This window comes from Cynocephalus volans, chromosome 8 (genome assembly GCF_027409185.1).
Source record: "Cynocephalus volans isolate mCynVol1 chromosome 8, mCynVol1.pri, whole genome shotgun sequence".
Lineage (NCBI taxonomy): Eukaryota > Metazoa > Chordata > Mammalia > Dermoptera > Cynocephalidae > Cynocephalus > Cynocephalus volans.
In genome coordinates, this window is record NC_084467.1 from 12,823,847 (window position 1) to 12,936,153 (window position 112,307).

General features: G+C 51.5%; 4 protein-coding genes across 10 annotated transcripts; 1 reads left to right on the plus strand and 3 right to left on the minus strand.

Moving 5' to 3' along the window:
- The first annotated feature begins 293 nt into the window (after nt 1-293).
- CROCC (ciliary rootlet coiled-coil, rootletin) lies at nt 294-40,217 on the plus strand. The gene is made up of 36 exons (XM_063104721.1): nt 294-374; nt 1,539-1,693; nt 7,507-7,692; nt 7,790-7,873; nt 7,949-8,010; nt 8,089-8,254; nt 8,906-9,012; nt 11,652-11,888; nt 12,353-12,449; nt 13,100-13,183; nt 13,612-13,845; nt 15,355-15,554; nt 17,443-17,625; nt 18,562-18,706; nt 19,390-19,536; nt 19,911-20,141; nt 20,831-21,024; nt 21,304-21,431; nt 22,516-22,685; nt 24,104-24,283; nt 24,995-25,129; nt 25,455-25,598; nt 26,044-26,282; nt 26,752-26,911; nt 28,569-28,736; nt 30,233-30,617; nt 33,023-33,192; nt 33,303-33,423; nt 33,671-33,834; nt 35,283-35,498; nt 36,276-36,500; nt 36,852-37,001; nt 37,332-37,532; nt 37,722-37,853; nt 38,578-38,757; nt 39,676-40,217. Exons 2-36 carry the CDS (start codon nt 1,559-1,561, stop codon nt 39,760-39,762), a joined length of 5,847 nt encoding a protein of 1,948 aa, XP_062960791.1. The 5' UTR covers nt 294-374; nt 1,539-1,558; the 3' UTR covers nt 39,763-40,217.
- A 1,644-nt stretch (nt 40,218-41,861) lies between these two features.
- MFAP2 (microfibril associated protein 2) lies at nt 41,862-45,376 on the minus strand. 2 transcript variants are annotated; one of them, XM_063106921.1, is made up of 8 exons: nt 45,324-45,376; nt 44,180-44,269; nt 43,928-43,954; nt 43,731-43,817; nt 43,541-43,585; nt 42,711-42,798; nt 42,393-42,466; nt 41,862-42,042 (listed from the first exon to the last, which is right to left on the minus strand). In XM_063106921.1, exons 1-8 carry the CDS (start codon nt 45,358-45,360, stop codon nt 41,939-41,941), a joined length of 552 nt encoding a protein of 183 aa, XP_062962991.1. In that variant the 5' UTR covers nt 45,361-45,376; the 3' UTR covers nt 41,862-41,938. The 2 variants fall into 2 exon arrangements, with proteins under 2 accessions (XP_062962991.1, XP_062962993.1); XM_063106923.1 differs by having other exon boundaries at nt 44,180-44,266; nt 45,324-45,375.
- Nucleotides 45,377-50,743: 5,367 nt separating this feature from the next.
- Nucleotides 50,744-70,954, minus strand: ATP13A2 (ATPase cation transporting 13A2). 6 transcript variants are annotated; one of them, XM_063103929.1, is made up of 29 exons: nt 70,788-70,954; nt 65,170-65,264; nt 64,862-65,044; nt 64,521-64,579; nt 64,236-64,350; nt 63,900-63,979; nt 62,526-62,603; nt 62,272-62,341; nt 61,334-61,468; nt 61,174-61,240; nt 60,971-61,102; nt 58,285-58,440; nt 57,683-57,793; nt 57,555-57,601; nt 57,280-57,468; nt 55,803-56,009; nt 55,241-55,336; nt 54,999-55,158; nt 54,759-54,879; nt 54,500-54,624; nt 53,613-53,773; nt 53,379-53,495; nt 53,191-53,270; nt 52,751-52,903; nt 52,568-52,664; nt 51,881-52,104; nt 51,641-51,792; nt 51,237-51,406; nt 50,744-51,149 (listed from the first exon to the last, which is right to left on the minus strand). In XM_063103929.1, the coding sequence occupies exons 1-29, from the start codon at nt 70,795-70,797 to the stop codon at nt 51,012-51,014; spliced, it is 3,528 nt and encodes a 1,175-aa protein (XP_062959999.1). In that variant the 5' UTR covers nt 70,798-70,954; the 3' UTR covers nt 50,744-51,011. The 6 variants fall into 6 exon arrangements, with proteins under 6 accessions (XP_062959999.1, XP_062959998.1, XP_062959997.1 ...); XM_063103928.1 differs by having other exon boundaries at nt 64,862-65,068; XM_063103927.1 differs by having other exon boundaries at nt 50,744-51,406.
- Nucleotides 70,955-76,173: 5,219 nt separating this feature from the next.
- SDHB (succinate dehydrogenase complex iron sulfur subunit B) lies at nt 76,174-100,287 on the minus strand. Its single transcript, XM_063104714.1, has 8 exons — nt 100,094-100,287; nt 91,452-91,579; nt 87,597-87,682; nt 84,963-85,099; nt 83,981-84,097; nt 81,099-81,200; nt 79,658-79,780; nt 76,174-76,384 (listed from the first exon to the last, which is right to left on the minus strand). The coding sequence occupies exons 1-8, from the start codon at nt 100,163-100,165 to the stop codon at nt 76,307-76,309; spliced, it is 843 nt and encodes a 280-aa protein (XP_062960784.1). The 5' UTR covers nt 100,166-100,287; the 3' UTR covers nt 76,174-76,306.
- Nucleotides 100,288-112,307: the final 12,020 nt, after the last annotated feature.

The window sequence follows — 112,307 nt, forward strand, 5'->3', positions numbered from 1 at the left end:
GTTCTCTAGCCCTTGGGAAAGGGCATCCTTTCCAGGGCGGGGACACACAAGAGTCTCCTTCCTCCTGGGGGGCTTTTTGTGATTGTAACACCCAGGCTTTGCTCCATCTTGGGGGTTTCCTGAGAGTCTCCTGGGCACCCATATCTTGGGCAGCAGGACTTTGCTCTTCTCTCCCAGAGGCCAGGGAGCCCAGGGTCCCAGGTCCCCTAAAGACCCCTCTCTTTCCCCACAGGCACTGGAGAGTGGTGTCCTGGAGCCGGGCCAGGAGAGGGGCCTGAGTGTGCAGGACCCTGACCAGGACTCTCAGCCTACCAGCCTGCCTGCCTGCATCAGGGAGATTGTCACCCGCAACCTCTCCCAGCCTGAGAGCCCAGGTACCGCTCCCCAGCCTCTCTCCCTCCACAGATGCTGCCCACATTTCCCCTTTTCCTACATTCCCCTTGTCAGCAGTCATAATGACGATAATGATTATAGCTTCCATTCCTTCTATACTCACTGTGAGGCAGGCACGACCCAGGGATTAAGGGACCCATTTTACAGATGAGGTAATGGAGGCTCAGAAATGTAATTTGCCCAGACTCGTTCCCCGTGTGATATGGCTTGAAAAGAAGGGCTGAGCATCCCCTCCCTGCTTGTCTGCAGCTTGCTGCAAAGACTTGAACCCCAAATACCATATTCCCTCCCAGGGAAGAAGTGAACTGGCTGAACCCGAGATTACAGGGGGAGGGCAGCTCAGCTTAGCTCAGGGTTTTGCAGAAGTCTGAGGGGTGGGCTGTTCATTCCCCACCTGTGCAGGAAGGCTCACGGTCCTGCTCCTCCTGGCATGCACAACCTCATTATGTGGTTGAGGGGCTTAGTTGCAGCTGCTGTGTTGGCAGCTCTACTTGATGGTATTTTATGTGTTCCTGTCCAACTTCCTGGTTAGGGATGGGCCCTCTCCTTGGGAGGACCAGGGATGTTGGGGCCCTATAACCCCAAACAGGGAAAGACTTAGAGAGCCTTCATGCTGGGCTGGAAGAGCCAAGCAGGCTGTGGCTGCTTGAGGGCCGTGGTATGCATCCAGTTCTCCCAGGATGGAAGGGGAGCCCACAGGAGGTGGACAACTCTGCTTCTCTCTCTGGCCTTTCTCTTCTTCCTCTCTTTCTCCTCCTTACAACCAGACCTACACTATCTTGAATGCTGGTCTTAGAAGTTGCGTGAAGCCCTTCCATTGAGTGAGGCTTTTCAGCCTTCCTGGCAAGGTCCAGTTACTGTTCCACCCGTTTTACAGATGAGCAAAACTGAGGTCCACAGAAGAATAGTAATTGGAGAAGGCCTGCTGGGGCCACACTTTTGTTGTGTCCACTCTAAGTCCAACTCCAGGCCATCTCTTTGCCCACCCTTCTGTTCCATCTCCATGCACAGGCTTGGTGCTGCAGCCACTCCCACCTGGCCTCCCCAGGGGCCTGGTTGATCTTCTTGCCCTGAGTGGTGCACCAGTGGGAGGAGATCTACTGGCCACGGTAGAAGCTAACCAGGTGCCCACTGTCCTTTGCCAGCCCTGCTGCCGGCCACAGAGATGGCATCACTGCTGTCGCTGCAGGAAGAAAACCAACTGCTGCAGCAGGAGCTGTCCCGTGTGGAGGACCTGCTGTCCCAGAGCCGTGCTGAGCGTGATGAGCTCGCCATTAAGTACAATGCGGTCAGCGAGAGGGTGGGTGGCTGCCTGGGGGCTGGGGGCTGCACCAGGGCTCTCCAGACATCCAGACGAGGCCCACACACAGGGTGAAAGGTGGACCCTGGAGTCAGGGTAGCCTGGGTTCAGATTGTGGCTCTGCCAACCTGAGTGACCTCGAGCAGATTACTCTCTGAGCCCGTTTTCTGTAGGGGATGGTGACATGGAGTCGTTATGAGGAATCAGTGAGATAATGGAATGAAGTGCTAGGCACCAGGGCCATCTTATTCCTGTCTGTCCCAGGCCTGCTTGGGGTGTGGGGCACAGAGAACAAGTCCTCTAGAGGCCCTTCCTGCCCCGTGAATCTCTGGGAATCTCTCTGTGTTCCGATTTTCACGAGGCTTGGGTCAAGGCAGTGGCTGGATGCTGGGGCAGGCTGGCGGAGGCACCTGCAGTGTCCTGCGGGTTGTCTGGGGCAGCCACAAGACCTGCCACTGCTCCCCATTGGGCAGGGAAGGCGGGAGAAGCCAGGCCTGTCTTCATGTCCAGACAGGACTCATATCACCTGGGGACCTGTGCTTCAGGCTTGGGGGTCCCTGAGCCTGGAGCGGGAGGTTGGTGTGGCCCGGGGCCAGGGGTGCAGGATGCTGTAGGTGCAGTTTGCTTTGGGCCTCCAGGCTCATGGAGGTGACCCTGGGGAGTTGATGGTGGCTGGAGGTTGGTGAGAGAGTTGCTTGAAGGACAGAGTGTATGTGTGCAGATGGGAGGCATGTGATGGCGATAATAGTGGTGATAGTAGCTACCATTTATTGAGCGCCTACTGTGTGCCAGGTGTGGGCTGGGTGCTTCACATTTATTTATTCCTTTATTTTTTGGTGTGTGTGTACACATTTAGTTTTATTGTAACAAAGTAACTTGTGTGCTTTTAACTTTTTTTTTTTTTTTTTACATATTTCTTTCTTTCTTTTTATTTTTTTTTTGTGACCGGTAAGGGGATCGTAACCCTTGGCTTGGTGTTGCCCACACCGCGCTCAGCTAGTGAGCGCACCGGCCATCCCTGTATAGGATCCGAACCCGCGACCTCGGCGCTCCCAGCGCCGCACTCTCCGGAGTGAGTCACGGGGCAGGCCCACTTTTAACTTTTAAAACTGAACATCATCTTTCCTTTCCAGTGAAACAAGAAGAAAATTTAAAAATAAACAGGAACAAAATTACATAGAGAATGTCAGTTCCAAATAAGATCCTGCAGGTTCTACTGACTCTCCCATGGAGTGACAAGGCTCAAGTCACCATTAGGAGAGAGTTTTATTTCAAAAGTGCCATCTTAAACTGCAAGGATATCCATTAAACATCTTAATTAAACATGCCAAAGGAGAAGCCATGTGGTCAAAATGCCCACTTAACCCACCCAGATAACCAAACCCACCCTTTGCTGACCTTCTATAAACCCCATTTTTTAAAAGTTTTTTCCTTTCTTTTTTTGAACAAGAGAAAGTAGACAGATACCTGTTGGTAAATGCTAACTGTCCATGTTCACATAGAGACACAGTGTAATCTCTGAACCCAGTAATACAGAGAAAAGAGGAAAAAGCTAGAATTCTGCGCACTATGACACAGGGGCTAGCACTCCCCAGCTGCCAGCAGAGTAATGGGAGCAGGTTTTTCTTTTTTCCCATAGAGCCCAGTGGTGTCGACTTCATATGGTTTTTGTCGAGACAGGAAGGTATAAAAATGAATTTGGAATAGAAAGGGGTAGAGATTATTTTCCCATTGTATTCTGCTCAAGGCATTTCCCCCAACAAGTTGAGAACCATGGTGCAGAGAAAAGAGACCTCAAGAACAGGGCGGCCAGGTGCCTCACACTTAATGTACTGCTGCGGTCAGGACCTTTATGATGCCTACGTAACAGAGGAGAAAACAGGCTCAGAGAGGGAAAGCACCATGCTGGGAGCCACACAACCAGTTAGAGCTAGAACCCAGGTCTTCCAACTCCAGCTCAGGGCTCAGCGTTGCTGTTTTATTTCCTATGTACGGGAAGACACTGGGCTAGGGACTTAAAAAGGCAGCTGGCCCCTGAAAAGCTGGAAGAGACCCAGAGGGGCTGGCCCAGGGTCCCCTGTGTGGTAATGCCAGGGTTAGCCTGGGACCCTTGAGCTAGACCTGTCCATGCTAAGGCCTGCACATCCGTGTTGGAAAGGGGGTATGTATATTTATGTACGGTTGTGGGGTGTGCTAATGTCCTGGTACCTGCCTGCCTGGACAAGCCCTCGGCTTGTTGGGACTTGCACAGAAGCAGTGGAGGGGGCCCACGGTGGCCCCTAGCACTTGGGACAGGGCAGAGCTAGTTTTCCCAGGGTCTGCGGGGGTGTGAAGGGTGGGCTGGCTCAAGTCCTGCATTATCGGTGGTAAAGGGACCCCGAGCCAGCCCTCTCCTGGTTTAGGCCTCTCTTCTTTTGGTCCGTGGTACAGTGCCAGGTCTCCCAGGGGCTGCCTCTTAAATGCCAACTTCTGACTGACTGTGAAGCCAGCACTGCCCCCCTTGCTGGTAGGAGAAGGAAAGAAGAGATGGGAGGTGGTGGGTCACTTCTCTGCTGGGACACAGATGCTGGGGCTGGGGCTGCAGCACAAGGGGCCTCCCTCATGTGGCTGGGGAGGCCACTGGATAGCATACAGAGGTGTTTGAATTGTTCTCTGTCCAAGATGGTCTGAGCAACGCCCCATTCGGAGGCAGGTATTAGATGAGAATGACCTTGAAGGTCTTTCCTCGGGGCTGGGTTCACAGAGAACCTCAGAGCCTGGAGATCACCTTATTAAGGATGGGGAAGAAGGGCCGGCCTATAGCTCACTTGGGAGAGCGTGGTGCTGACAACACCAAGTCAATGGTTAAGATCCCCTTACCGGTCATCTTTTTAAAAAAAAAAAGATGGGGAAGATGAGGCCTGGAGAAGGGGGTATAATAGGCCCAAGGTCAGTGGTGGAGCTGGGATGAGACCCCTGCTCCAGGGCTCTGCAGACCTGTGGCACTATCCCTCCCTGCTGCCCACTGTCCCCGTGCCTGCAGGTGGCAGGGCCTCCCACTGTGGACATAATTTGCATACCGGGCTGGGCTGGGGGGCAGTCAACGAAGTTGTTCTGACCCATTAAACCCACAGCACCCCTGGGATAGGGAGTGGAGGGAGGGTCAGGATCCAGTCCTGTCGACTGCATATCCTGCCGGGAAACTGAGGCAGGGGCTCTGAGAGACCACCTCCCAGGTCAGTGGGAGGGCCTCAGGGTCCCTGTGGAGGCCCTCTCTCCTTCTTCCTGTCCCTGAGGAGCAGATATAGGATAAGGCAGCTGGGGAGGGGAAAGAGGAGTGGCAGTGGGGAGTGGCCATGCCCCCTTGGCTCCTGAGCATGGACTCCCTGGTCTCCCCCAGTGTCCATGGCAACTGGACAGAGTGAATTGAATGGTGGGTAAGAGGGAAGCAGTTGCTAGGGGAGACTGTAAACTTCTTTCATCCCAGGCTTGGTGGCAGCCTCCTTCCCTTTTGTATTGCAAGTAGAATGGAAAGGCTGTTTTCTTCAGGGCAGTTTGTGAGAGGGGGAGAGGTGTGACTAGGAGTGGCCTAGCTCCAGCTGTGAGCACTGGGGAAGGGTTGTCAGACCCCTCAAAATCACAGAAGCAAACAACACCTGGTTCACACAGATGTGCAAAGTGCATACAACACAGGCCACAACAGGCCCCACACACAGACACACGGATGTGCAAAACATGCCACACGGAAACATACACCCACCTCACGGACACATTCAGATTCATGGAATGTCACAGCATAACCAGCACCCACAGCCACACACCGCACAGTCCCACACAGGCAGAGACTAGTCACCCAGACAAATAGTCCCACCTCCACAATGTACCCATAGTGCAGGCAACACAACCCATTGTCTCCCATCTCTCAGATGCATGGACAGAAGCAGTACATAACACAACACAGCCACCATCAGTGCCACAAAGGTATGCGCTGTTGTACAAAGCATATAGTTGCTGACACACACACCAGAGACACGTGGAGCCCAGACACACTCCCAGACCCACCCACTTACAGCTGTACACATGCCTCCCTGACACACAGACATATGCAAACATGTGAACACACGCCCAGAGACACATGGATGGACCCAACACTTGCACCGCAACATAGACCTGCAACCACAGACACCACCTCTCCCAGGTTCACGTGAAGGCCTGGGCACAACAAATTGTCCGCATGTACCCAGCACCCACACACAGAAACACACTGTGGCCCGTGTGGAGACAAATGACAAAACACACCCCACTCCCACCCAAGGAGGTGCACCCACATTGACGCAAACTCGCACACATTTCGGGGCCACCACCGCCACACAGATGTGGACACTCTGCCCACCACCCTACTTAGGAGGGCTTTGTGTAGACACTTGCCACAGGCCTGCAGCCGCCATCCAGGCAGAAACCCCCTACTTCCATCTCCCCTCAACACCCTTAGCTTGGGCTCCTCCCAACTCGAGGGGAACCCCCAAGCAGCTACAGTCAGTCGCTTGGTGGAGCCCCAGTGGGTGCCCTGGGGGTGGGGTGGTTAGAGGTGCAGTTGTCCTCTGCTTTGCCAGTGGCTCATGAAGCATCTCCTGGGCATACTGGGTGGATGCAGGCCTGGAGGACAGCTGTCTCCGCTGATAACCTGGCCTGGACTGGAGATTAGTGTGGGCGAGTAGCTGCCCCTCCCGTTGGCTTCTCTGTGACACCCTGCGTGGGTGGGTGTGTGACTGCTCTGCCCAGGCTGTAGCAGGCCAGGTGCTGGGGAGGTGGATGGTGAGCCGGGCTTGGGGGTCGTCCTGTTGGTGGTCACGGCCGCCCACAGTGTGTGCTCTCCCTACCCTTCTTAGTCCACTCATCCTCCTCCCTTCCCCCAACAGCTGGACAAGGCTGAGGGGGCCGCTTGGGATCAGCAGGGGCCATGGCTAGTGGGGACAGCTAGAGCTGGCAGGCATCCTGCCTGTGCCCACAAGGGTCCGAGGATGAAGGGGGCTCTCTGGGAGTGGGGGAAGGAGGGCAGCAGCAGAGGCTTCCCATGAGGTAAGGGAGAGGTGGGGACTGAGAGGGCGTTAATAAGCAGGTGCTGGATAGGGTGACGTTTGTGTGCACCTCTTACAACTCTTGCTCCTGTGCATATGGGGGTGTGATCTGTGTCACCCTGGGGGTGTTTGAGACTGTCTGTGTGGACGTATTATATGTGCATGTCTGTAAGCTCAGATATGCATCCGAGTATTGCTGCCTCTGTTTGGAATATGTTCACATGTGCTCATGTTAATTCATGATCTCAAAGAATATTTACTGAGTGGAGCCATGCCACATTACTGTTCTAGGTACTAAGATACAGTGGGGAACAAAAATCCAGGCTTTGCTGCGCTCACGTTGGGGTGGGGTTGGGTTGGGGGTGGGGGTGGGGAGACATAGGCATGTATGTAATAATCATAAACCACAACGGGGCTAAGGGTTCTGGAGGAGGGGCACACAGTGCACTCAGTGCACTGAGGATTAGGGTTTTCTTCCAGGTACATTTTTGTGTTTTGCAGGCACGAGCTTGTATCCATGCATTTCCCATCTGTGCATCCATGCATGTCTGGTCTATATGTCCATGCACGGCTGCATTAGCCTGTGCACCCATGCACTGCATCCTGGACTGGTCTACATGTGCCTGCTCCCCCCAGGTGCCAGGCTATCAGCTTGCAAGGCATTGTGGGTCTGGGCCCAGCCTGGTGCCTCCTGCAGAGGCCTGTGCGTGCCTTCCCAGGAAGCCCAGGACTCTCACCCAGGGTCTTTCCCTGCAGCTGGAGCAGGCGGTACGCCTGGAGTCTGGGGAGCTGGAGACACAGGAGCCCAGGGGACTGGTACGGCAGAGTGTGGAGCTGCGCAGGCAGCTGCAGGAGGAGCAGGCCTCCTACCGGCGCAAGCTGCAGGCCTACCAGGAGGGCCAGCAGAGGCAGGCCCAGCTCGTGCAGCGGTTGCAAGCCAAGGTCAGGGCCACCCATTCCCACTCCTGCCCTCCTGTGTACTCATTTTGCCATGCCCACACCCCCTGGGGCTCACCATCTGCTCCCCACCCACCTCCAGATCCTCCAGTACAAGAAGAAGTGCTCGGAGCTGGAGCAGCAGCTGCTGGATAGATCCACGGAGCTGGAGCAGCAGCGGCTGAGGGTGGGTGCTAGGGTTGGGCAGGGACACACCCTCCGCCTCGCCTACCCAGCCTCATGCTTCTCCCCTCCCACCCAGGACACAGAACATAGCCAAGACCTGGAGAGCGCCCTCCTCCGCCTAGAGGAGGAACAGCAGAGGTGAGGGTGCAGTGGGGAAGGTACAACAGGGTGACCCTCCCTGAGCAAGCACCCACTGGTCCCTTTTGCTCTGCCCAGGAGTGCCAGCCTGGTCCAGGTGAATGCTATGCTCCGAGAGCAGCTGGACCAGGCAGGCTCAGCCAACCAGGCTCTGAGTGAGGACATACGAAAGGTGACCAGCGACTGGACACGCAGCCGCAAGGAGCTGGAGCAGCGGGAGGCGGCATGGAGGCGTGAGGAGGAGGTGGGCGGGGGTGCTGGGAGGCCCCTGACCCCCGGGGAAGGGCCCTTGTGGAGTGCTGGGCTCGCAAGTCTAGAGAGGGAGTGGCACCACTGGCCAGGGGAGTTCTTTCGCAGAGGTACCTAGTCGCTGTTGTAATAGCTCGCCTTCACTAGGACATTTGCCAGTAGTGCCTTTTCTTTTATTCCTCATAATTATATGTGATAGGCACTATCATTACCCTCATTTTATTTATTTATTTATTATTATTACTTTTTGGCCTGCTGGTACAAGGATAGAACCTTGGATCTTGGTGTTAGCATCATGTTCTAACCAACTGAGCTAACCAGCCCATTATCCTCATTTTAAAGACAGGTTGAATAACCTGCTCATAGACATGCAACTGGCAGCTGGGATGCAAACCTAGGTCCCAGCACTTTCTGCCCTTCCTCATTGCCTGTCGCAGCCCTATGGATTGCACAGGCATCAAAACCCAGTTGGCTGTGTAACAGGGAGCTGTGGAGGCTGGGGAGCATAAGCACGGCCGCTCAACACAGCTCCATGCAGCCCAGAGCCAGCCCCTGGGAAGACCCACTCCCTGGAGCTGGGGGGTGCTGGGGGAAGAAGTGGATGGGCCCTCACTCCTGCCCCTCACGTGGCACCTCTTCCCTCCAGTCCTTCAATGCCTACTTCAGCAATGAGCACAGCCGCCTTCTCCTCCTCTGGAGGCAGGTTGTGGGGGTCCGACGGCTGGTCAGCGAGGTGAAGATGTCCACTGAGAGGTGAGACCTGGCTGGGGGGTGGGGTGTGGGTTGGGGAGACTCTGCAGCAGCTGGAGCCAACCCTGCTCTTTAAGTCAAACTCAACTCAGCTGAACTTCAGTTCAATTCAACACCTACTGTGTGCCAGGCCCTGGCAACTTATAACAATTAACTATTACCACAATTGTGGCAGACATTTGCTAGTTGTTTACCCTGAACTAGGCTCTTTGTACATTTTATTTCAATTAATATTCATAGTGTCCCTGTGAGGTAGGAACTGTAATAACCCCCATTTTAAGATGAGGACACTGAGGCTCAGAGAGGTTGAGTGACTTTCTTAAAGTCACACAGTAGTATGTAAGTGGCTAAGTCAGTATTTGAAGCTGCTTTTCATCCACTAGAATATTCAGTTTCTGCTACTAAGGATCTCACAACCTGTAGTGATGAAAAGACATAACCCCCCCAAATTCTAGACTGAAGAAGTCATGGGTCAGTGCCATGAAAGGGGGACAGAGGGTATATCCTGGAGGGTCAGAAAGATGGGAGGGGGCCGAGCCCGTGGCGCACTTGGTAGAGTGCGGCGCTGGGAGCGCTGCGACGCTCCTGCCGCAGGTTCGGATCCTACATAGAACTGGCCGGTGCACTCACTGGCTGAGTGCCGGTCATGAAAAGGACAAAAAAAAAAAAAAAAAAAAAAAAAAAAAAGAAAGATGGGAGGGGTGGGAGGTCAGAAAAATGCTTAGATGGGGGGGAATTTGCATGGTGCCCAAGGGAAGGGTAGGATTATAATTGGTGGAGCGGGGGGAGTTCCAGATGCAGGGGACAGCTTGAGCAGAGACTTGGAGGTGGGAGAAAACGGCAGAGTTGGAGCCAACAGCAAGTGAAGGGAAAGGAGAGTCCGCCTAGGCAGGCGAGCTTGGTGCTGTGTGATCTTGGAGCAGAAGCGTGCTGTGATCAGTGTGGACAGTCAGCCCCACAGTGGGACAGATTAGGCTGCCGGGGAGAGCCCTGAGGAAGAAGGCCAATGTGTTTCCTTTTTACATTAAAAATTTTTTAATTGATAATCCTTTCTTAAAAATCAAATAGTGTCCACATTTTTTAGTTGACTCATAAATGTCACAGATAATCTTGCTTCACTTTTTTCTTTATAATTTGTTTGAATCACGATCCAAAGACATTCACAAAATGTGATTGGTTGCTTTATCTTTTAAGTCTCTTTTAATTTATTTGTTCAGAAAACTGAGACAGTTGTCCCTAGAGAGTCCCATAGTCTGGATTTTGTTGGTTGTATCCATGTGGTGCCATTTAACATGTTACTGTGTCCCCTGTGTTTCCTGTAACTTGACATTAGATCTGAGGCTAGATCAGATTCAGTTTCGGTTGTGGTTTGTTTTTTGTTTTCTTGGCAAGACTCTGTAAGTGGACTGTGTTTTTCCAACAGGAGGCCCCTATGCCTGGGTGTCTCTCTTGTTGTGACCTCGGCTCGATGCCAGGATCTGAGTATTCATCAGAGGTTGCAAAGTTGTGATATTCTCATCTGTCACTCCTTCATGTATTAACCGGAATCCTATGATAAGTCATGTCCCCTCCCTGCTGCTGGATACCTACTGGTACAGTTCTTTCAAGAAAGGAAAATAAGGGCTGGCCAGTTAGCTCAGTTGCTTAGAGCACTGTATTATAACACCAAGATCAAGGGTTCAGATCCCTGTACTGGCCAGCAGCCAAAAAAAAAAAAAAAAAAAAGAGAGAAAGGGAAGGATTTCAAGGTTCACATTTCAAAAGGATGTACAGTAAAAAAATCTTCCTCTCGCCTCTGGCTGCAGACACTCCCCTCCCCTCCTTGGAGGCAAGCAGCATTTATCAGCTTCCTAAGTGACCTACCAGGATTATTTTGCAAACACAGCAGATTACACACACACACCTTTTTGGTATATTCTCTTGGTAGAATTTCATCTTTGCAGTTCTTGAAGATGCTTTCTTCACCTAATAGTTTTTTGTTTTGTTTTGTTTTGTTTTAAAGATGACCGGTAAGGGGATTTTAACCCTTGACTTGATGTTGTCAGCACCACGCTCTCCCAAGTGAGCTAACTGGCCATCCCTATATAGGGATCCGAACCTGCAGCCTTGGTGTTATCAGCACCACACTCTCCCAAGTGTGGCTGGCCCTCACCTAATAGTTATAACTGGGAGTTGCCCCTATATCAGACTATGAAGAACCTCTCTATTGGTTTTTCTCTGTCACAGAGTATCCCATTGAATGGATGTACCATAATTTATTTAATAGCAGTCCCCTTTTGATGGACATTTAGGTTTTTTACATGGGCAATGCCGCAGTGAATCACCTTGTACACAGGTCATTTCACTTGTGTTAAGGTATATCTGTAGGATATATTCTTAAATGTGGAGTTGGTAGGGAAAAGGGCCTATGCATTCATAATTTTCAGAACTCTTCCTAATTGCCCTCCATGGTGGTTGTATCCACTTACCTTCCCATCAGTCATGTAGGCGAGGGCCTATTACCCACAGCCTCACCCACACTGTGCATTATGTAACTTTTTTTTTCCCAATCTGATAGTGACAAATGGCATCCCAGTGTAGTTTTAATTTGAGTTGCAAGCCCACCTCCTGCATCCTATCCCATCCAGTGTTCTCTCCCCCAGGGACCTGCTGCAGCTGGGAGGGGAGTTGGCCCGGACATCACGGGCTGTCCAGGAGGCGGGCCTGGGGCTGAGTGCAGGCCTGCGGCTGGCAGAGAGCCGGGCTGAGGCAGCCCTGGAAAAGCAGGCACTTCTGCAGGACCAGCTGGAGGAGCAGCTGCGGGACAAGGTGCTCCGTGAGAAGGACCTGACCCAGCTGCAGGTGCAAAGAGACCTGGACAAGGCTGACCTCAGTGCCAGGTGGGTGCCTGATGGGCACTATGTGAGGCAGGCTTCCCTGCCGGGGATGCACCTGGAGACTCAGGGAGGAGGGAGTATCTTCACCAGGATGAGTTCAGCCAGTCTTCTTAGGCATCCTGTTTGGCAGAGGTGGAGACTGAGGTATACAGGACTCTTGCCCAGGGCACAACACAAGCGGGTCAACCTCCAATGACAGAACTGTGCTCTTAACTCCTGCCACCTGGACAAGTCCCAAAGTGCTCTCCCCTGAGATAAAACTGGTGGTAACCTCATTCCCATTTTACAGATGAGAAGCCTGAGGCCCAGAGAGGAGAAGCGACTTGCCCAAGGTCACACAGCTAGGGAGGTGGATCCTAGGGTCACTGCCTCAGGTTTGAGGAAGCATGAGGGACACAAAAGCTGGTGGATTTGAGGAGAAGCTGGGGTGGGTCCTCCATTTACCTCTGTTGCTCCCTCATCTCCAGGGTGACAGAGCTGGCCCTGGCAGTAGAACGTCTTCAGAACCAGAATCTGGAGAAGGATCAGGTCAACAAGGCCCTCACTGAGAAGCTTGAGGCCCTGGTGAGATGCAGCTGCCCCTGAGATGTGGCATGGTGGGATGGGGGACCGACCAGATCCATGGACACAGGCCTTGGGCTGGACTGCTTGGGCCACCCTGAGCATCCCATTCAAACTCAGTTTTGCCCCTTATAGTGTGTGCCAGGCTTAGTGGTAAGCACATTCACCCTCTTTATCCCATTTCATCCTCCCAGCAGCCCTATAGCACAATCCCCATTTTACAGATGAGGAAACTGAGACCTAAGAGGGGAAATTCTTGTCCAGTGTCTCAGAGCCAGTAAGCAGGGCAGTCAGGACTTGAACTCTGGCCTGTGTTCTGCTGGCCCAGGGTTCTTCCTCTGGGAACTCAGCTACTTTCCCACCAACGGGACTGTCCTCAAGGGAATTGCCTGGGTTGGTCACCCTTCTGTGTGGGGCCCGACCTAGGTTCTACATCCAGCTCTTGAAGCTCCAATAGTCTGTGTGATCTGGGACAGGATACTGTGCTTTGTCTGTTCGGTGAGGGCATTGGGGCTGCTGTGGGATCTGTCAGTGGCTGGCCTATGGCCACGGCCTTAGAGGCCACCTGGTCAGTGGTGGACCAGGGAGGGATGGTTTCAGACTACGGCAGAGCCCCTGACCACCCTTTCTTTGTCTCCCTAACCTCACTCCAGGAATCCTTGCGGCTACAGGAGCAGGCGGCCCTGGAGACAGAGGACGGAGAGGGGCTGCAGCAGACCCTGAGGGACCTGGCACAGGTGCGAGGTGGAGGGAGCCCTGAGAGGCCAGAGGGATGGGAATCCTAGGCCAACCTCAGGCGCTCTGGTGGCCTTGGGCTAAACGGCAAGGGGTGGGGGCCTGGGACCCAGGCTGCTGTTCAACACCCCTGCAAGCTCACTGTCCTCTGCCCTGGGGGAGCCCCCAAGTTTCAAAGGGGAGGCACATGGCACTTTCCATGCCCATGTGTGAGAAATGCTGAATGACGTCTTCACAGTGACTGAGAGGCCTTATTGACAAGCTGAGGGCCGTGAGCTGGTGGAGGAGGTGGAATCAGGAAGGCTTCCTGTAGCGGGGGAGCTTCGAATGTGCGTTTGGGACGAAGCGGCCTCACCGCCTCGCTTGGGCTTCTTTGCCCAGCTAACCCCGCGGCTGTCCACCTCCTTCTGGCCCCCTACCCCACCCCCAGGCCGTCCTGTCGGACGTGGAGAGCGGTGTCCAGCTCAGCGGCTCCGAGCGCACGGCGGACACGTCAGACTGCAGCCTGCGGGGACTGTCAGGCCCGCGGACCCCGTCTCCGCCGCGGCGCTCCTCCCCCGGCCGCGGCCGTTCCCCGCGCCGAGGCCCTTCCCCGGCCTGCTCTGACTCCTCCACGCTCGCGCTGATCCAGTCCGCCCTGCACAAGCGCCAGCTGCAGGTCCAGGTAGCAACCGGTCTGAGCGTCCTGGGCAGGGGCTTGGGCACCCCGGGGGCGGGGCCAGGATCCTGGGAGAGGAGCCTGAGCATCCCGGGATGGAAAGAACCGGAGGAAAAGTGGCCGAGGGTGTTAAGACCCAAGGAGACGGCCGAAAGCTCTGGGGCAGAATGTGAGCCCAGAATGGGAAGTGCTTGGGTGGCTGGTGGTGGAGCCTGGGAACAGAGGAGGCTGCTGTGGAGTTAGACTCCTGGGAGAAAGGGAGATGAGGGCCCTGGTCATACAGAGCCAGGACTGTGGGGCAAAGTCTAGGAGAAGGGATCAGAGCCTAGGATGGGAGGAGCTTGGGAAGCAGGGATAGAGGGGGGGGGGGGTCAGAGTGACACTGGAGGAGAGGGTCTCCCGGGGGCCCGACGGTTGACTTCAACCCCCAGGTTCTTGACTCGCCACAGGAAAGCATTCAAGAGCAGAGTCACAGCAGAAAGTGAAACAGGTTTAATGTAAGGAATAAGAAATACAGACTTCACAGGGAAAGTGCGGCCTGGCTCCAGAGACTGAGCAGCAGCCGCACCAAGTTTAATACAAAAGCAAGAAATACACTTATTTACAAAGGGCAGACTGGCTCCAGAGTGAGCAGCAGCCTGCTAAAGGCAAGTTTAACACAAAAAATAAGAAATACACACCTCACAGACAAAGTGCGGTCTGGCTGCAGAGAGAGTGAGCAACAGCCCTGCTTTCTTCCTGGATTCTCCTTCTATAGTTTCGCTGTCTGTAGATACACTCATGCTATCTCAGGAATACTCAGCTACGGGGGTGGGGGTGGGGGTGGATCCCAGTTATGTAACCCAGCCTTGCACATGCTCAGTTGGTCTCTTTGGAGCATGCTCATTGGTCAAATTCCATCACATGCACCGAATACCCTTGGAATATTCTAGGTGCTCTTTAGACCCACTGGAGGTCATCGAGGGGTAAACTTTTTACTGAGCATGCTTGGCCACCGAGATTACACAAGTCTGCCTCCTGTGGTCTCAGTCACCACGTGCTGGTGCCGAAAATAGGTGCTACAGTCCACTGTAGCTTAGGACTGGCAGGTGGGGCATGAGTTCTAGGGGAGTGGTTTGAGACCCAGGGGAGTGGCCTAGAACCCGATCCCAGGGGGACTAAGAACTTCCTTTCCCAAGAGGGTGGAACCAGGATGCCAGGGGGAGGAGCCTGGGAGGCCTGGAGTGGAGTCAGAACCTAGGAGAGGAAGGAGTATGCTTGGGGGTTTGTGTAGCTTCAGGGGGCCTAAGACAGGCGTATCTGGGAGCCCAGGGAGCTGAAGGCTCAGAAGGGTGGTGAGAGCACAGAGAAGGGGTGTGCAAACCTAGTCTTGAGGGCTCAGGGCCCCTCTCCTTCCCCACGCGGGCCCAGGCCCAGGCCTAGTGTAAGCTGGTGTACATTCCCAGAACCAGCAGAGAGTGGGTGGCCTCTGGGAGCCTCTGGGAGCTCCCAGACTCTGTGGTCTCCATGCCCCAGGACATGCGTGGGCGCTATGAGGCCAGCCAGGACCTGCTGGGCACCCTGCGAAAGCAGCTTAGTGACAGCGAGGGTGAACGCCGTGCTCTGGAGGAGCAGCTACAGCGCCTGCGGGACAAGACCGACGAGGCTGCCCAGGCCCATGAGGACACCCAGCGCGAGGCCCAGCGCCTGCGAAGCACCATTGACCTCTTGAGCAGGTGCCTGGGAGGTTGGAGGTGGGGGGCCGAGAATAAATCAGTGTCTGGACCTAACTCCAGCCCAAGCCTTACGCATGCGGCTCTGCACTAATATGGTCACCACTAGCTATATGTGTCTATTAAAATTTAAATTAATTAGGGCCGGCCCCGTGGCGCACTCGGGAGAGTGCAGCACTTAGAGGCGCAGCGGCTCTCCCACCGCGGGTTTGGATCCTATATAGGAATGGCCGGTGCACTCACTGGCTGAGCGAGGTGCGGGCGACACCAAGCCAAGGGTTGCGATCCCCTTACTGGTCACAAAAAGACAAAAAAAAAAAAATTAAATTAATTAAAATGTTTAAAAAGTAAAAATTCATTTCCTCACTTGCACTAGCCACATTTCAACTCAACAGCTATACGTGGCTGTAGAACATTTCTATCATCTCAGAGAGTTCTATAGACAGCACTATTCTAGACTGTATTTCTTGGAGATTTTTAAGACAAGAAATTATCCACCTCTTAGCTGCCTGGTTGTTTTTTTCTCTTCATAAATGTAACTGTATAACAAAAAGTTTGAAAAACGGAGTGGAAATTAAAAGGCGGGGAGGGAGGAGGCAGCACCTGGGACCCCCTCCCAGCCTCACCTGCCCACCCTAACCCCTGTCCGGAGCCAGCTTTGCTTTCCGATATGTTTCCTGCACACCTGCTGCGTGCCAGGTTCTGCCAAGTGCTTTACTCGCATTATCTCAATTAGTCTTCCCTCTAAACTCATTCCATTTGGAACTATTATTGTCCCAACGTTGAGAGATGCACCCAAACTCAGGCAGTGAGTGTAGCAGGGTGGGAACTGGAATTCAGGTACACCTGATAGCAAACCCACGCTTTCCCTGCCTGGGAAGGAGAAGGGCTTTTTTTTTTTATTTTTATTTATTTATTTATTTATTTATTTTTTAAAGATGACCGGTAAGGGGATCTCAACCCTTGACTTGGTGTTGTCAGCACCACGCTCAGCCAGTGAGCGAACCGGCCATCCGTATATGGGATCCGAACCCGGGGCCTTGGTGTTATCAGCACCACACTCTACCGAGTGAGCCACGGGCCGGCCCGGAGAAGGGCTTTTTAAGTCGTGTTCACAGCCCACATCCCATTTTGCATTCTGCTATTTTTACCTAATATCACATTGTAAGGCCCTGCCCCCTCTGCCAGGCTTCCTATCTAGTATATTTAGGGGTTGCCACTTCAAGTGAAGAGGCAGGCACTGGAAGATATGACAGCAATCAGCAGTAAGCCTGAGCCAGAAACCCTGGCTGGCTTGGAAGGAGGTGTTACAGGGACACCCCACCTCCACTGCTTGACACTGCTGGAGGTGGGGAAAATGGCAGGTGTCCGCAAGTCTTTGGGGTTCCCAGGTGCTGCCTCCTCCCTCCCCTGCCATGGCTATCATGTGTTGCTGACCCATGACAGGAGCTGCGGGTCCTGGACAGACCTAGCTCTACTAGCTTTCCCAGAATTGAGAGGCAGGGGGTATTGTAGGGGGCATTTCCTAGTCACATGGACTGGCAGAGCTGGCAGCAAAATTTCCTGAGTGTCCTAGGAACATAGCGCTGGCCTCCTGTACCTGTGGGGGCTTGGAGATAATGCCAGCGCCTCCATCCTTTGCACTGGGCCTCTGAGTGGGTGGGCTGGGGAGAAGACAAGCCGGGTCTCCTCTGCCTGGAGGTGTGAGTGAAGCGAGTCCACCATGGGCAGGGCCAGGTCAGGCTTCCCAGAGGGAGGTCCCCACTCCCACCCAGCATCCTGCTGACTGCAGGTGGAGGATGGCAGGGGGTGGCACACAGCTAGCACAGCCGTCTTCCCTGCTGAGAGGAGCCCAGCATCTCCCTCTGCTCTCCCTCCCCTTGTCCCGCAGGGAGAAGGACAGCCTGGCCCACAGCCTGCAGGTGGCCCAGCAGCAGGCCGAGGAACTACAGGAGGAGCGGGAGAAGCTGCAGGCCACCCAGGAGGAGCTGCGGCGCCAGCGGGACCGGCTGGAGGAGGAGCAGGAGGACACAGTGCAAGATGGCGCACGGGCGCGCAGGGAGCTCGAGCGCAGGTGAGCAGCTTCTCGCCTTCCTGCCAGGGAGCTTCAAATGTGCCTCGGGACTCCTGATAGCATTTCTGGGGGCTAGCGAGCACCCACTGTGTCCCATGGCACCCCTCTGATATAGGATCTTCCAACCAGCCCCATTTCAGGAAATTGAATCTCAGAGAGGTATATAGTCACTTATTTGGGATCAGCCAACTGGTAGGAGGTGGAGTTTGGCTGATAAAAACAACAGTAATTAAAATAACAGTAGTAGGAGCTGGCGGGTCAGCTGAGTTGGTTAGAGCAGTGTCATAACACCGAGGTCAAAGGTTTGGATTCCTGTACCGGCCAACCACCAAAAAAATGTAGCAAAATTAGTACTAATATTACTAAGTGCCAGACACCATTTTAAGCTCCTAGATTCTTTCACTTAACTCTCATTATAACCCTGTGATGTAGAAGCTATTATTATCTCCATTTAATGGGTGGTGAAACTGAGACACAGAGAGGTCATGTAACTTGCCCCAGGTCACACAGCTAGTTAGTGGAAGAGCCAGGATTTGAACCCAGGCATTCTGCCTTCAGAGTTAACCTGTTAACCACTGCACTATCCACCTCTCTGAGACATAAGGGATGGTGTTGTTTAGTACATCATGGTAGTGGATATTATTCTTGTTTCTAAAGGCCCTTGGGAGATGTGTCAGGCTGTTGTAAGCACTTCATGTAAGTACATATATTTTTATAACAACTTCACAAGGCAGATGTTACCTCATTATGCAGATTTGAAAACTGAGGCCCAGAGTCAAAGAGTTAAAAGGCAGTGGGTTTGGTTGTCTTTGTGGTTGAGGCTCTTGCCCCCAGGCTCCTACCTCGGGGCCCCATTCCCGCCCAGCATCCTGCTGACTGCAGGAGGCTCAGGGCAGGGAAGTGACATGGGGCACCTGCCTGCCCTCTGTCCCACAGCCATAGACAGCTAGAGCAGCTGGAAGAGAAGCGGTCAGGGCTGGTGAAGGAGCTGGTGGAAGTGAGGGAGGCACTGAGCTGTGCCACACTGCATCGGGACATGCTGCAGGCCGAGAAGGCTGAGGTGGCAGAGGCACTGACCAAGGTGGGTCCCTGTATGCCACACAATCACAAACCTCCCTCTGACCCTAGGTCCCACACCTTCTCATTCTGGCACAGACTGATCCCTATTTCTGGCTGACCTCTGAGCCTGGTCTCAGACTGACCCCTTCCTTCTGGACATGGGCTGAACTTTGACCTAGGCCGCAGACTGACCTCTGATCCCAGCCATAAGCAGACCTTAATTAGTGGCCATATCGCTCCTTTTCCAGCTGCTTCTGGGGGTAGTGCCTATAGCTCAGGGCATCCAATCTCATCTCTGGACACAGGTCCAGGAGTCTGGGAGAGTTGGGACCACAGCCTGGAGAGTCCTAGGCGGGTACCTGCCCCACTCCCTGCAGCCTGGGCCCTAAGTAATATCACCCCTAAACCCTACTGGGGGAGCGGGAGTGGGACCCTCTGCCCTCTGGCCCTGCCCTGCAACATGAGCTGGGTTCATGGGTTCTTGCACAGCTCTGCGATGTGTGGCTTCTTTTAAATAGCATCATAAGCATCAGGCTTTCTGTAGCGATTTTTCTTCTGTCTCGTGTTGTATGTCCCTCATCATCTCCCCTACCCCATCTCTGAGGTCTATCTCTCATGTCTCTTCCTGTGTCTCTCCATCCCCACCCTCCTGCCACTTCCCATCTTGCCCCGCCTTTCCCTGCCACCCTGGTCCTGACCCTGCAGGCTGAGGCCAGCCGTGTGGAGCTTGAGCTCTCCACCACCAAGCTGAGGGTAGAGGAGGCCTCTCTGCGGGACTCCTTGTCCAAGCTGAGCGCCCTCAACGAGAGCCTCGCTCAGGACAAGCTGGGGCTGAACCGCCTTGTTGCCCAGGTAAGCCACCCGCCAGCAGGTCACCTGCCTAGCCCACCTGTCCTCCCCTGTCAGTGAGACCCCACTGAGGCACCCCAGACCCAGCCTCTGCTCACACCCCCGACACCCTGTGCCTATCTGTCTTGGTCCCTGCCTCTCTGTCTCTGTCATTCTTTGTCTCTGACTCTGTCTGTCTGTCTTCTCTCTCATGGTATCAGAGAAAAGAAGCTCCGTGGACCCTCCTTTGTGCTCTTCCCTCCTCCGTGTCCACACACCCAAGGGCAGTGCCCCTGGCCCCCTAGGGAGCCTCCCTGGGCTGGCTGTGATGGGTGGGTGGGTGGAGGAGGCATCCCTCACCCTGCTCACTCAGCCCCACCTCCGCCTGGACCCCACAGCTGGAGGAGGAAAAGGCAGCTCTGCTGGGCCGGCAGCGACAGGCGGAGCAGGAGGCCACCTTGGCACTGGAGGAGCAGGAGCGACTGGAGCAGGTGCGGCTGGAGCAGGAGGTGGAGCGGCAGGGTCTGGAGGGCTCCCTGCGGGCAGCGGAGCAGGCCCGGGAGGCTCTGGAGCAGCAGCTCCCCACTCTGCGCCAAGAACGCAGCCGGCTGCAGGAGCAGCTTGCCCAGGTGGGCTGAGTGTAGGTGTGGGGGGTGGGAGCAGGTGGGAAGGGGCCCAGGCTCCCAGCCTCTTGCATCTTGTCCTGGGGTAAGTCATAGGCTACTTCTAGGCTTAAATTCAGCCCCACCTCTGCTAGCTGGGGACCTCAGACAAGCTACCCAACCTCCCCATGCCTTAGTCACCCCATCTATAACATGAGGCTGAGAGTTATCACAAAGGGTTATTCTAAAGAATATGTGAGAAAATCTGTGTAAGCACTTAGAAGAGAATGATCTGGCACTGAGTCACCACTCAGTATAGATCAATTATGTGATAGTAAGTGGAAACTTAGAATTGGAATCTTAGACTTTCTGGGACATTACAGCTAGAAGGGACCTTAGGATTTCAGGGGTCCAAGGACATTTATACAGTATCTGTTCTGTAGGGCACACGTTCCTACAGGTCTTTAGAAGATGGGGCATCTCCCCATCCCAGAGCTGAGTGAGGGTGCTCATTTTTGCATGCATGTGCATTGCAGTTCTAGAGAAGGCTGTGATTTGCCCAGGTACATACAGCAAATCAGGGCAGAGCCTGGGCTCAAACCCAGGACTCCTACCTGTCAGGCCAGGGCTGGGTCAGGCCAAGAGCTGGCGTGCTGCATGATGAACAGGCTGGAGGATTCTGGAAGTGGTGCTCACAATCCCTGGGTGGGGGCCAGCTCTCTCGGCAGCTGAGCGGGCGGGAGCAGGAGCTGGAGCAGGTCCGACAGGAGTCACAGCGGCAGGTGGAGGCACTGGAACGAGCGGCCCGGGAGAAAGAGGCGCTGGCCAAGGAACGGGCCGGCCTGGCTGTGCAGCTGGTGGCAGTAGAACGTGAAGGCCGGGCCCTGTCAGAGGAGGCCACACGCCTGCGGTAAGGCCCTGGGCTCTGCCCAGCCCATCCTAGGTGGGGGGGTCCTCCTAGGGCCACACCATGACCAGCCATGCCCTGGCATTGGTCCACAGAGGCAGTTACTTAGGAGCCTGGCTTGCCAACATATCCTGGCTATGGCTCTGCCTTCCCCAGGGAGTGTGGGCCCGGTCAGGCAGGTAGGCTGGCACTCAGCCCATGGCTGGCCACGCCCTGAAAGCCACAGATTCCTGGGGCCGGGGAGGCTGAGTCTCAAGGCCTTAGGGACAATGTGTACTGCAGCTTGGAGAAGGAAACCCTGGAGAGCAGCCTGTTTGAGGTGCAGCGGCAGCTGGCCCAGCTTGAGGCCCGCCGGGAGCAGCTGGAAGCTGATGGGCAGGCCCTTTTGCTGGCCAAGGAGACCCTGACTGGTACGAAGGGCTGGGGGTTGGGGGGGATCACTACGCCCAAACTGCCACCTGTTCTTCTGGGGTCTCACAGAAGTTTGGAGCATTGTCTTAGGAGTCTGGCTGGCCTGGGTTCTATCCCTGTGCTGCCACTTAGAACTGAGCTTCCCTCGAGCAAGCCCCTTCCTTGCCTATCTGGGCTGCGGATTCCTCATCTGATAATTAGAGGTGATAATGCCCGCCTTCTCAGCCAAGTGAGAAAAGCATGTGAAGCCCTTGGCACAGTGCTGGGCTCCATCAATGGTGGCTGCTGTTTATTCATCATCAGGGCAGTTAGAAGGTTCCCAGCTCTCTGCAGAGGCACCAGCTGACTCTCTTGGCTCCACAATCCCAGCCCCACTTTCCTGCATGTTCCCCACCCAGTCCCTGAACTCATCAAACGTTAACTAAGCACCTGCTTGGGTCGTGGAAATTAATTTTCCTGTCTACGTCCACTGAGCCAGAGAGAACCAGAAGAGGAAATGCTGGTGGGTTTCCCACTCAGGAAATGTTTCCTACATGGGCCACAGTGGGGCGAACCTTCCCTACAGACACCTCCATTAGTGCTGACAGTTACACTTGACCAAGTATGTTGATGGCAATCAGCCATTAAGGGAGATGCTTTATGTAAAGCTAGGCAGCTTTGGGACATTACTGATCTCCTCTGAGTCTCCATTGATGAGGATAAACTAGACATGTTATGAAGACGAAATGAAAATATGTCTGTAGAGTACTTAGCCCGGTTCTTGACCCACAGTCAGCACTAAGTGCTGACTGAGTTGTTATATTTAGAGATTTTTATATTTTTAAATATTTTTCCCATTTGGGAGGCCCTTCTTGTCAGTCATTTTATCCTTTTGATGCCATTCTAGGTAAGCAGAGAGGTAGACAGGGCCCTTGCAGCAGATGGGGAAACTGAGGCCCAGAGAAGGCGAGCCACTTCTCCAAGGGAACCCAGCTAGATGCCAGGTGGACCCTTTCCCCTCTGGGATTTTGCCCACAGGGCTCACCTGGCCTGAGTCCTGGCCCAAGGGGAAGTTTTGATCCAACTCCTCTCCCTCTGGTGCAGGGGAGCTGGTGGGCCTGCGGCAGCAGATGATAACTACAGAAGAAAAAGCAGCTCTGGACAAGGAGCTGATGGCCCAGAAGCTGGTGCAGGCTGAGCGGGAGGCCCAGGCCTCTCTGCGGGAGCAACGGGCAGCCCATGAAGAGGATTTGCAGCGACTCCAGCGTGAGAAGGTCAGGCGGCTGGGTAGGGGCGGGCAGGGCTCAGAGCCACTGTCTCCTCTGTGACCTCAGGCGAGTCATCCTTCTTGCTCTGCCTGGTCTCCACATCTGTGAAATGGGACTTTATCTCTGGTGTGGAAGCCACAGGGGTAGCTGAGAGGGTCCATGGAGGGAGGGGTCCTTATCAAACATGCAAATTCCGAGTCATAGCCATGGTGTGCAGGCCTGGTGATCTTGATGCAGAGAGTCCACAGGCACATTTGAGAAAGGCTGACCTAATATATAGCAGAAAAGCACTTTTATCTGCTAAGGTCCTATCTGCATATCCAGGATCACTGAGACCTGAGCATATAAGAAAGGCAAGGGGCCAGGGAGGTTACTAAAACACTGGCTTGGAATTATATTGCTGGGTTTGAATTTGATCTTGGTTACATATTGGTGATGGCTCCTAAGGTCTCTGTGCCTTTATGTCCCCATCTGTAGAAATGAGGATAGGATAGTTTAAGGTACTCTGAGGATGAGGTGAGATAGTGACTATTAGTAAATGCTCCATAAGTTATTATTACTGGTACTGGGATACTCTCCAGAGTGGCCCTAAGGACAGGGGCCCTGAGCCGCCCACCCTGAACAGGGCTGCCTGGGACAGAGGTTCAGGCTGTTGCTGCATGACTCCAGGGGCACCATTCACACTGTAGTCTCCATGTGTTTGGGTAGATATTATCACACTTCTCCAGCAGATGGCAGTGAAGCATTTGAGGCAGGGGCACTTCTGTCTGCCTTTCACAAAGTTGCTAGGTGTGCCCCGAGTGAGTGGGCTGTTCTTTCCCTGGGGGCTCCACCCCCCCCCAGTCCCCAGGGAGCCAAACTCCTATGACTCCCCCTTACTCCTCTTGACCCTTGTACCACCTGGCTCAGACTCATTAATGTCCCCAAATCTATCCTCTTCTCTCTGGACAACCCCCTAATCTAAAAATCAGATTGTCACCTTGGCTCAAGCACCCCCCCATTACCCCACCCTCCTCAGAATCCCCTCAGCCCACACGCCCAGCTTGGCCTGGCTGCAGCCTGTGGCTCTGGCCCCGTCACTCACAGTGTCCCCTCAGTTTCCCTATGTATCCTGTTTGCTCTTCCTCCAGGGCTTTTCAGAGACTGTACTCTTGGCCTGGGGTTCTCTTTCTTTTCTCTCCTTTCCTGGCTGATGGCTGCTTGTCCCTCCTCCTGGGAATGTTCTCTGAGCCCTCAGGCCAGTCCAGGCTGTTCCTTGGGGCTTTCACAGCCCTGGTGTGTCCCCATCACAACCCTTATCATCCCACTCGTAGTTTCCTGGTGGCCCATCCTCTCAGGGTACAGACACCCTTACTGCCCTGAGGTTTGAGAGGGGCTGCCTGGGCCTAGCCTGAGGTCACACGTGGCCGGACTTGGTCCCCCAGGAGGCTGCATGGCGGGAGCTGGAAGCAGAGCGGGCCCAGCTGCAGAGTCAGCTGCAGCGGGAGCGGGAGGAGCTGCTGGCCCGCCTCGAAGCCGAGAAGGAAGAGCTGAGCGAGGAGATTGCTGCCCTGCAGCAGGAGCGTGACGAGGGCCTCCTCCTGGCTGAGAGCGAGAAGCAGCAGGTCTGTGAGTCCTGCTATGGCCTCTGTGTGGCCCACGGGCACCCATTCTGGGTCTCTTCCCTGCTTGGCCACCCTGAAGCTAGAAGCCCTGGGACAGGCCACTTCCCTCTCTGGGCCTCAGTTTCCTCACCTGCAGGGTGGGGGAACTTAGGGGTTTATGTGAAACATCGCTGAGCCCCATGCCTGGCACACAGTGGGAGCTTGCCGAGTAGTAGTGACAGTCAGGACACCAGGAAATCTGTCCCACATTCTCCCATCCTCATCCCAGTCTGGGCTGGGCATGGCATCCTTGTGATGGCCTGAGCAGTCCCCACGGTGCCCACAAACATCAGCTGCCCCTCGCCCAGAAGAACTAATTCCTGACATTCCCATAGTATAATGGAGACAGGGAAGACCGTGTCCATATCCTCTCCTCATCACTGTGTCACCCTGGGCAAGTCACTTTACCTCTTTGAGCCTCAGTTTTCACGTATGTAAAATGGGAATAACGAAAGACTCTGTTTCAGGGTTGTTGTGGCAAGTTAGTGAGATCTATAAATTGTGTCCATGTCCAGGGTCATTGTTACTATCATCGTGCCCTTTTTCCAGGTCTGAAGAGGGGATGAGCATGCCCACTGAGGCTGCCGAGCCCCCAAAGGGCAGGGAAAAGCTTGAGCATGCCCCTAGGACCAACCAACCCCCTCCAAGCCCTTTGTTCCTGCCTCTGCCCAGGCCTTGTCCCTGAAGGAGTCTGAGAAGACAGCGCTGTCAGAGAAGCTGATGGGTACACAGCATAGCCTGGCTGCCATCTCCCTGGAGATGGAGCGGCAGAAACGAGATGCTCAGAGCCGGCAGGAGCAAGACCGGGTAGGGCAGGCTGGGCAGCTAAGCCTCTATCTGAGACGGGAGGCATAACCCTGCCTGCGAAGTCCTCAGGCCCTGCCCATTGGGGGTCCCTATCTGAGAGAGGTGGCACAGCTCTGCCCTGGTGAATCCTCTAGTCTGAGGGAGGGACCAGCTGCTTGGACAGCACTCACTAGGCATTGGAGGATCAGCAGAGCGTCTAGCAGGCCAGCGGGAGGGGCTCTGTTTGGAACAGACAGTGGACAGACAGTTCAGCCAGTGTGTTGGGAGCAGCAGGGGACCTGGTGGGGCCCAGCAGGACCAAGTCTGAGGAGGCCATCTATCCCAGAGCACTGTGAACACCCTGACGTCCGAGCTGCGGGACCTACGCGCCCAGCTTGAAGAGGCTGCTGTGGCCCATGCCCAAGAGGTGAAGAGGCTGCAGGAGCAGGCCCGGGACCTGGGCAAGCAGCGGGAATCCTGCCTGCGCGAGGTGAGCCAGCCACCCACGTCTTCCAGCAGCACACGCTAAATGCCACTGTGTGCCTGCTGGGGGCCCAGCCCTGTGGGGCCCCAGAGAGAGTAGGATTCCTCCTTGCATTTGAGGACAAATAATGGCCAACTTAGGAGGCGGCAAGCATTTATTAAGTACCTGTTGTGTACAAGTGGGACCCAGGGACTCGAGGAGGGGTGAGTGGAGTCCTGTCCTCTTGGTGTCATCCACAAAATGATCCTGATTGATGATTAGGTCAGGCCAAAACACTGCTGACTCCAGCATGCCTTACCCCAAATGCTAACTCACAGCTTGCGGTCTGAGTCACTGCAGATGGTTGGGGCAGGTGTGCCGTGGCCAAGAATGTGGGGTATGGGCCTGTTCCTGCCAACACTGCCTGAGGGGGGCCCTGAGCCCTGCCCTGTGGACACCACCATGCTCACAGGCAGAGGAACTTCGGACTCAGCTGCGCCTGCTGGAGGACGCCCGTGACGGGCTGCGGCGGGAGCTGCTGGAGGCTCAGCGCCGGCTGCGTGAGAGCCAGGAGGGCTGCGAGGCCCAGCGCCAGGAGGCCGGCGAGCTGCGGCGCAGCCTGAGTGAGGGTGCCAAAGAGCGCGAGGCCCTGCGGCGCTCCAATGAGGAGCTGCGGGCCGCCGTGAAGAAGGCTGAGAGCGAGCGCATCAGGTGGGGTGACTTGGGGACCATCCCGACTCCTTCATCCAGCCCATCCTTCTCGCTGAATCTTGTGCTGGAACCTAACTTTACCCCCAAAGCTCTGGGCAAAACGCACGGATGGGGATTTGTGTTCCCTAACCACACATGAGGCATTTTAGGTGATTTTCCTCCCTGTAGAAAGAGAGAAGGTGGCAGCAGGTGGGGTTGAATCCAGACATGGACCCTACCTGCTGTATCACCCTGGAAACCAGATCCCCTTCTGGAGTCACTGGTCTACCTCTCCTGGCCAAGACCTTGGTCCCCAACCCTGGAGGGCTCAGCTCAGTTGGAGCCATGTGGGCTGGCAGGACTTGGGGCACCTCTAGGCCAAGAGCTGGCTGGATCCACTCCAGGAGTCAGGGGAAGGGACTTCTGTGTAGAGCTGCAGAGTGGACTCTTCCCAGGTCCCAGGGCAGCCTCTGACCTCTGCCCTCTCCAGCCTGAAGCTTGCCAACGAGGACAAGGAGCAGAAGCTGGCACTCCTAGAGGACGCCCGTGCAGCTGTGGGCAAGGAAGCTGGGGAGCTGCGGGCTGGGCTGCAGGAGGTGGAGCGCTCACGGCTGGAGGCTCGGCGGGAGCTGCAGGAGCTCCGGCGGCAGGTACCCTTCCCCTGCCACCCCCTCCCCTGTGGCTTGTTGTGTGCCACAGGCCAATAGCACCCCCTTCTGGAGTTGAGTTCCCCCATATTTAAAACCAGGGGCTTGAACCATCACAAGTCTTCTTACCTAACCTTGGTATTAACGGATGGGTTTTGAGGACTCTTAAACCCCTGAACCTGTGCAAAAGTCTGTGGACATTTGTATACACATTCGGGCTCACATTTCTCCAAGGAGAGAAACTGGAGCTCTTGTCCAGTTCTCAAAGAAATCTGTGAAAGGCAAAAGGTGCAGGTTCTGTGAACTAGATCAGGGGCTGGCGAACTTTTTTGGTAAAGAGCCAAATGGTAAACATTTCCAGCTTTATAGGCCATAAGGTCTCTGTTGCAACTATTCAACTCTGCTGTCATAGTGAGAAAGCAGCCCTAGACAGCGTGTGAACAAGTGCGCGTGGGCTCCAGTCAAACTGTGTTTATGGACACTGCAGTTTAAATTTCATGTAATTTTCATGAGTCAAATATTGTTCTTCTTTTGATGTTTTTTCAACCATTTAGAAATGAATCATTGTCAACTATTTAAAAATGTAAAAATCATCCTCAGCTCACACCCTTACAGAACCAGGAGACCGGCTGCATGTGGTATACCACCTGTAGTTTGCTGACCCCTGAACTAGATGATCTGTAGACTCACCAATGACAGCAAGCATTGAGCAAATGCCTGCTATGTCCTGGGCACTGCCCTGGACACTGTGGGCTCAGGCTTTCCCACTCTACAAGACTCGAAGAATAGGAAAAGGCCTCATTTGGCTCCTTGGCTCTGCCGAATCCAGAGATATCACAATCTGATATCCAGAGACACTCTGATACCCAGAGATACCACAGCCTGAAAAACAAATTCTCTCCACCTCTCACTATAGCCCCCTCCACCCAGGCCCCTTCCTGAGAAATCACAGGAGTCCCCGAAACGAATGGACATTTGTGCGCCAAGCTCTTGCTGGCTGCTGTGCATGCTACAGCATGATCCCATGTTACCCTCACGATAGCACTGTACAGTAGGTAGGCCTCACCCCCCACCTGCCCCTGGGGGGAAATATGGGCTTAGAACAAACTTTGGCATTCCACTTGTCTCGGACTGAATCCCAGTCTGCTACTTGTGGGCTGTGTGACCTTGGGCAAGTCACTTCAACTCTCTGAGCCTCAGTTTTCTTATTTGTTAAATAGGGATAATGTTAGTACCTACACCATATAGGGTTGTATGAAGATGAAATGAGTTAATATAAATGAAGTGCTTAGAGCAGGGCCAGACACATGGTAAGCACTCCAAAAAAGTTCATCATTGTGGAGGTGAAAGGTGACCCAGGGAGCTGTGGTTCTTGCCCTGTGGAACTCCTGGTCTGATAGGGGCTTGGCCCTCCTGTCCCCTATGAAAGGTAGTTTTGAGCCCATTGCTTAAATGGTAAACAGGCCATTGGTGCCCGGTTGCTGGACATGGCTCGAGCTCAGCATGGTCATCTAGGGCAGGCTCCCAGTACTCCCAGATTTGGGGTGGTACTTGATGCATATATCCCTAGAGCAATGGGTCCTGAGTGACCCTGGAGCCAGGACTGGGCAGGGTGTAGGGGCAGAGCTGAACCAACTGCTGTTCCTGCTCTCTCTTACAGATGAAGATGCTGGACAGTGAGAACGCCAGGCTGGGCCGGGAGCTGGCAGAACTGCAGGGCCGCCTGGCGCTGGGCGAGCGGGCAGAGAAGGAGAGCCGGAGGGAGGCTCTGGGCCTCAGGCAGAGACTTCTGAAAGGCGAGGCCAGCCTGGAAGCCATGCGGCAGGAGGTAACTGGGCAGGTGGCTGGGCTGCCTGGAAGGGGAGGGCGAGGGTTCTAGGAGGTAGGTGGGCTGCCCTGTCCTCCCTCTAGTGGGAAGCAGGTGGGCACTCCAGTGCTGGAGTCATTTTGAGAGACCACTCGCTGGGACTTGTTCCTGTCCCCAACTCCTTTAGACTCTTCCCCAGTTATAACAACAGCAACCTGAAGAACTATGGTGCAGGAACAATATGGGGGGACGGATAAGGGCGGGAAGGCTCTGTAGAGACAACATTGTTTGATTCTCCCAGCAGCCCCATGAGGTAGGTCCATTAGCCTCATTTTACAGAGAGGACCAGACACTGAGGCTCAGAGAGACCAAGGGATCTACCCAAAGTCACATAACTACCCAGGTCTACCTCCAAAGCCTGCACTCTTTCCTCTCTGCCTTTTCTGGCTGTTTCACTGCCGTGAATTGCTGTGTGGCCTTGACAGAGTCACTTAATCACTCTGTGTTTCAGAGCACTCACGGGAGAGGGGCTAGCACAGCAGACGCTGTATGGAGGGGTCCGGCACAGGTCCTGGCATCCAGGTGGTGCTCAGTAGATGGTGTTTCCACTGATGACCATGATGTTGACTTATCTTCCAAACCAGAGGGTTTTGTATGTGTGTGACCACGTATCCCATCAGTAAATAATTTTTTAGTACATGCCCTCATTGTATGTAGATTTTTTTTTTTTTTTTTTTTTTTTTTTTTTTTTTTTGTCGTTTTTTCGTGACCGGCACTCAGCCAGTGAGTGCACTGGTCAGTCCTATATAGGATCCGAACCTGCGGCGGGAGCGTCGCCGCGCTGCCAGCGCAGCACTCTACCAAGTGCGCCACGGGCTCGGCCCCATTGTATGTAGATTTATTGATAAATTGTGTGCACTGAGAGGCAGTGTAGTCTAGTGGTTAAGAGAATAACGTCTGGAGCTAGAGTGCCTGGCTTTGAATTTCAGCTCTGCAGCTTACTAGCTGTGTGGCCTTGGGCAAATTACTTAACTACTCTGTGCCTCAATTCCATCATCTGTAGAATGGGGCTGATTCATACAGTAGTAATTAATTTTTTTTGGAAAGTACTTAGTCCTATCTGTGTAAGTGTTAGCTATTATTACTTTTTTTTGTTTTGGCGGCTGGCTGGTATGGGGATCCAAACCCTTGACCTTGGGTGGTGTCAGCACCACCACGCTCTCCCAAGTGAGCTGACTGGCCAGCCCCAGCTGTTACTGCTAATAAACTGTGTACATTACAAGGCTTATACACAGAAGAAAGGAGACGAAACAAATTTAGTAACCTCCCCCCACACTCCGTGGATGTTCATGCACTGCCTGCTGGGGTGGAGAGCACGAAAGCAGCAGGTGTTGTGCTGTTGGGGCGGTAGGATGCGGCCACTTGGGGTGGTGATCTCCAGCCAGGGCCTGGGAGGCCGGGCGTCGGGTTGGGGCAGCCGTGCTGACCCCCACCTCCCGGCTTCGCCCCCGCCCCAGCTCCAGGGAGCCCAGCGAAAGCTGCTGGAGCAAGAGGGCGAGTTCCGGGCCCGCGAGCGAGGCCTGCTGGGCTCCCTCGAGGAGGCGCGCGGCGCTGAGAAGCAGCAGCTGGACCACGCCCGCAGCCAGGAGCTGAAGCTGGAGGCGGCGCGGGCCGAGGCCGCGGAGCTGGGGCTGCGGCTGAGCGCGGCCGAGGGTCGGGCGCAAGGTCTCGAGGCCGAGCTGGCCCGCGTGGAGGCGCAGCGGCGCGCGGCCGAGGCCCAGCTGGGCGGCCTGCGCTCGGCCCTGCGCCGGGGCCTCGGCCTGGGCCGGGGCAGCGCGCCCAGCCCCTCCGCACGGCCTCTGCCCGCGCCGTGCTCCCCGGCCCAGGACCCGCCTGCCGGAGGTGAGTCGGGCGCCGCGGGGGGGGGGGGGGGAGCGGGGGCGGGTCTCGCGGGGACCCCGCCCCTCGGCCCCGCCTCGCGACACTTCGTCTTTCTAAGAGCCCGCCCTCCTCTTGGCCACGCCCCTTGTTGACCCCTCCCTAGCCCCGCCCTCTTGCCGAGGCCCCTCGACCTCACTGGTCCACGCCCTCTCTGGGACGCTTCTTTTTAGTGGGGTGGATTCTGATACCCCAACTCCTTTTACGAGTCTTTGAGGCCCTGTCCTCTTAATTGACCCCTGTCTTCTCTCCACCAGCACCCCATTCTCCTCAGCCTGCCATCCCCAGCTCCACACCCCTCCACCATGCCTGGGACCGGACATCTTCCCCAGACACACAGCCAGGCCTGTTCCAGGATCACATTCGTTCAGTCACTTAATACTTATTCAGCACCTACTGTGTGCCAAATACAGTGTAAACACTGGGGATGGATCAGTAAGCAAAAATGACAAGCCCGTCTGCTGTTACGGAGCTTAGCGTCTAGGACTGGGAGTAGCAGACAACAAACGTGATAAATAAGTTAGACAATAAACGTGATATATAAAAACACAATGTGTTGGTAAGGGCTGGAAAATAGATAAGAAAAAATAAGGCAAGGGGCTGGCTGGTTAGCTCAGTTGGTTAGAGTGCAGCTTTATAACACCAAGGTCATGGTTCAGATCCCCATACCAGCCAGCTGCAGAAAAATAAATTAAGCAAGAAATATTGCTGGTGGGAATGTAAAATGGTGCAGACACTGGAAAATAGTTTGGTAGTTCCTTAAAAAGTTGAAAATAGAATTACCGTACGACCCACCAATTCCACTCCTAAGTATATATCCAAAAGAATTGAAAACAAAATTGGGATAGATATTTGTACACCAGTGTTCATAGCAGCATTATTCCACAATAGCCCAAGGTGGAAACAACCCAAATGTCCATCAACAGATGAATGGATAAACAAAATGAGGTATATACATACGGTGGAATATTATCCGGCCTTAAAAAGGAATGAGTCTAATACATGCTACAACATGGATAAACCTTACAACATTATGCTAAGTGAAATAAGTCAGTTGCAAAAGGATAAGCATAGTATGGTTCCACTTATGTGAAATATCTAGAATAGACAAATGTGTATAGACAGAAAGAAGATAGATGTTACCAGGGGCTGGGGGGGAGGGGGGAATTGGAAGTTATTGCCTTATAGCTACAGAGTTTCTGTTTGGTGTTGTCTTATTTGCCGGGGCTGCTGTAACAAAGATTATAAATTGAGCAGCTTAACCAACACAAATTTATGTCCCATGGTTCTGGAGGCTAGAAGTTGGACATCAAGTTGTCTGCAGGGACATGCTCCCTCTGAAGGCATGGGAAGGATCTGTTCCAGGCCTCCTGGTTATAGTTGTTCCTTGTCTTATGGCAGCATAACTCCAGTCACTACATGGCCTTCTCCTTGTGTGTGTTTTTGTGTCTAAATTTCCTGCTTTAATAAAGATACCCATCATATTGGATCAGGGTCCCCCCGTTTCAGTACGACCTCATCTTAACTAATTACATCTACAGCGAACCCTATTTCCAAATAAGGTCATATTATAAGGTACTGGGGGTTAGGAATTCAACATGAGGTTTTGGGGGACACTTGGGAGAGCATGGTGCTGGTAAAACCAAAGTCAAGGGTTTGATCCCCTTATTGGCCAGCCGCCAAAAAAAGTTTTGGGGGATACAGTTCAATACATAACAGGGTTATGATTTAGGAACAGATAGTGATGATGGTTGCACAACAGTGTGAATGTAATTCATGCCACTAAATTGTACACTTAAAAATGGTTAAAATGGCACATTTTATATGTATATATTTTGTCACAATAAGGAATGTTTTAAGATAAAGGACGGGGGACACGGAGAGTCTCACTGAAAAGGTGATAGGTAATGGAAGAGTGAGGTTGTTGAGGGAGCACCTAGGGGAAGAGACTCTGGGACAAGTGGAAAGGTCCTGAGTGGAAGTAACCCCGTCCTGTGAACAGCAGGGGCAACAGAGCAGCACAGAGTGTAGCAAGCAAGGAGATGAGGATGTGGGGACAAAGGGCCTGTGCAAGTAGTCCTTGCAGGCCACTACAGGGGCTCTGGCTTTTAACCTAAGGGATGGGATCTTCCAGGGCAGGGAGTGGAGGTCCTGACCCTTTGGGTATCTGAGTGGTGACCAAGCTCCTGTCTGCGTGACAGTTAGGTGTCACTTGGTGAGTCAGGAGGATGCTAATGGCAGGACCCCTGTCCTGGAGTTCTGATGCTGACCCCCAGGTGCTGCCTGTCTCTGTCTGCCCTGCCCCCTCCCATCTGTGCAGGCAGGAGAGGTCATGGCTCCTGCATGCCTGAGCATATCTTCTCTTCCAGGAAGCGGGGAGGGGCTTAGCAGCCCTAGCCCCTTAGAACACAGCCCTGGGTCCCAGCCACCATCTCCAGGACCTACCACCTCCCCTGTGCATCCAGACCTGGACCCAGAGGCAGTGCGGGGGGCTCTCCGGGAATTCCTGCAGGAGCTGCGGAGCACCCAGAGGGAACGGGTGAGGCTGGGTGTGTGGCTGGATAGGGAACCGGATGGCCGAGTGTCCTGGAGGGGCCACAGGGTGTCAGAACAGGGGTCTTCCCCTCTCCCCCCACATTGGGGCTGCAGGATGAGCTTCGGACCCAGACAAGTGCCTTGAGTCGCCAGCTGGCTGAGATGGAGGCCGAGAGGGACAGCGTGACCTCACGGGCCAGGCAGCTGCAGAAGACAGTGGCCGAGAGTGAGGAAGGTGAGTTTGACTCTCGGGGTCTCCGCTCTGCTCTCATGCTCTGAGCAGCCCTGTGACCTGACTGAGGGCTGTCTCCCACAGGGGACCCTCCCTGGTCAGCCTTACCCATGTCCAGACTTGTACACCCTCAAGGGTGCAGATAGGCAAGCCCTGCGGTGGGTGGAGTGCAGGCCGGGCATTTTGTGGCCTGGTTCAGGTCTTGGGGCTGTGCCTGGCCCTGTCTGATGGGGCGGGATGGTGGCCACAGCCCGACGCAGTGTGGATGGGAGGCTGAGTGGCGTCCAGGCAGAGCTGGCACTGCAGGAGGAGAGCGTGCGGCGCAGCGAGCGGGAGCGCCGGGCCATGCTGGACCAGGTGGCTGCACTGGAGAGGAGCCTGCAGGCCACCGAGAGCGAGCTCCGGGCCAGCCAGGTGGGCAGGAGCATAGGGCCAGCGGGGGTGAGGGGAATCTGTGTATACTTGAGTGGATGTCTAAGTCCTCCCGTGGGTTTCTTTGTCTGCTGGAGTCACTCTGCAGCCCGCTGGAGTGACCAGCCTGTGACTCTCTACAAAAGCATGTTCAGATTTTATCCTTGCATTCCCTGTTGAGGTCACTAGGCTCTAGAAAAAAGAACTTGGGCTTTTGAACCTAACAGACCTGGGTGCAAGTCCTGGTTGTTGGCCTTGGGCCAGTCTATGGTCTGTGTCTCATTTTCCTCATCTGTAAAAGGCAAGAGCAATAATTGCCGCACAAACGTGAGGCACAGAAATGGTTCACACACAGGTGGTGCTCAGGGGGCCTGTTTTCTTCTCTCTGTTTTGTGTGTCTATATAACCACGTGTGGTGTTCTGGATTTTTTATGTGTGTTTTGGGGGACATCTGTGTATACCTGTGTCTGTCTGTCTGTCTGGGGCAGGAAGCCCAGGCCCTGGAGGTGACAGTCTGGGCTGCTGAAGCCTTGAGCCTTCTTACGGCCAAAGATTCCCTTCCTCCGTCACCCTTTCCTTCCCTGGCTCTCCAGTACTGACCCCGACAGCCCAGCGCCTGCCTCTGGCTCTGGGCCGAACTCGAGCTGGATTGTTGTGTCTGTAGCTTCAGCTCTGGCCTTGGGCCCAGCCACAGGGACTGCGGGAGGAGGCCAGGAACAAAGCTGGTTAGGAGCCAGAGTAGGGGCCTCTGGGCCCAGACAGGGTAGGGTTGGGGCTCCGAGCAGCGCAGGAGAGGGGCCAGGCCTGGGGTGGGGGTGGGGAGGCTGTAATAACATTCCCCTTGACCCACCCTGTCTGTAGGATAGTGACATTCATTGAAGGACCCCCTAGTGTTTTCTTGTCCTATCCCCACTTCCCAAGCCTCCTTCACTGTCTGACCCCCACACAGGGGACGGAGGAGGATCATTCCCTAAAACTCTGGAACAGTAGGACCCACACAGAGCTACCCAGCTCAGCTCAGGTTACACATGCAGCTTCTGGGCCTGCCTCTGGAGCAGGGGAAGGGCCCTGGAATCTGCATTTTTACAGCCCCTCTCCAGGGCTCTTAGGAGCAACTAGGTTGTGGTAGCCCTGGACCAATCCAGTCCCCCCACTCTACAGATGTGAAATAAGGCCAGCGAGCGGGAAGGGATAGTCCTGGGTCACACAGCCCATTAGACTCAGCCAAAACTAGAAGGGGGTCTGGGATCCTCCTATCACTCATCCTGTGAACACGTGGGGAGACTGAGGCCCCCAGAAGGTCACAGCCTGGTCCCAGGTCACACAGGGAGTGGCTGGGCCAGCCTCTTCCAGGCTGCTCCCTACATTCTCCTAAGGGTCTGAGGGATGTGGGAGAGGGGTGTGTGGCAGACTGGACATCTGGGCCTGAGCCCCCCCCCCCACACCTGCAGGAGAAGATCAGCAAAATGAAGGCCAATGAGGTGAAGCTGGAGAGCGACAAGCGGCGCCTGAAGGAGGTGCTGGATGCCTGTGAGAGCCGCACCATCAAGCTGGAGCTGCAGCGGCGCTCACTGGAGGGGGAACTGCAGCGCAGCCGCCTGGGCCTGAGCGACCGCGAGGCCCAGGCCCAGGCCCTGCAGGATCGGGTGGACTCCCTGCAGAGACAGGTGGGCCCCTCCCCGACTCACAGCCACATCATCTGCATGCCCTGTGCCAAGTGCATTACAGGGACTATGCAGTCCCCCCAACCCTGTGAGTAACACGGATTATCATCATCCCCATTTCATGGATGGACAAATGGAGGCTCAGAGAAGTGATGTCATTGCCCAAGACCACATAGCTAATAAGAGACGGAGCCAAAATTAGAATTCAACTGCTGGCTGGTTAGTTCAGTTAATTATAGCGAGTGCTGCTAACACTGAGGTCCTGGGTTTGATCCCTGTACCAGCCAGCAAAAAAAAAAAAAAAAAAAAAAAATTAGAATTCAGGACTGTTTGAAGAAAGAGACATGTGGGACAAGTTAGAGATGTAGATTTTTCTCATTTCCCATTGTGCCTTGGCTGCTAGGAAGCTCAGGCCTAACTGGAATGTTCAGTAACTATTCTAGCTGTGCATGGACACCTTTCAAAGTCAAAACCAGAAAATATCAGGGTTGTGGTGTCATCCCTTCTCTTCCGTAGCAGGGAGGAGAGGGGAATGAGGACAGGGAGGAGACCACAGGGTCTGAGGCAACCGGTTTGATGGTGCTCTGGACAAGGGACGTTAACCACCAGTGGGACAGGCCCAGGTTGCAGTAGGCTGAGCCAATGGGTATCAATGATGGAGGCCCAGAGCGAGGTGAAAAGGGCTTGGGTTAGGCACAGCTGGTAGAGGTCACAGTGGGAGCAGAGGTATAGAGGCCAGACAGGAACAGAGTCCCTTGACTGTCCTGTCTGTCCTGCCAGGTGGCAGACAGCGAGGTGAAGGCAGGGACCCTGCAGCTGACAGTGGAGCGGCTGAGCGGGGCCCTGGCCAAGGTGGAGGAGACTGAGGGGACCCTGCGGGACAAGGTGCAGGGCCTGACAGAGGCCCTGACTCAGAGCCGTGCCAGCCTCACCAGTACTCAGGACAAGAATCTGCGCCTGCAGAAGGCCCTGACTGCCTGTGAACATGACCGCCAAGTGCTCCAGGTATGGGGTTCCAGGGTCTGCCTGGAGGTGGATCCAGTGAGAGAGTCAGCCTGTAAGAGCAGGCTTGGAGGGGCCTGGAAAAGAGCCAGCCAGTGGGGCAACCAGTTGGGAACCCAGAGGAGCAAGTCAATGAGAGGTGACTTTGAAGGAGAGGTGGGCCCAATAGAGCATCAGTCAATGAGAGAAGGCTCTGGGGAGGTGAGCCAATAAGATAACGTGCCTATTAGTATAGGACTGGGGGGACCCCAGTGCAGAGTTAATGGGGAGAGTTGGGGTCTGGGTGGGAGGCCATGGGCCAGGCTTGCTGTATAGTTCACCCTCCCAGTGAGTTGACTACCCCTGTCCCCCCAGGAACGGCTGGATGCTGCCCGGCAGGCGTTGTCTGAGGCACGGAAGCAGAGCAGCTCCCTGGGCGAGCAGGTGCAGACGATGCGGGGTGAGCTGGCAGACCTGGAGCTGCAGCGGGCGGAGGCTGAGGGCCAGCTTCAGCAGCTGCAGGAGGTGAGAGCCAGGTGGGCCCACTCTGTCCTCAGGACTGTCAAGCCCTTGGGATAGTGTGGGACCTTCCCACCCATCTCCACCTTATCCCAAACCCTGGCCTAGCCTCCTGTGAGGAGCATGGTTCATTCAGTCCATACCCCTATTATCCAGATGGAGAAACTGAGGCCCAGGGAGGAGTACTGTGTGGCCTCAGGGGACAGTTCTCTGATGTGGGCCTCACAACAGCCTGGCGAGTGAGTGGGCATGGTGGGCCAGCATCTTCATCCTCAAGCTTCACATGGATACACTGAGGCCCAGAGGGGTTAGGGACCTGCCTGGCTTCTGCTACAGGTGCTGCGGCAGCGGCAGGAGAGTGAGGCGGTGGCTCTGCGCTCCATCCAGAAGCTGCAGGATGAGCGGCGGCTCCTGCAGGAGCGTCTGGGCAGCCTGCAGCGGGCTCTGGCTCAGCTGGAAGCCGAGAAGCGAGAGGTGGAGCGCTCCGCCCTGCGGCTGGAAAAGGACCGCCAGGCCCTCAGGAGGACTCTGGACAAAGTGGGTCTCCCCCTCGGGCCCTGCCCTCACTTCTTCTGGGCTTAACCATCGGGGATCCTGGCTGCACATCGGGGGTTCTGCTGCCTCTGTTGGTGTTGTTATTCCACTGGGGTTAGGAACTCTGGACCCTGTCTGGGAGCCCCTTCTTTCCCCTCAGTACCCTAATTGCCTCCCCCTCTCCCTGCCCAGGTAGAGCGGGAGAAACTCCGTAGCCATGAGGACACAGTGAGGCTGAGTGCAGAGAAGGGCCGCCTGGACCGCACACTCACGGGGGCTGAGCTGGAGCTGGCCGAGGCCCAGAGGCAGATCCAGCAGCTGGAGGTCTGGTTCCTGCTCACCCAGCCCTGGACACCCTCTCTCCCTAGTCCTGAATCCCATCTTCACCCCCAGCCTGAGTGCTAAACTGTCCCAGGGCCAGAGTCTTATGGGGGTGTCCCAGCCAGATAGGGAGGGAGGGGTTCTCCTCGAGGTAGAGAGAAAAGACACTAAAGAACTGTTAGCACGTGAGCCTGTCTGTTCATGTATGTTGTGGACGTGTAGATATGAGTGTCCATGTGAGTATCCTTGTGCACGTAGCATGAATCTTGTGCATGGATGTGGCGTGTTTACGAGTTATGAATATGTTATACGTGTGTTTTGTACAGATGTTCTCATGTATGTAGATGTATGTAGGAGTAATGGGATTTTGCATATATGGATGCATCTAGGTGAGCATGGGTACGTATTTACATGCTGCTTTTGGGCCTATATGTATGTGGGCCCGTCTCCATGTTTGAATACGTGTGTGTGTCTGTCTGTCTGTCTGAGAGGGGGTCACCGGGCACTCTGACTCAGGATTCACAAGCTTACTGTCAGGGCCCAGCAGGATTGGGGACAAGCAAGGATCTCTCCTGCATCCCCCACCTGTGCCAGCTTGCCCCAGGGAAGTGCCTGACACCCCATCACACACATAAGCATACACACACACACATGCGTGCACACACACGCACAAGCACATGCACACACGCACAGGGCCAGAACCCTGACTTGTGGCCACTCCCTGCAGGCCCAGGTGGTGGCACTGGAGCAGAACCATAGCCCAGCCCAGCTGGAGGCAGATGACCAGCAGCGGCTGGAGCTGCAGCAGGAGGTAGAGCGCTTGCGCAGTGCCCAGGTGCAGACGGAGCGGACTCTGGAGGCGCGGGAGCGGGCCCACCGCCAGAGGGTGCATGGGCTGGAGGAGCAGGTACTGCTGGAGGAGCAGGTACTTTCCCCTGGGGAAGACTGGGCCAGGTTGGAAATGTGGGGCTGGAGGGGCCAGCCCGTGGCTCACTCGGTAGAGTGCGGTGCTGATAACACCAAGGCCACGGGTTCGGATCCTATGTAGGGATGGCCGGTTCGCTCACTGGCTGAGCATGGTGCTAACAACACCAAGCCAAGGGTTGAGATCCCCTTACCGGTCATCTTTTAAAAAAAAAAAAAAAAAAGGAAATGTGGGGCTGGAGGAAGAGGAGGAGAGGGCTGGTCATGACCTCATGAGGATAAGTAGTCGATGGCTGCCATCACTGGCAAGGGCCGGATGGATCAATGCTGCTATCAGCTGTGGCTGGACCAGGGGCTCAGCCCCTCTTGCCATGGCTGTGCTTTCCTGTGGCTCCGTGCTCAAGCAGGCCCTCTCCTTGGGTGGCACAGGTGGCCTCAGCAGCATTAGCTTCAGATTCTCCCAATAACCTGTGACCCCAGAGGAGGAAGGGGGCCTTCTTCCTGAGAGCATCAGCAACAGTGCCAGGTCTGGTCCTCACCGGCCAGCTTCCCGACCATGCCTGCCTGACCCAGCCATGTCTGTAGGGCAAGGCTGCTCTGATAGGTCAGGCCTGCTCATGTGGCCATAGAGTCTGGGCTAGAGCCAGGCCCACCCAGATGACAAAGGGAATAAAGAATAGCGGTGGGGTGGTCCCCAAAGACAGCTGACTCTGCTACAAGGAACAAAATGAGAAGGGAGGGATTCCCCGGCTTTTAATGAGACCAGACCTTTCCCAAAACAGGCAGCATAGGGTCCCTCTGGGTTCTCAGCTGCACCTGAGGGTCCCTCCATCAGTCACCTCCCTTTCTCTGAAATCAGGCTGTGGACCTGGGCTGGCCTTACCTTCTCTTTCTTTCCTAGGTGTCCACACTGAAGGGACAGTTGCAGCAGGAGCTTCGAAGGAGCTCAGCATCCTTCTCCCCACCCTCTGGCCCCCCAGAGAAGTGAGCCCTTCCCAGCCAGCATCCTGGAGAGCAGCCCCATCCCCGGGGCAGCAGAGGGACCTCCTCTCCAGCACAACCCACCCAGGCCTGGTGCATCGGGGTCCCCAGAGCTGGGGTGGGGTGAGGAGGAGCGGAGTGGCCATGCTGAGGGACAGGGACACCAGCTCCAGGCCAGATCCAGCAGTGGCTTCTCTGCGGGCCCCACCTCAGCTCAGCCCCTGGGATGAGCCACTCTGGGTTGTACAAGGTCCTCCCTGAGAGTAGTTGAGCCGAAGCCAGGGGTTGGGGAGAGCCCTTGTCTCTGGCCCGCCCCGCAGCAGGCGCCTGGAGGATGGGCTCATGGGAAAGAGGAGGGGGCCGAGGCCCAGGGCAAGGGTCAGAAATCCAGGCCCTGACCCTGAGTTCCCAGAGATCTCTCCGCCTTAGTTCTGTCAGGACATTCCTCAGAAAGCTCAGAGTCCCTGTATTTTTATATCTTTTTACAATGTTAACTGTTCAGAACTGTTTTTTGTAACAAGAAGACCGCATTTTCTAAAAACAGTTTGCATAGACACGTCCCTTTTCTGTACTGTTGGTGTGCCTCCTTCACCTGGGAGGAGACGGGAGGGGACACAGGTGGGACCTGGGGCAAGAGGGATGGGGCCCCCTAGGGAGGGGTGCTTGGGGAGATAGGGGTGCAGAGAAGGGCCCGTGTTGTGTAAGAACTTACCAACCTCACAGAGTTTCAGGGAGGCCTCTGGGGTCCTGGGCCATGTACTCCATTTAACAGATGGGGCTGTTGAGGCTTGGGGCTGTGACCTGGCTGGCGCAGCTGGACTCTTTGCAGCCAAAGCTTTCCTCCCCCTTTCTCTGGCTCCTCCTCAGGATGCAGGTCCCACCCTCTGGACAGTGACAGGCCTTACAGGCAGCATGCGAACAAGCACAGGCTTGCCCTGGCTGTGCTGAGTGAGCCTGGGCAAAGCTGCTTAAGCTCTCGAAGCCTCAGTTTGCTGGTCTGTAAAATGGGAAACTACCTCACAAGGTGGCTATAGGGAAGTTCACACAGGAGGGCTCGGCGTTTCAAGGAGAAATTATGCTCATCTTCATCTGTTGGAGTCAACAGCCGGATGCTGTCCCACTCTGCCACTTACAGCTGTGGACACCAGGGGGAGGGGGTTACTTGATGCCTCTGGGCTTAAGTGTCCCTGGCTGTAAGATAGGACGTTAGTTGTACACACCAGAGACGCCTGTTGGGACTATTAGATAGGAGAGTGTGCTGGACATTCATACACAGCCTGTCCCCCCTCCCTCAGGCTGGTCAGAGGGAGTTGTCAGAATGTCTCGCCTGTCTCTGCCATCTTAGAGGCAACAGCCTCCCCCCTCCAAAAAAAGCCCTTGATGTCAGAGTCTATATACCTTGACCTCCTGCCTCACCCTCTTCATTATGCTCCCACCTTGGCTGGCCAGAGCTGTCCCCGCCCTCCCGGTGATGGGGACCCACGCCTTCACCAAGAGCCCTGATAATGAGAAAGCTGTACCTCTGAAACCCATTCCCCATGCAGCCCCCAGCAACACGCACATACACATCCACATGGCCCATCTTTCTGGGCAGGTCAGAGCTGAAGCCTGGAGGGTGAGGGGCAGGGCTGGGACTGCAGAAGCAAGGTCACAAGTCACCTGAACAGCCTCTCTCTCTGAGGGTTGGGTAGCCTCTTGGTGGGCACAGACAGCCTGGGAGGCACCTGGCTGCCCCCTCTGTGTTCTCAGCTGAAAAAGTGACTCAGTCTTTTGTAAAAACTTGTTTTTAATTTTGTATAAAACAAAGGTGGTCCATGCCCGGGGGACTGTCGGAAATCCAAGCAGACCAGCTGGGGTGAGGGGCATAGCTGACCGACCTCGGGGGACTGTCCTCAGAGGGACTGAGAAGGCACGTCAGGGACCCAGGTCCCACAGAGAGGCCTGGGACACCCCCCAACAAGGGGGCAGGGACTGGGTGGTGGGGAGCCCCCGCTGTGGCCCAGGGGTAGCCACAGGCTGGGGAAGGGCCCTGAGGCACCACACCCCGCACCCCCAGGGCTGCAGTCCACTAAATTTTTACACAATAAAAGGAATGTGGGTCGGGGAGAAAAGCACCAGGTCAGGCATGGCCTGAGGATCCATGGATCTGAGGAGGGTCCAGAGCTCAGGATGCCGGCTCCATCCTAGCATCCCCCACAGCTCCTGGCGCAGGAGGCCGCCACAGACTGGCACAGGCCGCTGCTGGCCATGACGCCACATTTGGAGAACTTGTCCCGACACAGGTCAGCTGTTTGGGGGAGGGAGAAGGTGGGGTCAGGGTGGGGTGGGGTGATGGGAACGGCTACCCTTCCCCCACCCAGGTGATGGGGGAATTTTTTTTTTTTTTTTTAAAGATGACCGGTAAGGGGATCTTAACCCTTGACTTGATGTTATCAGCACCACGCTCACCCAAGTGAGCCACAGGCCAGCCCTAGGGGGATGTTCTGAGGATGAAAAGTAGCAGTGAAGGGAGCTCAGGATGCCCTGGAAGTGGGACCTGACATATAATATGTGCTTAATAAACATCAGGTGGGTGAACGGTTGGCCAGATAATGAAGGTGTGCGGGCAGGCAGAGGTCTGGGGTGGTGGTTTCCTACCTCGGAGGAGCTCCTCGTGGGCACAGACTGTGCGGACACAGATCTCCTTGTTGACAACATACACACGGCGGAGGCTGGGGGCACGGGATCATGGGTGATCAGCCCCCGACCTTCACCCACCCCACTGGACAGAACCTGGCATTGGAGCCTGAGAGTCCAGGTCCCAGGCCTAGGCTCAATCACAGAGTTGAGCTCAACTTCAGGATTCACTGTATTTCCCCAAGCTCCCACCTTGGCTGGCCAGAGCTGACCCCTCCCCACTCCCGCACCCCCGCATCCTCCCCATAGTTCTCCCTACGGCTGCCCAGCTGCGTTCACCTGTAGAAGCAGACCTCGTTGAGACACTGTTTGCAAGGCTTGTGTATGGAGTAGAGGCGGGTGCATGGGTACTGTTCCTCGCGGCAGTCTGGGTGACAGGCAGGATCAGTCTAGGGGCCCAGAGCTAAGCGGGGGCAGCCTCCAGCCTCACCCACTTGAGACTGGCCCACGGGGTCTAGGTACCCCCCGCACCCTCAGGCCCACCCACATGTACACACGCAGAGCTACCCAATTTTATACAAGGTACATATAGAAATTCACAACCACACTTAGAAGCATATATTCAAACACATGTAAGTTCAAACACAAATCCAGCGAGGTCACAAAAGTCTACACCAAGTCACAAGCAGATTCTCACATGCTTCCAGTAGCCCCCACAAGAGTGAGCACACAGACCCTCTCCCACATGCACAGGCTCTTGGCTGGGGCAGTACACAGGGCACCACTCAGCGGCCTGGGCTCCCTGGCCCTTCCTTGCCTCACCACCTGCACCACCCAGTCCCTCTGGCTGGCAGGAAGCCTCCAGCATTCCCCCTGCCCCTCCCAGGGTCTGTGAGGAAAGGGGCCCTCTCTAGGCTGTGGCCATCTCAGCCTCTAGCCAGGCCCACAGGGCAGGGCGGGGTCTCCCCGAGCTGCCTGGGGGGACTGGAGATGCCAGCCTAAAGCATGGGCACATCTGTGGGCTCCCCCCACCCCCACATTACCACCAGCAGCCCATACTGCCTGACCCAGCAAGAGCAAAAGGCCTCTGTCCTACCAGCACCGCCCATCCTCCACCCCAACTTCTAGGTCTATGCCTCTGTTTCTCCAGCTGTCAGGAAAGCTCTTACCAAGAGGCCCAGGCTCTGTGGGCTCCGTCTCTGCATTTCCTGGTTCTGGTGTTGAGAGAGAGGCAGGAAGGGATCACTGGGCGGGGTCTATTCAGGGTAGGGGGGTCACCTCTCCCAGCTCTGGCACAGAACCCCCACTCCCAGGGTTGACAGGGAGTTGAAGGGAATGGGAGCAGGGCCTGTGGCCTACCTGGGGTGGGGGCTGGGATAACTTCCTGTTGGACTTGCTGCTGGGACTGGAACTGGAACTGTTCCTCGGGTGGCCGAGGAGTCACCTCTGCAAAAAGGGATGATAAGGGGGTCTGCTCCCTCTTTTCCCTCCCAGAGTCCCCATGGGCTCCTCCACCCCAGCTGCCCACCCATCCTATCCTGTCCCCAGCCCTTTACCTTGATAATCATAGTAGTCTGGGTTGTCTGAAAACAAAGATGAGTGTGGAATTGGTGGGGGTCAGGCTAGCCCCTAAGCTCCTAGCCCCAGGTGCAAACGAGGTCACAAACCTCAACTGAGCCAGGCACCAACCCCTGGGGTTCCCATCATCCTACCCAACCTGGTCCCTGGCTGAGCCATGCACATCTGGGGAGCCAGGCCTTGATGACATGGCAGGGCTGGGGGACACCTGGGAGTGGCATGGCCCTTACCGATCTGGTCACTGTAGTGGGTGTACTGGACGTGGTCAGGGAACGGAGGCAGTGGGTCCAGGTCATATTGGCCCTGAGCCAGCAGGCCTGCTGTGGGGAGAAAAAGCATGTGGGGGTGTCCTGCAGGGAAGGACATCAGGGGCCCGAGGTGTTTCTGGGGAGGTTAGGTAGAGGCACAGGGGCAGGCCTGTAAAAGCCGAGGACCCCATAACCATATTTAGATTCACAGGATCAAACTCCTTCCTCGACCATAAAGGCCCTTACACACCCTATCTCGTGTCACCTCCCTGCCTTACCCTGTCCCTCTCCCCCGCTGGCCTCCTAGATGTTCCTGGGACTCAACGTGCTCCTGCTGTCTCAGGGCCTTTGCACTTGACTCTCCCCAAGCATGTGATACCTACTCGGCTTCTCCTCCTTCAGGTCTCGCCTGCAATTTCAGCTCTGCCATGAAGTGGTCACTAGCCTGCCGCGCTCCTGTTTATTTCCATCACAGCGCTCACACAATCTGAAGTTTGGCATGTCTACTTTAATATCTGCCGCCCTTCCCTAGACTGGCAGCATGGCGAGGGCAGAGATTTGTCTGCCTAGTTCATTGCAGCATCTCCAAGGCCTACCCAGTGCCTGGCACATAGTTGGAGCTCAACACATATCTGTTGAGTTAATGAACTAATGAATGAGTACTAGATCTGGCAGGGCCTTTGTGATCCCTACTGATATCTCTTCACTTGACTAACAGGGACGCCTTCAAGGTCAAGATTGTGTAGGGTGGTGGGGCCCCAAATGACTCTAGAACCCAGGTCTCTGGCCTACCTGCCTTGGGTGCCCCCTACTCCTGCACATGGGCTCTCAGGAGGGGCAATAAGTAAGAGGAAAAGCATGGAATCCTGGTGCCTGGCATGAGCACACCCTCCAGCATCCTGTCTGCCTGCTGCCGTGGAAGGTTGGGGGAAGGGCCTAGGAGATGCCTTCAGACTCTGGTACAGTTGGCTGGTTTAGTCTGTGGTCCAGGCAGGCAGGAAGCCCTGGGAGCTGGAGAGCTGAGCTCTGGCCATAGGGCATGACAAAGGCTCACTGTGAGCTCCCTCCAGAAATTCCATTCCCACCCCACATAAGAGGGGCTACCCCTGCCCTGGGAGCCACTTACCAGGCAGGACTAGAATGAAGAGGTAGGCAGCTCTCATGGCCACAAAGTGAGGCAGGCTGGGATGGCGTTAGAGGACAGCTGGGGGAAGAGGAGCGGGAGAGCTGCACCCCAGGCCCATGAACCCAGGACTGCAGAGTCCACCTCTGGTCCCCTGAATTCAGCCTGGAGGAGGAGGCATTCAGAATAGAAGCCAGGCATGTGGAGGGCCAAGGGCTGGGGGCAGGGACTACTTTGGAGGGACATCTGTAGTCCCTGCTAGCCCACTTGGGTTTTTAGGTTAACGGGGGACAAGGCCTCCAACCTGCCTAGGGCTGATCTTTTTTTTTGTGGCTGGCTGATACAGGGATCTGAATGCTCGATCTTGGTGTTACAACACTGCACTCTAACCAACTGCACTAACTGGACAGTCCCCCTCCAGGGATGATCTTGACAAATGAACAGACCCCACCCTGCCCTGCTTACTAAGGGGACATTTCTAATGCCCACTGCTTCCTGCCCGCCCTGACCATTCTCTCCTCACCTATACCATGCCAACCTCTTTGGCCCAGCACCTCTCCACATGTCCAATGCACTGACTATGTGAATCCTTGACCCCAGGCTCATCCTTGGGATCCCAGCCCTGCCCAGCCAGCATCACAGCCTGGACTCAGCAGCTCTGCCAAGCCCATCACCTGCTCCCAATTAGCCCCTGGGCCCTGAGCATCTTGTTCTGCAGGAAACCACATGCACATGGACCTGAGCAGCCCCCAGAGCAGCCAGGCCGGGCAGGGCTCCCAGCCCCCAGAGACTCCTCTCTTGCCAGGCCTCCAGGCTCCCAAGACCTGGCTGTCTTCATCCCAGACTCACGAGATTGAGGTCTATGTTTGCAGCAGCAGGAAGCACTTAGGGTGGGGCCTGAAGTGGGCTTCTCTGGACTCTAGACTGGCAGTGCTGGAGGGATCCATGATGTCACCCAGCCCTGGGGTTCAGAACCCCTGACATTGTATGAGAAGTGCTGTGTGTAATTTTGGGGGAGCGGGCACCACTCCATAGCTTTTACCAGGTTCCTGACGTTCAAGAACTCCTGGTCGAGTCTGGCCTCCAGTCTTGGCTGCACAGGGGACTTGGCGGAGCCTCCAGGTCCCCATGTCCAGTCCCAGCTCAGTGGAGGGCAATCTCCAGATTGTCAGCCTTCTGCAGAGAGGCTGTGAGCATGGAACCAGGAGGGGCCCCTCCCTGCCCAACACAGGAAGTTCTCCCAGACAGCTAGCTGGAAACCCTACCTTTGCTGTATCTCCTCCCTGGGAATCTAGGGAGAGGGGAGGGAAAGGGGCAGAAACACGGGCAGCTTTCCTTCTTCCTCAAAATCCTGAGACTTCTCTGACTCCCCTCCCAGCTCACACATACAACACCTCACTGAGGTGTGGTGGGACTGGGGGGGGGGGGGTCGGACTCCTGACTCAAGCTGCACCAGAGGCAAGGGACATCTGGCTCTCATCTCATTCTGAAAATTCTTGGCCTCCACATGGCAGAAGGACTGAAAGAAAGACCTAGAGACCCATCCCTGCTCACCCCCATATGCCTTGCTATCCCCCCACCCCCACCCAGGCTGGTAGCAGCCAGGCCAGTAGGAGCTGTCACTACTCAGGAAGAGGCCCTGAGCTGGGCATAAGGGGGCCTAAAGAGGTTGGGGGGTGCCTCTCAGTCCCCTGCATGGAGTCTTCCTCCCTGAGAGGGACTGGCACCCAGGCCCAGGCTTATGGGGCAGGGAGCCCAAGGGCTAGCTAGGGCTGGGGCTGTAAAGAAGAGAGTCAGGGTGGGAGTAATGGATCCCTCCCAGGGCACCATACCTCCAAGCACTCCTATGGGTTTTTGGGGCGTGGGGGAGGCCAGGACCTACCCAGGAGGCTGCCCCACCCCCACCTGTGGCCTCTTCCACAACCGCAGCCTCCCACCCTCCTCACCCCGCCCGTCCCGGGAAGGAGGGGGCTCAGGGGGCCCCCAGGCTCGCCCAGACAGAGGGAGGGCGCCGCCTGCTCAGGAGGCCGGGCCGGGGTCCCAGCGGGAGGAAACCAGATGTTGCAGCGCCGCACAGCTGGGAACAATCAGCCGCGGAAACTCGCTCGGGCGCGCTCCCTCGCGCTCCGTCTCTGATCTCTTTGTGTCTCTGCGTCTCTGTCTCGGCCGCTTCCACCGGGCACCCCCACCCCACCCCCCACACTCCAACCTCCCCTAGAGAACAAAAGCTGCCCCATCCCCCGACGCCCCCACCTCTGGCTTCCCCCAAACTCGGGCTCCCCGCCCTTCCCAACTTGCGTCCTCACCCCAAAGCGACCCCAAATTTTCCAGGTGCCCTCTTAGCATCCGCTCAGAATGCCCCGGGCTCCGGGCACGGCAGCCGCCCCCAGCCTCGGGGACCCGGAGAGCCTGGCACCCCCTGCACCTGGGGGCCCTCCGACGGCCCCGCCTGCGCCCCGCGCCCCCGAGCGCCAGGCCCGCGCCTACCTGCCCGGGTCACTCCGCCGCCCGCTCCGAGTGCGCCCGCCGGAGCCGCCCCTTTGCCCGCTCCGAGCCCCCCTCCGGGCCCCCGACGGGGCCGGCGCCCGCCCTCCAGCCCCGGATCCGCTGGGTCCTAACGCGAGCGGCGCCGCCCAAGCCGCCACACCGCGCCGCGCCCTCGGGGCTTCGGCCCTCGGCTGCGGGACGCCCCGGGGGGAGGAGGCGACCCCGGAGCCAGCCGGCCTCACACGCGTGCAGCGCCCCACACGGTGCCAGGCGCCTTCTCCTCATCAGCTCGGGTCCTCACCCGGGCTGTGCGGTGGGCGAAGCCCGGCTCTGCCTCGGCTGCTCCCAGCTTCCAGGACGCCCCCGCGCCTGGTTGTCCTCCGCCTCTCCAGCTCGGCCTGCTGGGGCTCCTTAGCCGGCGCTCCCCTCCAGCACCAGCCTTTCCTTCAGCCCTGACCAGGCAGCCCACGTGTCCCACGGGCCATCGGGCCTGGCCCCATGAATGCCCCCAAAGCACGTCAGATTCCACAAGCATCCAACTCCAAATTCACGACCTCCCAACCCTCCCCCAGACCCAGGAGTGGCCCCACAGCCTCCCCTTACCCAGGCTTCCTCCCCTGCCCTCGGCTCCTGCATGCATCCAGCACCCAACTACTAATTCTACTTCATAAATGCCATTTCTGCGTCTGCCCACCGCTCCCGCTGGTTAAGCCACCATCATCTCTCTCCTGGACTCTGTAATAACCTCCAATCTGGACCTTCCCACGTGGGCCCTCCCCCACACCCTCAGATCATGGCCCCTTCGGCTTAAAGCTTATTATTCAGGGGCTTCCCGTGGTACCTTGGGTCTCCAAGGGCCCTGCCTTTCATTGTGGTCTGGCTCTGCCTCCTCATCCTCCTCCAGCCACAATGGCTGGCCTTTAGAAAGTCTCTCATTAACCCCCCACCTCCTACCACAGGGCCTTTCCCCAGTCTGTTTCTTCCTCCCAGAACACTTCTTGAGGTCTCCTCAGGTCACAGACCGAACCCTCCCTTTCACACGGAGCCTTCCCTTTGTCCCCATTAGTTACGTGCTCTCAAGCTTACTGCTGTGCTGCTTGCAGCCGTCTTCTCGGCCCCATGAAGACAGGGACAAGGTCTGTTTTTGCTCATCCTCAGTTTGCTCATTAGGCGCAGTGCCAGGTCAGAGCAGCAGTTCAGTAAACATTTGTGGAATGAATGAATGAGCTGTGCACTCAATTCTCCTGGGAGAGACAGGCTGGTGGGGGTGAGGGGCTGGGGTTTGTAGGTCCCCTGCCTCTGGGGCTGTCCTCAGCCCTGCCTGGCCATGGCAGCCTAGGCCTAAGGCAGAAATGAGAGTTGTGGGGGCTGCAGGCTGGGGGGAGGAGATCGGAACGCCTCCTGATCTAGACCCTTGCCATCTGATCTCCTCGCCCCCAGTCATGCCCTTCCCCTACCTGCCTCCCCCTTAGACTGAGTCTATTAGTTGGTACTGAATGTGTCCTGTGCATCATTTGTTCCCCAGTGCTGGTTTGTTGAATGAATATCAGCCCCCGCTCTGTGTCTATTTCATCACCGCAGGGACTTCTGTCACCTGGAAAGCAGTGGACCCTGGGGCCGGGCCAGCCCAGCCCTCTCTGCCCTCCCTTAACCCTTCACTGCTGCCAGGTGCAATCCCACTGCAGTAGGAGAGGAAAACTCCCTGCAGAAATGCAGTTCCCTCCACTTGACAAAAGGGGGAAACTGAGGCCCCAAAGCTGCCAACTCCAGTATCCTGGCTCCCAGATCCTCTGTTGCTTCTTCCCACTACCCTGGTCCTCAGTACCCAAGCAGAGGTGACGACTCTTTGGGGACAGTGTAGTGGGTATGTTCGCTCTTCTAAAATAGTATGTCCTTGGAGATTTGCCCCTTTCCTGCCAGCCTCTCATGCCAGGTTCTGTACACGCTGCATGCAGACTGAGATCGTGTATTTTGTTCACCGCGTTAGCCCTTGTGCCTGGCCAATAGACTCATGAATCATCGGCTAAGGGTAGAGGAGTGATTTGAACCCAGGCCTCTGTGTTCTCCAGCCTCCCCTTAGACAGCATCTGTAACCCTGAACTGTCACTGGTTGGGGATTCAGTGCCCAATGCAGAGGTCTGTGGATGTTCCTGATGATCACAAGTGACCTCCCTTCTCCCCAGCTTGATTCAGCACTTACAGAGCTCCTACTCTGGCAGGCCTGGGGATAGCACCAGGGGTTCCAGTAATGAGGTTGGCAGGGGCCTTTGGAGGGCAGGAAACAGCATTGCTTTCCTGTCCTTCCCTGCCCAGATGAGCCAGATGACTCCAGAGCAGAGGGGCTTGGCTAGTGGCCCACTGGTGGGATGAGGTCAGAGACATCCACCCTTCCCCGGGGGACGGTGCGTGTGGTTCTGGCTGGAGACGTGGGCTCAGAGCCCGGATTTTATCTGAGGGAGGAACTGGACCACAAATATGTCTCAGGCTGTGGGGGTGGCAGGGGGAGGGCAAGAGAAGGGCACAGGCATTTAGTTGGCACTAAATGCCAAGCCCATTTCTCCTCCTTCCCCCAAGGAGTGTAGGAGGGTTAAGAGCGTGGAAGCTGGAGTCAAAGCAATCTGGTCCCACTTCTGACTACTTCTGTGACCTCTAAGCCTGAGTTTCGTCATCTGTAAAATGAGGTTAGTACCCTACAGTAGTGAGGACAAAATGACAATAATGACAATGTGCATAAAATGCTAATCAGGGGGTGGGGGTGGCCGGTTAGCTTTGGATCCCCTTACCAACTGGCTGCCATTGTGATCTGAGAAATCAGGGGGTGCCAGGGGCTGCAGCTGGGTACCTGGGAGGGGTGAGCACTTCCTCCTGGGCAGGTGGGAAGGTCTGTGGTGCCCACGCACAAGACGGACCCAGCCGAGCCAGGAAAATATCATGACTTTATTTGCTACAGTGATAGCAGCTCTGAGTGGGGTTGGTGGCTGCTGTCTCTACATGGGATGGTTTGACCTGGGGACAATGGTCAGCACTTCCCAGGGTGGGGGCAGGGAAGGCTAGGCCAGGCAGTCTCCGGGCAGAAGTGTAGCAACCACCAACCACAGGGCTGCAGGACGTGGTGGCGGTGACGTCTCTAGAGAGGGGTCCAGCTGGCGGCTCAAGAGGCAGGGAGATCCATATCCAGTGTCCATGTGTCCGATGGAGGCTGCACTACCTCCCGGGGCCGGCAGGCAGCGGCGGCCAGGGCTGCTCGGCCAGCTCCCGCTCCAGCTGCTTGAAGCGCTTCTTGGAGGCCCGTTTGGGCCGAAGCCACCGCAGACAGGCTGGGAGGCACTGGTCCAGCACGCTCTGCAGAGGGCAGGGGGGTGTGGCGGGGCAGCTGGGGTCGAGCACCCCCATGTCCCTCCCACTAACACAACCCGGGGCGGGCCCCACCTCCAGCATGAAAGCCCCCACAAAGTTGAAGGCAGCCAGACCCAGCAGCAGTAGCTTGAAGCAGGTGTCAGTGATGTTCCTCAATGCCAGCGGCCCTTGCAGGAGGCCGGGGACCAGGATGAGGCCCACCAGGATGGAGCTCAAGAGTGCCAGAGCCACCAGGAAGGGCACTGAGGATGGGGACATCTGTTAGCCAGGGAGCCATGCCACTGGGACAAGGACACACACACACACATGCACACATATATACGCACACACACGTCCTCACTAAACCACCCTCTCCATCTCTCTCCCGTCTTTCATCCCCTTGCCTGGTACCCTCTGCCATACAGACACCAGCCCCCCAGAGTCCCCTCCCTCCCTGTACCCACATCACCCCACTGCACCCCACCCCACAGTAGCACCGTTGGTGTAGAGTGGCTGGCGGAAGGGCGCCCCCTTGGACACGGCCACGGCCAGGATGAGGTATTGGAAACTGGACAGAGAAAAGACCACTGTGTTCTCATAGTTGGGCAGGTTGTCGGGTGCGGGCACTGTCCTGTTCAGAGGCACGAACCTGGGGGTGGGGACACTGGGGTCAGAGAATGAGTGTGGGTAGATGGGGCAGGGGCAGGGTTGGGGGGGTTGGTCAGCTCCCTACTCACCAGGGCTGGGCTGTGGTCAGGAAGTAGCCCCCCAGCTGCACGCCAGCCACCAGGGCCACCTGCAGCAGCAGGCTGCTCAGCACAGGTACGCTGAGCAGGGCCCCTGGTGGCCGCGCCCGCCCCAGCACCAGTGCCGGCCCTGTGCGGCTCATGAGCACCGCGACTGTGGTGGTGATGACCAGGTCGATGGCCAGGAACTGCACATCCCCCAGGTTAGTATTGATCTGACAGCAGGGGAGGGAGCAAAGAGGGGAAACTGAGGCCTGCCAGTCCCAGGGAGACTCTCGTCTGATGGGGAGGTCCCACCCCTGCCCTTAAGGGGTGTCATAGGGAAGGCATCCTTCCCACCCTCTGATCTGATGGGGGCAGTACTCTCTTGCCCTGGGCAACCTCCAGCCTGATGGTGGAGGCACAGCTCCTGATCTTAGACAAGGTCCCAGTCTGATACAGGAGGCACTGCTCTGCATTCAGAGTCCCTCCCTTCTCACAAGCCTGATGGAGAAGACATCCATGCTGACCTTGGGGGCCTAAATCTGATGGGGGAGGTTCCCCTACCCACAGCGAACCCCCCAGCTTGACAGAGAGGCTTAGGCTCTGTCCTGTGTAGCCCCTAGGTCACTGGGACATATGGCTCCTGCCCTCAGGAAGCTCCCAGCTTTAAGGGCCTGGAGCTCTGCAGACACTCACTGTGTAGAGGATCAGGACTGAGATGAACTGGGTCAGGCTGTACAGGGCCATATACTTGAAGACACTGAACGATGTGTCGAGGGAACAACGACCTTCCCTGGGTAGAAGGGGATGGGTGTCAGGGGGCCCAAGCTGGCTGGTGGGCCCTGCTGAGCCCTCACCCGCCGGCCCGGTCCATCTCACCTGATGACCATGGGCACACACTCAATACTGGCCATGCTCGAGGTGAAGGGTGACACCACTGAGGCCTCGGCCTGGGACAGCGAGATGCCCACATCAGCCGCCTTCAGGGCCCCACAGTCATTGGCACCGTCTCCACACATGCCCACGCAGTACCTGACAGACAGGGGTGGGTAGGTGTGGCCTGTGACATGACCCCACCACCTCCTAGACTTGCTGGCAGAACATGAGGACAGCGGACCCCTAATGCTCACATGGTGCTGGATGCACAGTAGGTGCTCAGTAAACAATGTGATGATTACTTTTAGCATGATAGACCCAGGAGAGCACGGCCGGGTGCTGTGGGAGGGTGATGGCCCTCTAATGCTCGAGGAGGGATGGGGAGGCCCAGATGAGTGCGCTCACTTCAGGGCTGTGGCCCACACACACCGCGGGGCACTCACTGAAGCTTCTGTAGCTCGCACACCAGCTCTGTCTTCTGCTCAGGGGCCATGCGTGCAAAGACGGTGCCCTGGACCAGGACCTGGGAGCATAGGGAGGGGGCAGGGCTGAGGCAGCCAGCAGGAGAGAGAGCCCAGGAGCAGGGCAGGGGAGGCCTGGGGCAGCCAGGGAGGGTCGGGGGCAGCCCTACCTTGGGCAGCAGCTTGGGGAAGTGCTTCAGGAGGACACCAAAGGTGGACCCGCTGAGGGCCAAGTGGCTGGGTCGGGGGTCTGGCTCCACGGTGTAGCTTGCAGCCTCGTTGGGATCCTAGGGGCCCAGGAAGCTCAGCTTAGCTCCCCCTGCCCACCCTGGACAGCTGGGGCCTGGGTCGGGTGACACAGGGGTGGGGTCAGCGGGTGGGGTGGAACACTGGGTCAGCCTCACCTCTGCCCCGTTCACGGCTATGCAGGACTCCACTGGCAGAAACTCGAGGGAGGCAGGCTGACCGTGCTCGGGATGGGTGGCGTGAATGATGACCAGCCGCTCCTGGGGGCCCACCATGCCGCAACCCTGGGCCACGGTGACTGCTGTCTGCAGGTTGTCCCCTGTGGGGTACAGGGCAAGGTCAGCATTCAATGCTATCCATGAAGGCCATCCTCACTCTGATCCTTATAGACGGGAAAACCGAGGCCAGATGAAATCCACCTGCCATCATCAGCCGAGTGAGCGTAGGTACATTATCTCTGGACCTCAGTTTCCTTGTCTGTAAAACTAGGCACGGAAGGGTCTTAGGAGAAACTGGGGACCTGGGCTTGAGCTTACCTACATGTGCCATTCACTGCCGTGTGACTGCTGTGTGACTCTGGTGGACAGTGTGCGTGTGCGTGCGTGTGTGTGTAGGGGCGGGGAGGACAGAGACAGGACGCAGACCTAGTAGCTCCTGCCGTTTCACTCTTTTTCTTGCTCCATGAGATTGTCACAATCTTTGAGGCTGACATCATTATCCCATTTCTCAGAGGGGGAAACTGGAACTTGGAGAAGTCACCCAGCAGGTGAGTAGCTGGGTTGGAACTCAGGCCGTCTGACACCACACCTGGGCTCTCTGGAAGTCACTCCACTCCTCTGAATCTCAGTTTCCTCAACTGTCAAATGGGGGTGACAATTACCACGTAGGAGGGATACTGTGAAGATTCATGAAATGTCTGAAAAGGACCTGGCTTGAAGCAGGGGCGCAAAAAGCTGTCCCAGGAAGGGACGCTGGGAACCTCATCCTTCTGCCCGGGATAGGGCAGACTGTGCCCTCCTAATCCAGGCCCTGCAGGCCACAGTACCTGTCACCATGACGGTGCGGATGTGGGTCCTCCGCAGAGCCTGGATGACTGGTGCTGTCTGTGGCTTCAGTAGGTTCCTCATGACCAGCAGCCCCTGGAGGCTCAGCTCCCGCTCCACGGTGTCCCTGGAGGGTGGGCCGACCCGGGTCACAGGGCATGCAGTGGCCAAGGCCCCTCTCTCAGCCACCAGGCAGGGGCATCTTCCCTGGGTTCTGTCTGCATGAGAGCCTCCCTCTGCCCATGCCTGGCACGGGCCCACCTTGTCAGCTGCTGAGCTGCCTCCAGGCTGGGTGCAGTGAGCAGTGGCTTGCTGGCCAGGGCCACGACGCGGTAGCCGGCGGCTGTGTAGCTCTGCAGCATCTGTGCAAAGTCGGTGGGCACTGCCAGGGAGAGGCAGGTGTCACTGGCACAAAGAGGTAGGGGCAAGGAGAGAGGCTAGGAGCCCGACCCATTCTGTGCCAATGCCCAGCCAGTGGACTCTGGGGCCTGCCCCCTTCACCTGTATCAGGGTTGCAGAGGGCTGCCACCAGCTCAGGGGAGCCCTTGACGTAGGCCTCGGGTTGAGTGGCCCCCGGCCACGTAACCACCACGCTCATGCGCTGCAGGGTTGAAGAGAAGGGGAAGCGGCAGAGGATGCTAGCTGGCACCAGGGGCTCCTCCTGCAGGGGTGAGAGGCAGCGAGGGGCTGGTTGTAGAGCCCACCCCTTGATCCCACATGCCACCGGCACCCCCTTGCCTCACCGTTCCCTGCAGTTGGGGTTCCTCAAGTGGGGGTCTCATCACTGCCAAGACCTGGGACCCAAATGTTGAGGCTGCAGCCGGCTCCTGCTCCAGGACCTGGGCAGGCAGAGAAGGTTGGCATCTGGGGGCCTTGGCCCATGGAGAGACACAGCAGGAGAGATTCAAGGTGGACCGTGGAAGACTTCCCTCATGGGAGACTGGATGGTGCAGGAGTGCAGAAGGTGTGCCTTGGAATTGGGTGGACTCAACTCAAGTTCTGGCTCTGCCACTTACAAACTGCTGGCTGGCCATGGACAACTTATTCCAAATCTCCCTCAGCCTCAGTTTCCTCCCTGCGAAGGTTTTAAGCTTGCTTGCTAGGGCTATGGGAGGGGTAAATGACACAAGGCCTGTGCAGCAGAGTGCTGGCACACAGCAGGTGTCCGGCATGTGGCCTTGCTGTCATTATTACTGACAGTGGGCATAACAGGGACCACCCTGGGAGACCCAGAACGAAGACAAAGTGGGGTTCCTTAGGCCCAGCTGCCTGGAGGCAGGGGGCTGACCTGCGTGGCCTCCTCACCCAGCCAGTAGACTCCACCATCTTGAGGTCCATGGGGTCGCCCACTGGCGTGTCTTGGAGCCGGCTGAGGGTGTGGCAGGTGGCCAGTGCTCGGAGCAGGGGCCCCATGGGCAGGTGACGGGGCTCTGGAACCAGTGGCAGGAACGCCTGTCCCTTCATGGGCACCACCCCCATCACATCCAGGCCGTCCTCAGTGAGGGTGCCTGTCTGTGAGGGACAGTGATGAGTCCTGGGATGAGCTGTGTCCTGCTGAGCTGGGCGCCCACGCCCCAGGCCAGGCAGGCCCCATGGGCACCCCAGGAACCAGAGCTGAAGCCAGAGGAGGCTCCCTCTTGCCTCCAGACCTTTGCACATGCAGTTTGCCTGCTGGGTCACCCTCCCCAAGCCCCTCTACTCCTGTCTGGCATCACTTCCTCCAGAAAGTCTTCCTCCTTAATTCCCAAGAGTGGGGCAGTGGTCCTTGCTCTGGGTTCCTACCCATGGCTTCTTTGCCTCCCCACCATTTGTTTGTTTTTGTTTATTTGCTGGCTGGTAAAGGGATGCCAACCCTTGATTTTGGTGTTACCAGCACCATGCTCTATCCAAGCTGGCTAACCAGCCAGTCCACCCACCAAGTGCTCACTGTGGCACCTGGAAGAGGCCCACGGTCAGCACTCAGTGTATCTGCTAAATGAATGAGTGACTGAGTCAATGAATGCCTGCATCTCCCACACTGGATTCCAACTGCTCAGTTACACATCTGGCTCCTTTGCCAGCCTGGGAGCTTTGTGAATCTGATCATGCCCCATGCCCCTCAGTTTACACACTCTCCGTGGCCCCCAACGCCCTCAGAATAATGTCCAGCCTCTGCCGATAAGGGTGCTGACCACCTGCTCTTGTCCCATCCGCCCCCATTGTGTCCAGGCACACCGTCCCTCTGTTCCCCGAGGAAGCCATGCTGTTCCCTGCGCCTTAGTGTCTTTGAACTTGCTCCTCCCCCACTTGCCCCTCACCCAGGTCACTGAAGGACCTGCTCAGGGGAACCTTCCTTGACTGCCCTCCCTAAGGGAGTGTCCCTGGTTGACTACCCATTGTGTCACCCTGTTGACTTTCTTCCCCTAACCCACTGCCCTTAGCGGCTCTCCTGTGTGTTCCCTGGTTCACTCATTTTGGTGGGGAACACACACACACACACACACACACACACACACACACACACCAGCATCCATGAGAACATCTCTGTGTTGTCATGGCTGGACCCTCTGGGTTGAAAGCAGCAGTTCTTGAACAAATGAATAAATGATTTGGGACATTTCATCTGCCACACCCAACTGGTGAGGTTGGGAGCTGGTGAGGGTGTTCTGAGTGTTTCTAGCCCTGGACAAAACCTGGCATCCAGCAGGCCCACAGTTGACATTGCTGAGTAAGAGCACAGGCCTAGCCAAGTACCCGAGAGTGGAGTCCTGCTCCCCCGCCAACCTTGCCCTGCAGCCCCCACCTTGTCGAAACACACCAGCCGCAGCTTGCCCCCCAGGTTGACGCGCAGTGGGTGGATGCAGAAGATGCCCTGTCTTCGCAGCCGGCTCTGTGCGTAGAGTGTGCACACGGTCATGGCGGCCGGCAGGGCAGGTGGCACCACCACTGTCACCAGGTCCAGAGCCCGGATCACAATCTCGTTCAGAGGCACCTGGCAGGAGGCACTGTGAATGCTGAGTGCCAGGCTGGGTCAGCCCTGGTCCAGCTGGCAGCCCCCGCCTGGTCCCCGAGGCTTACCTGGTTGCGGTGGAGGATGAACATGCTGTAGATGGTGCCGAGGAGAGCTGGGGAGACAGTGAGGGACTGAGTGACATGTGAGACCCAAGGTGGGGCCACTGACAGAGTAGGGTGTGGGGACCACTCACCCAGGACAGAGAGTGCAACCACAAACTTCATGCTATGTTTGTAGAACTTGAAATTGATGGGCCGGGGATGCAAGATGGAGCTGACCAGGCCCCCTTTAGCTGTGCAGAACCCTGGGGAGGGGGAGGGGAAACCAAGGCAGGGGAAGCCAGGTTGGGACAGGTCTCATCAGTAGCCCCCCATTGCACCTGTGGGGTTGTAAGACACGATGCTTGAGGGGTTAGCCATCACCCAGTTTGGGGTCACCAATGATGGCCTATAGGCCTATATTGTCCAGCCCTTGTAGGATTTTAAAAACAGAATTAGATGATAGCATCTAAAAATGGGATGGTTTCACTTAAAGTCCAGACTTAGGGCAGACTCTCTCCTGTCTGCCACAACACTGCCCCTCCAGGCTCTTGCTGGCTCCTGCTGACATTGTGATGCCTGGCCCCAGTCTTGTTCAAACTCTTCTGTTAAGATGGGACACCGGTCCAAGTTCAAGTGGGACTTCCCCAAGGTCCTACAGCAGGGCAGCAGTAGAGGTAGGTATGTGGTCCTGCCCTGCCCAATGTCACCTCTCCTGTAGGTGCTGAGCCCAGTGTTCCTGCCTTCTGACTCGTACCTGTCTTGGTCACCACCGCCAGGACGTGGGGTCCCACGTAGGCCCGGGCCTGCAAGATGAGGGTCCCGCAGAAGAGTGTGTGCCGCCGGTGCGTTTCTGGGCAGTAGGATCCTGGCCCCTCTGGCAGGGCTGTCTTCAGCACTGGAACGCTCTCCCCTGGGAGGGACCATGGTATGAAGCCCACAAAGGACCCTCTGTGCCACTCCCTCCCACCAACAGAACCAGGAACAATGCCTAGAATTGTCCCATAAACCCTAGGTTTCACTTGACTGTGTAACCGGGTGTGAACCAGAAATCACAACCCCTGGCTGATTAGCTCAGGTGGTTAGAGTGCAGTGTTATAACACTGATACGAGTTGGACTGTGTCCCCCAAATCTTCTTGTATTTGAAACTTAATCCCCACTGTGACAGCATTAAGAGGGTGGGAAATCCTGTTATGGTAACTGAAAGGTGGGGCCTTGAAGAGGTGATTAGATTGTGAAGACCACGCCCTAGTGAATGGATTGATACATTGATAATTTAATGGGTCATCACAGGCACGGTTCTGATGGATTTAAAAGGAGAGACGTGCATGCTCTCTCTCTTTGCCATGTGACACCTCGTGCTGCTGTGAAGGGTCACCACCCACCAAGGCCCTCACCAGATGTGTTCCCTGGACTTTGGACTTCCCAGCCTCTGAAACCATAAGCAATAAATATTGTTTCTTTACAAATTACCCAGTTCTAGGTATTTCTGTGATAAGCAACAGAAATGGACCAACACAAACACCAAGGTCAAGGTTTCGAATCCCCATACCGGCCAGCCACCTCCCCTCCCAAAAACCTAGAAATCACAGCCTCAAGTTACAGAGAGGGGCACCAAAGCTCAGAGAGGGCAGAAGACAGGAAGATACAGGGTGACCCCCCTGGAAGTGGGTGTGGCAGCCACTTGCCAGGAACCATCTCTGGAGGAGTCAGACAGAGCAGCCTGCGTGGCATGCATGGGTGTGGTGGGGCAGGGGGTGGGGAAGCCTTTCTCCTTCCGTTGGAATTATTTTATAATAAGCATGTATTGCTTGTATAATTCAAACCAACAAAGATATTTACACAGCAGGTGGGCCTCAGCCCCACCCCCACCGCACATCTAGGCCAGCAACGGAACCAGCCGACGCCCAGGATCCTGAGACGGGGGCCCGGCCAGCCCCATCCTGCCCGCAACCAGATCCTAGAATGTACTTATTAGCCATGTGTGTATCTTTGGGGTGTGTGACTTACCTGCTCATGTCCTTCACCAAATTTCTGCTTAGATTTTTCTAATTCATTTTTAAGAGTTCTTTTTGCAATAAGGATGTTAATCTTTGTGTGTTTTTTTTAAAAAAAGAAATTAGAGAGTAGAATAATGGTTACCAGAGGCTGGGAGGGGTGGGGGTAGAGGGAAAGATAAGGGGTGAACTAATGGGGACAAAACTATGCTATCTACCCTAAGTGAATTATTGTGCAGCATATGCATGTAGTGAAACAACACACTGTACCCCACAAAAATAAATATGAATACAATTGAATTTAATTAAAAAACATATATATATTTACAGAGGCAGATGGTGGCTTAATCTCCATAAAGCCCTGGGCAGGCTGCCTGGCAAACAGTAGCAACACCTTACTGTGCACTGTGCCTGTGAGGATGTTATTGAGCACCTACCGTATGCAGATTTCTGGAAGAGACTCAGGGACAATCCAGGCACAGTCTCTGCCCCCCAAGAAGGGGGAGGATGAGGCAGGTGTGGAAAAGTTTGTGAAGGGCCAGGCTCAGGGCCTGTGCCCATGAACCACACCAATCGTTATTATTATTATACAATTAAAACCCGAGCCAGAAACCTCTCCTGGAAAAAAGCTACTATCCTGTGGTTTTTAGTAAATTCTGAGCAGTTTCCATTACCAAAATCTAACACATCCCAGAGAAAGAAATACTTGCACAGACCGAGAGACACACAAGATAAGTCTGCTCCTGTGGAATTATTTGGAATGGCAAATAATAAAAATACTCATTGCTAGAGGACGGGCTACGTCAGCTGTGACACATCTGTACCGTGGACTCTTATGCAGCCATGAGGTGAAGCTTTTGTATGTGTGGAAGAAAGCCAAGCACGTATGTTGCTCAGGAGGAAAAGCAACGTTTGGAACATAGAGCCTGATCCCATGTACATAACTGAAAGAGAGGTGTCTGTGCACATGTGCACACGTGTCATATAAATGCACAGAAAAAGGCTGGGAAGGACACTGCAAGCCCTTCACTGTGGCTGTCCTGGGGAGTGGAGGGGCTCATGGGGGAATGAACAGGGGCCCCGTTTGTGCTCTGTGTTCTCCTATGCGATTTGGATTTGGAATCTTCACGACCCAAAGGCAGACATTCAAGTAGAAACAGTTCACCTACACTGGGTGTGTCCTCCACACCACTGGCACCTCTAAGCACTTCCCACAACCCTATCCAGGAGGAGCAACTGATAGTCCCATTTTACAGAAGAGGAAACTGAGGCATGGGGGCGGTTAAGCAATATGGCCTCAGAATGTAGGGTTAGCAAGTGTTGAAGCCAGGATGGACATTTGAGAGAAAAAGGAAAAGAAAAGAAAACTCAAACTTTTGACGTAAGGCAGAGGACTAGGGGGCATGAAGGAGGAACGAGGCTGGGGGCCAGGGGCGGGGGCTCACCTGTCAGAGAGCTCTCGTTGACCACGCATTCACCGGCCACCAGGGTGGCGTCGCAGGGCATCAGCCCGCCCTCCTGGGGCAACACCAGGCAGTCTCCCGGCACCAGCTCGCTGGAGTCCACCCACTCCTCCTCTGCAGGCAGGTGGGCGCTCAGCTCAGCTCAGCCAGGCCACCCCCGCCCCCCGCCCCACCATGCTCCTCACCTCCCCCAGGCCGGCACACGCGCACCCGCACGGACAGCTTTACCATGTCCCTCAGAGTCTGGCTTTGCTGTGGGCAGGGGGACAAGACAGGGGTGTGGGTGTGGGTGAAGACCCCTCGGGGACCCACCTACCCCACCCCCACCCCCCTCAGCCCACTCACTTTTCTGGTCTTGTACAGTGACAGGCATATGGAGACGGCGGAGACGAGGAAGATGCACAGGGCGTACCAGTAGTAGTGGTCTGCCAGCCACAGCACGATGCTGAAGGCCTGGAACCCATAGTAGGGGTTCAGTGCCTGGGGGAGGGGCGGGGGGCAGCGTCAGGGCCACGTCCCGGGCAGCCCAGCCACAGGCCAGGTCTCTCGTGCCCACAGGTGCAAAGGGCGTGGTGGCTGCCACAGGCCTGAAGCCAAGCCTTTCCCCTGGTCAATCCCATCCCCCTCAACTAGAAGTCCTCAAGCCCCCAGCTTCCCCTCTTAAGAGGGCATTTACTGAGCCCCCACTAAGCACTTTATCTAAGTGTCATACAATGGTGATGACAATTCCACAAGGCAGGTGCTATTGTCACTTCCATTTTGTGTGTGAGGAAACTGAGGCACAGAAGCATTAAGTCACTGGCCTAAAACCACACAGCCTCCTAAGTGGTAGGCGGTGGTTTATATGAGATCAGACCCCAACAACCTCTCCCTTTTCCAGCGTCTGCTGGAATATTGACATTTTCCTCTAGATGTGTCCTTGGCCATGTCACGCCCCCTCTCTGAAGCTTGGGTTCCATACGTGAGAACAGACTGGAGTCCCAGTCCCTACTCATGGGGCTGCTGGGAGAACAGGCTCTGGAGCTCGTCTCCTGGCTTGTGCAGGTGCCACGTGGACTCGCCTCTCGGCCTCTGCTCCCCACCCGCAGGCTCCAATCTCCAGCCCAAGCCCTCAGCAGAACCCCAATTCCTCCACCTGGTTTCTGGGGACAGAGCCAGCTGGGGCAGGGTCTGAGATGGCTCTTCACTATGCAGGAAGGGGACACCTGGTCTTGTCTGCCAATGTAAAGTAGTCAGGAGGAGGCAAGCCCCAGTCACACAGCAAGCCCCAGTGACAGCCTTACCTCGTCCACCAGCAGCTGGGGGTAGGACTTGACCGGTATGCTGATCACGTTGGGGCCATAAATGGTCTTCCTGTAAGAGGGGATGTGGCCGAGCTGTCAGATGGAGGGGGCTGTGCCAGCTGGACCCTCCTGGGGTGATGAAGCTCCCCATTTTACAGGTGGGGAAACTGAGGCTCAGAGAAGGCAGGTGACTGGAAAGCAGCTGCACTAGGGGTGGGGGTGGGCTTCCCAGCTCTTGGGGCACTCTGGCCCACCTCACAGTTTGGTCCTGGAGGCTGAGGCCAGAGCGGGAGCGGTGGATGTCGTCACAGGTGTGGCCATGGTCCAGGAGGCTGGTGAGGGTGGGGAGGGGACACTTGTGTGAGTGACAGGCCTGAGCTCTGAATCTCCCACCCCATGCAGGCCAGGGAAATTATGACCCACTATGCTCCCGGGAGAAAGCAGGTCCCTCACGGACTCTGGGCTCAGCTTTCTCCTTCTGTCCCTGTGCCTGGGCCGCACAACACCTCACCAAGTCAGGGGACAAGGAGAGACGATGGTGGTAATGTTATTAGTGCCAAGAGTAGTTGTTATTTAGGGACAAGTGCATTATTTACACTGACGATTCCTTTGGCAAGTCACTTCGCCTCTCTGTGCCTCAGTTTTTCTCATCTGCAAAATGGGGGCAGTGACAGTATCTACCTCACTGGGCTATGGGTGGGTTGCATGAGATAAGCCAGGCAGAGAGCTGTGGACAGTGCCTGGCGCTTACCACGTGGTAAATATGCCAGCGACTTTTGCTGTTACCCTCACTATGAAGCACAGGCTGCTGGTGCCACCCCAACTCCCCCTGGCATTCACCTCTGTACGACACAGCAGCTTCCTGCCAACACCTGTCTCTACTCAAGGACTCCTCCTGGCTGCATGAGCATACTGTGCCCGTGAGCCCAGAAAGCTGAGAGTGCAGAAGGGTTCATGCCCCTGGAGCAGCCCAAGACCCAGAATGGTAGCAGAAGTGGTGGCTGAGTATCCCCCGCTCCCTCCCTCCTTGGCTGAGGCCCCTGAGGTGTGTGCTCTACACTGGCCCAAAGAGACCCCTGGGGGACTGAGCCCCAGGTGCCCACGGTGGCAACTGGCACCACAACATTCCTCCACTGGCTCCTTCACTCCTGCCTGTCTTCCCCAGAGTCGTCTGTGGTCACCTCCCAGACAAACTCCCTGTGCCTCCCTTAAAGCCTCATCTCGGGGTCTGCTTCTGGGCACTCAAACTAGGGCATGTTATGGGTTCACGTTTATGAAGCATCTAGTAGCTGGCAGAGCAGGGACTACACCCCAAGCAGATCGTTTGAATCCAGACTCTGAATCACAGCAGCGTTACCACTGTAGGCTGCATGTTGTGCCAAGCTCTACTAAATTATTATATTTTTCACCTTCAGAAAAACCCTAGGAGGCGGGGATTATCTTTACCTCCTATTTATAAACACAGACCCCCAGGGCTGGAGAGGTGCAGTAACTTGCCCAAGGCTTCAGAGGACAAAGGTGGCAGAGTTGAGAGGGGGGTCTAGGACAGGCCACTTCATGCCACCTCCTGTGCCCAAACCAGCACCAGTCTGGGAGGTGTTGGGAGCCACGCCGGTCCTGACCGCTACCTGACTTGGTAGAAGGCTTGCTGGGTCTCGATCCAGACATAGCGCTGGCCCTGGAAGAGGAAGTACCGCAGCACCCGCTTCTGCGTGGAGAGAGGAGAGGCTGGGTTGGAGGCTAGACCCGGACCGAGGAGGAGCATGTGTATTGGGGCAGGGGACAAGGACCCGTGTCATAAGAGAGGCGGGGAGAGGCTTGGAAGTGTAAAGTGGTCAGACAGCATCCGACATGTTTGGGACAACAGAACCAGAGGTGCCTGGGGAGCATGGAGTCCACCCCTCCCATTGTACAGAGTGTGAAACTGAGGCCCAGACAGGGTCAGAACCCAGCCGTCCACTCACTGCCTCTTCCCGCCTGTGGAGCTGGGTGGTGTCCTTCCATGCACCCTCCGGTACTGCCCCCAGGGCCGCGTGGCTCCTGCCATCCTCCGCCTGGGACTGTGAGGGCAGCTCCAGGCTAAGGAGTAAGGTGGGGGTTACTCTAAAGCTCCAGAAGTTGCCCCAGCACCTCCTGCCCCCACAGAGCCACCTTCTCTCCGTGGGATGGGAGGCCCCCGGGTCAGGGTCTTTGTGGGAAGGGGTGGGGTGAGCAGGGGCTTCTGGGAAGGGACAGTGGGGCTCCCTCACCTGCCCTCACCAATGGCTTCGGTCTGCACCTGGACAGTGAAGAGCTGCCACGAACTATCCTGGAACACAGAGGTGCAGCCTGAGTCCTGGAAGATACCCCTCCCCTCCCCTCCCCGGCCCCGTCCCACAGCCAGGTGTCCCCTGCAGAAGCCCCTCAGGGACCACCCAACTAGCCCTTTCTGCCCACTGCTCAGATGGGAAGGCTGAGGCCCAGGGAGAATGACCTGCCTAATGTTCACGGGAAGTCAGTGGCTGGGTTGGGCTGAGAACCCAGGCACCCTCCATCCCTCCACCCTGACCTCCGCTGCTCTTTCCCAGCCCCAGCCCCGGCCAGACTTCACCTCTTTGTCTCTTATTTCGATGACGAGTGTTTCGGCGCGGGCCAGGTTGCACGGCTGGAGCCGCAGCCGCACGCCCCACACCGGCTTCCACCGGAACAGCAGCAAAGGGATCCCTGCCATCATCCAGACCACGACGTAATAGCCTATGACCCTCCATGGACTGCCACAGTAGCCGCTGAGCCTCTGCGAACGAGGGTGAGAGAAGGCCTAGGTGGAGGCAGGGCGGGAGGAGGGAGCCAGGGTGTCAGGGTGGGCCTGGGTGTGAATCCCACCCGAAGCTGCCCCCTGGCCCGACTCTGCCCACATACCACGGATGAAACTGAGGAGCTGAGGGGATCTATTGACGTCTCTATCGTCAGGGTCCCGTAACCGGAGGGCATGTGGCCCACCAGAGGGCTGGTGTCTGTTGACAGAAGAGAGGAAGGTTACTTGGGAGAAGGTTCCTCCCCCCCTTACTTGTTAACATAACGAGCATCCTCATTTTATAATCGGGTCTGATACATCCAGTAGTGCAGGTCTTCAGGGGTCTGATGTCTGGCTGTTCTGATGGTTCCTACTCATAGCATCTCGTTCCTCGTGTGTCTGGTTATTGAATCTGAGAACAGGCCTGGTGAGCACCTGAGCACCCCCACACCCAGCCACTCGCTTCCCTGGCCTCCTGCATCCCACTTTTCCATGCTTCATCTGGCCTGCACGCTGGGGCAGGGGTCAAGGTCTCCAGGGCAGCACAGGCCTGTTTTTACAGGTAGGTAAATTGAGGCTCAGGAATAGTACTAGGTGGCTCTATTGCAGAAATTCTTTTCTCTCCTGCCCTTCCCTGCTAGAGCTGTGAGCTCAGCAGGGCAGGCAGACAGTGGGGGATGGGGGATCGTGGGGGGAGGGGCTCATGCTCCCCATTGTGGACAGCCTCTGTCAGGCTTTCTCAGCCACTTGCAGCACCTGTCAGACATGCAGATGCCCGGGCCCCTCCCCAGACCTGCTGGATCAATTCCTCAGGCAGAGGCGGCAGTGTGGGTGATCTGGGCATCTGTGTGTGGCACAGGAGCCTCTGGAAAAGTTCACCAAAGGGGCTGGGAAGGCTGGGCAGATGGGGGGCAGGCTGGTTTTCTGGCTCCCTCCTCTCCCCCCCAACCTGAGTCCTTCTAAAGGTTTCTACCCAAAAAGCCCAGAGTGTCCCAGGCAGCTGCTACAGTCACATCTCCAGCCTCTCAGCTGCTCCATCCCCAAACACTCGGTGTAGCTCGAGCCCAACAATAATCATAATAGTCCACATTCCCGAGGGCTCACCAAGTGTGCTCCTGGCCCTTTTTACGTGGTTAACACGGTAACCCTGCCAGGTAACCATGATTATTACCCCCTTTCTATAAAAGAGAAAGAGGCTCAGAGAGGTTAAGTAATCTGCCCCAGATCACACCAGTATGGTAGTTCCAGGACACAAGCTGATTCCAGGCTGGGGTTTTTTTTGTTTTGGTTTTGGTTTAAGTTGAATAAAGGGTTTATTTGCCTTGTGCAAAAAGACGTCTGGGTGTTGGTAACCCAGGGTTGGTACAATCACGGTGATGCCAGCAGGGATCCAGGCTCCTTTATTCTTTCTGCTCTGTTCTCCTTGACAATGACCCTGCAGGCCCTGTGCCCACACGCCAAGCAGGGACAAGAAGGAAGCAAAGCAGCAGTGTGCACATGTCACTTCACTTCTCACTGCCACCACGGGGTCACAGGGCCACCTCCAGCTGCAAAGCCAGCTGACCAGGATGGTGCGTTTTTAGCTTCTCCTCTAGAGGAGAGGAAACCAGCATGAAATGCAGTGGGTTGGCTTTTGAGCCAGCCAACTTATAGCATCTGCCACAGCCCATCCTTTGGCGACGTGCACCCTTCTTCCCACGGGCTGAGGTGCAGGAGCATGATGCACATTAGCACTCAGCTGCCTGAGCAGTAACAACAGGAGCAAAGGAGATGACTACAAATCAAGCGGACCCTGGAGTATAAGGTTTTTATCTGCTTGACATTAACCTTCCCCAACCTGAAGCTCAGAATTATATTTCATGCACCCAGCACTGGTTTAGGCCAGGTTTTAGTCACTACTGTGCCACTTGGAAACACCTTAGGATCGGGGCCACGTGTCCCCAGTAGACCAGGCAGAGCCTGTCCACTCCTATCCCAGCCTCCCATGTCCCTCACAGAACGACAGCAATAATAATTACTATGGTCACTGTGGTAAGAGCAGCTAGCATCCGTTAGGCACTGCCCAGGTGACAGGAGCTGCTCTGAATTAATTCTACATGAATTAACTCATTTAACCCTCCCTGCAGCACCAGCAGGTGGACTTTTATTTTTCCCCTCCTACAAATGAGGGAGCTAAGGCTCAGGGGTGCAAAGACCCATCAGTAAATGGTGGAGCCGGGAAGTTGGAGCCCAGATGCTGTGCTTTTGGCCTGCATGGGCACTTTCAGAGAGTGGGGCACATGCCCTGCACCTGCTTCCTGAGGCCTCTCTCAGTGGGATGACTCAAAAACCAAATTAACCAAAGCCCCACCTCCAACTAATCCTCTCCCCTCTGCTCCACAGACTGAGAAAACAAAGGGTGTCAAGACGGGCTCCAGGAGGAGGCTGGTCTCTGGAGAACACACACATGCCATGAGCAATAAAACCTTCGCTTCCATCCCATGTCCTTCCTAATCATTGAAGGGGTGCTCTCCTCCTTAGAGATTGTTAATTAAAACACACACACACACGCACACACGCATGCATGCATGGAAGCCTGCAGCCCTCAACCTCTGGGGTCTCTGGCCAGGCCTGGCTGGAGGGGTAGGGTCTCAGGCTGGAGGTGGGCAGGAGGCCAGGTTCATAGAGACCCCAGCCCAGGTCCCCTTGGGTGCGGAGATGGTTTGCTGGCTGGTTTCCCTTTCGCTCTCTGGCCCCGCCCAGGCGTGCAGTGAGCCTTGCCGGGGCAGGCACACCATCTCCTTCCGTTCCTGAGGACAGGACGGCCCGCAGACAAGCAGCAGCTGAGGGCCTCTATGCTCTCTGCTGTAGCCCGGGGTGCAGGGGGTACTCATCCTGGCTGCTGGCCTGGGGCTGGGAGCAGAGGAGTGGACATTTAGGACAACTGACACCATCTGACAATGGTGGGTTCAGTCCTTGGCCAACAAGTCACAGCCCTTCCCTCGCCCCTTTTTCAAAAGGTTGGCAGTCCCACTTGCCACTGGAGTCCCAGCTGTGTTTTCTGCCAGAGCCCTTCACTGGCCCTGGAGACCAGCTCCCTGAAGCAGGGCAGGGTGGGGAGTCTCTGATCTTCTGGGATGCTTCTGTGGCGTACAGAGAAAGAGCGCCCAGGGCTACAGGGGCCAGGCGCTGCTCCATTTATTCCTCACTGTGACTCCGGGAAGTGTATGCTACTCTTACTCCTATTTTACAGATTGGGAAACTGAGGCCCAGAGAGGTGAAGAAAGCTGCCCAAAGGCCACACACATCATCATCATCATCTCCATCATGAATTGTGCTCTAGCCTCTTTCCAAGCAAGCTGTGTTTCATAAGGCAAGTGCCTTTGCTTCTCCGGGCTTCCATTTCCCATCTCTGGGATGATGATCCCAAAGCAGCCGGTTGCCAGGGGAAGTGTGGCGACCTGAGGCGTTGGCCTACACAGGTGTGCGGTTGTCTGCTCCCCTGCCGGGGAGGGGGGCTTCTGCTCTGACCCGTTTCTCAGGCTCTTCTCTCCTTTCCCATCACCCTGTCTAAAACCTGCAGCTGGGCCACTGCGCCCCTGGGCCCACTCAACAGTTCCTCCCCATGCCTTGAAACCCTCAACTGCAGAGGGGCAAGAAGACTGTACTGACCCTGAGCGGAGCAAAGGACCACTGCTCACGCCAATCTGATCCTGCACAGCCTGCAGGGTGGGCTCCCTTACCCTGTTTTACAAATGAGGACACTGAGCCTCTAAGGCAGCTTGCCCACGCACTCGTCTCAAGACTGCAAAAGGGCCTGCCTTACTACAAAGTCCTCTCTGCCCACCACATCCACCTCCGCACACTCTCTCTCATCGCTGCTCACAGTGCTGGCCACATGCCCGGGAGTCAGGAAACACTGAATGAATGAATGCACCCATATCTCACGTAACAGAGCATGGAGGCAACAGTGCTAGGAGTCAAGTGTCCATCTGTACCCGGCTCCATCTGCTGTGAGGTACAGAGGCTCCAGCCTCTTCTCAAAGGGACCTGGCCAGGGAACCCCAGTATCTAAACAGCCTTCCCTCTGGGAAGTTCTTCCTTTTATCTATCACACACCCGCCTTTTCATAAGGACACTTTTCCAGTCATCCTTGGGAAAGAGGAGGAGAAAGGAGCTTGAGGGAGGAAATCACATCTGTGGAAATTTCTAGTGTCCTGGCAAGGGTCAAGCCCAGGGCACCCTCTCCTTCAGGACAACTGCCAAAACACTTCAATGAGCTTGTATATCTCTGTTCACATCTCAGTCTCCCCTGGGCTGTCACAGGAGTGTCTTGAGTCTCCCAGCTCAGCCCAGCCCAGAGCAGGCGCACACAGGCTGTCCAGGAGGACACTTCCATGATGGCTGCTTGTGCTCTTCTGAATAGCAAGCAACACTCAGCGCTTACGATGGAGTATGGGAAGCCCTTCAGCGCGCTACCTCACGATTCCTCACCCACAAACCTCTGAGGGAGGGAGGAACTAGTATTGTCCCCACTTTACAGTTGGGGAAACTGAGAGACAGAGCTGTGAAGTCTCTCGTCTAGGGTCACACAGCTTGAAAGGGCAGAAGATGGAAATTTGTGGGTGTGAATGAGCACGTTCCTTTTAGTTCATCCTCACAGCCACATCCTGAAAAGCAGAGTAGGATCCCCATTTAAAATGAGTCCCAGAGAGGTCAATGAACATATACAAAGACACACAGCTAAGAGTGGTCCAAACTGAACTTGAACCAGGTCTGAGTTCACAGCCCTGGGGCAGTGCCACCAGCACTGCAGAGTGGAGGGCTGGAGTCAGAGCCATCTGGGAACTTCTTGTTTCCTGCGGAAGTCCTTGGCTTCCTGCTGATAACCTGGCAGCAGCCCAGGGCGCTGCCTCCTCCCTGTCTGTGGCTCCCCCGTGGCCAGGAGCCCCTGTCCTCTGCTAGGCTGGGGCCAGCGTGTGTGAGAATCTGCTCCTGGGAAAGATGGGGAGCGACAGATCCAGACTGCAGAAAGCCCAGGCCTCGATGGGCCCTCTGCTGAGGTCTGGAGTCTGAGTGGCTGCCATGGACACTCTTCTGGATCGGAGAGGTCTACTGGCCCCATTCGCAGCAGGTGAGATTTGTTAGACTCTGGAAAGGGTGCTCTTGGGACCCCTGGCCTGGGAGAGGTAACCTGGAGGGTGTGGTCCTTGGCCCCGGCTAGGGGCTGACAGGCTTCCTCCGGGCTCCTGAGGCCGGGGATTTTACAAGGCTCCTTTGTGCTCCAGGACACTCTCACCCAGGGAGGGACTCAGAAGACCGGCTTCCCCAAGCCCTTTCATCACTCAGCCAAGAGGGGCGACTGTCCAGAGGCTCCAGGGCCCCAGGATGCAGCGGCCTCCACAGCTCCTCCCCGTACCTGGACATCCGTGGGGGGCGGTCTCCCGCGCCTCCACCGCGGCCCCCAGGCGCCTCTTGCACCAGCGCCGGGGAGTTTCCTGTCCCAGGACGGCCCGTGGAGGAGGCGGGGAGCGGGCCGGCCGTGCGGGCGCCGGGAGGCCGCCCCCCCCCCCCAGGGCTCCGGCCCTCGGGCCTAGTCCACGTGAAGGGGAGGGGTCGGGCCCGGGATCTCCGCCCAGGGGACGCTCCCCTGGCTCGCGACCCCGCGGTGGGGGTGTCACCTGCCTCCTCCACCCCCGCAGGTGCGACGGAGGGCGGGCGGGGACCGCGCCGGGTTCGGGGCCGAGCCGGGCTCCGCTCTCACCTGCGCTCATGCCGGCTCCTCGCGCTCATCGCCGGCCCCGGCGCTGCGGCCCGTGGCCCGGGCCTGGGCGTGCGCAAGTCCCGGGCGGGGGAGCGGTCCCGGCGGCCTGGGGGCCTGGAGCGAGGCGGCGGCACCTGCACGGCCCGGCGGCGACTACCGCGGCGGCTCCGAGGCTGCCGCAGTCTGTCTGCGCGTCGCCAAGCCCCGCCCCGGCCTCTGCGGCTCTCGGACGCCCGCCGCGCGCCGGGCCTGCCGGGACTTGTAGTTCCAGCCCTGCCTCCGCCGCACACCAACCCCCTCGTCGAGACCAGACAGACCAGCCCCAGACAGACAGACAGGCACACACACACAGAGGGAGCACTCAGAGACACAGACAGGACAGCCCCCAGACACAGACACACAGGTTGCTCTCAGAGACACTGACTGGACAGCTCCCAGACACACGGAGGGACACTCAGAGACAGACAGGACAGCCTCCAGACAGACGGACACACACACTCCCTCCCCTCCCCCCCCAGGTCACACACACACACACACACACACACACACACACACACACACACACACACACACACACACACACACACACACACACACACACACACACACACACACACACACACACACACACGGAGCATTCAGACACAGTACAATCTCCAGACAACAGACACACATAGAGTGATACTCAGAGACAAAGCCAGGACAGCCCTCAGATACACACACACACACAGAAGGAGCACTCAGAGACACAGACAGGACAGCCCTCAGATAGATACATACACACCCACACATGTATTCAGCCCTAGCTGAATACCACAGTGGCTTAGGACTATGCGTGGTGGCTCAAGCTGGCCTCCATCTCTTCCAAGCTGTGTGACCATGGGCAAGTCACTTAACCTCTCTGGGCCTCACTTTCTAACCAGCAGGATGGAGCTGAGTTAGCAATGCTTGCTTGATGGAGTTGTGAGAATCGCACGGGAAAATGCTTGTAAAGCACTTGGGACAGTGCCTGGCACAGCCTGATGAATGTCCAAGAAGACATACCTGCCCAGAGACTCACATGGTCAGGTACAGCCCATGCAAACACACGGACACAGGGAGATTCTATGATGACGCATAGGAGGCCTCAAAAATGCCAGAGAAATAGCGGAGGTACAACTTAACCCTAGAAGCCTCACAGCTTGACCCACAGACACAGCTGCACAGGTGGGATGTGTGGAGACCCCTGAAAGGCAGTGGAGACATTGTACTTGCATGCAGCATTTATCGCACTGCCCCATAGTGACAGGCACAGACATGGTGTTCCCGTCTCCTGGATCAATGGCTTCTGGATAAAGGAGCTCCAAAGACAGAGGGTGGATCATTGAGACCCCAGGACAAACTAGGAAAGGTTCATGTTAGGGCCAAGGATAGGCCTGGGCTGATCCATCAGTCATCTATCCGATAGGAATTTATGGAATGCCAGGCACTGTTGTAGAAGCAGGGCACATGAGGGTGAACACAGACACGCGCCTGTCCCCACAGACCCTACTGTCTACTGGGAAGCAGCCTAAGGCAAGCAAGGACACTCCTACAATAACCTATTGTGACGGCTGGCTGGTTAGCTCAGTTGGTTAGAGCAAAGCCTTATAACACCAGGGTCACCAGTACAGATCCCCGTAACACACACACACACACACACACACACACACACACACACACACACACACACACACACACACACACACACACACAAAATTGAGGAAAGGGCTGGCAGGAGACCTGGCTGTGATGGAGACTTCAGAAGGGAAAGTGGTGAGGGCCTTGGAAGCACCTGATTTATAGGAAGAGCTCAATAAACATTTGGAACAGGAATACACATCGGCAGGATTTGCTGATGGATGGGATGTAGCAGTGCAGGAATGTGTGGAATCAAAGATGCCCCCAGGGTTTTGGCCTGAGCAGCTGGGGGACAGTGGAGCTATTTACTGAGCTGGGGCAGGCAGTGGTGGAGCAGGTTGGGGTCATTCCTGTTGACTACCTGGGGCATGGGGCTGGGTTCACTAGGGCAGGTGAGAAGAGCTGCTGTATCTGCACATGACACTTCCAGTGGGGACAGGCTACTTTAACTTCTCAGAGCCCCCATTTCCTCCTCAGAGCTTAGCCCAATGGCTGGCAGACTACTTAACCAGAGAACCCATACCCATAGGGCACAGATGGCTAGGATTGGAAATGGCTAGCTCAAATGGCCTTGGCAAGAGGCATTGTGGTCCAGCAGGGGCTAGACTCTGGAGTTAGGAAGACCTGGGTGCATGGGTTGCTTTCTAGCTGTGTGAGCTTAAAAAAGTCACTTACCCTCTCTGAGCCTCTCCTCTCACCTGTAAAATGGAAGCCGTTGAGAGGATGAAATGAGATGGCAGGTGCTTGGTAGAAGCCAGCTGCTTTCTTTAGATCCTGGCGCTGGGTTGGAAACTTCATAAAAGCAGGAGGCTTGGCATTTGCATTGCAAGGTTGTTCCCCAATTCTTTGTATTGCTGCACTGCTTGCCATTAAAGAGGGTCCCTCCCCCGAGCCACCTGGGAAAGAGCTACACCTGCGGCTTGCCCATCTTCTTGCTAGGGCAGGAGGCTGGAGTAAGCTTCCTTCCAAACCACAGAGGATGTGGGAGGCCCTGCCATCTGCTAGGGTTACCTTTTGGGAAGTGGCTCTCACCATGTGGTCATCCAGGTGGTCTGTGGGCCGAGCCCTCATCCCACATCACCATGTGTGAAATTTCCAGGCTCACGGGGGCCAGACTTACTGAACAGCTACCTTCCCAGGCTGCTGCTGTCTTGGGGTCCCGTGTGGAGGATGTAATATGCCCAGTCCAAATGGCAAAAGACTTGAGAAATCACTAATTTCGGCCAGTTTATTCTGGAACATTGCTTTACTTCTCGATTTCTCATTTCACTAGATTTTTGCAACAAAAGGGGATTTTCTCACCTAGTGAACCCTCTAGAAGGATTATGGCTGTCTAGACACACAGTAAAGTGGAGTTTCAGCAATTGAAAGAAAGGGAAGGGGCCTGAGGAGCATTTGAACGATAGGCATCTGTCCCTCTCTGCACTGAGCAGTGATAGCCTTGCACAGAAAAAGCATCCTCTGCACAGGGAGGCCTCTAGCCCTGGACAGTCATGTCAGAAATATACCAAACTGTCAACTCTAGAGGTCTGAGAACAAATCACCTTTGTAGTCCCCACAGCATTCAGTAGAATGCCTGTCTCACGTCAGTGTTCAAGACAAATCAGTTAAATTGAGTTTACGGAGCATTTGCTCTATCACAGGCAAGATGCTTCCACATTTATTCTTTAGACTTCGACCACAAATCTGAGGGATGAATGCTCTTAATTCCCATTTTACAGATAGGAAAACAGAGGCACAGATGTTCAACAACTTGCCCAAAGACAAGGTGAGAAGAGATGGCTGGCTTCAGTCCAAGAAAAACTTAAGCATTCCACAGTATTATTTTGCAAATAAAGGCACATTGGGCACAGAAGTAGCATAAAGGACAAAATACTGCTTTCTGCTCAGGTCTGCAATTTTATTAGAAAAGTCTTTTGTGACTTGAAATAGAACATTTGCCTCTAAGCCAATGAAAGATTAAATAAGCAGTAAATTAAGCTATCAATTGATAATATATTCCAATTTAGCTCCAGTTTAAATGAGGTGCAGATGTGATATCAGATGAAGCTGATTGAAGTGGCAACTCCCAAGCTATATGTCCTGCCTCTTATCAGTAGCTGGGGTTGCAGAACTCATGTTTTCAAGCCATTAAGTTATTTATGGGAAAAACCTATCTTCCCCTACAGATCTAGAGATTAGAAGCAAAGTCAAATCATCCATGAATGCAAGGAATGTGACCTCCCCAGGGCTGACAAAAATCCATTAGGTTTGAGCTGGGGGACTAGAACTGTCCACCAACATGGCCTGCAGCTTCTGTCCCCCTGCCTTTCTAGCTGTCTGCTATCTGGTCAGCCTGAGGATTTTTCAGTTTTCACTTCCAAATTTTAACCTTCAGGACCTAAGGACTGTGTACAGTAGTCAAGAATTCTTAAGATACTGTAGTTAAGGGCAAAAACCCTGTTCTCTAAAACTTCTAATTCAGTGCTTGTTCCTTTTTTCTTTGTGACCTTGGCTCCTAGGTGGCAGGGAACAAATGTTGTTCATCTTTATCCCTAGCTCCTCACCTCCCTCATTGTCTGAGACTAATGTTTGTTGAATTGTCCCTATTTAAAGCAGAAATGCTCATTAAGGGTCCATTCTTGGCGAGTCAGACATTTTCTTAGCTGTCTTGCCTCCAAGCAAGAAGCCTTCATTTCTGGAATGATCTGCCTTCGGTTATTCCTTAAGAGTGAAAATAGGGACCACTGAGAGAAATGTGCATTAACAGGGAAATGGTTAGAGTACTCCAAAACCACAGAGCACTTCAGCAGCAGTTACAATGCCTAATGTAAAAAATAAATTTTACACACACACACACACACACACACACACACACACACACACACACACACACACACACACACACACACACACACACACACACACACACACACACACACACACACACACACACACACACACACACACACACACACACACACACGCGCGCAGACTGAGGTAGGTTTTTGTCAGCACCGAGTCCCTTATATATCCCTTATATATTGTGTGGTAAAAACAGAAACCTGCTAACAGGCTATATCATACCCTATTTTTGAAGAGAGAGTTTGCTATATGCCACCCATTTGTAATAATATAAGGTCTGGAAGGAAATGTATAAACTATCAACAGGGGATGCGGGACTTGGGGAGTGTGGCGGAGCCTCCACTTTATACTTTTTACTTTTTTTGTATTGTTTTTGGATGAGTGTTACTACTTGTGTAGAAGGCATCAGAACTGAGGCAGCAGTGGTGAGAACTAATATTTACAGTGAGAGGTCCCTTGAGGTCATTTGTGGAACTAAGTGGAGTTCACAGCTGACCTGGGTCACTGCTTCTTGCTGGAAGAATCTCAAACCTTGCCTCAACGACATATTGAAGGATTTACCAAGATTTGGTTTTAAATAATTCTAATCTGAAAACTATAACTGGAATGCCATTTGCTATGACTTCTATTCTACAGTTCTACAGGTGGGCACATGGAGCAGCAGACGTGGGAGTGTGTTGGGGTGGTCCAGCGGGGTAGTGGCAAAGGTGGGAATGAGCCCCACTCGACATCTTCTCCATGCTGCACTCCCTGCACGGGACCCCACCCCCTGGAGCCCTGCCCGTCTCTTCCAGGACAAGGACTCCTTCTGGTACCTTCATATTCCTTTGCAGCAAGTTAAAGGAACAGGCTTGCTTTTTTTTGTTAATAAAGTAGAATAACATTTATTTATTTCTTAAAGCTTTTATTATACATGCTGTATTCATGGAAAATCAAGACCTTTGAAGGAACTCAAATTAGATAAAAATTATGTTCAGCTTTGAGCTGGTTACAAATCATGTTTAGCACGGAAACATTTAAGCTAAAGCTTTCTTCTCCTTGTAGGTTGCCATCATTTTCTTGATTTCAGCAATAGCCTTCCCTGGATTCAGACCCTTGAAAAAAGAGAAGAGAATCAGTACCAAACGAGAACTGAAGCTGAAAGGGACAGCCCAAGACCTTGGGTCAAACTCCGCCCCCAGCTGCTTCAGTGCGAAAGCGAGATGAATGCAAATCATGTTTTTTAAACCCAGAGGGTGTGGCTAAGAGCTCGCTCACTCGGTCTCTGGTCTCTGGTCTCTACGTTAGGCATTTACAAATGGTCAGCTCTCTCTGGCCAGAGGCCTGCCACGTTGAATTCTGGTGTGGCTCACTCTAGCAGGCAAACAAGCCCACGGCAGAGCCATGTTCTCTGTCTGATCAAAGAGATCCAGGACTGTGCCTCTTCTATGACTACAGGCCATCTCTAGATCTTTTACATCATTAGCCATTTTTACTACATAAGTGGCAGCAGAAACTAGCATATACAAGCTCTCAAAAGCATATGGAAGAAACGAGCATCTCTGTTAATCCTCCATAAACACCATTATGAGTATGACTGGCCAAGATCACTGGTATGAGCTGCAGTTTGGTTCTACAGCTGTACATCTGTTTTGCAGAGGGCACAATAATTAAACCCAGTGAATGCCAGCTTCATAGAAATAGGAAGGGAGACAAGTATTTGGCAAAACTGGACAAGGATTTATCTGAGGTTAGTGAAAGGTTCCCTCAGTTTTAGAAGGATAACTCTAACCCTGAAATTAAAATGTTGTGGAAAGAGAGAAAAAGAAAAAAGAAAAAGAAAGGACACCTTGAGAGGAAAAAAAAAAAAAGGAGAAAAGAAGATACTTTTGTATACTGATAGGAAATAATCTCCAAAATATATTAGGTGAATAGGGGTACAGATGAATGTGACATAAAAAGGCAGAAAAGGACACACATGCATTTGTGTTGTGAAAGTTGTCAGAATCAAAATAAAGTCACTTGTGTCACACCTTAACAAAATAAATAAATAAGACCAGGAGGTTAAGAAGGGAGGGTCCTCACACAAGCCTATGATAAGAACTGTTACAAAGACGCTCTGAAGGGCTCTTATGCACCTATGCTGTAACCAAAACTTTTGTCAAGGAGCTTGCAAAAAGCTGCAAAAACTGCTACTTGAGTACGAAGGACAGCTAGCCAGATACAGAAGGACACTTGCCTGACACATGGTCTACCCTAATGAACTGGCGCCACCTCTTGCAATAAGCTCCTGTAATGAATGTTCTCTTTGTTTCAGAACAAATTATGTGTACTTTTCCCTTCTGCTTTTAAAAGCTTCCCCTTGCCTCAACCTCTTTGGCTATGCCTATGGTCCCCACAGCCCACATATCTCAGATTTGCAAATAACCTGCACACTCTTGAATAAACTCATTATCTTTCCAGAATCTCTCTGTTTGTTATTTGGTTGACAGTGTGTAACATAAAATACCCCCGGCAGTTCACACAAGGAACTGAGAACATCAGACACTTTCCGGGAGGTGGCTGGGAGTGGAGTGGGAGGAAGACTTTTCACAGTATATCCTTCTGAATCTGGAACCATGTGTTACCCGTCCCCACAAGTTCATTAAGGATTTTAGACTTAGAAGGTCGGTATGCAGGAGTGTACCTGACCCATGCCAGAAGGAAGCGCACTAGAACACAAGACAGGAGGCCTGCTTCTAGTCCTGCCACTGACCTGACAGTGACCTTCATTAAGTAACCCTCCTCCCCACTCCTAGCCCTGGTGCTCAGCTTCCCCATCTGTAAAATGAGGGGGCTGAACTCCATGGTTTCTGAGGTTCTTTCCACCTCTCACAATCTGGGCCTAGTCTATGTCTCACAGCCCAATTTACATCCCTGTTTTATAGAAGAGAGGGCAAGGCACAGAGGAGGTCACAGAGAGCCTTTGTTCTTGGCTGTCTCAGCTGTCTGCCACCCACCTTGGTGTAAAGATTTATGACCAGTAATGAACCTCAGAATCATCTGCAGAACTTTGGAAGAAATACACAAGCCAAGCCCTACCACTAAAGATACTGTCTCCAACAGTCTCAAATAGGCCCAGTTCTCATGTTTTCTTTAAAAATCAGAAGGTGATATTTGAGTGCTTACTGTATGTCAGGTACTGTTCAAAGCATGTCAATGGCATAACTTGCCTCAGAGGCCACAGAGTCTACTGGGCAGAGCCCCGGTGGAAGCCCAGACAACAGGATGCTGGAGCCTGTGTTCCTCCCACCCAGACACCACAGCTGATCACGATGCCCGTACCACTCAAAAAGCAATGCGGCAGAGTGGGGCTGCTGGAGACACAGCAGGTTTCCAGGCAAGAAATGAGGAAGTTATGCAGCTTGAGTTTCATCATGTTTTCAAAGACATGCTGCAATTTCTTTTTCTACACCAACTGATTATCCTTGAGTTTTCCATCTTGCTGCCCACTGACTCACCACAACTTTTAAGTGAAACTGCTCTGCCCTCAGTCTCTGCTCAAAGGGCAGCCATGTTCTTTTTCTTTCTTATTAGGCCAGTCAAGTGAAGCAGAGGGAGTGGAAAAGGAACAAAGAAATCTGTAACTGGCTGTGATCAATCAGTTGTAAACATCACTGCACTCGGGCTCGCCAGGGCGGCCATGTGCTGAACCACAGGGCCCCAGCTCTTCCCTGTCCACTGGCCGAGGCTGACTGCACCAGGGTTGGCACCTGACCCAAGGGCAGCCAATCAATCCATAGCTGGCCACCACCTGTGATGTGGGCTGGCATGGAAAGCCAAGCTGGGCCAATGAGGTTCCTGCTCAGGAATGTGAACTAAGAAATACTGAAGCTGAAGGCATATTGTGAGGTAGGGTCCAGGCCAGGGAGAGCCAGAGGCAGCAGCGAGTGTGAGCAGGAAGAGGGAGTGGAAGCTTGGGAAGCCGGAGCTCTGAGTCACAGAGAAGCTCCACGATCAGACAGGAAGCACAGGCTAGAGCAGAGCACATGAGCAACGACATCGCAAGACAGAGACAGAGAGGGAATCTAGTCCCCGTGGGTGCTTGTGTTCAGATGGCTTCTGCCTCTGGTTCCTATGAAATCAGGCTGAATGCAGGTTCCTGCTCACAGATTCTTGTGGCACCCTTGACTCCCATGATGCCTCTGTGTACCCTACAGGTAAAGTCTACGCCAGAGGCGTCCTGGGCGAGTCTATTCCTTGCTAGTTCCCAGGCTCACTGAAATGACAGGCACACTCTGGTCCCTTTCCACCTCACATGACCAGGTCTGCTCTCTGCCAACCACCTCTTCATGAGCACATGCCACCACTTCTGACAGGTCAGTTTTAGGACAGCCAGCCCTGTGTACCTTGGGACAGGTCCTTGTGCAGTTCATGATGGTGTGGCAGCGGTACAGAGAGAACGGGTCCTGCAGCTTGGCCAGGCGCTCTTCCGTGAAGTCGTCTCTAGAGTCGATCATCCAGCGATAGGCCTGGGGAACCAGGGTCCGATTAGCTGGGCTGTTAACAGGCCAAAGCAGCACTGTGGCTCAACTCAAAGTTCTGGGAGTGTGGAAGAAAGGGAATTCCCTCAGCTTAGGTGCCCTGTCTCTGCACTCTTTAATTCTTGCCCATCCTCCAAGGAACAGAGTTCCCTACTCATTGTAATTCTGTTTGGTTAATAATCCCCACAAACCTTTGATCCACACTGCACCTGGTACCCTGATGCTTAATTATATACTATTGAGCATCATTTCCTAGTTATTTCATGTTGCTCAGTAGTTTCCTACTCAGCTTATGAATTAATAAAGGCAGGGACTGTATCGAATGATGCTCTATCTATCTTCACCACACCTACCCATGCTAGACTATCACTGTCTTTGAGTAAACTGATCATTTAACAGACCTGTATAGGGCTGGCTGGTTAGCTCACTTGGTTAGAGTGTGGTGCTGGCAACACCAAGGTCCAGGGTTTGATCCCTACACCAGCCAGCCACCAGGAAAAAAACAAAGAAAAGAAAAAAACAAAACGGATCTGTCTAGAGATCATATTTGTGTCAGTTATTGATTCTTTTAATTCGTATATCCATCCCAGCAGCCTGAGATCAGGAAGCTAAAACTAGATTAATCACATGACCACTGGGCCTGCTTTAAGCAGTGTTACTGAGAGGACCTCTTTATTTTCCAACAACGCAGATAATCTGGTGCCAGTGACAAGTATGAATGTAGCTCATTATTCAATCTTTACATGGCTGGGAATCAGTACTGCATGTGTGGTCACACAACCACGAAACTTCGCTTTTTAGAGGAAAATGAGAAATGAGAAGTTTACTTAGAGGGTGTGAAAGGCACTGACCACAAATTTAAAGAGCACAAGCTTTCTGGGAACAAAGACAGTGACTTCCTTTGTACTGAACTGTACATGTGGTGAAAGGCAAGGAAAACCAATACTACTTTCTTTCTAAGCAACCCCTAAACCCAGGCTTGCCTGCACATTACAAATCCCTGTGAGAGGGAGACAGGGAGCGTTCTGACAACTGCAAGCACAGGGAAATGATTTAAACACCTCCAAGGCATGGTCTGCCAAAAAGCATGCCATCATCCCTTGTGGTGACCCCACCACAATGAAACAAAGGCATGTTGCAGATGAAGCCCCAGATTTACTGAAAACCAAGGGAACACAATGAAACTGGTTACCTGGTTTGTACTGGATGCCAATGAGAATGGCTAGCTTGCGACAATCTACTGTCCTCTTGGATTTCTGGATGCTTAAGTTTCAATTTCTCTTAAAGCAATTAAGAAGCACCTCACCTGCATGAGAACCGCAGGCCCCAAGTATTTGTCGCCATTCCACCAGTAGCTGGGGCAGCTGGTGCTACAGCAGGCACAGAGGATACATTCATAGAGCCCATCCTGTGTGGAGAGAAAGGGGAGTCAGGAGCATGTGAGGGAACAGATGCTGTCGTGCCATAACTTGACTGAATGTGATGTTTGAGTTCAGTGCATGAAGAAAGCGCCTACTGGCATGTGAGTTTTCTTGGCAAAATCCAAGGGGTTGTTTGTAGAGATTTACCAGGTTCATAAAAAAGATCTTGTAGTTCAGATGTAAAGATGTGCTGGATTACAGCCCAGCGTTCTTAAGTCCAGGTACAATGCACTTACCCGTCAATAAACAATAACACCTTACTTATTGAAAAAAAGAAATCAACAAAACATGAAAAAAACTTACCACTTAGAGTGCATTCAAGAGGGGAGAGGTTAAAAAGGCCCCAGGGGCTGAAGCATCAAGGTAGCCTACAACAGCTTCTGCCCTTGGCTCAGCAGGAAAGACCTTAGGTTTTCAAAGGAAACACTGACATCATCCTAAAAGTTGCCAATCCTGATTGAGCATCCCGTGCTTTACCACTTTGACCATCACAGTAGTCCTGTGAGGTACCGCCAGATTCCCATTTACAGGTGAGGAACTGAGGCTCAGAAAGGTGAGTCAGGTCTGAGCCCAGGGCATCCAGCTGTGAGTGGCAGAGCTGGGAGGTGACCCAGGCAGTCTGCCTCTGGTATCCTGTCTTGCCACGTACCACACTGGATCCATCTGTCCAACCAGTTCTAACAAACCGGACTGTCTGATCTTGGAAAAAACAGAAACGAATTTCTTGGAAATATGAGAAACAACAGAAGCAGCAAAATAGAAGGGGCACACTGACATCTGAAATGGCAGCTGATAAGAGATGAGACACACTGAAGATTGCAACTGAACCATGAGTCTTCAACCAAAATTATGTTGTGTTCAGATGGCCCCACTGGTCTAGAAAGTATGAGATCATTGGATTAAGAGCCTCAATGACAGTCATATCCTTTAGCTCACTTATAGAAAAAACGTCTATAAAAAGAAATTAATTAGAATTTTTTGGGCAGAACTTGAAGGATAAAGATGTCCATCTAGCCTTATTTGTAATAGTAAAAAACTGGAAACAATCTCATTGTTTGACAACAGTGGAATGGTTTAATAGTGCATGGTGCATACACCTGAGGCAGCAGAAATAAAAGTGTAAGTTAATGATTATGAAGAATTTTTAAGAACATGGAGAAAATGTTCACAATAACATAACTGCAAAAGCAAGATACAAAAGCATGTTTATATTTTGATCCCAGCTACATAAAAATATAATGTGATAGGTAAAAGAAAAACAAAGGTAACTGTAAATATTAATGGAGGTCATCTTTGGGTGGTGGAATTATACACTTAATAAAAAACAGTTCTAAGCTTCTACACCTCTTTATAAATTTACTTTTTAAATTGGTTCTTGTGATATTGCACGGTGAGTTCTTTAAGCTGGAACCACATTAATTTCTGCTGAGAATAATGTCTTCATGCAATTACCATGAGCTTATATTGTAATAAAGAATGGTCTTTGTATTGGTTCTTAAAAAAACAAAACAAACAAAAAAAACCAGTTCTATTACCTAGAAAACATGCTCAGGGGAACCTTTTATTCCCTAATGATAACCATCAAGAAGAGGTTCCCTAGTTCAGAGCTTGCTAACCTAGGAATATGAGATGACTAGCCGGTTCCATCTGGACTGTGGGATTTAGAAATGGAGGGGCAGAATTGTGTCCTGAGAACTAGAAACTCTTCGAAGGGCAGTCAGATGCTTATCCTGACTTGCAACATTACTGTGCTGATCCTCATCATCTTGATGATGACAGACCTGTAATTACTAGGACTCTGCTTTCTTAACATTTTATGAGTTAAAGGAGGGAAGGCTAAATATTCCCCCAAACCTACAATGTCCAGTTCACTTACTCACTCACAGAGCTAATTATTGATAAAATAACCCATTCCAGGGTCTAGGGATCCAGAAAGGAAGAGGACTCTGCCCCCGCCCTTGATCCATTAAATGGATAGGTGCATCCATTAGGATGCCCACTACCATTCTCTTAGGATAAGTGCTACACTGGAGAAACATACACAGTGGTGGCCACGAGACAGTGCACGTCCTTGGCCCTCTGCAATCACGCAGTTGGAGTTCCATCTCCATTTGGTCTTCTTCCTATCTCATTCTCTCCTCAAGTGTGCAGGAAGTGAGCATGCAAATTAGAGAGGATTTCTTCTTTAGAGGAGGAAAAACTAGTATAGAAGAGAAAGAAAACGGAAATGGCGACTCTAAGAGAGTGAGAAGGCTGGTAACAACCCACACACCGATCGCTAGAAGTGATGTGGTAAGGAAAGAACCACAAGGTTCTAGTTCCAGTTCTGCCATTAACATTTTGCTCTCGTCTGTAAGACAGAGTGGTGGTAGCAAGACTGCAAATGGCCAGCATATGTGCTTTATTTTGCCCACAGTGAGAGAACTGCTCTGATTTAGCTGCCAACTTTTAAAGACCAGGCAATCTATATACTGATTTCTTTTGAAAAAGATGAACATCTGGCAACACAGCAACAATCTGCCCCTCTAGGCAGGCACGGGCGCTCCAGGTCCTTGGTCCAGTCTGGGCCCTTCATGGGTTCACACTACCCACCTGGCTCTGAGATGATGGGCATCCAACCCTTGGACCAGATGCTCTTAAAGTTCCTTTTGAGAATACACTATATGGTCTGCATTATCTCGTGCTGTTCCCCCTCCCAAGCCACACTCCCAGCAAACATCTTTGCAATGAATTCCTCAAACCAAGACAATAAATAGGGACTAATAACCAGTTTGTCACGATCTTCTATGGACTGCAGATACTGCTGCTTGCCTTCCTGGGATTCATCTTTCTTCTTCAAATAAGGCTCAATGGATTTGTACTGTGCATAGAAGTTGCTCAAATCCTGACGTTAAGAGGAAAAAGAAAAAAAGTTTCAGATTCCACCGTTGCCTCAGTTTTCTTATTTATCTCATTTCTTGGACACTGCCTGCTTTTCTGCCCTATGACAGAAGTGAGACTCTTTTCCTCTGGTATGAATATATGCAGAGATTACAAAAGGAGAGATGGTCAATGTTCAGTGTGGTTAGTAATCTCTCCCTCACCCATCTGGGACACTTTCCAATTCCACAATCCTTTCTCTCCTGCCCGCCCTTGGAAACACCAGGTCAGCGAAGGTAGTGAAATATAGGGAGGTAGAAATTAAAGTAAAACTCATAAACGACTGTTGCTTTCCTGACTGATATTTTCCACAAGAATTCTTTGTAGTTATATGGCCAAATTCTTCATTTCTGGGACTGCTCCAACTCTAAAATTCTGTGCTCTATTATTCCCAAACAAACCTCACCAAATGAGCTGTTGGAGGATTTTCTAGGCATTTATCTTCTGCCATTCAAATTCTTTAATTAAACTCAGGCCACCCCATCTCAGACCTGGGGATTTTTCTTAACCCTCTCAGCGATACTGTGGACCTACCTTGCCATAATGTAAGACGACAGCCCCATTAAGTGGTTCTACCACCTGACCAGAAAACTAGCCCACACTCTCTCTCTCTCTGTTTTTGGTGGCTGGCCAGTACAGTGATTAAACCCTGTACCTTGGTGATATCAGCACCATGCTCTAACCAACTCATCTAACTGGCCAGCTCAAAGTAGCTTTAAATAGTCCAAAAAAAAAAAAAAAAGCCTGCCCGAAAGAACTCCTAGCATAACACATACATGCACTATCCCCCTGCAAAAAAAGGAAAGAGAGAGAGAGATGCAGGAACTCACAGGAACGAGATCCTTTATCACATACATATGCGGAAGAGGGTAGATTTTTGAGACTTTACTGAGGTTGGTGTCAATCCTCCGGGTGCAAGCTAGAGTGTTGCCTCCATTGATGTTCATTGCACAAGAGCCACAGATACCTGAGGGAGAGATACACATTTAACATGTCCATACCATACTCAGATCAGTCCCGCCCCAAATCCTTTCCTCTGGCTCCTGCTCTCTGCCCTCAGGAGCAGGACTGACATGGCACATGTCTGTGGCAGGGGTGCCTGTTGCCTTTTCTTTCTTTCCTCCTTCTACCTACAAGTTCCAAAAACCATTTTGTGACTGTGAGGCAACCATGAGGTCAGAAGCCATAGTGATGGATGTTCTGCAGGAGGCCAGAAGGGGCCTGGGCGTTGCATCATGGAGTCCTCATACCAGTTCTAGCTCCAGGCATCAGGTTTTGAGAGAAAAACCAGCCTCTGCTTTTTTAAAGCTACTGTTACTTGAACTGGAATTCTAGTAGATCTGGTACCCAAAAGCAAATCAACACTGTCTTGGTCGACTTAAAGTTGAGGCCTGCATACAGATTATTAAGAGATAGCTCTTATTCTGTTGTCCCACAAAACCAGTAGCAGAGTGGTGGCCCCGGGGCTATGACACCCACAGAAGCTAACTGAGCACTGCCTTTCCGAGGAGGAGGAGAATGAACTAATGTGAAACCAAAGCACAGCAAACCAAACAAAAATAAGGGGCTGACCAAGGACCCCGAAACGAACATTTTCACAGCCTGAACTTATTTCCTGTGTATGGAAATTTCTCAGGCATTTCAGTGTTTAAAAATGACTATGCCATCTAACCCCTGGTACCACCTCTCTGAAGCTGTATTTTGAAGAACATCAGGCCAGAGAAATTTGATTGCTTATGAAAGCTGCACTGGGTCATTATTTTTACAAAACTATATTTTCCCCATCTTTTGTAAATCTTAGTAAGAGTATGAAAGAACACAAAGATCTGTCTTAGGCTAATACTCTTAATGTTCCCTAAGAGACTGAATATTACCAATATACTTATGTACGCCTGGCATCCAACCAGAGCAGTATGCTTTTATAAGAAATGGCATATGACTTAATAAATAAATCGATGAACTTTCTCTTAAAAAGGTTCCTCTGAGAAATAAGAAAATAAGAAAGGGTGGCAATTAGTTCAATTCTACCTCATTTTTTTTTTTTTTTTTTTTTTACTCCAGATGGGCCATGCCTTATGTTCTCGGCTCTGAAAGAGTCCTACGAGGAAAGGTTACTGAAAAGTCTCTGCATTTTCCGTGTTGCCAGCACTTCCATGAGGAAGGTTGGTGTTTAATTACAGCAGAATGTTCCCTGAACAGCAGGATTCAGCCAAACTACCATAATATGTTAGCATTTGCTACACGAAATAAGATTAGCTGAATCAAAATAGATGTCTCAGCAGTAGGACTTTAAACGCTTAAAATGTACAGCAGAACACAAATAAGCTACGGCTGATTCTATACTGGCTTTTCCTTTTCTGGAAGGTTATATTAGTAAGACAGTTTAGGGTGCTTGGAGAACCAAGTTACCCTCTGTTTTTGTTTCATCCCAGGTTTTCCAAGCCTGATTGGGGCCTGAGAGTAGAGCTCTAGAGTTTGACAGCTCTGGCCAACTCCTGGCTCCCAACTCACTATCTATCCTAACTCATTATGCAGAAGTCCTATAACCTCCCTAGGCCTGTTTTCCAATCTGCACACTGAAGGTAAATAATAATAGCACCTATCTACCTCCCACAAATTGCACAGAATAGAGCCTGGAACACAGCTTTGCTCCATGGCCATCAGGGCCAGTCAGTCTTCTCAGCACCCTGTGCAATTTTTGCCACATGTGAGTACTACTTGAGGAGTTTTCTTTAAATCAACTCATTTTCACTTAAAATCATATTAAAAATCCATTTGTATCTCTGTTATACCATCACTAGTAATTGTATTTTTCTAATACATAAAAAAATACATGGCTATTAAAGTGACAAATGCTGGTCTGCACAATGCCTCAAACAGCTCATATGTCACCAGCACCGCAAGTAACCACACCATGGGAGACGCTGTTCCAGCCAATCTAGAACATCCCTGCTGTGCACATGTTATACTGGGAGCTAAAGGGGGACACACACATCTCGCTTGTCAGATAAGCATAAGCGGCAGCTAGAAACTCCTCCCTGCTCCCTCATTAAGTGAGTTCAGCATTGTAGACATGGCCAGCAAGCATATCTAAACTAGCCCTTGAAGCATGCAGCAGCCATGTGACAGAAAGCTCCTGAAGGGAAGTAAACTCTCAAACCAGAACTTGTACCACACTTTGAATTGTGAATACATTTACCCAAGAAAAGGAAATGTGACACACAGTAAGATCATCTGGCAGACAGCTGCAGCAGTTCTCCAGGATGTCTCATCATCAAATTGGCCAGCCCAAGCCTTTTTTTTTTTTTTTTTTTTGCGCGTATGGCCAGTACAGGGATCTGAATCCTTGACCATGGTGTTACCAGCAGCACGCTCTAACCAACTGAACTAAGTGGGCAGCCGTCAAGCCTCTTTTGAGAATCAGAACTTAAGTGTCCGGGGCCTACAGGGAATGAAACACTTACCTTCTCTGCATGATCTACGGAAGGTCAAGGTAGAATCAATTTCATTCTTAATCTTGATTAAAGCATCCAATACCATGGGACCACATCTGACAAGGAAAAAAATCCAGTTGTATTTATGTAAAGTTCAACCTCCTTACACTTTATCAAAATATGATCTGAGACACCTGGATATATTAGCTGCTCCTCTTACCCATTTAGCCTTCTCAGGTCACATTCAGAATTTTTTCCATAGGTTTATTTTTGCACATTGTTAAAAATTTTTAGTACTACACAGTTCTATTTTGATGATCATACTGCATATACATCTCTAGGAACTGGAAAGCTAAAGTAGTAATAGAGAAGAATGTAGGTTAGGAAACAACTTCCATACACTGGCAGTTTTTGTTTTGTTCTTCTAAAGCTCCCTGCAAAGTTTTTCATAGTAATTTATTTTAAATTTATATTTTACTTTTAGGATCTAGAAAATAAAATAGCTTTAAATGGTTAGTTAGTAAGTTACTATAACAGAAAATGTGGTACAAAGAATAAAACAAAGTAAGTCACCCGCAGTCTCCTAATCCAAAACACTGTGAGCATCCTGGTGCACACGGAGACAGTTTTGAGGTGCTAAGAGCCTCAGCACTGGGTTTGGACCTGGAGCACAGGCCTGGCAGCCAAAAGCCTGCTCTGAACCCCTGGCACAGCCACTTACCAGTCTATAGGCAAATGACTCCACCACTGCCTAAGTGCCTCATTTGAAAGAGTGCAGACAGCAATACCCACATCTCACAGGACTGCTGGAGATGAGTTAATAGATGAGACACTTAGTGCAGTGTCTGCAGCATAAATGTTAGTTTAACTGTGATAACCACCACAAAAACACTGATTCTATGAATTACTTACTCTGAGTCTTAGTTTCTTCATCTGTAAAGTGGAATTAATATTTACAGCACAGTATTACTGAGAAGATTAAATAAAATATGCAAAGTACCTGGCACATAGATAAGTGCTCAACAAATGTATTTTCTGGTTGCCATCTCCATTCCTCTCAGTAATTTTCTATCCATGAGATTTTTTACAAGTGCCCCCCGCATCTCCTTCAGCATTATTTGTATTTCTATCAGCAATATGCAAACATTCTTTTCACTGTACTTCTGATAATACTGGGAACTAGAACCTTTAAAACCTTTGCTGTTCTATAATGAAGAAGTGTTATTGTCTTCAGTATTTTAATTTGAGAAAACTGAATACTATAAAATAAAGGTTTAACATTTGTCATAACTTCACCAATTTCTCTTCATTTGCCAATTATTTATTGAAAGTCTACTCTGCCAGGTTCTGTTCTAGGTTTTGGGGATACACCAGAGAAGAAAACAGATGAACATCACTGCCTGCATCGGGCCTATGTTCCAGTGGACAAGTTCTAGAGACTTTAGTCTGTCCACGTTCTTTGCCTCTGTTTATTGGGGTCTTGGGAATTTTTTTAAAAGTCCTTATCTGTTGCTAATCCTGCTTCCTCCCTCATTGCCAATAACATTTTGCTACCTGATTGCTAATTTTGGTAATGGAATTTTAAACATTCGTGAGATTAAAATGTTTACATGGATAAAGTTGACCACAATTTCCTTTGTGATACTTTTAAGCCTAAAAAGACTCTCCTTCCTGAGGCTTGATGAATATTTTAAATTTTCTCCTACTTTAAAAAATTTTAAGTGATTTCCCCCAACCTACAAAAACTGCTAGTCACTTGCCCCAGATCACTGACTAACTAAGGTCCCTTTTGCTTCTGATATGTCATACTTCTCTCTCGTATTTAATATTAGAATCTTATATAAAATGAAGTCTATTTTGGAACTTTTTTTATTCTAATAATCTGTCTATTCTTGTCCTAGCACATTTTAAATTACAACATCTCTTTGTTTTTTAAATTACAAAGGCTAATATTTGCATCTTATAAAAATTTCAAATATAAAGTTAAAAAGTAAAATCCCTCCCTTTAAACCATCTCATGATAAATTTAATAACAGACAGCCACTATTAGAGTTCAGTATAAATTTTCTCAGACTATTTTAATGTCTTGCTTTTAAAAATTAAACAATAACTCCACCAAAGGACCATAATTAATTAATAATTTTTCTATGGAAGGACACTTTGGTTCTTTAATATCCTTCCCTATTACATACAATGCTGCATGTAACATTTTTGTACACAGATATCAAGATTGTTTTGGCTATTCTGGGTCCTTTGCATTTCTGTATGAATCAAGGTTTAGCTTGTCAATTTCTACAAAAAAGGCAGGTGGGATTTTGAAAGGGATTGCTTTGAATTTGTAAATCAATTTGGGGAGCACTGCCACCTTAACAATATTGAATCTTCTAACTTACAAACATGACACATCTTTCTATTTGTTTAGGTCTTTAATTACTTTCAACAATGTTTTAGAGTTTTCAGTGTACATGTTTTTTGTTTCTTTTGTTAAATTTTTTCCTAAGTATTATATTCTTTTTGATGCTATTGTAAATGGAATAGTTTTCTTAATTTCATTTTAGGATTGTTCATTGCTAGTGTATACAAATACATTTTTGTTTGTTTTTTTTAATAGTACTAGCAGAGGGGCTGGGCTGCTTAGCTCAGTTGGTTAGAACACAGCCTCATAACACCAAGGTCACAGGTTCGGATCCCCATACCAGCCAGCTGTGAAAACCCCCAAAACAACAACAACTAAAAAACAGTACTGGCAGGGATTATTTTTTTCTAATTAAATGGATTAGAAAAATATATTTATCTTCCAATATCAGCTACTTAGCAATATTTTAATTTAAGAAAAAAAATTGTGCTGTTATAAAAATGGAAGAATAAAGCTACATTTTTTATGTATACATAGCTACAAAGTAGCATTCAAAAGTAGGGTTTCAGAGCAGGATTAGAAAGAGATAGAACTAGGGCCCGCCCGTGGCTCACTCGGTAGAGTGCGGTGCTGATAACACCAAGGCCACGGGTTCGGACCCTATATAGGGATGGCCGGTTTGCTCACTGGCTGAGCGTGGTGCTGACAACACCAAGCCAAGGGTTGAGATCCCCTTACCGGTCATCTTTTAAAAAAAAAAAAAAAAAAAAAAGGAAGAGATAGAACTATAATTAAAACATGGTACAACATATAATAAAGATTATCAGACATAGGATGGACTAAGAAAGACAGACAAATTATGCATAATAAAACAACTGAGGTACAATTGATTTTTGCATACTGATCTTGTGACCTGTAGTGCTAAATTCGATTATTTCTAATAATTTTTTTTGGTGAACTTCTTAAATTTTCTCTATACACAATCATGTCATCAATGAAAGAGTTTTATTTCTTTCCTCTCCAATTTCCTTTTATTTCTATTTCTTGCCTAGTTTTATTAGCTAGAACCTCAATTAAAAATTTGAATAGCTGATGATAGTATAAATAGAATTTTAAATATTTTATCCACATCCCCATCTTGTCCTATCACCTTTCCAGCCAAGTTGCTGGTGCTTATCATTACTATAGAATACATAAGTCCAGATACATAAAATGTAATCAAAACAGCATTGAAAAGGTGGTAATATGCTAAATGATTTAAAATACTATGCATAAAGTCAATTCTATCAGTATTCCTAGATATCTTTCATCTGGGGGAAGGAAAGGAATTTTACAAAGGTTATTTTTCTTGATATTATCTTTCTGAATCAGGTACCTGATCTCGTTCTTCTTCTAAAAACAGATGACAGATTCCAGAGCCATTGGATGATCTCAGATTTTTAAGTCTTGCAAGGATGCGAAAAGCACATCCCTGAACCAAATCAAGAGTTCTCCTTCATTGAATATCTGGCTTTCAAAGAGATACTCACTTATTCAGATCAATATCATAAGTCTGCATATGAGGTTTATCTCCAACCTTGTCTGGGTCCCATCGATAGATGGCAAATTTCTTGATTCGGGGAGCTGTGGCTGCAGCTGTCTGGGCCCCTCGGCAGGCCTGAAATTTTAAAAAGTTCACACACACACAAAAAAACAACCCCCCCCAAAACATTAAAAATGCAAGATAATTCTTTACATTTAGCTGGCACAATAAATATAATACTGGACTAAACTCACACGTTACTGATATATAACCTTGGGAAAGGCACAGTCACCCAATATCCAATAAATATTAAGCACCTGTCATATGCAGGCATGGTAGCAGGCAAATGATATTTAAGCTGATGCTTGATGAAGAGGGATTAAGGGGAAGAGAAAGGGGTGCTACAGGCTGAGGAACAGCATGTATAAAGACCTGGAGGGGGATATGAGTGTATCTATGATCTGAGCAGAGTCTAATAGAAGACAGGTGGTTTGAGGAAGGATGGGGGAGTGGCAGATGAGAAAAATGAGGCCCAGAGATCAAGAAATGGGCCCGTGATGATTGAACTGATGAGTGGAGAAGCCAGGATTAGAACCCAGGTATGCATGGCTATAGATCCCATGTTTCTAAACACTGCACTAGCCTATTTATTTGTGAATATTTCCAGATCTCTTCCTGGAGCTGTCTTCTCTTTACGTCCTAAACTCCTTGAGAGCATGAAACAGGTTATATTTTACACCTCCAAGCACACCTTGTCCAGGCCTTTGCACGCAGTAACTCAATTCATGGTTAGGAAAGATCGATTAAATGAGCAAAAGCTAAGCATAAAAATGGTTAATTTAAATATACCTTAAAATGCTGCACAGTGCAACCTACATCAAGCCATTAAACAAAACAAAAACACCCCTCTATCTGTGGCATTTACTCATAATGCTAAGTCGGCAGCCAAGCTGTTCCCATTTCATAGTCCTTGAAGCCCTTTCCCATTTAAGCAGATGAAACAAGGCAGAGACCACATCAAGTTTTGCTGCGCTGCTTCTATGGGGATGGGGAGGGGAGGATCTTGTCAGTCCAAATTGCAATTATAAACTGAACCCTCGATTTGTACATAGAAAAATTCAGACTATATTCCAGGCCAGCTAATTCTTTTATAAACTGTTAAAGTAAAAACTCTAAAGGTTAACTGATTAATTACAAAAAATACAATGGTGTTTCTTACTTGTTGGTAAAAACTGTCCCAAATTTATTGAAGCTGAAAATCCAAACACCAGCTATCAGTATGAAAGAAGAAACGTATGAAGAAAATGAAAATGAAGATGAAATCTGTGTTTTGCTTTGTTACCAAGCTGGCTAAGATTGTTAACAAAAGGAAAGTCATCTCTACAATTAACATTTTTTTTTACTACGAAGTCCATTTTGTAAGACGACATGAACATTTGGCTATTGCCACCTTGTGGTATTTAAGGGGAACTGAAAAGAGGAAAGATTCCTGAAAATACAGCTCCCGCAGACTCTGCTTGCTTAATGCCTCCACTTTTTATTTTTATTTTTGGTTATTGTTAGGTTTAGTAAGGTATATATAATTCATTACAATAAAGTTCACCAATTTTAAGTGTATAATTTGATGAGTTTTGACAAAATAGTGTAACCCACCACAATTATGATGGAACATTTCCATACAAAAAGTTCTCTTGTGCCGCTTTACCATCAGTCCCTTCTCCCTACTCCTAGCAACTGATCTGCTTTCTATCACTACAAATCTGCCTTTTACAGAATTCATATAAATGAAATTATACAGGATGCAGTCCTGTGTCTAGTTTCCTCCACTCAACATGATGCTTCTGAGATTCACACGTTATTGCATTTATATGTAATATGTTGCTTAAAAAAAAAAATAATGTTTTTATTTTGAAATGATTGCAGATTCACATGCACTTGGAAGAAATAATACTGAGATCTCACATACTCTTCACCCAGTTTCTCCTAATAGTAACATCTTGCAAAACCGTAGTACACTATCACAACCAGAATAGTGATACTGATAGTCAAGATACAGGACATTTCCACCAACACAAGGAAATGGTGTCCTTTTATTTAACGTCCTTTTACAGCCATATCCACTTCCTTCAACACTCCCTCCCCTATTCCTTAGCCCCTAGCATTCACTAATCTGTTCTCCATTTCTGTAATTTTGTCATTTCAAGAATGCTATATAAATGAAATCATCTAGCATGTAACTTTTTGGGATTGGCTTTTTTCATTCAGCATAATTATCTGGAGATCCATCCAGTTGCTGTGTACATCAATAGTTTGTTTCGTTTTATGGCTGAGCAGTATTCTATGGTATGATGTACAATAGTTTGTTTAACCATTCACCCACTGAAGGACATTGGGGTTGTTTCTAGTTTCTGGCAATTGTGCATAAAGCTGCTATGAACATTTGTGGACAAGTTTCTGTGACAGCGTTAAGTCTTCATTTCTCTGGGATAAATGCCTAGGAGTATAATTGCTGGCTTGTTATGGTAGCCACACATTTAGTTTTTTGGTTTTTTTTGGTGGCTGGCTGGTAGGGGGATCCGAACCCTCTGACCTTGGTATTGTAACACTGTGCTCTAATCAATTCAGCCAAGTGGCTAGCTGTCACACATTTAGTTTTTTTTTTTTCCATTTGTTATCCATTACACATTCAGTTTTTAAAGGAACTGCCCAGCTGTTTTCCAGAGAGGGTGGCCTCTGTGCCTGACGTAGGCAGAAGGGAAAGTGGGACACATGCCTTTTATTTTTTAATTTTTATTTTTTTTTAAAAGGTGACCGGTAAGGGGATCTTAACCCTTGACTTGGTATTGTCACCATGCTCACCCAGTAAGCTAACCAGTCATCCCTATATGGGACCCAAACCCGTGCTCGGTGTTATCAGCACCACACTCTCCCAAGTGAGCCACGGGCCGGACCATATGCCTTTTAAAAAAGAGGACTCCTTCAAGTCTTTTACCATCTAAGTTGGACTTTAAACAGAGTTTGGAACTCTGGAGTTTTCAGCTATAACTTTATGGTTATAAAGACTGATTTGGTAGTACGATTGGTAGGCACCAGGCTCTATCTAGCTTGGTTTCACTCCCACAAGGCCTGTCAAAGATGCTGTGGCCACCTACAATGGGTCTTCCCTTCAACATCTCTTTCTAATACTTAAATACCTATTTCATGTCCACTCTACAAAGATACTCGATCATTCCAAATGGGATTAGGTTTGTACTAGAACTATTTAGAAATCATTTGCAATAATTCTGTTTGTTTGTTTGGTTTTCTTTTTTGGTGGCTGGCCAGTATGGGGATATTTTAAATATTTTTGGTTTTGTTTTTCTGGCGGCTGGCCTTGAAATCATTTTTGAAAGTCTTAACACATGAATGACATGAAACAAAAGCAACGAGAAGATACACCACAACTGACCACCTTAAGGCAAAAAATACCAACGTAAGTTTTGGGGTGCCCAAAGTGTCACAACTTTTTTTTTGCAAAACAACTAATTGAAATTCATTTTGAGTTACAAATGCATTTTATACAACACTTGGTGGGATAGGCGGAGCTTACAAGAATGTGGAGAGAAGACAATAAAATCAAAACGACCAGAGGTCATGGTTCTAAAAGCAATGGAGCTTTGCACATCTTAAGGTCTGCACAAGTTAACCCATAGGATTATGGTACCTGTGATCTATCAGAAAGTTCCCTGAATAGGGAAATCTAAAAACTTCTTTCACAGATTTCATTTACTGAGCCCTTACCACGTGCCATATATTCTGCCAAATTATCTCTAATCTTTACAACAACTCTATGAGGAATGTTTTATCATTCCGAGTTAAAAGATGGAAGATAGGATCATGTAACAGAGCATGGGTTCAAACACAGGTCATTTGATTCCAAAGTCCAACCTTTTATACCAGTGGTATAACGCAAGCACAATTCAAAACAGCACAAAATGATAATTCCTTTTCCCAAACAGCTCCAAGGAACAGAAGCAGTTACTCTAATCATATAATCAGCAAGATCTTACACAGTAGCTGGCTCAGACATACTTTCGCGCATTCATTTATTTGTTCATTACATAATTACAGAGTGTCTACTGTGTTCCAAGGACTGTTCTAGGCCTTGGGGATCAGTACAAAACATTCCAACCTTCATGAAGCTTACACAATAATTGGAGGAAAGACATGTAACTACAATCTATAGTATATCAGGTGGTGACAAGTGCAACAGAAGGGGGAGAAAAAAGGAAGGAGGATAGGGATCCTGGCTATAATGCTACAATCCTACAGTTCTAAATGGGGTTACCAGAAAGGACTTCACTAAAAAGGTGACAGTTGGGCAAAGCTCTGAAATGAAGGTGAGGAAACAAGCCAAGCATATATTTAGGGGAGAACAAATCAGGCATAAGGGACACTGAGCACAAAGATCTTGAGGTGAGAATGTGTTTGAGGAGCAACAAGGCCAGTGTAGTGGGATGGAGTGAGTGAGAGGGCAGGAATAGGAGATGAGATCAGGAAGTTGAGAGGAGAGCCAGCTCATGTGGGGCCTCGTAAGGATTTTGGCTTTTACTCAGAATAACTACTAAAAAGTTTTGAGCAGAGCAGTGACATAATTAGACCTAAATTTTGAAAGGATCATTTTGGCTACTGTTTTGAGAATTAAGTGCAGAGGTATAAAGACGAAAGCAAGATCATGTTAGAATTGCAATAATCAGCTAAAAGATGATTGTCGCTTGAACCAGGTTGGTAGCTGGGAGGTGGTGAGAAGTGGTTAGTTTATTTTAAGATAGAACTGACAGGATTTGCTCACAGATTGGGTGTGAGAATGAGGGTTAGGATTAGGGTGAAGTTTTTGATCCGAGCAATATGAAGGATGGAGTGGCCATCAGCTGAGATGGGAGGAGAAAGTTGGTGTGTGTGTGTGGTGGGTGGAGGGGGTGAGAGTGGGGGGGCACGAGTCAGGATTTCGGTTTTAGGCAAGCAAAGTTTAAGATGTGGTTTTAGACATCCATGTGGAGATTTGAGAATGTAATTGGGTAGCCATCTGATTCTGGAGATCTGGGGCCAGGTCTGGGCTAGAGACAAATCTGAGAGTTATTAGCAGATACAGGTAGATGGTATCTAAAGCCCAAGGGTATATCGATAAAGAAAAGGCCTAAGGACTGAGCCCAATTTTTAGAGGTTGGGGTGATGAGGCGAAATCAGCAAAAGAAGATAGAAACAAAGAGGAAAGCCTGGAGACTGGAATGTCCTGGAAGCCAGGTAAAAAAAAGTGTTTGGAGAAGGGAGAGCTCTACAGTGACAAATGCTTCAGAGAAAAGTATCATGAGAACTGAGAGCTGACTACTGGATTTAACATAGCGAAGGTCACTGGTGACTCTGATATGAGCAGTTTCAGCGAAAAGCCTGGCTGGGATAGGTTCAAGAAAAAATGGGAGGAGATGAATTTTGGACAGTGAATTTAAACATCTCTTTTGAGAAGCTCTCCTATAAAGATGAGTAGATAAACGGGCAGGTAGTTACATATGTATTTTTTAAAAAAGATTTGAGAAATGACTGCATGCTTGTATGCTGAGGATAATGACCCAATAGAGAGGGACAAAATGACAGTGCAGAGAGGGGAGAATTACTGGAGGAGTTCCCTTGAATAAGTGAGAAAGAATGGGATCTAGGTATGAGGGCTGGCCAGAGAAGCGTTGCTAGTTCTCCCACAGTAACAGGAAGAAAAGGAGAACATGTGGGCAGAGGCAGGGAGCTGGGCAAAAGTGTGAGGTTTTATTCCCTTGTTAACCTGTCCAACAATTTATACTGAATATTCACAATGGAAAATGGCCCTTCAAAAGCATTTCTACCTTAATCAGACTAATGAGTATTCAAGGCAGAGACTACATTTCTAAGAAATCTTAGGATAAGATTAACTTCACAGTTAATAATTTAAGCAAGGTTATTAACAATTAGACTCAACTGGACTGAGCAGAAGGGTGAATTCTGGATGGTGCTGAAGGCTGGTTGTTATTCCTCTAGGAAAGCTTCCTCAGGGAGTAGGCTTGGAGCTAGATAGAACAGAGAAGAGTTTGGAGGCAGGAGAGGAAGGTGGGGAAATGGAAAGGAGGAAGACAAGGAGGTCTGTATGAAGATAAACCTGAGTAAAACAGAAGTTGCAGGCTTGGTTCTGAAGTGTGTCAGTGGCATTGGTTCAAATCCAAGCTCTACCACCTTCTGTGTGTTCTCTGGCAAATTACTTAACCTCTGATTCTATTCCCTCCTTTGTAAAGGGATGGGTATTATTAATATCGACCTAATGAGATAACTGGAGGGTCAAGCTCCTGGCATAGCCCAGAAAATAATTTCTGCTTTTCAATATTGGCAACATTATCAGCCTTTGCATTATTCTGATTGGCAGAGAAGTATCGTAAGCCCTGCCCATGACAGAAGCAACGAAATGCACAACAGTAAGTAAGTCCTTTCCCTGAAGGAGTTCATAGTCTAGATGAAGAAATAAGGCAACACAAACAACAGTTAATATACTGCAGTTAAATACTTAAAGGCAGAATTGTAGTTCAGCAATGGTGCTGTCTATATGCATAAAAGGAATTCAGAACCTGAACCCCAATATAACCCACAGGTAACCCAAAATTCATTACTGGATTCTTTTGTGGGTATGAATGTACATTCCTGTGGGGGCGGAAGGGGGAAGGGAGTGTCTTCTATTTCCGTTGCCCTCAGGAGGCCCTGCAAAGGCCTTGCCTGGAATTATAACACTGACCCATGAAGCCAGCCTATTCTACTTCATTCTTGGAAGAGAGGCCTGAGCTTTAGAACTCACTCTCACTGGTGGGGCTCTCACAACTTAACTGTTTGCTCAACAACTATAAAAGGAACTGGTAAACAAGGTCATTACGAATCACCAATTTAACGTCTAGAGGACATCAGCTTAGGCTCTGGTATGCCGTCCTCTTCCCCTATTTCCCCTTTTCAGAAAGAATGATGCAGAGAGTGAATGATTCCTCCAGGTTCATATACAGCATGTTGGAGAGAGCTAGGATTAGAGCAAACAATATGTACTGTGTTATGCAGCCACAGCAGGTACTTTAGATGAGCAATATCTCCATGTAAGTGCAAGAGGGAGAGAGGAACTAATATTTCTTGTACACTGACCACAGGCCAAGATCTGTGCTAAGGAGTTTTTCAGGAATTTGTCAGCACCGCACTCTCCCGAGTGAGCCACGGGCCGGCCCGGGAATTTGTCAAACAACTATTCCGGATCTATGGGTTCTTGGCTGTGATATTTTGAGGAAGTAAAAAATTTTCTTTCTGGGGCCTCAGTTTTCAAATCTCTAAAAAGGAGGTAAGCATCCCCGCTTGACCACCTTAAAGGGGTTGTTGAGGAGACCAGAAGAGGAAACAAAGTCAAAAAGGATTTGTAAATCCTTAGTCCCTTACATATGCAACGGTAATTTCCCTTTTCCTTCTAAAAGTTACCATTTAAGGGCCGGCCCATGGCTCACTCGGGAGAGTGTGGTGTTGATGGCACCATGGGCACGCGTTCGGATCCTATATAGGGATGGCCGGTTAGCTCAATGGCTGAGCGTGGTGCTGACCACACCAAGCCAAGGGTTAAGATCCCCTTACTGGTCATCTTTAAAAAAATAAAATAAAATAAAAGTTACCATTTAGAATGCAGATCAGAGGTGTGTAGTTTCCTGACGATACAAAGGGTGTTGGAGAACCTATCACTGTGCACTGAATAGTATAAATAAGAACAGCGCCAAGCTCTGTACCTATGCCATGCCACGCCAAGTCTATGAGGTCGGCATTATTATGCGCTCTTTACAGTCAGGGACACCAAAAGGATACTAGTGTGAATCCGGGTGACACTGCTTTAAGGAACCCAGTCTTTCCCGCCGCTCCCCACCAGGGGAGGTGGCCAGATGTTCCGGGGGCTGGGGCATTTCTCTCCGTCTCTCTTCCCTTGCCCTGTCCTCAGCAATGCACACGTCCTTTCCTTACCAATCCCGGTACAGCCTTGGACCGAGAGGAGTGACCTCGCTTCTCGGCTCCCATCCCTCGCACCCCGCAGGACTTTCCTTTTCCACAGAAGCGATAGTTTCGAGGCAGAAAAAAGGGCCTGGAGCCCAAATGTTCGGATTCGAATTCCGGTTCCAACCGTCACTTGCTTGCACGTGACCTTGAGTAACTCAAGTCCCCTCTTTGGACTTTTTCTTTTTTTTTTTTTTTTTTTTTTTTTTTTTTTTTTTTTGTCGTTTTTTCGTGACCGGCACTCAGCCAGGGAGTGCACCGGTCAGTCCTATATAGGATCCGAACCCGCGGCGGGAGCGTCGCCGCGCTGCCAGCGCAGCACTCTACCAAGTGCGCCACGGGCTCGGCCCTGGACTTTTTCTCTTACCGCTAAAGCACCGCCTCCGCCCTGACTAACTCTCAGGCTGCGGCGAGGCGTGGAAGGACAAACGTCAGGCAACTCCGAGCCAAAACCCAAGCACTGCGCAGGGGATCCTCCCCCGCCCTCAGGCCTCTCCCTGGGCTCCCTCAGCCTCTCCGGGGACCCCGCAGCTCCACGCAATCTCCGTGACTCTCATGCCCCCTCGCTCCCTTGGCCCCGGGGCTCACCTGCAGGCAGGCTCCGCCAAGGGCTGTGGCCGGGAACCGGCGCCTCAAGGAGAGTCCGACCGCCGCCGCCATCTTGGCTACGGACGTCAGCCCCACCCCTTTACCCTGAGGTCGCTCTCCGCCGGCGTCCCATGGAACATCGCGGCGCCGAGCCTGCGTCCACCGAGGACCCGCTAGCGGCGTAGGAGCCGCCGAGTGGGAGGCGGCTTCCGGTTTCCCGAATGGGCGGAGGGAAGGCGGAGTCAGTCAAAGCGAGCGTGCGCAGTCGCGGTCAACGTGGCGCATGCCCACTTGACTCCCCCGTTCCTAAGGTGACCTTCCCAGAGGAAGGGGGAAGAGTCTGAAAGGGAGGGCGGCCCGAAGGGGGTGGGGCTAAGAGCAAGAGGGGGCGGAGCCATCCAGTGCGTGTTCTTGCCCCTAGTTTAACCACTTTCTTTCTGAAAATGTCAGTCTTTTTTTTTTTTTTTTTTTTAAAGATGACCAGTAAGGAGATCTTAACCCTTGACTTGGTGTTGTCAGCACCACGCTCTCCCAGTGAGCTAACCGGCCATCCCTGTACGGGATCCAAACCCGTGGCCTTGGCGTTATCAGCACCTCACTCTCCCAAGTGAGCCACAGGCCGGTCCCGAAAATGTCAGTCTTATCACTCATCTCTGACGCTTAGTGGCTTTAGCCAGACATTTCTGTCACACATAGAGCGGTTTGCCCGAGACTACCCAGGTTTTAGCACTGAGAGTCCCGGGCAAATCGGGACGGTTGGTGAATGAACTGAGGTGATTTCAAAGGTGACTGCCAAGGGTGTCATTCATTTATGCATAAATATGTGGCGCACCTACTATGTGGCAGGCGTCGGGTGCTGGGCTGCTGCAGCGAGTGACCAAACGAGGCAGTCACTACCCTCGCTGAATTGACTCTGTGATGGTGGAGATGGGCAAGTAAGCGGACAGTCAAACACTGTGAACTCTGGTCTGTAGAGGACACGTGTGCACAGGGAAGGGAGCCCAGTCCGTGGTGGCTTCACTCGACATTTAGCATCAGAGACCAAACATGACGATCCATCATCTCACTTAACCCCCACAACAGTCCTGTGAGCGAGCATTTTTTGTTTTGTTTTTTTAAGTTTCTTTTTTTGGTGGCTGGTCGGTACGGGGATCCGAACCCATGACCTTGGTATTATGAGGCTGCGCTCTAACCAACTGAGCTAACTGGCCGCCCCTAAGTTTCCGTTTCAGTCATCTCGGCTGCTTTTTCCAACCTCCCTGGGTCCTCTTAGAACCTGCCTCTCTCTGGGGACTTGATTACGTTAGGCAGGTGTGGCCTCGTCCTCCAAGTCACTTGCTTTCTCAGATCACCCCAGGTGTTGATGTAGGTCATTAACTTGGCAGGTCCCTCTGTTTCTCAGGAGTGATGTTTTTACTCTCTGCACACCGTTTTTAACATATGAAGGGCACCTTTTTATAGACTTTAGTTTCCACACTCACAGCTCGTTAAGATGGCCAGACAAATTGATGGGATGGGGCTGTTTCTGGAGTCCTCCGCTGGAACCGGCAGTGTAGCCTCATTGAAGGGGTGAGTAGTGAGGCCTGTTACTAACCTTGAATCTTGGAAAAGTCCCTTCTTATCTTTGGCCTGTAGTTGCCTTGTCTGAATCATTGGGGTGGTGGGCCAGCTGATCTAAGGTTCTATGATTCACATGGCTGCCTTGGAGTAACTGGTGACGAGGCTGAGGTCACCTTGCGTTTTCTCTGGGGTTGACCCAGCCCTGGAATAGGGTCCTCCAGTCTGCCCCAAGGGGCCTCTTCGGCCACCCAAATTGGCTGAAATCATAGGAAGACTGTCATTTTCCCTCTAGCTCCTCCATATTGAATTGTCTTCTGAGACGAAGGAACAGTGTTCTCGCTCTCCAAGGGACATGTTTCTAGATCACTGGTCCTCTTGGCATTTTCAGGATTTTTTCATCTCAAAGGAAGATCCATGCCTAGATAAACAACTGAGCTTTTAGTTTGCTTGGGTCACCTTGGAAAAAGCAGTCTGAGGCCAGCAGAAGTGAGACCTTGATTTATGGAGAGGCTCTTGGTGCCAACGGACCCACGCGCCCTGCGGTCGCATCATTCCTGGGCTTCATGGGGATTTGGGTAGCTCAAAGTTATGGAGGAATAAATTCCTGGGCGGCTGTACCTCCGCCCTGAACTTTGGGATTCCAGAAAGGCACAGCTGCAGAAGGACTTAGAGATTTTTATGGTCTGTTCCTGACATATCTCCCCAAGGTGTCCTCATGATAAGACCTTAGGTTTTTTGGTTTGTTTGTTTCCATTCATCTAGAGAGAGGCATATTGCTTTTCACCAGACAGTCTGCTAGATAATTTATGTTTATACAGAATGCCATCACTTATAAATGTATTTATGTAGACAGTCTCATTTAATCCTCATAGCAAACCTTCTGCGTTGGAATAACTGTCCCCATTTTATAGACTCTCTTAGTCTTTGGTGAGAAAGCTGAGCAACTTTGGGAGGGAATTTTGCTTTAGGAGCTCTTTTTTCTCCAAGGGCTGGAAATCAAGTCCAGAATTAAAAATTAAAACCAAATCAAGTGTCATTTGTACAATTAACTGTATTCCAGTGTCTTGTAATTTAGGGCGACCTGGATGATTTCCCCCCAGCCAGAGGGCTCAGAAGGGTTGGATTCAGGGAGAAATAGATGATTTTATTGACTAGGAGATTTATTTGCCTCTGAGAAAAGCCCACTTTGCCCAAGTTGATCCCTGCAGTGGGACTCTGGGGCCTTCTCATCTAAAATTTCGTATTTCATTAGCCTTTGACCCATGGGCCGTTGCTCTCTTAACTCTCTGGCTGATCCTCTCTCTTTATCCAGCTGTCTCCTGGGCATCCCCATCTGGGTGTCCCCATCCCCTCTAAAACCCAATTGGTCTTAAGCTGCACATATCCCCTGAGGAGTTTACACTCCTACTCTTATCGGCACTACTGTCTACCCAATCTCCAAGCTAGAAACCTGGTGCCATCCTTGATTCTTCTCCCCCTCCACATCCGCTTAACCACCAGCTCCCACCACAGCCTCCAAGGCCTCCAGGCCCATGCTAGGGCTCCACCAGTCTCACCTGTCCCTGTGTTTCCCTCCTCATTCCCCATCTCTGTGCCCTTGCTCATTTCCATGTCTTGGATCTGGAATGTCCTTTCCTCCTTTTTTCATGTGAATGACTTGTCATCGTTGAAGTTTCAGCTCCAACTTTCTCCTCCCTTAGCAAATCACTCCTTGACCACCCCCATCAAAATATCCTCTGTATTTGGGCCGGCCTGTGGCTCACTCGGGAGAGTGCGGTGCTGATAACACCAGGGCCACGGGTTCGGATCCTATATAGGGATGGTCAGTTAGCTCACTGGGTGAGCGCGGTGCTGACAACCCCAAGTCAAGGGTTAAGATCCCCTTACCGGTCATCTTAAAAAAAAAAAAAAAATATCCTCTGTATTTGCCATCAATGCCCATAACACCTGTTTTAACAATTACCCATTTATATGTCTGTCTTCCCAAACTGTGGGCATTTTGAGGGCTTGGCGCATTTACTCTATTTCATTTTCTTCACAGAACTTATTGCTATCTGCAAGTTTGTTTTTAATTTTTTATGAATATATTTATTGTCAGAACCTCTCATGCCAAAGGTCAAGAACTATGTCTGTCTTTTTCACTGTTGTATTCCCAGAGCCTGGCACAGTGACCAGCACATAGCAGGTGGCCAATAAATATTTAATAAATAAATGAATTTATCTTAGTTTCCAAAGTGCCTAGCTTGGGACCTAGCACACAGTAGGTATGCAGTCAATGTTGGTTGGTTGAATGAAGGAATAAATAAAAACAGAGGATGAGCTGTCCCAGTCTACCCTGTAGAATGTGAAAGGAGACATTGGGGCTCGTGGGTGGGTGATTGGAGAGGAGGGAGCTCAGTGAAGATTCAAGCAGCTCCAATTCTCAGGGCCAGCAACAGGGTGAGGAGAGTGTGGTGCTCACTTTGGGCACAAAATTTAAGAGGGCTAAAAAACTTGGTAATCAAGTGTTAGAGGATGAACAAAACCAGTGCTATTTTGTGCCCTGCTTGCAATGTTGACTCCTGCTTAACCTCATTCCTTTGCTTCACTGACCAATTACACCTCAACCTTAGGACAAGCTGTGAAAGAAACATGGGTTTCAGAGAGTGACTGATTTATTACAGCAGGTGGAGTCAGTGGTTTGAACACTAAGATCACAAGACACCCTGCCTCATGAATCACAAAGATACCTGGTGAATGATGCTATCAACTTATTTTTCTTAAGAAATTTCCTTGAAGTTATTTCTAGTAACAGGGTCTTTGCTATATAAACATTGTCCAACCTCAGAGAATCAGAGCTCTCATTTACTGATGTCTGATTCTCCATTGCATCCAGTTTTCCTGTCTGTAAGTCACCTCAATTAATAGATATCTTGATTACTGAATGGACCTGCCTGCTTCCTTCTTTGGTCTCAAAGTACCTTCTCAATTTGGAAGGCATTACACTTTTACCCCCTCCTTGCACATCAAGACAAACAATATTTTAATGCAATATTAAAAAAATGAAAAAAACTCATGATGAATAAAATGTCAAAATTTTAAGTAGGCACAGTATTCTCCAAGAAAAACAAGAGGACTGAGTCAGTAAAGAGGAACAAGGTACAATCGTGCTGGTTCCTTTTTATCCCAGTGGAGACCAGAAACTACTCTTCCTTTTACTACTTTTTTTTTTTTTTTTTTTTTTTGGTAACTTCTCCACGTATCTTGCTAACCCTTGTTTGTTTCCCTGTAGTTATTAGCATTAACGAAATTTTAGGATTCATCAAGGGGGTTGGTGCATCTTCATGGACCAGTGAGGAAGGAAGGAGAGAGCCTGGGTGGACAGGAATGGAGGAAGAAGGAGATGGGGAAGATCCATCAACCACTATAGCCCAGGCCTCCACCTGGTCCAGCCCTCTGACCTATAGGGAGGGTGAGGGTGGAGGGGGCAAGCAGGAGACTCCCACTGAAAGGCTGGGGGCTGAATCATGGCGTGACAAAGCCTCCTTCTCTGCCTTCAGCAGCAGGAGTCCCTTCTGTGGATCAGTGCAGGCAGGCCTGCCACCACTGTGAGATTTGCAAATACCTGGGCTCTTCCAAGTATACCCTAGCTCTCTGGCCAGGGTATTTTTCTTCTAGAGAACAGCATAATTAGACACTGTGGGGCTCTAGGAAGAAGAGGAGATAAAAACAGTCTCCCAGAATTGGAATAGACATAGCTAGCAAATCAAAACATCAACTGGCCACCTGGCCCAGATCTCCTCTGGCCGCCATCTCAACCTTGCCTATTCTTATTCTCAGAGAAGCTCTCTCTCTTATGCTAAGTCACTAGACGGTCAGTTTTACTACTGTCTGTGAAGCTGATAATGGTGATGATGATGGTGATGGGGTTGTTGCTGCTGCTGCTGATTGTAGCTGCCACTTTGGAGAACTTACTATATACCAGGCCCCTTTCAGAAAGCTTTGGATACATTTTCTCTCTTTAATAATTACTGCAAACCTACGAGGCAGAGATTATTGTTCTCCATTTATAGTTGAGACAACTGAGTCTCAGAGAGGGTCAACAAATCCCAGGTCTCGCAGTTAGTAGGTCAGCGTCTTCTGTAAGGTGATGGCTGGGCTGTGGGCCCTCACCCAAGGCTCATGGCAACACTGGGATTGCAGCCACTCTGATCCATCTGCAGAGGGCGCCCCCGCCTCACAGAACTGCCCCTTTCAGACTTGGTTAACCTGCCCTTACAAAGGGCTTAACTAAACCCTCTTCCCTCATCCCATGCAAACCCCACCATGTAATTAGACTTCTCAAAATATTCTTTTTTAGTGGGATGGGGATGATCATATGCTACAGACTTCTCCAATTTCATGAGCAGCCTCTATGGAACTCCCGGAGCAAAAAGTCACGAGCCACTCCCACTCCAGATGGGGCCGCGTTTCACAAAGATGAAGTCAGCTCAGCTGCTAGGACTTAGTAAGTGGTCCAAAGCCTTCTGGGGACTGTCATGCTGCTGGGCGTTATAGCAACACACACAGGCATAAATTTGGAGCTTACCCACCCTGCTAACCTCTGTCTCACTCCCATCTGCCTGCCACATCACCAGCATACTCTCAAATTAGCAGTTAACTTGGTCCTCTGGATGTGTGAGGGTGTACACTTTGCAAACACAGTACATTGCACATGATTAAACTCCCTTTCCAGCTGAATCTGGATTTTGAGTACCGCTTTCTATCAGAAACAGAGTCATGCAAATGAAATGCAAAAAGGAATAGTGGTAAATAGTCATTTGGAAACAAAACAAGTCAGAGAGATGCAGAATATTAAAGGCAAGTGGACCTTCTAGACAGACAGAGAGGTGGAATGATCAAGTGAGCAAGCCTTTGGGAGGTTCAAACCCTGTGATATCCCCCATTTACCCTGTGACCTTGAGCAAGTTACTTAGCCTCTCTGTGCATTAGTTTCTATTGTGTAAAATGGGGAAAAAGAATCAGTCACCTTGAAGGGAGGAGGATTAAATGAATTAGTATCTGTAGAGAGCTATCATCCTTAAACTGGTGGTCCAGCTGAGGTAAGGAAAGAGGTAAAAGAGAACTGCATTATTAGCAGAAATAGATTATGCTAATCAAGATGGGAAAACTTCACATAAATAAGATGCCAAGGATTTCAGGCAGCATTTGAAAATTATTTAAAAGTGCATATGTAGTTAAATTCTCACTATGTAAAAATTTCAAGCAATATAGATAATGTTTAAATCCCCTTGGTCACACTTCCTTTCTCAGGGGTGATTGTTATTGTCAGTTTCATGGGAATGCTTCCAGATCTTTTTCTTTGCACGTGTATACATATGTATGTTTCTACAGAAATCCATGGCTTTGCTTGCTGTTCTCTCTCTCTTTTTTTTTTAAATACAAATCATAATATACATGTTGTTCTGCAAACTGCCACTTTTTCAAGTGCTGTGTCTTGGAGGTCTTTCCATGTCAGTACACACTGATCTATTTCATTTTATGTGCTATTGATCTATTTCAAAATATTTAAATATAGGGATGTACCATGGTTTGATCCTTCCTCAGGCAGTTTCTTAAAAATGTTTTTCCTATTAGCTAAATAGCAGTAAAGAAATGTGTTATTGTCTGCTTTCTAAAATACAAGGTTGATCATGTGAATGCTGCTGCCCCAAAACTTCCAGGAGTTCCTAATGCTCAAACCTTAGTATTTCCAGCATGACTGCAGTCTATGTCTTAGCCATTCTGTGTGGTTGCTATTTCTCAAAGAGACGTATCATACACTTAAACCCCTCTGTATCTCCACTTAGCTTGGCGGGCCCTTTCTCCCTTCTTTGCCCAATCTTTCATTCCTACATTCATTCAACTGTCACTCATACTAGCCCAAATGAACCTCAAGGCCACCCTTGGTCACTCTCCCAGCAGGAAAAAATTAGAGATGTGTGTGTATGATTCCACAACTTTTTGTACCTCATTCATTCCTGCAGCAAATATTTACCAAGGCCTGGCTCCATCGGTCTGCCTCTCTCCTCTCCTGTCTGCCTCTCTGACAGCTCCCTGAGGGAAGAGATCATGTCTCATGCATAGGGTTTTCCAGAGAGAACAAACATCCTGTTTTGCCCAGCATGGTTCTGGTTTCACCTGTTGTCCTGGTGGAATTATTTGTAGTTCCTCCTTTCACTCTCAAAAATGTCCTCATTTAGATGAAAAATTATAAGATCACGCTAGTCTTACACACAGTATATGCTTAGCAAATGTTAATGGGAAAAAAGAATCAATGGCTGGGTGAGTAAGTATGATTTGCTTTTTGTGACTTAACGATTCCATATTACTCTGCGCTGAAGTCCAGAGGAGGTACATACTGAGCTATGTAAAGGTCATTTCATTATGGGCTCTATTGCCTTTGAGGGGTTTGTGGGAATCCTATAATCTCTAGACGTCTTGCTTGCAGGTAGCAGGGTTTTCTTGTTAGTAAGATTCTGTACCCATTTATTTTTTTGGCAGCTAATACGGGATCCAAACCCATGACCTTGGTGTTATAAGATTGTACTCTAACCGACTGAGCTAACTGGCAAGAGTCTCATTAGTAAAATTCTAATAGAATACCTGGTATGCTAAAACATAACTGGTGCAAAGGCAACATTTGTGAGTAAAAGAATGACTCATTGAACTTGGATTAGAAGGCTGTTTCTAAGATGAGGTGGTCAAGTGCAGGAGCTCAGTGTGTGGGCTCCAGAGTCAGACCACCCCGGTGTTGTGAAGTATGCATAAAACAAATGTACTTCATAGGGCCTGGTTTTCCAAAGCCTTGCAGTTTCAAATACTGACCTTGCAAAGGACAGGAAATTTTCCCCGGGCTATATAGTCTCTGTTGTAAGATAAAAAATTGTAACACAGCAAGGTTGCTGGCTCAAAGACAGACAGGTTACTGATTGGTGTAAAGATACTGGGAAATTGCTGTAAGAAGAGAATGTTTGCTAAGATAAAGCTTTTGTTAGTGGATTGACTTAATTGCATTATAGAAGGTCGCCTTGCTTGTCTTACTGAATGCTATAAGCTTCTGTTGTTAAACTTGTTAAACTATACTTAGAAAAAACCCCACCTATGTTCCCTTCCTGTAACTTCCTGGTCTGGAGAATAAATGCGGGAAGAGAACCCCAATTCATGGTTAATTTCCCAGATAGAGAGAATGCCTCTATCTTGAGGGTTCTGGGAGCTTAACTCCTTTTTGGGGTTTCTCTCTGCTCAGAAGAGATGGGCTTTGAGTAATCTTCGGCGGCTCTGTCACCCAGGGGAAAAGGGGTGACAAATCCGTGGGAGGCAAAGCAACAAGGTGTGAATCTCAGTCCTGCTATTTCCTGCTGTGTAACCTTGAGCAAGTCACTTCTTCTCTCTGAACCTCAAATTCCTCATCTGTAAAGTGGGGATAACAACGTCACAGTTTTTGTTTCAAGAATTAGATGAGATGATGTATGTAAAATATTGGATTGAATTGTATGAAATTGCCTCTGTTTGACCATTTTGACCTTCAAAATGGCACTTTGTATAGTTTGACCTGGCAGGCTGTAATCAGTGTTTAAGAAATGGTCGGGCTGATTCTTCTGCTTCCATTGTCCAGCTGGGCTGAGGTCTCATTCTTTCTTTCAAAATGTATTTGCTGAGCCCTGACTGTGTGCCGGGAATTGCCATCAGGAGGAAAACTAAGCATTCCTTTTAAAGGTCTCTCTTCAACACTCAGTGGCATAGCAGAATGTGAATGGGGCTGTAGCGTGCTGGTTAGAGACCGTTAGTAAGTCATCGTTAGAACCAGGACTGTGATAAAGTGGACCTTAGCTTGTGGAGGATGAGGGGCTGAAGCAAAGGCAGGCTTGGCTTGAACTGGGCAGGTCGCTTAGAGATTATCCAGGCAAGGCCTTTGATTTCTCAAAGATCAGGATTGCCAGAAAAGAGTGCTGGCCTCAGTGGACTAGAGAGAAGCACAGGTGAAAAAGCAGATTTCTCCCATCAGCCAGGCTTGAGGCAAGGCCGTGGAGCTGAGCTTTCTGCCTGGGCATGTCCTTTTTCTAGTTGTCCAGCCGGAGAAGTGACACCTCGTGCTGCCATTTGGTGTCACTCACTGTATTTAGTTACCAAAAACTTTGCCATCAGCACCTTGGACCTGATGCCCCTTAGGTAAGGACCCTGCATAAGTCCCACTGAGGAGGCAGAATTCATCCCTGGCTGCCTTTTGTTTGGGGAGTGTGTGTGGGGGGGAATCCCGCTTCCACAGGCTTTTGGTTATGCCAAGGTATGGCTCAGGTCTCATCTAGAATGAGGCAGCTGAGATGGTGAGGTCCTCATCCCTTTCACCTGTGACTCCAAGACAACCTTTTACATGAAAATACAGAGTCAAGGGAACAGTGAAGGGAAGGAGACTGGAAGTGAGGAAGTCATGTTTTCCTTTCCCATGGGACTGGTGGGTCTTTCCATATTGACAGTGGGCAGAGGGGACCTGGCTACAGGTCTCCCCTTGCTGAGAGAGAGGCCAGTCCTGGTAACATTGTTACTGGCAACAGGCTCGACTTGCCCTCCCGTATTAAACAAATGACCCGAAAGCCCAAAAGTTGGTGCAAGGATTGGAAGCTTTATTTAGATAATGGGCATCTGGGGATGACCAGGCTAAAATCATCCTGTCTGCTGATGCCTGTTCTGGGGTTTATAAAGAGGTGGGAAGGTGAAGTGAGGGTTTTGTCCTTCAGGTAAAGGGGGAGGCTGGCCATGGGGTCATCAGAGGGTCTGAGTCAGATGTAGGATCCCATGATGGACTGGGTGCTTTGGCATCAGAGAGTCTGCAAATGATGGCCTGGCTGCAACTTCAAGCCCTTGATGTTATTTCTGGATTGGAGTTCTTATCTCCTAGGGAGAGCTCTAGGACAGTAACCTGAGTCAAGCATCACTAGGACATAAAAATACCTGACTCCCACCTCTAACTAATGTGGCTGCAATTTTCCTTTAAGCAAGAAGGTGAGTCAATAATCAGCTAGGGTGCTTTGCCTTTCTCTTGGATTTCCTCTGTTTGCAGTGATTAGGAAAGGCAAGAAAAACAAGAAAACTTAGTTTCAATTCTTATCTTAGGCACGGGAACATCTAAAGTAAATCAACATAAGAGGGTGTAATGGAAGATAAACAGAAATAAACTTTTGAGAAAGATCCTTTTGGGGCATGATTTCATCTCCAGGTGGTTTCAGGCCTATGGTCAGTTTCTCAATGCCTCTGCTAAACCTCAAGGAATCAGTTCCTAAATTAATGGCTAACTGAAAATTTCTGCTTGGTTTTAGTTTCCCCAAAGATGGCCATTTTCTGGCAAAGGTCCCTTTCAACATGGCAGCAGCCATGGTCAAGCAAGAGAACTTTTTGGAGGGGAAAGGGGTCTGCACTGGAAAGGGCCAGTGATGGCTAATGTCTGATATAGTGGCCACTTGTGGCAATTGAGCATTTAAAATGTGGCTAGTTCAAATACAGATGTAATATAAGTATAAAATACACATCTGATTTCAAAGATTTATTACTAAAAAGAGAGAGAATGTAAAAAACCTCATTAAAATTTTGATTACATGTTTACATGTTGAAATGATGATAATTTGGATATATTGGGTTAAAGAAAAACATTTCTTTCCTCCTTTTTATACTTGAGGATTTTTGTTCATTTATTTATTTAAAAAGATCAACAAAAATTGAAAACCTTTATCTAGACCAACCAAGAAAAAGACAGAAGACTGAAATTACCAAAATTAGAAATAAAACAAGGGCATTATTCCATTAACATTATGGTTTTTTGTGGCGGTAAGATTTAGTTTCTTTCTCTTGCTTGTTTGCACTCTTGTTCTACCAGTGGGTTTTGTTCTTTCTTGTGTATTCATGGTAGTAATTCTCATTTTTCAGATTCCAGATGCAGGGTTTCCTTGAAGATTTCTTGTAGGGCTCGTTGTGTGGTGGTGAACTCTCAGTTTTTGTTTGTGTGGAAAATACCCTATTTTCCCCTCATTTCTGAAGAATAGCTGAAGAATTGGCTGACAGGCTTTTTTCTTTTAGTATTTTGAATATATCATCCCATTTCCTCCTGGCACGTAGAGTTTTTTTTCTGCTGAGAAGTCTGCTCTTAGTCTGATAGGGGCTCCCTTATAGGTGATGATGCTTTTCTCTTACTTCTTTTAAGATTCTCTCTTTGTCTTTGAGCTTTGGCAGTTTGACTATAATGTGTTTTGGAGAGGATCTTTTTGGGTTGAATTTGTTTGGAGACCTTTGAGCCTCCTGGATCTGAAGGTCCATGTCTTTCCCTATACCTGGGAAGTTTTCTGTTCTATTTTGGTGAATAGGTTTTCCATGCCTTTTCCTTTCTCCTCTCCATCTGCAACATCCATGATTCGAATGTTTGAGCACTTAAGGTTGTCTGCTATTTCTCATAGACTTTCTTCATTTCTTAAAATTCTTTTTTCCTATTTTTGGTCTACTTGGTTTATTTCAAAAAGCTTACCTTCAAGGGCCGGCCCGTGGCTCACTCGGGAGAGTGCGGTGCTGATAACACCAAGGCCCCGGGTTCGGATCCCATATACGGATGGCTGGTTTGCTCACTGGCTGAGCGTGGTGCTAACAACAC

What these genes read in the sequence shown, in the direction of transcription:
- CROCC (XM_063104721.1), top strand. Translation starts at nt 1,559, where the DNA reads ATGGCATCACTGCTGTCGCTGCAGGAAGAAAACCAACTGCTGCAGCAG. An exon ending in GCCGGCAGGAGCAAGACCGG is followed by an intron (nt 25,130 to 25,454) that starts GTAGGGCAGGCT and finishes CATCTATCCCAG; the next exon opens with AGCACTGTGAACACCCTGAC. An exon ending in GGCAGATCCAGCAGCTGGAG is followed by an intron (nt 37,854 to 38,577) that starts GTCTGGTTCCTG and finishes CACTCCCTGCAG; the next exon opens with GCCCAGGTGGTGGCACTGGA.
- MFAP2 (XM_063106921.1), bottom strand. Translation starts at nt 45,360, where the DNA reads ATGAGAGCTGCCTACCTCTTCATTCTAGTCCTGCCTG. An exon ending in CTTCATTCTAGTCCTGCCTG is followed by an intron (nt 44,270 to 45,323) that starts GTAAGTGGCTCC and finishes TTCTCCCCACAG; the next exon opens with CAGGCCTGCTGGCTCAGGGC. An exon ending in TATCCCAGCCCCCACCCCAG is followed by an intron (nt 43,586 to 43,730) that starts GTAGGCCACAGG and finishes TCTCAACACCAG; the next exon opens with AACCAGGAAATGCAGAGACG.
- ATP13A2 (XM_063103926.1), bottom strand. An exon ending in TGCGAGCTACAGAAGCTTCA is followed by an intron (nt 52,904 to 53,190) that starts GTGAGTGCCCCG and finishes CCTGTCTGTCAG; the next exon opens with GTACTGCGTGGGCATGTGTG. An exon ending in TGTGTGCCCATGGTCATCAG is followed by an intron (nt 52,665 to 52,750) that starts GTGAGATGGACC and finishes CCTTCTACCCAG; the next exon opens with GGAAGGTCGTTGTTCCCTCG.
- SDHB (XM_063104714.1), bottom strand. Translation starts at nt 100,165, where the DNA reads ATGGCGGCGGCGGTCGGACTCTCCTTGAGGCGCCGGTTCCCGGCCACA. An exon ending in CCGTAGATCATGCAGAGAAG is followed by an intron (nt 85,100 to 87,596) that starts GTAAGTGTTTCA and finishes TCTCTCCCTCAG; the next exon opens with GTATCTGTGGCTCTTGTGCA. An exon ending in TAGAAGATCGTGACAAACTG is followed by an intron (nt 81,201 to 83,980) that starts GTTATTAGTCCC and finishes CTCTCCACACAG; the next exon opens with GATGGGCTCTATGAATGTAT.